Source organism: Candoia aspera, chromosome 1 (assembly GCF_035149785.1).
Source record: "Candoia aspera isolate rCanAsp1 chromosome 1, rCanAsp1.hap2, whole genome shotgun sequence".
Classification (NCBI taxonomy): domain Eukaryota; kingdom Metazoa; phylum Chordata; class Lepidosauria; order Squamata; family Boidae; genus Candoia; species Candoia aspera.
The window spans coordinates 215424962-215569140 of record NC_086153.1 but is presented as its reverse complement, the minus strand read 5'-3'; the positions used below and the strand labels follow the sequence as shown (position 1 = coordinate 215569140).

The window sequence follows — 144179 nt, the reverse complement described above, 5'->3', positions numbered from 1 at the left end:
AATGGAAGAAATGCCACAAAAGAAGGCTCTTGTCAAGGAAACATGTCCATAAGTCACCAAGAGTCAATCCTGACTTGAAGGAGACTTTCTTTTTTTATGACAGCCCTTGGAGAAGCAAATCATTCTTAAAACTCATTGCCACTGATAACTTTACCCTGCATGAATATATCTTATCCCCTTTTAACGCCATCTAAATTTATGGCTGTCCCTGTCTTATGGCAGCAAATTCCACTGTGCAAAGACTTCCTTTTGTCTGTTCTGCATCTCTTGCCAATCTGTTTCATTGAATGACTTCAAATTCTACATTATGAAAGACAGATAAAAGGTTTAACAGTTCCTTCCTTCCTTCTTTCCTTCCCTCCCTTCTTCCTTCCTTCCTGGATATTCATAGAATTGCACTGTGAAGTTGCTATTAAAAAATGGATCATGCTGATTTGCAGAAGAACTGGCAAACTGAAATTCAGCTAAAGAATGCTAGGTACATAGTTAAAGGGACAAAGGTATATTTAGAGGAAATATAATGGAGATTCTCTAAAGATGCCATATGTGGAACTTGAGAGAAAGGAGATAACACCAAAACAGCCACAGCCAGATGACATAGCTGGAGAAGAAGCAAATATCTACCAATTTTGTTAGCCAAGAGTAGATCTACCAAATCCCCTGAATGATAGATCTTGGCATAGTGCATGTTGTTCCTTCATCCTGGCTATTTCTGAGGATTTGGCTACTATCACTATATAAGACTTCAGTAAGACTGTTCTTCTTCTGTATAGAGCTGATCTTTGTTCTCACAGTGTCCTGACAATGTTCACAGATGACAGATGATGCTGTGAACGAAATGTGCAGAGAAAAGCCACCTTCCTGTTGCAGGCAAATGATTTTCTGGCTTCCATAAGCTGCCTTCTTATTATTTATTTCCCTCTCTTTTGTCCCTTTATGATCTGTATTGGGGTGAAATGTTACACAACAAGTGATTAAAGATCAGTGATGACTAAGAAGGTAAGTGATCAGATATTTCACTGGATAGACTTGTCCACATCATTCATCTCACTTTTCTCAGGGAAGAATTGATTGTAAATTCCTCAGCTATGTCTCTATGGCAGTTGCAACTTCAGACCCAATTAGTGATTTCTCATCAATTTAGAAGCTCATCAGGGCTCCTTAGAGAGCAAGATTTGCACATTGTTAGCCCAGAATACATTTGCAATTCCTCTGGGCAACTTTGAAAACATTGGGACCATGTTTGCTAAAGATTGCCTTCAAGCATGCACAGAGAGCTTTGCACTGAGAGTTTAGAATTACATTGCAATAAATATTCCATTTGTCTATGTTGGATGATTACATTTTCTCATTTGAAGAAGTAAAAGTTGAAATTGGTTGGAAAGCATTAGCGACCCCACGAACACCAAGCTTTAGGTTCTTTAATCGTACGTATCGTCTTTATTTTTGTTCACTCCATATCTAACTACAGGCAGTTCTTGGTTAACGATGGCAACTGGGACTGGAATTGTTATTGCTAAGCAATATGGACCTAAAGCGCAACGTCATGTGACTGCATTGCTTAGTGATGGCAATTTTGGTACTCCCAGTTGCTGTCGTTAAGTGAATCACCATGGGTTGTTAAGCGGGGACCTCACAAGGTCACCATTTGCAACCTCCTGCCAGCTTCCCCATTGACTTTGCTTGTCAGAAGCTGGCAAAGAAGGTTGCAAATGGCGATCACATGACCGCAGGATGCTGCAACGTCATAATTGCAAGCTGGTCTCCAAGCACCCAGGTCATGATCACATGACCACAGGGACATTGTGACGGCCAGAACTCTGAGAACCAGTCGTAAGTACCACTCATTCAGCGCTGTCACAAGTTCAGTTGCTGAACAAGTGATCGTTAACCTAGGGCCACCTATATATACTTTTGTTACTTGCTTACTTGCTATAATTAATCATATATTATATAAGAGAGACAGTCTGGTGTAGTGGTTAAGGCAGCAGGCTAGAAACCAGGAGACTGAGAGTTCTAGTCCTGCCTTAGGCATGAAAGCCAGCTGGGTCACTTTGGGCTAGTCACTCTCTCTCAGGCCAACCCACCTCACAGGGTTGTTGTTGTGGGGAAAATAGGAGGCAGAAGTATTAGGTATGTTTGCTGCCTTGATATAAATAAAAGGCAGGATAAAAAAAATCTAATAATAATCCATTTGACTTGGGCAGACAATATATATAGATATCTCAGCCTTCCCCAACCTAGTGTTCTGCAAACGTATTGGAACTGCAAGTCCCTGGCAAGCCTAGAGAAAATTAATCTAAACAATGATGAGTTAGGGTTGAGTTTGTTGGGATTAGTTTCTCCCCACCTGTGCAACCCTGTCACATATGAGAAGCTGAACCATCAAGGAAAGAGTCCTTGAGTTACCCACAAAATAAGCTCATTTCTATTGCTGGAAATCACACTTTTCTTCTGATTCAGTTTTGAAATATGAGTGAATCAAAAGCTGCCTTAAGCAAGCCAAGCTAAGGAAGGTTTCACAAGCTATTTCCAAGCATGAGCAAGCATTTCACAACATCATACAAAAAGCCCTTGGGGAAGAAGTGAGGATGCCTTCCCTTAGGCCTACCAATATTATAACATCCTGCCAATTATTGGACTCCCAAGCTGTAGTGTTTCCCAAGACAGAAGGTTTACGTTGGGATGTCCTGATTTGGCAGAAGTTTTTATGTCGATCAGATCTTGAAAACAAAAATACTTGGAGGTGGCAACGTAGGTCAGTATTATTGCCTTTCTCTCTCTTTGTTATAAGGACAGCCCTCCTGAATGTGTTTTGCCTTCTTTGTTGACTACTGACTCCTTTTTTATAGAACGTTGGATGTACTTATCACTTGCCCCACATGTGCATGGATCTCTCAGGTGAGTCACTAATCCAGGAAATGGTCAAAATAAAATATTTACAGACCCCTTGAAAGCCTATCCAAGGAAATAGGTTGCAGAAGGAGAACCTGGTGCAGTTGGAAGCTTTCATACATTTACAACATCGCTGCAAATATGCCTAGCAGCACAACAGTTAACAGCTGCAGTTGAGAAAAATATTTTTGGGCTCATGGAATCCTACAACTGGGGAGTTGGAAGGGGTGACAAGGATCATCTAGTCCAACCCTCTGCAATATGCATGAAAAACAACAGCCATCCTCAAGAGGTGTCCATTCAGACTCTTCTTAAATCCTCCAGAGTTGAGAACCCACAATCTCCATCGGTAGACTGTTCACTGTGGTTCAGATCTTGCCATCATTCAGTTTTCCTTATATTTAAACAAAAACTAGATAGCTACAACCTATAATCTCTGGTGCTAATTTCTGCGGCAATGGAAAACTGTCCCTTACCATCTTTCCAGAGCATCCTTGTATGTACCTGAACCCCAGTCTTCTTTTCTCAAGACTGAACATCCCATATTTCATTTTCATAGGACATGTCCCCAAGTTTCTATACCATCTTTCTCTCCCTCCTCTGAACCTATTCTAATCCATCAATATCCTTCTAGAACGTGGTGCCCAAAATCATAGACTGTACTCCAGGTGTGGTCTCACCAGTGCAGAGTAGAAGGGAATAAGAATATGTGTCTTTAAACCCATATTCTTATTCCCTTCTACTTATCCCGCTACAGCCCAAAATTCTATTAGCCCTTCTGGCAGCTGGTTCACATTGCTGGAACATGTTCAGCTTTTACTCAATGACCACATCTAAGTCTTTCTGCTTCTAAGCCATAAATACCACAGCTTGTATATGTGTCCTACAGTATATTTTCCCAGCATATGTAGTATCTTATTTTTTTCTGTGAAGGAAATCTTCATCTCAGCCCAGTCTCCTGTCCAGTTTAGATGGCAATCTTATTCTGTCTTCCTGGGAGTTGGCCAGATGTCCCAATTTTGTACCACCTACAAATTTGGTAAGTGGTCCATCAATCCCATTATCCATTAATAAAATGTTGCCTAATACTGAACACAAGCCAAATCCCTGAGAGACCCCACTGGTCTCAACTTGATTCAGAGCCATTCATGTTGACTCTCTGGGTTAGCCAACCAATTGTGGGCCTACTGTAGTGCCATCCAAACCACAATTTAACAGTTTGTCGGTGAGAATGTTATGTGGACTCTTATCAAAAGCTTTGTTGAAATTGAGGTAGATTATATCCACAGCATTCCCTTTGTCCATTAAATGGTTATCTTGTCAGAGAACAGATTTACCTTGCATGGCCAGTTTTTGACAAAGCCATGCGTTGTAAGATTTACTCTTACAGTCATAGCACTATCTGCGAGATACTTACAAATAGCTCATTTTATTACCTGCTCTAACATCTTTCCAGATATTGATATTAGGTTCATTAACACATTTTATCACATTTATTTTTCTCCAGTCTATGTCACTTCCCCAGTTCTCCAGGTCTCCTCAAAGATAATTGAAATAACTTCCCACAGTTCTTCATCTAGTTCCTTTAAGTATTTTGGGGTGTCTTTCATTGGGGCCAGGGGACTTGAAGGTCAATGAGCTCTCCTTCCTGCAGGATCTCTTGTTCTAGAAGTTTGCTCTTTATGCCAACTTTGTGCCAAGCCTTGCAAGGATGGCAAGCTCAGGAAATAAGAACCATTTGCATTTCTGGAAAGATCTCTATTGCTAATAGGGTAATATAAATGAAATTTGAAAGACCACAAATGTTATTCTCCCACACAACTTATATACCTAGAGAAATTAAGGTGGAGTTGCTCTGAGTCTCTTTCTCACATTTCCCCCCACCACCCCTATTCAGGACACTCCTGTCTCTTTCCTGAACTGTCTTGTTGTCTTTATTCCTTTGTGGAATAAAGGTTTGAATTTTACTTTGAATTACAATTTAAAAGAGAATTTTTATAAAATGATGTATCGTTGGTATTTCACTCCTGATAAATTGTCAAAAATGTATAGTGGTGTAACAACTGTTTTGTCATGAGTAAGGATGGCGGGCAGGGGGCTCCCATCCAGACTGTCAAGCGCATGCGTAGCACTGAGGAATTGGTCAGCCATTCAAAGAGACACAGATCGGGACCGCCTTAACCCTGGGGGGTTATATGTCTGGGTTTTCCCCACGCTTCTTCAGTTTGTTAGGATTCCTGTTAAGTACTAGCAATAAATATTAGAGACCAGTTCCTTGTCTCAGTGTGTTTCCTGGTTGTTAGGACATGTTTGTTGGAAATATTTACAGGGTGAAGGAACTTTTTTATCACCTATGGTGGACCTGTGAGAAGGCTAAAAAGTTTTGGGACCAAATATGTACTACTATTCAAAAGACTCTCAAAGTGACCATACAAAAAATAGTCGTGGGGCTTCACTCCATAGGACCCAAGGCAGCAGAGGAAAACCTATAGGCAGCAGATGTGTGATATCTTTGGAAGCCTTTTTTACTAGTGTGTTAATCAAGAAATACAAAGAATTGGATACAACACATGAGTTATGCCCCATGCATTTACAATATGAGAAATTCCATTTCCTTAGAGGTTAGCAAATAGGTGTTTTCCAGTACATTAAAAGTACTTCCTTTTATGAGAGGAGATAAAATAAAAACTACTTAACTGAGAAGCATATAATTTGATGCCCCGCATTAGGGTGGCAAGAAAAGTTAATACAAGAGCCATTAATATTGAGCACATTATTTAAATAAGTATCAAACCCCAAATGAGGGCCGCTTATGGTTTCTTTCAGCTCCCATATTCATTGTTTCCAGCTGTTAACACCTGCTGCTCTGTCAGATACAATAATGAAAGTTCAGGTGCTAAATAATAACATGAAAACATGATTAATTTTTCATACGTAAAGGTCCTTAGAAAAGAAATATTTCAGTAGGAAATATAACTGAGAATATACTTTTCCAGTGATGTATTAGAATTACATGTACTTCTCTATTCCTCTGAGCTTCTGACACTGAATCCTGCAAACCAGATTTTACAGAGATGATCTGAGCTGTTTCAGTAGTCTGAGGCAATGTTCAAATATGTGAAGCAGCTGGAAAATGGCCTGCGACTGCTTGTTTGGATAGTTTTTTAATTTTATAGCCGACATATACCCAGAAGAGTTCAAACATGGTGCTGATATCACTATGTCATGCTTGTGAGATATTAAGGCCCTTTTGCACATTAAGGCTCGTAGTCTATACAGCCCATTAAACGATACACCCAGTTGCAGTGGCTAGGATGAATCAATGCAACATTTGCAGATATTTGGAAGGTAGTAAGGAAAATCCTGCTGCTTCAGAAGAGGGTGCTTTTCATGAGCAGCATGGTTCTGGGAAAATAAAAGTTATTTGTGGTCCTGCCACATCCTTAAGATCAGACTTAAAGGTTTTGCATGAGCTGACTTTTTCAGCCATTAAGCTATATTACTCATGACCTGTTCTTCCTTTTGACAGCACAAGCCAGGGTAATCCACAGAAAGCAGTGCAATAATTCAGCACCACATTCTTTCATCAACCATAGGATGCTTCTGTTTGCCAAGATTGGCAGATGATATCTCATTCCCTCCTCTTCCCCCCCCCCCTGCTTCTCAACATTAAACAGGAATAGATGGAACTGCCTCATTTACTTCCAGTTCTCCAAAAAGCAAACGAAGCCAGAAGTTAGCCTGTCATAACTCCACATCTGGGTAAATTCTGCTTGTTTGCTTTCCAAGTTACTCTTCTTGTGCAAAATTCTTATAAAGTAGCAACATTCCATATACATGTGTGTGAACCATAATTTACGAGGAGTGATGTTTTGGAGCTAAATATAGAAACGTTTGCAAATGAATGCAATCTGTATGGTTTCTACTGTTTGGTTAATTTCCATGAGTAAGTTTTGCTCATAAAGGGAAGATATTTTCCATGACAGATGGTGCTGGGCTCCCAATACTGTGCACAAGAGGGCAATTATCTTTGATACTACAGCAATAAAACTGCTTCTTTATCATAAACAGAATTATTGAGATTCTTATTTACAAAATGAATCAAGGCTTATGAAGACTAAACTGCTCAGTGTCTTTAAAATGGCAGCTGCCAATTACCTACTGCAATTTGCATTGCTACCACTTTAAAGTTTCATTTACTTACAAATGAAAGTCTACTAATTGGAGTATATCACTTTTAATGTGGTTAATTTCTTTTTTTAAAAAAATCCTTAAACAGTGCTGATTCTTTGCAGACTCTGCATCAACAAAAGCATGGTATGTATAAAAAATGCATTCCCATTATTTAATCCTCCAGGGTTATGATACCCATGCCTGATGCAATCTTTAATCAAGCAATGTCAGCTGACCAAGGAACTGGACAGAATACCCCACCAGCTATGTGGACAGTGGCTTAGGCTCTATGGTATATCCCTGCCCTTCCACAGAGGGGAAGGACCAGGTTTCAGAGACTGGCCTAAATTCTTAATCCAACACTGTAGCATCATCTTCTGCTCACTGTACCTAATGGGTAATCCTGAGAGTACATTACTTAAATAAAGTTTAAATTATTTCCAGCATTGTAAATAGTGATATTTGAATCTGGTCCGTCTGTTCGTTTATTTATATTGGATGCATATATACACTATAACATAAAATTAATTTGGGCAAATAGAAGAATATTATGTATCAAGACTGAAATTTCCTCCTGAACTGCCTTAAAGGAGTATAGGCAGATCTATTTCCAGAAGAATATTGACTGGGACAGGAGAAGGATGTATTGTTAGAGAGAGAGGTTAAAATATATTGTCCTTATAACTGCTGGGAAGAATATCAGAAGCCACTTCCTTATAAATTTCTTTTCTATTTTTCTTTAACTTTTTTTTCCTGCACTTTCTGCTTTTTCTTTAATTTCCTTCTTTTCCCCTTTTCCTTCTTACTTTATATTAGTTTGTGTTAGTTTTTAATCTTGTTTAAAAGCTTTAATAAAAATTATTAAAAAAAAGAAAAAGTACTTTTCTATTTAATCTCTCCAGCCCATAGTCCCAAGGCTGTTCAGTCTTCTTAACTGCTTCTAACGTTCATCTTCATCCTGCACTTTGTTATTCATTCAATTAAAGTTGTGTTTAATTTAACTGTCCAATTCCTGAATGGGCCTGTTAATTAGGAAAGGATGTTAATTAGGAAAGGATGCTAAAGGCTTCCTTTTGGGTTGGTGACTTTTTCTGAGCAACAGTAACTTTCATAGTCTAATGCGTATTTTGATTCTGAGTCACTCCCTGGTTCAATTCTAGCAGCTGCCTATAACTTGGCCTTGACCACACATTTCTCACATTTAACCTAATAATACTATCAGCAATTCCTGGTGCTGCAAGTCTTCCACAAAAGGTAGACTGGAGGGAGAGCTTATCTGCATAATATGTCAATTTGCTTTTAAAAGCCTCTAATTCATATTCCCCATGCCAACTAGACTTGTACATTTTAGCTGATGGTCATCACTGGCTTGTCTGGAAGTTCCATTTTTATTATAATAGATGTTCTAAGAAAAATGCCCTTGTCTTTCTCCAAGATAATTCTTAGTAGAATCAGGAATACAGGAAGAGGCTGGATAACCTCTTTGGTAACTCCCTACTTGGAATATCTCTATTGAGGAGTTACCAAAGAGGTTATCCAGCCTCTTCCTGTATTCCTGATTCTACTGAGAATTATCTTGGAGAAAGACAATGGGACAGCCCTGCCAAAAGTGTTTGATGATGCTATACCAGAAACAGGAGAACTAAGCCAAGAGAGCCAGGCATAAGGTCTGGCAACCCCCCGCCCCCCTGCTGTGGGAAGTCATCTCTAAGCATGTTGGTCCCACCAGCCTTGCCTCCCACTGCTCATCTCATTACACCCCTTACCTCCCCAGGAGCTGGTGGTTGCCTAATTTAACTAAACCCGCTGCATTAGTAGGTCTGTGAAAAGGGTCCCAATTCAGTTCAATTTGGTGATTCCAAGGAGTTATGATTTAATCTGAAACCACTGTTCAAGATTCAGAGACAAACTGATTTGATTTGAACAGCATAAAAATTAGATTTGGAAACAGATTTATCCACAGACTATAATGGGAAAATATTAAAAAATGCCTGCAGCTCTTTCATTTTTTGGCAGATTGGGATGAAAATAGCAGGGATGGCAGATTCTTTAGAAGAGATTATTCCTTCCAAATTTCAGCTGGAAAACATTAAGTTTCATCATAATAAATTTTCAAAATATTCATCCTGAATTTCTTTTAAGTCACATATAGCAGCAGGGATGACAAAAGTTCATCACAGCAGCTTCCAGACTGTCCATCAAACAGCCAAAGCTGTGCTGAACCAATGCAAAAAGGACATTACTCTAACTTAAGAATGGTTAGAACTTTTTAAAGGTCAGCTGTTACTTTCCCTTTGCTTTTCTGGGATGTTAGGCTTGGTGTGATAGTGAAGGATGTCTTTTAGTTTTTTAGTACCTGAGGGATAGTGTAGCTTTGCTACTTCTGAACGTTGGTTTTTTTGTGGTGCCAAGAGGGTTGGCTCAGCTGATTGGTAACCTTGGTCCCTCCAAGGTACCCTCTTGCATTAGATATAGAACGCAGATGTCTCAGAGTTGTGACTTGTTAGTAATATTCTATGGTAGTTAATTAGTAGTTGAAGCAGACTGGCACAGGGAGATAAACCATCATAGAAGGAAAATTGCTGGAAAAGAATTGTGTCCTGTTTTAGGTTTCAAACTCACACACAGTTGCTAGATGAGAATAGCTATTTACTCAAGGCTGCATAGATAACAGCAGACAAGGAAAGGAATGTAAGTCCAAACAGAGTTTCTGGAAAAGAAAGTTTGCCTGGATAGTTTCACTTTCAACAGGAATGCACAGAAGAGAAGTCAAAATCCAGTCCAAAGTTCAGAGAGCCAAGTCAGGTTTGTCAGCAAGTCCAAAGGTCAGAGTTTTAGGGTTTTTACACAAGCAGAAGTCACAGGAAGGACACACCAGAGCAAGAGATCAGACAGTTGTTTCCCATGAAGAAGCATGGATCAGGGCTGCTTCTTAAATCAGGTTACAGTCGGCTATCTTCAATTAAGATAGTTACTCCCTTGCTTGGCAAGAAGCCTCACTGAGTGCCTTTGCTCTGCTCTTTGCTCTACTTGCCAAGTCTGAGGGCTTGGGGAATGTACCTCATCATCTGACTGCTCCAGGTGTTCTGATGGTGCCTGTGTTTGATCAGCCTGAGGTGATTCCTGGCTTGGTGTCTCCTGAGGCTGACATTCCATGGGATCAGCTGGAGAAGCTTCTTCAGAGTCCTGGGCCATGACAATTTGTAGCCTTAACACCCCCTATCCTTAAAAACAATCAGTATTTAGGCTTGTAGTTCTAAGTGTTAGCCTAATGGTCAAGAGACTTAAACCTGTCCCCATCTTTCAGAATTCAAATTTGAGGTTGGATTGAAGGGTGCATCTTGGATCTGTCAACCTTGAGCTCATATTCTGAGTGCTGAGAGCTGAGCTGAGCTGAGCTGAGCTCCCACTCGATGGGCAGGAACACTACTGAAGTATAATAACCTATTAGCTCCAGTGAGAGAGCATAAAGCTTTTGGCTGGCTACATTAAAGAAGTTGAGAGCTGAAAAAGTGAATAATGAACAAAGCAGTATTTACCTTGCCACCCCCAAGGGTTCTGATAGGCAGAGAGTTTAATGTGGTAATAAAACTTATTGGCTATTCGTGTCAGTATCAACCCATCACTCCCCACCCCCCACCCCTACCACTATTCCGCATACTGAGAAGTGAGGTCGCAATACTATATATCAGTGTTTCTCAACCTTGGCAACTTTAAGATGCATGGACTTCAACTCCCAGAATTCCCCAACCAGCCATGGCTGGCTGGAGAATTTTGGGAGTTGAAGTCCACGCATCACCCAATTCAGGGAGCTGACGTTCACACAGTTGAAGTCCATGCATCTTTACAAAGTTTGTAAAGTTGCCAAGGTTGAAAAATACTGCTATATATTGTGTGTAGCAACCATAGGAGTAGCAAAAAAAGCCACTGAATCTGTAAAGCATTATGAAAGACTTCCAAGCCCCTTAATTTCATTCAGCACTTCAAAGGTTCTTGCTTTGTGAAGCTACTTCAGAATGGTGATTCATTCCTAGTTTTGTCAAATCAAAGCCCTCCTTCAGAACTTTGAGTAGCCCTATAAATTGATTTAACTTGCTTTATACTGTTTGGAATTTTCCAAAGATCCATGAAAACTGCTTTTTTCCCCTATGTATGGGCTCACGGTGTATTAAAAAAAATCCTGTGAGAGGAATTCAAGCAGTACCACTCCAGGAAGGGCCAGTGTTCCCTGCTATCATCAAAGGAGTAAAACAGAAAAATCCAGAAATAATTCCAGGTTTAGGGGTGGAATCTTAAAATTATGGGAGTGGAAGTTCACTTGCATGATTGTTATTTTTTTCAATGCAATAAAAAGTAGATGTAAGGTATTTATATTAGGAGCAGAAGTTCATCAATAGGGATTGACTGGATCGTTTTTTATTCCCACCATTTGTTCCTCAAAATTCCTTCCCCCTCCCAAGCCTATTTTCTGTTAATGGAATAAAAGGCAGCGTACCTTTTATTTTCACCTCGTGTAAAATAAAAATACATCAGGATCTGATTACTCATCTGATTTAGTTTTAAGGAAACTAAAAAGTAATAGTTATGGAACTGACTCATAATTTTGTCCAGGCACCAGTATAGTTCCAGAAGTGAGGCAAATGTTGAAAGCTAGAGCTACAAGTATTCTTTTAATTTTTTGGAATCCTACCTGGTGTGTGCATATGCCTGTGTCCGCAACTCTGTATTGCCAGATAATAAGACAGCTGATTGAATGACCCCCCTGCAGTTCCAGAGTACATGGAGTCCCCCCAAACCTTGGGTCCTGAACCCTTCCAATGGTTGCCAGGCAACCACATTGTAAGAGTAAATAAAAATGAAAAAAATTGTAATGTTCCACGTGAGTTCAGAAGGAAATTATTAAACGCAGGTGGAGTTAATGTATTTAATTAAATAATAATTGTTGTTGTTATTTAAACTTGTATGCCACCCAACTCCCAATGACTCTGGGCAGCTCACAACAGTCAAACTAATGAAATATAAAATATGTTTTTTGTTCCACTCCCTTGCCCATTTTTTGAAGTGTACCCCACTTCGCTAATGCTCCTCCACCCACACCCGTTTGTGCACCATAGATTATTCCACTTCACAGTTCTTTAGGTACGTGTTTCAGGCATCTCTGTACTTGCCTTAAATTTCCAAATGTTTTCAGCAAATTTTAAGTCAGTTCAATGGAAAAAGGATTTTCATAAATTCTGTAATTCCTTATATGGTGTGAACAACAGAGGTGTTAAACATCTGAATTATTACTCTTTATTTTTAGACAGCTGTCCTTAAGATTTTTTTCCCTCAATAGCAACATAAAAAATACCACAGAAAGAGAATGTGCCTCAGAGTACAGTAATACAAAGAAATATTTCTTTGCCCGTATACAGGCCAGTTTCACAGATCCCAAGAGGTTATTCCTCTTCCTTGACCATAATTTATTACACACTATCTCAAACTCAGTAGAAGTTTCATGAGGAAAACTTTTGACCACGAACAGCTTCTACCCCTGAGAATTCATGACTTTACAGCAGTATTAGGTATCCTTGTCACCAGAATATACTGCTGCAGAGGAATACAATTTAAAAATGGCCATGTGCTATTCATGACCTATTGAATCCTTCTGGATTCTTAATGGTTCTATTCCCATAACCCCCTTATAGATATGGCACTTCAAGGGAGTCAGTGGGTGTCATGATGGTAGGAACTTTATTTCTTTTGCACAGTACTGGACAGAATCTTAGCCATTGGATCATAAAGAATGGAAAACAACTGAACCGAACAATAATGCTTCACTCATGAAAATTGTTTGCATAGGAGAGACAATGGGAAAAAAATCTATACAAGCTTGATGTTATACGATCCATAAAAAGTGCTTCCATTATATAGAAATACAAGTGCTGATTTAAGCTGCACAGATGGGAACCATCGGAATCTCTGAAATAGCACTGAACGTGAGTAGTGAAACAAGAGAGGTTTCAGTCTTGCCAACCTGTGTCCCCTCACCTAAATATTCTGATGGGCGAAGCAGCAGCTGTGTCCACTCACCTAGATGTTCTGACAGGTGAAGCAATAGCTTCCTCTTGACCGCCCCACTCTTACAAAAGGACTTGTAATCCCTTCTATTGCTAACAATTAAGTACCACTACACTGGATGGAAGTGTAAATCATAGAGAAGATGGATTATCCAGGCTCAAAAGATAACAAAGAAACAGAGTCACCCAAGTCAGTTCCATGTGGCCTGTTTGTTTTTAGAGTGATTGTTCAGCTCTTTCAAAGGAGGAGGAAAAAAATAATTATAGTTGTTGCCAAGCAAGCCTCAGAGAACATGGTCTTCTGGCACCATCAAAAAATGTTGTGGCATCTTAACAACTGTGCCATGCTTTTTAATGGTGCAACATGGGTAAAAGAATGACTCTAAGCCTCTGATTCAAATATTGCCCTAACCGTGAACTGATGTAGAATTTGGTTTATATATTATAAGCTTCAGCTCCACCTTTATCCAAAAGTACAATGTTAATGCTCTGGAAGGAAGAGCTACAGTATGTAGAAAGAAATGAATAATGACTTATTTTACTGGGTAATGACTACTGGGATGATCTGAAGTGCTCAAGCAATCAAACAATAGTGTAAATGCACAAACATAATTTATAAACAGATTTTGATTTCCTTTTTAGGATTGGGGAATAATCAACGTTCTCTGTCTGTACCTACTGACACCAAAACTTCTAATGTTCTGCCCATGAGGCTTCCTGCTACTGGGAAGGATCCATGAGGATCAGACCTGTGAAGTCAGTACCATAATTTCAGTAGCTGCAAAGCTATTTGAGATCCTATCCTTTCTCTTGACTGCCTACTTGCACAATTAGATTTAAATTCCAAATTTATGCCAATGATACCCAGCTTTGTAGCTTTTTTCCTGAAATATGTGCACTCCTCCCCATTGAGATGTCTTTTAGACACATCATCAAGGATGACTGTACATTATTTAAAATTAGATATGGCTAATACTGAGTTTTTGTGTTTCAGTTGGACCATTCCACCTGCCTTAAGTTTTCATCTCTTTCTCCTTCAGAGTTGTGAGATGGCTCCAGCACTGGTGGCCAGGAACCTGAGGCTCATGTTAGCTGTTGTGCTCTTTGGCCACTTGTAATAGCAACTGTGAGATCATTACATCCTTTACATCTGATGGCTTCTATCCACCAGCACTGCATATTAACTGTTTCCAGTCCTGATGGCTTCTTTGCTGGACCACTGCAACTGTCTGTGGATAGGTGTTCCTTTGTCCACTTGCCATCGTGCAGAACTTTAGAGTATGTATTGTACTGAATTTCCCTCATTTTTTGTATTTCCCCCTGGTGTTGGGTTTTACCCTACCTATTAGGGTCTAATTTAAGCTCTTGGTGCTAGTATTCAGGACTGTGTTTAGCTATTTCCCATCTTAGCATGATCTTGTTTATATATGATTGGCAGAACAGGGAATTCTTTTCATTCCCTCTTTGCATATTGCTCCATCCTATTGTGTATTTCAGAACCTGGGATCATGATTATAGGGATGTTGTTTTTTTCCCCATTTTCTACTGTGATCCCACATTTTTTGATACATTTAAGAGATTTGAAGAGTTATTTAATAACCTGATTGGTGGAAGCAATTGTGCATAGGTGTTGAGAATAGCAACTAGTAAAATTAGATGATATAGAGATCCTGTTGTAAATAGGATGTTATACTTGCATTAGGGTTACTTTTATACGACTGTAAATATATGACATATATTGACTTTATGCATTTCTACAATTTTCACTAATGTTTTAGTTTAACTGATGTTGTGGATGAACCGTACCCCAGGATATTGAAATAGTGTGGAGAAATAGGAAGGTTTATGCAACAAGGCTTCAGTGTCTCTATTGCAAATATAAAATTTCAGCAATTATTTCTGTTCTCTCAAAGCCAACAGAACAGCTAACTGTAATTTAAAAAAAAAAAACCCTCTACCAGAGATAATTCTCCTGCTGCCTTTAAGAAAGAAGGGGAAAAAAATCCCATTTTAATTTTTCTGTTTTATTTGACATGATACTCTCCATTCCAGTGCTCTAACCACAACTGGAAGATTTGGATCTAAAAAGCCCAAATCAATCTGCAATCATATTGACTTCATGCAATTGCTGATTTGTGTCTTCTAATGGCTGGGGGGTATATGCTAATTTTCTAGATGTTCTATAATCATTATGCTGGCTCAACAGCTAATTTAGTATCTGAAAGAAAATCACCATGATACAATTATGAATTATTGCTTCTTGGTAAATGAAAAAGAAACCAATTTTTCAAGGCTGTAATTTTATTTAATACATATTTTGCTTTTAACAGCAATCTAAAGAAGTAAACATTAACAACTTTTACAATTCACAACTAGTGAAGAGTTTATAGTGCTTATAAAGTTGTATCTAAAATATACCTTATTCATCCTCTATAGAGCATTTTGAAGACAATCTATTATTATAGTTACACATCATACAGTAGTTGCTTTTTCCCACCTCTGTAATTAAGGCATTCTCATCACAAACCTCTCCTCTCACAATTACAGTACTGGCTGGTAGTACAGAGAAACAACATGGATTTTGTTCAATAAAACTATTTAAGAGATAATAGTGGTCTATCAAAGTAACTTTGGAAAGATGGGTAATTTGCTTCTTGGGCTCAAGAGTAGAAGTGATAGTCATGAGGTTTTCAAGTACCATTTTCAAAATGCCTCCATTTCCGCTGATGGGCAACAATGATGTTTATTGAGTAAGCTAATATGCAAATGTTGATGTCTATCTTCAGGGCAATATGCAATGAGACATGACTTCATGTTTTTAAGGTTTACCAACACCCGTGACCTACTTTGGAGTTCTTAGCAAGATAATGAAGTCCTATTTTACAACTAGGTCCAATACATTGTGCAGTAAAGGCTTCATTGGCAATCATTGAAAAGCCTAAAGTTTTATGAACAGTAGTATTCATAACTTTCAATCAACACAATCATGGCCAGTCATTATACCCACAGGTTGAACCAAATGTCACTCTTACCTGCAAAGTTCCATGCAATTAGATTCAGTAAACCTTGTGGCAAACCATTAGGCCGTTTCACTTCAAGGCAGCTAAACCCACAAAACCTGCCCACGGAACTACAAAAGCAAAGTAGCAGATGATCTACTTCTAGCACATGGTACTACCCATGTGTTAGAAAGCCAGGTAACTAAAGATCTATGGTACAGCTCTATTCAAAGCCACGCATACGGTATTTTGTTACAGCAACATGCCAATTCAATAATCAGACTACACAGTGAGAGCCAAGTTATCATATTAAGCCTTCAAAGCACTATCACCATTTCAATAAGCTCTGATGATCACTGTAAGTAAGTGGATTCAGCAGAACCACAGATTAACTTGATAAGGATCAGATCTCCTTTGATTTAATCTTAAACCACCTCAGAAACAGTTTCACTATTAGAGATGTTTTAAAATTAAATAGTATGAATTATTTGTTCCACTGCAGATTTAACATGGGGAAAGGCATATAAGGAGGTGCACTAACACTTTAAGTGTTTTCTAGTATTTAGTCTGATATCATTATAATCATGTTAAAGACCATGTAGTGCAATAGTGTGAATTTGCAACAGCTAGCCGAAAGTTGGAGCTACTGCTATTTTGCATATTGTTTGCTATTTTTTAAAGACTTATTGATTGCACATTTTCCTTTCCAAAGTTTGGTTTATTGTCCCCCAGACTTCCGTTGCATATTCTTCATGTATTAATGTGCAAGTCTTTAAAAATCTTAAGTTTTCCAATTCTACATTTTTATGAATATATTAAAGAAAAATAAATTTTTTATATATATATATATATATATTTAACACACACACACACACACACACACACACACACTTACTTACTTTTCTTTGGACCAACATCAGCCTCTTTGAGTGACTGCAGAGTATTTTTTAAAACTTGCACTGAATATAATTTTTTTAAAAGCATCAGCAACTTCTCACTTTACAGATTTCTTTACACAAATTACTGAAGCAATTAAATTGAATGATTTAAAACTTTTATTATTAGAAAGTTTCTTTTTCCTTTCTCCCATTACCAGACTCAAGGATCAGCTCTACTGATCTGAGGCAGTACCATAATAATTTCTGCTGTGCCTCTCTTTTGTTAAAATTCACTTTGTCACATGACATTTCTATAAGAGCAATAACATGAATTCATTTCTCTGGGATCTCTGTAAAGGAACATTTATAGATCCTATGATCAGAATACAAGCAGCTATCCATGTTTTATTGTACAAAGTGAGAGTGGTACTTGCAACTAGTACACTGAAGTTCATCTTACCAAACTTAAAAAGAAAGTTGGATTTTCCTATTTCCAGAACTAAACTATCAACTGTAAATGTCTTATTTATGGATAGCCTCAGCATTACTATTTAGCATGAATCACATCTCAATAAATAGCTGTATTGCTGCTACTACGAGGTGAAGAGTCCTACAAGAGGGTGTACCTATTTACAGTGTGGTCCCACGCTCAACACACTATGGGCATAGACACAGAGTATAGTAGCAGTATTACCCATTTGTATTTCAAATAGTGCATTTACATCCAACTATGCCATCAACTCTTGACACAAAACAGAAAATTCGTGTTCACCTAATGTGCAGCTGTTTTGTAGATTTATTTAACTTTTTACTAAGAAAAGTCACAGCACTGATTATACTTTCAATGGTAATTTCATCAGTGTCTTTTTGGGCCATTTATCCCTCTGACTTGAGGTATAATAAAATAGCAACACTCTGAAAACCACATCTCTCAAAATTGGCCAAAGTAAGTAAAAAATAATGCAGCCAGAAGAGGGTGGTGTTTTGTTTTGTTGTAAGCTTGGTTTGGCACAGGAATCTTATGGAAAGAAAGGGACAGTATATGACAAGCCTAGCTTAGTTTAGAAAACAAAGGATCCTACTCAGAAGCCAATACTTTCTCCAGCACGTTGCGCTGAAGCACAGTTTCACACAGATCACATTCCCAAGATGCCAGGAGTTTTAAGTGACCTAGAGATGCAGCAATCACAGATTGCAGTAAATAGTGCCTTTGCAAATGGACCAGGCCAGAGACACAAAGGGACAAGAGAAGAAGGAACAAGAGGGAGATTGCTTTTTGGCAATTGTATAATCAAGTACTCTCTACTGGGTGCTCTTCTCAGTCTGTTCTTCATCCTCCTGTGAGAAAAGTATTTTTGCTCTTTTCAGTCTTGATGAGATTTTTCCGCAATAACTTTACATTCATACTATAAAACAAACACAAGTTAGGCATAAGTATCTGACCTGCGGAAATAAATTAAAATGTGCAATTGAGAAAGAGCAGAGCAAAGCAAATGGGTAGATTCAACAAAGGAGCTTTCTTTTCCCCATGGACTCATTTTATCCCACTAATCCTTGGAACTGCAGCCTGAAAATGTAGTATGCAAATCATGTGCAATTTGGATTACAGGAACCGGCAGTGGTAGGCAGGGATCAACCACTAGATCTTTGTAGGAGATCAGCAAGGATTTCAGATCCTATAATGTCTAAAAATAGTACAAAATGGTTGGTGATAGAAATAAAACTTTGGAAAGAAGAAAATCATAAATAAAAAAGAGGAGAGATGGGTGGACTGGATCAGCCCTGGAAATTTAAAAAACAAAACAAAACAGCCTCTCTAGATGTCTATAGCCTTCACTGCTTAATTGTGAGTGTACCTCCTGTCTGTTAAGCCTATCTACCTTAAAAACAGTAAAAAAGAAAAAAAAATCAATAAAACACATACATACACATGCAGAGAAAACATGCATCTCAAAATTTAACATCAGTTCTTGCTGTAAGATTTTTTAAAGAACGAACCTACCCATTTTGATACTGCTTTATAATGATGAAGCCAGTTACATTTTTAATAAACAATAAATTTATTTGTTTGTTAGTTAAATTTATATTACCACCCATCTCCCCCAATGGGGGAGAACTGGTAAATTCTGAAAGGAAAAAAGTTTATGTTTGCATGAACAAAGGAAAATCAGGTTAGGTATTTCTAGAAATGCTATTTATACTTACATAAATTAAAAATGTAAGGCTGAATTCTCCTGCAACTACTTTTTAAATTTATTAAAAGTATGTATAATATTTTTGACTCACAGGAATTGTCAATTTTTTAAAAAATAGTTAATACATTAAAATCATAAGCAAATAAGAACCAAAAACAGAATTATTTAAAACAAACGAATTCATATTGAAATCCAGTATAAGCCTTCAATATTTGGATATGTCAATGCCGTTTTTTACAGCATATCCAAAATGCAACTAGAAGGGAACCACAAAAAAGGTGCCTGGTCTCATTTTGTAGTGTGGTATGTAATGAACATGCAACTCTGGAATCCAGAACAAAGATAGATTACATTACCCCATTCTCTCTCTGTGAAGAATTGGATTCTTTCCTCCCTTTACACCAACTAGGCTTGGAAAAAAGCCAACTGGTGCAGCCAAAACTGGAATTTCTAATTTACTGCCCACCAATATTAATTATGAAGCCAAGGGATTGCAATTTTCAGGATGGGATCGTGGCATTTGAAGAGAGATCATACTCTCATCAGGTGCAATGCAGCCCAGTCTCCCCAGATACATCCCCTCCTACTTAGAAATCAGGGTTTAAAAAATGCTTCCAGTGGCATCAATGAACACCTTTTTAAAATAAGTTTATTTCATTGGATAAGATGGTCAGGTGACAGGCCACAGGAGGTAGCCTCATTAGTTGACAGTTTCATTTTTCTCTTTAAAATAAACCATGTTAAATGAATGCTTCCAAGTTTTTTTGTGAACTGCTCAAATTATAGAGTTTGGGGAATGTATCTGAGAATCAAGACTGTGCCTTGGAATAACGCTTGGGTAGTAATGGACAAGAGGTTATTCAAGCTCTATTTGTTTTATTTTCATTTGTGGAAATTTTGACTTCTAAAACTGAAGAATGAATGAAGGGTACGATATTCCAGAGAATTCTTTGGAGTGTTTAATACATGCCAAACTGAAGAACACTGGCTAGTGAATGTTGAGTTTCCTGAATATTGTCAAAACTGTCTGGATATCCTAAGGGGAAAAAAATCAAGGGCAAAAAAGAGGACTGAACTACTTACAAGTATACTGCAAACACAGAGAACCCTGAACCGCTAGCTTACCATTGCTAGCTGCCTGCCAATGTTTCCCATAGTTATTCCACCAGCGAAGAAAATACAGGGCAACCAGGAACGGACATAAAGGAAGTCAGGAGATGTGTATCTGGGGAGAGAGATTTTTTTCTAATCAGTTAGCATCAAAATAGCACCTTGCTGAAGTGTGATTTTGATTTTGCAAAAAGAGTAAAAAGCCTGAAGATTGCCAGGGCCAACTGTTACGGATGCTAGCTGTAGGGTCATCGTTACTGATTAAGTTAAAGAGTTAAAAAGAGCAGAACTCCTTCGTGCATATGGTTTCCTGACTACCACCTTGGTCAGAAATTCTAAAATAGTAATTTAAATGGGCCAATTTAGAGTATTTATGGAAAACCAGGGACAGTCCAGTATAAAAGCAGAGTGCTAAAATGGATTTATTTCTGTTTCAGCTGTGACGTATTTGAAGCTACAGTAAAATTACTTTAAAAGTGTGACTCTCTGTAGCTTATGGACAATTCTCTTCCCCATTTGCTTCACCCCAGCTCTTCAGCATCAAATCTTTTAATAGGAAGAGGCAGCTTGATTGCTTTTCAGTGCCCCCCTCCAAACAGCTGGGATCTTATTTATTTAGTGTACCACCAGATAATGCATGCAACATGAAGTAGGAATATGGATGAGGGTGGATGGATATAAGCAATTCATTTAATTGTGTGTGTGTGTGTGTGTGTGTGTGTGTTTTAGCACAGTACCAGTAGCAGCCTTGCCAAGGGGGGCCAGTGGCACACAATTATTTTTGTTCCTTGTTCTCAGCGCCATGAAACTAGAAGATTGGAAGGGCGCTGCAGATAATCTTCACATTGCTGATTAGGGAGGAGAAGCAGTGGCAGTAAGGGTGGGCCTGCCTATCGCTTCCAAGGCAAACCTGAGCTTTACTTGCAACTTTGGTTCTGGGAAGCATAATTATTAGCATTTAATTGCAGAAGTAATTTCATCTCCAAACTTCAAGGCATGCAGTTGCAAAGGCAATAAGCAAAACAATTTCTGCCACAAACGCAATGCGCCACTTAAGTCACATTCATTCCAATGAATGCTATTTCTGTAATAAGGTAAAGCATTTTTAAATTACAACCCTGTCTGATACTGCCTTTAATACCCAATTAAGTTAATGTAAATTTAATAGGTATAAAATACTTACTGATAAACTCCATTGTAGACCAGAAGCTGACTCACCAAAGTGGCTAAGAATGCAATTCCTATTCCAAGTCCAAAACCACTTCGAGATCTATCAAAAGTCCACCACAGCCCAACTGAAAGTGCAGCAAGCGTGAGAGACAACTGAAAGTTGTTGGCAAAATCCACTTTCTGTTAGGACCGTTAAGGAATATTTTGAGAAGACTCACAGCAAACCAGTCCTGTTCTTTGTTTTAACCTTAAAGAGACAGCCCGCCCTTTAAGCTAAAAGAGACCCAAATCTCTGATTCTCTCTCCAAAGCCAAGGCTGTATGTCACCACCACCACCCTGACCAACATTAACAGCATTTTCAAGACAGGTCCAGTGAAGTTCAATTTTTTTTAAGCGAGCATGCACTTATCCAAATTTTGTAAAACTGAATTCCTCCGGATATCGACCTTACTCCGCTTTTATGCCTTCTGTGGGTATAAATCCATGCTTCTTTAGAATTTTAAATCTTTTATTTTATTGTTTCTGGTTATTTTATGACCAATGTATAGTGGTACACCCCTGTATCAATAGTAGAAGGGCATTGGCTGTAATTACCCAAAAAGAAGATATCCTGATTTTAAAAACTATCTTTCCTCTTTTTTTTAAACTAGGTTTGCCAATTCTAGGTGAAACCAATCTTTGAGATTCCTTCCCCACAAATATGTGCACGCAGTACATCTGTATGTGTGTGTGCATATTTATTTAGCGTTTGTACATATGTGCATATATTAGCTATGGCTAATCTTCAAAGGCAACCATGCTTTTCAGCGACAATATCTGCAGCCATCTGTACCTCCATCCCACTCATTTGTTTCCAACAGTATCTTCCTAATTCACAGGTACTCATGTTGGGGGAAAAAATGGTCTTCCTCTGATATAGTAATAAATTTTATTGCCATAAGGGGAAATGTCCCTTGTGTTCAACCTTAGTGAAAGTAGAGGGCAGCTCAGTTTTATTTTTTCATCTGCTTGACGTTTATATGTTATTGCCAACTTCATTACTGTAGAAAAGGATACAGCACTGGCATGATTTATGCCAACAAAGACTGCTACGCATCTCATCACACTGGACCATTCCCTCTTAAATTTATGAGGTTCTCCCAGATGTCTATCCATGCAGGGGTACAATAACCCAATTACAGCTGTAAAACACAAACACAGCTAACAAGGCATCCACAGTATAATAGCGTTTCTGACAGTTGAGGTGTTTAAGTCCTTTTAAAGTGCAACCTGTGAAGTAAATTTTACTGATTTCACTGAGAATAAATGACACAGGCAAGTCATTTGGCGTGGCAACCTGGTTCAGAAATCCTTTAAAGCTCTTTAAGTGATGAAGAGTAAGGGCATGGAAGACCTACCATTCTGTTCTCCTCCAAATCACTCAGATCACGCCATTCCTAAATGGTCTGATGGTTTTCCAGAAGTTACTCCTCTGAATGAGAAGCAGTTTGTTTATAAGTGTTTTGGAATACCACAAACTGCTTCCATCTGAGCCAATTAATTTCTAGAAAACCACTGGATCACTTTTCGAATGGCAAAGTCTACAGGAGAAATAGCATCCCAGACTTCTAGTGTTATTCTGGAATAATACATTTTGAAAACACCTAATGAAGAACTACTGAAAACAGTAGCATGATGATGATAATAATAATGTACACGTAATTGAGAATCCTTGTTTTAGAATTACAAAATTTAGAGGAAAAAATAAAAATTAAGCCTAGCCAGCATAGCATATTCAAAAATCTCAGATTTACTCCAGGGGAAAAAAAAAAAAACTAAAAAAAGGGAACTATGACTTACAGATATTTCAGAGATCCCAAATCCCTAACTATAATAATTTTTTTCCAAGTTTATCCATGTGACAAATGATTCAGCCAGATTTCACAGACAATTTCTTTCAAGTTAGTCTCTGAAATCTACAGTGCATTAACTTCATGAAAAGGAAGCAAAAAGAAAAATATTTTTTTAACCAAATACCTACCTTTGAAAAATACCTTTAGCAAACAAAAATCTGTTTGACAAATAATTGGTAAATTAATCTCAGGGAAATATTCTAATTTTTTGAGAGGTTTACTGTCAACAGAATCTTCTATTACCAAGAGATTTCTGCTGATTAAAAGGATCTTACACAGCAAGTGAATTCATCAAAGTATTAAATACTGCTTTCTTTTCTTTTTGGAGAGGGAGTGAGAAAGGATATATTTTACTTTATCCAGGTTGCTTCCAGATGAGAACTAGTAGTGCTACCAGTAATTGTACAATTTTCCTCTTTAGCTATTTTGCCTCGTAAGAAAAAAAGATGGAATTGGTGGGTTCCAAATAAGCTATCTGATAATACTAGAAGTATATAGAAACCTCACATTTCCCTTAATCTGGCCCAGAACATACATACATACAATGCTGGAAAGGGGGGGGGGCAGGGGGCAGAAAATATGGATTCTGACCACTGTTCTTGATGGCCTGGATTAAGCCAACAACATTTTTCTTAATGTCCTTTTAGCACCATTATTCTGACATACCTGATGCTGTGCCACATCCAAGGGGTACCCACCAAGCTGAAGAAAAGATGCTTGTAATAACATCAGGTGGAAATAAGGTAACATTTCTTTGTATCTGAAGCAAGTTTAATATTAATGCAAGAAAGACTCCAATTAAGAACAGGACTATCCCACGAAGGACCAGGTTCAAGCCGTGGCTGGTGACAGAAGAAATGTATGGACCACACCTTTTTGGTATGGATGGTTGAACACCATCATCTGCCATGGCTTCATGTGCTTCCAACAATATTCAGAATAGAGACTTGAAGCTAGAGAAGGACAAAGAAAGCTGAAATAATCCTATTTCTTTTAATTCAGGATATATCCCAAAGCCTGTTCAAAAAAGACAAAACAATTACAGGACAGATATTCATTTATTCACATCCACACACAAATAAACATAAAATTAAACAAAGGCAGGATAAAAATAATTAAATAATTAAAGACTATCGATAAAAAACCAACAATATAGAAGTTCTTCTCAGAGGCCGTATCTATTGGTTGCAATATTTACATACCTTCAAGCACTACCTATTTTACAGAATAAACTGACTCAGGCAGGCCAGTTACTGCTAGCAACTTTGTAACCTATGCTCTATTTGTACTTTAATCAGATTTCATATGATCCTAGAATTAAAATTAAGGATGCTTGTAGTACATCCTTAAATAAAGGATAAGTATATATTTGTTGCATACAACATCCCACCCTTTAGTTATTATGCCAAAAAAATGCTCCAACCATTAATATTTTTAAATTATTATGGCAGTGGATGAAAGCATAGAACCCTAATGGCAATATGTCTATAAAACTTCAGAAACCAGGATATGATTAAAATTAAGAATCCTGACTTATTGATTTCTAAATTCATTACTATTATATCAAAATTGTTTAACAATTGACATAAGAAATGTCAAAACCTCTGCTGTCTTTTATTTATTTAATAAATGTATAGGCTGCCCTTATTAAGCAGGAAGCCAGCTGGGTGATCTTGGGCCAGTCACTCTTTCTCAGCCCTAGGAAGGAGGCAATGGCAAATCACTTCCAAAAAACTCTACCAAGAAAACTGCAGGGACTTGTCCAGGCAGTCACCAGGAGTCAACAATGACTCAAAATCATCATCATCATCATCATGGCCTCCAGCTTGATAGCATAGCCAAGTGTTTAGTGCCTTGCAAAAAGCCAGCAGGGTCGAGACAAGTCTGCTTTCTGGGGGGATGATGTTCCAAAGGGCAGTCACCACAGCAGAAAAGGCTTTCCTCCTGGGTCCTGACACTCTCTCATGAACAGGATCTGGAGCATGCCTCTGCCCCCAGATCTAACAGGACAGGTAGACACTGCTGGGAAGAGTAATCTGGCCTCAAGCCATGAAGGGCTTTAAAGGTAACCACCAGCACATTGAATTGCACCCAGAAGCATACTAGTAGCCAATGGAGCTCATGGAGCAGAGGTGTCACTTGTGCCAAATGCTTGCACCACTGCATTTTGCACCAGCTGAAGTTTCCAAATGCTCTTCAAGGACAGCCCCATGTAAAAGCGTGTTACAGTAATCCAATCTGGAGGTGACTAAGGTATGAATGATTTTAAGCAGGGCTTCCTGGTCCAGGAATGGGCACAACTGGCACACAACACAAAGCTGTCCAAAGGCCTTCCTGGCCACAGCTGCCACCTGCCACAAGTCTAGGAGGACCCCCAAATAGGAACTGTCTGGGGCAGCGCAGAGATGGAAAGTCCCCAGAACCAGGGTTTCCTAAAACCCAAAGCTACTTGGTCTTACTAGGGTTGAGCCAAAGCTGTTATTCCCTATCGAGACTCCCACAGCCTGGATGGAAATGTATAACTGGATATCATCTGCATACTGATGATACCTCACCCTTAACCTTAACTGACAGATAACCTCATCCAGCAGCTTCATGTAGATGCTAAACAGGAGAGGAGAGGAGAGAGCACCAAGCCCTGTGGCACTTCACAAAGCAGAGGATGTGGGCTGGACGTCTCCTCCCATATCAACTAGACTTGGGCCTGGAGGAAGGAGAACCAACACAAAACATTGCCACCCACTCCTAACCCTCCAAGCTGGTCCAGAAGGATATCATGATCGATGGTACAGAAAACTGCTGAGAGGTCAAGAAGAACAAGGATGGTCGCATCACCCCATCCCACCCCCACTAGAGATCATCCAAAAGTGTGATCAATGCTGTCTCAGTCCCATACCTGGGCCTGAACCCTGACTAAAAGGGGCCTGAACCCTGACTGAAAGGGGCCTGAACCCTGACTGAAAGGGATCTGGAAAAGCTGCTTCTTCCAGAGTTCTTTGAAGCTGCCACACAACCACTTCTCTACCATCTTCCCCAAAAAGGGAAGGTTGGAAACTGGACAAAAATTGTCCAGCGCCATTGGGACAAGTGATGGCCTCTTGAGGAGACATCTCCTTAAGAGACATTGGGACCACCCCTTCCTTCAAAGAAGAATTAACCACTGCCAAAACCCAACCATATGTCACCGCCCAGGAGGCCTTAGCCAACCAGGAAGAACATGGATCTAATACAGAGGTGGCTGAGCTATTGCCATCAGAACCCTGTCCACTTCCTCAGGTCCAACAGGATCAAATTCCTCCCAGATAACCAAGTAAGACCTCGCCCCAATCACTTCCCCAGAACCTGCTACAAGACCAGAGTCCAATGCAGTGTGAATCATCTATCTATCTATCTATCTATCTATCTATCTATCTATCTATCTATCTATCTATCTATCTATCTATCTATCTATCGAATTTGTCACTGCCCATCTCTTCCCATCAGAGGGACTCTGGACAGAATCTGATCTACTTATCCAACAAAATGCCTCGCAAATTCCTCAGCATGACCTTGTAGGTAAACCTTTGAGCTACCCCCTCCAAGGAGCGCTCAGGTCACCTGAAACAAAGCTACCAGGCAGTTATCTGAAGATGCAATAAGGGCGGAGAAATATTGATGTTTCGCCACCCTTATCAGCTCAAGGTAGGCCCTAACAGCGGCTTTAACTCGTGTTCGGTCAGATTCACACTGTCGCTCTCCTTTGGTGAAAGATGCAACTGATCACACAAAGATAAATTCCTAAATATTAAGAACAGAAAAAAAGAATGGATGAAATTTAAATTCAGCCCTTTTTAGACTAGATTTGAAGATAGTCACCAGTGCTTGCACAAACTGTTTTGGCAATAATTTTTTAAAGACTACATGTTGCTGAACTGATTAGAAACTGAGTTAAAATAAGTGGAGAAATAATACAATGGCTTACAACTGCATTGACAGGGACAAATAATGTTTGCAATCACTTTTAAAATGATTTAGAGACCAAATGGAGCTGCTTGGTTTCCAAATCTAACAGAAGTCAACAAGGTGTTCTTATACACCTGCTAATGGAATAAAGATATCTCTTGATCTTCTAACAAAGCCACTGATTAGATAACTTGCCAGCAAACTAATATAAATGCTATTTGGGTGCTGCCAGCACTCTGGAATGGTCTGATATTCATGAGGTGCATATTATTAGGTCTTTTAATGGACCCTGAAAACTTCTCTATTCCCCCAGGCTCTTTATTTTCCTCACCTTCATCTTTTTAATGAATGTGGTTATTTTAATTTTAATTTTATTTTGATTTGATTATATTTTATTGTAGGCCACTGTGGTATGTGATTATATGGGAAGCAGAATAAAAATATATTATTAATTATAATATTTAATATGTATAATTATTAGTATATAATATTAAATATATAATTTAATATTATATATTATTATATAGTAATTAATAATGCCGTGTAGGTCAAACATTAAAATGCAGAATCTTTCTATATTTTTATTTTCTTTTTTCCTTGATTTTTCTACCATAAAATCCAACCTTTTGTGGAGCATTTACAAATATTTTTAAGTTAAGGTTTATTCACTCAAGCTGAACAACAAGATTACTCGTCCATGCTACGTTACATGATAATATGTTTTTTAAAAGTCAGTATTTTCTACACTATAATAAAATGTAATTCAATATCCAGTATGATGATACTCCTTAAGATTATGATTAATAATGCAATCCAAATTCACAAGATCTGCTGGCAGAAAAGGATTATGAGACTTATTCACTGATTAACTGGCCCCAGAGATTTGCTGATTGAGAGATCTGTCACTACTGGTCAGCAAATGCTATCAATGAGTTGGAAAAGGAATAGAAAAGAAGTAGATAGAAAAAGACAAAGAGAGATACAGAGGGGAAAGAGAGACTGAGAAACTTCCTCCACATCAGGAACATGATAACAATTCTGGCATAAAAGTTTGTGTGACCTTGTGTGAGGTCATCATTGGAGTTCTGCTCCAAGAAAGCTCATAAGCTAAGGACTGGCAGATGGCTACTTGGGAGCAAGACTTCTCAGCGGTGGCCCACCTTAATGGAATTCCCTCCACAAATATGTTCTTTCACATATGCTACCTGGTCAACATTGGGAAGGAACCTATCTATTCTCTTAGGTCTTCTTCATTTTCCATTATGATATCATCTAACTAGTTTTTTTCAGGAATTCTGGGAGTTTAGGCTGGATCCACATATGTTGCTAAGCCAAAATGTAGTTTCTCTGAACTCAGTAACTGCTGTTAGTTTTATGGTTGCATAAATCCAGCCACCAATGGTTTACTCAGCAAAGAATGGTTAAAACATTTCTAATGTGATGTGTGAATGCAGCCTGACTACCACATTTAGCTAATCTTTTAGTGCATTTTTTCTATATTTTATATGAATTTTAGATGCATTCTTACTGTATATTATACTGAGAGCTTTTACTACAGGGCAACCAAGTTTCAGAGATAAATAAACATTAAAATACTTAATTGAATGCTGAAATGTAATGAAAATTACACAAGGGATCTTTATGAACATATAATTAGCAAAATCAACCCTAATGATGGCGAGACCACAGACAATTAAAGTAATTCCCAGATCAATAAAAACCCAGCCATATAAATTGCAAACCTGGTATGGAAAATGGATGATGAAATATAAAAATATGCAAAAACAAATGGTATCCAAACAATCAGATGATGAGACATGCTTCTATAGTAGGCCCTATACTAAACCAAACAATAAACAAAATTCCACTATCTTAAAAGTTTTTCCTATAACTTCCTGGAACTGAATGGCAAAATTCCCTCCCCAACCACTTCTTTTTTCAACCTGTCAATCAAAATTCCTGTTCTACATAGATTCAGTGTCACAGTCATGTATAACAAATATTTTGACTGGCAGCTTAGTCATCTGGAACGTTAAAATAAAAAAAAATCTATAATGTTTTATACATTCTGAATCTGCCTATCGTTTACATTTTTTGATAGTTCTTATTCATGAGCAAGTATAAGAGATGTAGCAGCAGCAGCCTGTAAATTTCCCTTATACAGTATTACCTTCCATTCAGCAAATGTTCACAATATGCTAACTATCTGCAGATACCGAACACTGCTGCTAACTTAAGGTTCTGCATCTAATCTACCAAATAAGCAAAATAAAAAACAAATGAGCTTGTTGTCCCTACCACTGACACTGATGTAAGCTTATACAAGCTGCATTTATATACTTCAAAGGTGATTTTTACCCATACCAAGAGGCAGTTCATATTGTCTTCAATGAACATACCTGAATAAATTAAGTATACTGGCTAATCTGGTGCAACTTTATATAACTGGGGTCCCTGAGAGGGAGAGGTGTTACCTTGCTAAATTTCTGTGGGATATGGGCATTACATCTCCTTAACTGAAAACAGGTACTGAAAAAAATACTCCAATTGTCAACACAGTTTCTATGGCTTTTAGGGTAGATCAGCTACATGGAAAATATTGCTGCAAGAATTTTGGAGCTTTTGGTCAGTTCATTAGGAAGGCCACAAGAGAGACAGACAGGAAAAAAGAGACTGCAGAAATACAGAAAAATATTTAAAAAGAGCAAAATGAAAATGAAAAACTATTTTTGAAGCCTTAGGAGTTCAAAATAAAAATAGATATTGTATGCTCAAGGCTGAAGATTACAAAGCAGAAATGAAACAGATACAATAAACAACTTTAGAATCTTTTTTAAAATTTCCAAGAAAGTTTTGGCTATTTAAGATCTAATCTACTGCTCTAAGAATGCTTGGGGTGGGGTGGGGTGGGGTGGGGTGGGGTGGGGTGGGGGTGGAGGAGACACATACATACACAACCTGTGCATTTCTAATTAGTTTTTCAGCCTGATTGGAGGGAATGATATTTATTTGAAGGATATATCATGAAATAAATGTGTGTGTCTGTAAGGCAGAGATAGAATTGAAGAGAAGGAACCTGAAGTCCTGAATGGCAATAGACTGCTGTAGCTTTCTTTTGAGAACATTTATTTGCAGTGGATAGACTGTTAATTCAAGCTTGTCTTATAGTGAGCTCTGAGATACTGAGATAAGAATCTGCTGCAGCTGTACGTTATTACAGCTTCTATTCTTCAGTTAGAAAGAAAAAAGGAAAGCTCCGGAAGAGACACAACTATGATTTCAGCCTGCAGCCTTTTGTAATTAGAAAGAAGTTTAAAATAGCATGAAAATCAGAATTACACTTGATCTATATAATGTATATCACAAGATACAGGGTGCAAAAATCTTAATGTTGTAATTTTTTTAATCCACAATGGGCACTGAAAATAAATGCCCTGGTTTCATCAAAAACATATTTCTAGACATTTCCCAAAATCAAACAAAGCATTTCTCTCCTTCTCATAAACTGAAGGAGTGCAATGAAGGAAAGACAATGAAACTTAGTTTTGCTTTAATTTGTCACTGTTACATTCTGTGCTGCAATAGTCAAAGTGCACTGAAAGAGTTTAAAGAGCCCAGAACAACACCTTCCTATTATTGCTAGAGCTACCTCCTTTGGTTTACATAGATAGCACAAACCCATGGCAAGAAAGACATTCGCTAATATCTTCAAAACATACTGGAATGTTAGAAATGATTATTAAAACTGCTTTGGGCTCAAAAGAGAAAAAAAAATTCTGAGACTTTTACAATGGCAAATTATTTTAAATGGATTTCCACTGTGTTCTTTGGCCCAATAGAATACATTTTGCCATTTGGTGTCCTCCAGATTTATTAGATTTCAAGTCTCCAAATTCCTAGCTGTAGTTTGGGATTTTGTGAAATGAAATTCACCACAAAGGGAACACCAGACTGGGGAAGGTGGGATTACGTGTGTGTGTGTGTGTGTATCTTTTGAGTCAGTGTCAACTCCTTTTTTGGGAAGATTTTCGGAAGTTGTTTGCCACTGCCTTATTCCTAGGGCTGAGAGAGAGTGACTGGCCCAAAGTCCCCAGCTGGCTTTGTGCCTAAGGCAGAACTAGTACTCACCGTCTCCCAGTATCAGTCCTACAGGGTAGACCAGACCAAGAAACTGGCACCACACTGATCTAAAATTACTTTTATTAGAATGGCTTTATTAACAAAATCACACAAGCCTAAATACAGACTTCCCCTCCTCCCTCTTTTATCTTCCTGGGAATTAGAGGGCTGCTTGTCTGAGATGTTTTCATAAATTTCACTCTTCATATGGGCTTAAGCCACATTTATCTGTTCGTTGCCTTGATAAGGGATCTTCCTTCTATCTATCAAGGTCATCCTCTATACTCTCTACATCCAGTTACTAGCCTGGTGCCTTAACCACTACATCAAGCTGGCTCTTGGGATTACATATTCTAATAGTAATTTAAGACTACTGTAACCAAACTTTATGTTTTGCTTGCTAACTTTGTAAAAGCAGCTTAGAAATCAACAATGGTACTTTAAACTTTTACATTTAGTAATCAACAGTTAAATACTGTTAACACAATGATTTCAAACTTTTCTTCATTATGAAAGCAGATTCTGAGGTTAATGCCTATGGGAATAAATATATAAGAAAATAAAAGTGTCTTTTGAACCAAGCTGAATTCCTTATGATTAGACATATCCATGTCATTTTTTTGGCCTGCCACTTCTTCTAAGATTTTTTTTTTAATTCCCCAATCCCTAAAGCCCAGGGATTTCCTCCTGGCTTCCCATGCAAATACTAACAAAGTCCAATCATGCTTAGTTTGTTTGCATTTTTTTTTCCTTTTTAATCAGCCAATGTTGACCAGATACTGCTACCACAGTGACAAGAATAGTAAGGAAACCAAATTCTTTCCATAATGTTAGCCGATTGAATTACTTATATCTTTTTTATTTGACTACCAGGATTAGAGTAACTGGAAGAAGAATAAACATGTATGTCAGAGCTATATGGTAGTACAGTGCCAAGAGCTGAGCATCTGTATTTACTGATCGATCAAAGCATCATTCCATGCCAAATTCTTACCAGGCATTTTTTTCTTGGTACCAAGATATGCACAGCACTAACAAGTTAAGACCACTCTAGTGACCTCATGTCACTCTGCTAGGTATAGTACTTGCATTATGCTATTCCTGATTTTTGGAACATTCATGTGTACTCATACACTTATTTCAATGAAGGGTGTATGTTCTAAAATACAATATTCTTATACTTTCTCTAAGCAACTTTAACACCAGTGTCCCAGAACAGAAACAGGCCTCTGGATATAGCCTCAGACTCCATCTCTGTTCCTTAGCTTCAAACCTTCAAACTAATTTACCAGGCTTACACAGTAGTATTTAAAATCTTTTAATTTCTTTTAAATTCAGCACCTTCTTCTCAGTTAACATTTAAATAACAATATGCTCCTTCCAGACAGTGGGATACAAAAGACAACATAGGATATGATCCCTATTGACCATCTAACAGCTGACACAGAAGTTAATACTCCTATGGATTAGTGAGGCAACTAAAAATAGATAGATTGTTAAGGAAAGGGACAATCCATTATGTAAGTTACTAAGGCTGGAATCTGAACTTCACAAACTTGAAACTTAAATGAGTTGTCATCAAGAGATCTCCCCAGTCACTTGTGCTGTTTGACCCCATTCCTACCACTTTTAGCAGTTCAAACAGAAGGCATCTTGACCTGGGAAAATTCACCTTGTTACTTTCTACTGGTTCATTTCAGTTGCATCTTTGGAAATGTTCTGGCTTGTTAAAACTGATATTTGTCACTGTTGCTTATCACATGCAGAAGTGGGTTCTCTTTATATGAAGTGATTCTTTATATGCTTTCTGTGGTGTAATTTTTATGTTAATATTGATCCACATCCATATTCAGAATTGTTGTATTTATACATCTGATTACATCTTTAGTTAAAAAACATGGCTTGTAAAATTAACTGAATTTGAAAATTTAAGTTCTTAAGATCCAATGTGGGAACTGGCAACCTTCAAATCTGGGTGTAGCATTTATTTTTTGCTTTCATTATAACAGGTATTCCTTTTGCAGTCAGCTTGTAATAGTTGTACAATATTGTATGCAAAAACAAAACAAAAGTACTGGGACTTCAAATTCCAGATATTCACCACGTGATAAATTATTTAAATTGTGACTCACTCCCATATAAAGAAATAATCCTAGCCGATTACTTTAGTAGGATACAACGGAATTATTTAGATGTGTTGGTTTTGATATATGCAAAGTAATGTGTGTAAAATGTCATGTAATATTCTTTTCTGTATAATTTCCAATATAAATTTGATCTTTATCCTATTCACAGAAAAACACTGTAATTTCAACTTCATCTATTCAGAAACAACACTGCAAAGTACCCAAGTAATTAAAATCTATATGCCACTTTGACAGAGCAGACTAAAGATACTCCTGACACTGTGCCAAAAGTTAATTAGCTAATAAATATAAGCATTAATTTGCTATTCTTCAGCAACTAATACTGCACAAAGTTTGGTTGACTGCACAAAGATAAGGAAGAATTCTGCTGTGCTGATGTAACTATTTAAAGCTCTGTTGTGAAAATATTTATGTAACTAGTGGTCTAAAGAAAGTTTAAAAGGTTTAGAATAAAGGCGTACTTTGCAATGTTGAACACTGCATGTTCAAATGTAGCGAGTTGCAATCATATCACAAATGATAAAAAAACTAATCTCCTATACAAAAAAAAAGGTGGATAAAAGGGACATTTATTTATAAATACGTATGACTGATATCCTAGGCTAAGTTCACACACTACACTAAGCCGTAATGTGGTTTTTTCACTTTTATTAGGTATACTGTATGAAGTTACTGATTCAGTTTTGCATTCTATATTATATAGCTCAGGATGCTGCATGAACCCAGCTAATTGTGACTTACATTACAACCATGATTTGTTTGAACACTTAGTTTAATGTGTGAATGAGGTTGATAAACAGAGTTCAAATGCTTTAATTTCACTTCTTAACATCTGTAGTTGCTATAGAATGGTTTATTCTGCTCTGCAGGCATTGGTGTTGGAAGTTTCAGAGAACCTGCTCAAACTCCCACTGACTGTAAAATACAGCTATTTCTTGCTTAACAACCCTAACTGGGACTGGCAACTCTGCCGCTAAATAAAGTTGATGGGAAAGCAGGTGACTGCAACTGTGCTTTCCAGCTGGAAAGAGACAAGACTACTCTGTTTCACACCTTTGGCTTTTGTTTGCCTCCTAACCAATCCCCTGCCCTTTGGAATGCTCAAATGCTTGCTTATTGTGTTGTACACATTGGCGACAACTGACAGGAAGCTCTGGCATGGGCTGATCTTCGTGGCTGATGAAGCCACGAAGAATTGGAAGTGACTGAATGAATAAACAACAACACACACATTGAAAGCAATGCGATTGCGCCAGCAGCCTGGGGCTGGGTGCATTATGCAAACAGCTTATAGTACTGCCTTGAAATCTCTTCTTCTCCAATCTCTTCACTATGCGGGGCAGGGGGGGGAAGAGCAAGCAATTTCTGTAGGCGATCTCTCCCTTGCCTGATCATTTCCTGGTGCAATAGCATTGCTTTCAATGTGTAGAAGAGTAAACAGCTCACTCTCTTGCAATCCCTTACTCTCCAATCTCTCTGCTCTGCAAGGGGGGGAGAAAAAACCACAGGTCAGGCACTGTCCTAACTACCAGGAAACACACTGAGACAATGACTTGGTCTCTAATATTTATTAGTAGTACTTAACAAGAATCCTAACAAACTGAGGAAGCGTGGGAAAAACCCAGCCATATAAACCCCAAAGGTTAAGGCGGTCCCGATCTGTGTCTCTTTGAATGGCTGAACAGTTCCTCAGTGCTACGCATGCGCTTGACAGTCTGGGTGGGAGCCCCCTGCTCACCATCCTTACTCATGACAGGCACAGTACAATGCATACTGACTGTAATGGCAATCACATGACTGGGGGACACTGTGAAGATCATAAATGGCCATAAATTGGCTGTAAACTTATTTTTTCAGCACCATAACTTTGAACAGTTGCTAAATGAGTGGCCAGTAAGCGAGGACTACCTGTAAGTTAGAAGCAGAAGGCAGCGCAGACCTATTATATAAACATCTGACCATCTATAGCTGACTCATTAAATTACCATGTTCATAATATAATGAAATGGAATACTAATGGTAACACCCAACTCATTGAGTCCTAGAAAGTACAGATAAGTTATCGTAAGACAGTTTCAACTACATATCTAGCTGTAGTTCTGTCCCAACAGCTATTTAATAGGGCATGCTTTTAAATGCATAAGAACCAAAGGATGTTTTCCAATGGAGAGTTCTAAGTCTAAGTCAAAAGGCATTACAGTTTTTCTTTTCAGCCATTTTATCTGTTAAGTAAAATGGCCAAATAATTGGTGATAAAACCTAGAAGGATTACACGTGGAAGATGATAGTATCTGGAGCACAATAAAATGCTATAAATGAGGCAGGCTATGGACTTGATCTAGCCTAAAAAAACCTGATCTAGGACTAAAGAAACCTGATCAAGACACACCTGTAATTATGAACAAAAAAAGGGTGCCATTGTAAACCAACCTAGAAATAGATCTATTACTGTTACTTTTCTTAATCTATTGGTGTAATAAAAACAAACAGGATCTCTTTTTTCCTTCCCATCCTTCTATCTATTTGTAAGAATTTCTACAGCAAGTATGTTCTAAGCTTATTAAAGCCTTAAAGGGTAATTTTGTTTTAAGCCTTTGACAAAGCATCAGACATTTCTATAAAATGAAGCATGGCCATGCTCTAAGCCCTGCAGTGAAACTGCAGTGGAGAAGAAGCTATATTGAAGGCATTGACAGTCTTCTGTTCATGTTTGCATATGTGCAGAAGACATTTCCACTGAAATGAAGTGCCTGGGCAAAAAAACATAGTCGAGATTTTTAGCACAGGCATAATGTGTATGTATGAAAAAAGAAACCTTTAAAAGTATATCTGGGGTAGGAAAGAAAACTTATTTTGGAAAGAGTATTTTTTTTACTTCAAAAAGCCACAAAAACAATTTTAGGAACAAAGAAAACTTCTGAATAATTAAAGAAAGCAATGACCACTATACCCACCAATTTCAATTCCTTTTATGATCTAGTGTCTCGCAAAAATGTCCAACTATAATGGAAAGAGCAGCCTTCACTAGATGGTCTAGCATGCAAGTCAACATGGAATAGTAGTTGTTGTGCAATTTAATATCACATAAATGAAATCCTGATAGCTGCCTCTTTGCTTTCTCTTGCAGTTCCCTACCCTGACTCTCCTAAATCCACAACAGGACACTGAAGCAATAGAATACATTTTGTACTGAAAAGCACCTTGAACTCTTCAGAGTAAAAGTGAAAAACAAACAAATGAAATCATTCTGTCTTGTTACAGAGAATACGAGGCAGCCCAGGGTTGTTTACAGAGACTGATCCTAACATTTACCAGGCCTTTCTCCACCTATCCATGAGCAGGCAGAAAATTATACAGGGCTGGAAACTGCTATTCCCATTCCTGAACATTCTCTTTTCTTTCTGCACTGTTTCAAGTCAGTGCAGTTACCTGACTTCTCTCCAAGGGAATATGTGACAAAGCCTAATAGATTTTATATACTTTGAGGCTGCCCATGGATGGCATGGAGTAAGGAGGAAAAGACTTAAGACTAGTACAGCGAGGAGCAACTTAAAACTGTCCCATTCCTGAGATAAAGGCGACATTTTGGGGACCCACGAGAAAAAAAAGCGGGGCAGGTTTGTGCCTTAGGGAGGTCCAACTGGGAAAAGGCAGTCAGACCATGGGGTTGCCCTCTTTAATAGGCTTCCTTCTGAAAAGACGCAACTTCGGTAAAACAACGACAATTCACTCTCAGGGATGACGCCGGCCTGTCTCCTCCAGCAGGCTTAGCTCTCCCCGGCCTCCTCCTCCTCCTCCTCTGGCATGCACCTCTCAGGCTTCCCTTCCGGAGAAAGAGAAGCCGCGGGAAAAGCGCCGCTTCCTTGTGGGACAGACATCCCCCCGCCCGCCTTCTCCCCATCCAAGCTGCTATCTACCCCGGTGGCACCGAGGTTGCCGGGCGCTTCCCCGACTTCTGCCGCGCTCCTTTCCCTGAGCGCCTATTGCCACCCTCCTTTCCTTTTCTCATTGCATCCCATTCCCACCAGCATCCCATCCCTGACGCCCCTTTGCGCCGGGCTCTACTCACTCTCTCTCCGCCATCTTCGCCCTCCCGGGGGCCAGTCTCCACCTCCCACTGATCCTCTAACCCGGCACCGACTCGCCTTGCCGGCGCCGATATCTGACTCAGGAGGAGAGTACTTCCGCCACGCCGCGGAGGCTGCAGGGAAGGGTCCTGGGTAGGGCGGCGAAACGCACGCGCGCCCGGAGAGCGGCAGGTGGAGGGGTGGGGGGGTGGAGGCGCGGCATTGGGAGGCAGGCGAAGCGTTCTTTATAGAGCGCGGGAAGGGCAGGCTTTCTTCTCCCTTTGCAGCTTCATTTAGCAAGAAAGCGACTTCTTTTCGGCCATACAAACAAACTCGCCTTGTTTGTCCTACTTTAAAAATGAGGCATGAGCGGGGCGGAAGGCAAGAAGGGGAAGCGAGAATAATACCGTAGATAGTGCAGCACGGCATCACCTAGCATTACAACAATTTTCCTGTAAGCCATGTTTCTTAAACGCTTTTTTCTTCAGGACCACTTACCACTTAAAAATTATGGAGCTTTTGTTTGTATAGGTTATATTTTTTGTGGGTTTTTTGTTCGTTTGTTTTGGTGCCCTCGAGTCAGTGTTGACTCCTGGCGCCTGCCCGGAGAAGTCCCTGCAGTTTTCTTGGCAAGATTTCAGAAGTGGTTTGCCCTTGCCCCCCTACTAGGGCTGAGAGAGAGTGACTGGCACAAGGTCACCCATCTGGCTTTGTCACCAAGACAGGACAAGAACTCACAGTCACCGGGTTTCTAGCCAGTGCCTTAACCACTACACCAAACTGGTTCTCTACTGACATTTATTGTATTAATTAAAATTGATTCATTTGCTGCTGCTACCACTTTTAACAATTGTTTGATGGGATTTTATTATTGTATTACTTTTCAACATAGGCTGGCAAATAATTTTCATTTCACGAAGCCCTGAGAAGGGGACTCCCAGGTGTCCTAGGACCACACTTTAAGAAACACTGCTATACAGCAATAAAATAAAAGTATTTCAGTCATTTGACTTAGCCTCCTGTTTTTTCAGTTTTTTTCAGGTTGCGGTAATAAAATGAAGGGAAATTCCTCCTGCAGACACCACTTTCAACTCCTAGAGGAAAGGTGGTATAAAAACACCATCATCCTGACTTCATGTATATTTGAAAATAACTCCCACTACCTAATGGGATTCATGGCTTTCAAAACTAACCTTTAAAAATGTTCTCATACCGTAACAAAATGCTCCTTGTGACAGTTCATGGAGCAGGGACCATCTTCATGTCCCAATCGTTTTTTTCCCCCAAAGCAGCAGGTTGTTGGGACTTATTTTGTAAGTTAGAAATAAGCATATTACACTTTTTAAAAGGCTATATAATGGCTTATGAATGTTAATTCATTTCTTGTTCTTGTACCAATGTGTAGTCAGAGAGGCAGGCAAATATATCACTGGCACACTTCAGTTTAATGACCCTGTAGCATCCAGCATTTACAACAGGATAGTTGCCAGTCTTTGGCAGCATAAAATGTTTTCTCATTATATCAGCCCATTGAGAAAAACTGTTGGATTTTGCTTGCCATCATGAATCTGTCAGGATTGTTTTAATCTGGTTTCTTGAACAAATCAAGGGATTGGACTGGATGGTTTAAATGTCCCCTTCTGATTCTAACTCATAATTGAACACCTATGAGTCCTACCTGTCAAAGAAAGTGTAAAATGTGCTGAGTTCTTTTCTAAATGCATATGACATGTATTTCATGATTTATATAACATTAAATATTGAAAGAACTTTTGTCCTTAGCATCTTCTCTTAGCATTAAATGGAAATTTTAATATTCCAACTTTTTATTGGCACTAACGTTAAAAGATTTAATTGGTATACTGTTGAAAGAAATCTGCTATTTAATAAACAATAACTGTTATATGCCTACAGTCATGGAAATTATTTATTCGTGGTTTTAGGGTTTTTTTTAGGTTTATTGCAGAATAAGGAAGTATCTTTGAAGATAATGTTACCTTTTCCACTAAGGATTAATTTTCCTGGACATTAATTCCCCCTGAAGCTAAACATGAAGTAATTGGCTTCTCGGATGTGTGTACTCGTTTTGTGAAATTAAGCTGCTGTAAAGTTGCTCAGATTTGCTTCAGTTGTGGAATTGACTAAGGCATGGTCTACTGTGGCTACCTGGGAAAAGTTTTTGCAGGGAAGCAAAAAGGGTAGAGATGGCGAGGAGACGGGGAGTTGAAGCGCCCCTGCAGTTGTAAGTGTGGGTGGGATGCCAAGCAGCCGAATTTTAATCATGGGAGCACTGCAACAGCCGTAACTTTGGGGACCTGGCATAATTTCGAATGATCGCTGAACTAATGGTTGTAACTCAAGGACTACAGGTATTAGAAAGCAGGAGCTAATTTTTTCATTCTGGTCTTTTGCTGAGTGTTTGGTTCCTAGGAGGTGAACTGCTACTGTTCCTACAGTAACTGCTGTCTCACACAAATGTTTTGAGCTATTTTTTAAAGATTTTATTGGGGTTTTAAATGTGGGAGAGCTAATCTTTACAGTAGAATCAAATAATGGAAAAGAAATGAGCCCATCAGAATCCAGGCCTTTTCCTTCCCAAGGAATATACTACATAACCTAAGCTACACAGTGCTACAAACAGGAAAGCAAGTCATCACGTAATAATGGCAACAAGACATTAGTCCAGATAATTCAAGTGAAATGGTAAACCTAAACACTACATGGCTTTATCTTTAGAACAATGAAATGCCACACACTGCACAATTGACTTCAATACCTAGGAAAACCGTAACATGCAGTAAATAAGCTACGTTTTGTTTGCATGTTTATACTTAGTGGCTGAAATAAACACATATGTTTAACCACTTTACTTCTGTGAGTCCTAACAAAGGCTTTCCCCCAAGCTAATATATTTAGATCCTATATTTGTTTGAAATATTTTAGCCCACCTACTTTCCAGAGGTGTTGATATGTCATAAAGAAGCAAGGTTAAAACATGTAAAATAAATGATAAAACAATGTAAAATGCATCCTAATAATCAGGGCAAGACTAACAAACCACTTAAGCAAGGTCAGACTGAGGACATTAAATCCCAAATGTGAGAGTAAAAAGCCAGGCTTTAACCTGGTGCTGAAAGACGGATTGAATCAGCACCCACAGACCTCCAGGGCATGGGTGTCCACAGGGGGGACAAAAGCAAAAAAATTAAAAAAACGTATAAGGCTTCAATCATACAATAATGTCTACCATCTTGATTTTTTTTTAAACTTACCTCCCCTGCAGATGTCTTTGCCCCAGGGGAGGACAATCCAAAGGCATAGTGAAGAAGACCCATTCCAGACTTGCTTATCACCGATACAGAAAAGATGTTTTATGATTCAGTGACTTGTAGCTGGGCTGCTTGGGAATCCCAGATATCCCAGTACAACTGGGTGGTGCCACATACAGGGGAAGTCCAAGCAAGCAATACTGTATTAGGCCAATTGACATGTATAGCAATTGGAAGCTCTTGACTTTCTTAAAGCTCTTCATCAGATGATTAAAAACCAGGAATGAAATAACGTTAAAGGATTATTCACACTGGGCAGTTGTCCTGTCACCACAACAGACCAGCAACCATTTTTCAACAGTAGGAATGGACAATGTTATTCTGTACCTTCCATCACAAATGTGACCTCCAGGTGGGTTTTCCTGCTGTAGTTTTAAAATACTGTATTCCCCCTTAATTCACCTGGAGCACTTCTATGTGCTTTGGCTGACCCACTTTTTTGCAGGCTAATCTTAACAGTTCATTGGCTGCTTTGCAGAGGATGAAATGCCCTTGTAGTTGAGCCAGTTGTTAACCAGAAGTTCACTCACCATAAAGGTAGACAAAATTAGAGACCAATAGGGCAGTAGGACATAAGTTTTTATTGTAAAGCTGCTTGTTATACCTATATGTATGCACATTTTGATGCTTCAGCTTCAGTTTAATTTAATGTGTGTTTGTATATGCACAAGCTCCTAAATATAACTTTTTGTGTGTATATACACACTCCCTACAGTAAAGCCTTCAATTGTGTTGTACATGAAAAATGTTTGCAAAATGTGAAACAGAAAAACACTTCTAACCAAGGAAAGCCTAGCCCTAAATTTGTGATATCTTACTTGTTTATACTTTTAGAAAATTGTACAGAGTCCTTTGAGCCTGAAAAGGACACTCCAAAACAGTTTACAAAATTACAGTGACATTGCAGTTAAAGCCAGCGAGAATTAAAAGAGATCAATTAAGTAAAGCAAGAAATAATTTAAATACAACAAAAGCTGGGAGAAACATCAGTGAAGAAGTCAGTCTCACCCTGAGAGAAGATATCAGAATGAACTTGTTAATGAACATGATCCAAACATATACAAGTCATAAAATAAATTTCCTGGTTTCTTGGGTACATTCTGATCAATGACAGATGTGGAATATGGACTTACTGTATCTTTTTGTCATGAGTGCCGTTGAGCTAAAGTCATCAGCGCAATGGCACACATGACAATGACAAGGAAATAAGTGAAGGGGCACAAGTTAAGTAGCCATCAACCCACAACGACTAACGGCTAACAAACAATAGCTAAACGGATCACGGAGCCACCCAAGCCATCAGCGGCAATACAACGGGGATCGCCCAGCTGAAAGCAATCAGCAGAAGAATGGAAACCTGAGGATGGGCGATCCTGGAAACCCTCAACCAACGGCAGGGCAACGCATGGGACAAAGGGGGGTGACGTGACCGTGAGCGAGGGGGCGCTGACCGGCGCGGGGTATTTAAACCCCGCACCGGCGCGCTCCTGTCACTCTCAGCTTTTTTCTACCAACGTTGTACCTGCCCTGAAATAAACCAGAACCTGATTTGCAAACCAGTGTCTGAACGTTATTCAGAGGTAGGCAGCGCATGACACTTTTGGACTTTCTGAGATGAACATATTAACTTAAAACAAATCTTTGTTTATTAAAAAGCAGCAGTGTGTAATCATGGTTTAGTTGTGTGAACCCAGACGTGGTGCCCTAAGGCTCACTGGACAATGTTCATGTGTTCATATTCTGCTTTTCTGTTACCTTTGTGACCTATTAAGCTTTCGGGTTGTTATCAAATTTCAAACAGACAAAAATCACAATTAGCAGCAGTTCTGTATTATTTATATGATAAAATTATTTTGACTGATTATTTCACTGCTTTGGTGCCTACAGAGGAACAAAACTGGTAGTTCATGTCCTTCTTCTGCACTTTGTAGAGTGTTGGGTGTGGATAAGGGAATAACATAATTCAAAGATTTAGTAGATTCATTGAGGCAAAATGTGATTCCAGACTATTTAAAGCCAGTGTCATCAATCTGAATAGACTTAATGACTTTGCAACAGTAACTTGCACCCTTCTCACTACTTATTTGGACTACTGTAATGTGCTCTACATGGGGCTGCCTTTGAAGAGCACTTGGAAACTGCAATTAATACAAAATGCAGTGGCCTGATTATTAGTTGGCACTAGGTGCTGTTAGAACATATTTCACCTGTGATGAAGTCCCTGCACTGGTTGCCAATAGTTTCCAGGCACCATCCAAAGTGCTGATTTTAATCTATAAATCCCTAAACCTATAACATTTTCTCCAGCAGGCTTGTCTGATATGCTCATATCTAGAGAAAGTATTGGTGGCTCCCCGCTTTTGTGAAGTGAAGGAGGCTTAGGCCAGGAGACGTTGCTTCTCCATAATGGCTCTGGTGTTATGGAGCAGCCTTTGTTTAGAAACTAAAGTTATCCCAGTGTTGATTGCTTTCCAGAAGCTGGTGAAGATGGAGCTCTTCTGGAGAACTTTGGTAGTTCATTGGGTTGACACTATTCATGCTAGGATTGCTCTTTGTATGATGGTTCTGGATACAATTTTAGTTAATTGATTTTAACTTTAACTTTAATTAATTATCGCTACTTACCATGGACATTTTAATTTGTGTACTGTGGATGTTTTAATTATGTGTCTTTGTTATGTTTGCTAACTGCCAAGGGTCCTTGCGGATTACAGCAGTAATTAAATCTGATAAATAAACATATATCTTTAAATGATTCTTTCCTCTATGGTTTAGGAAAAGAAAATTATATCAAGTCATACATTTTTCATACCCGTAATTAATTTTCGTAATTAAATATGATGATATTGCACAATATTTCATTTGGTAAATACTAGAGCAGTCTTACCCATCCTGGTGCCCTCCAGATTTGTTGAGCTCCAACTTCAAGAATTCTTAACCAGCCTGACCAGAAGAATTCTAGAATTCATGCTAGTAATAAATTCTGGAAGTCCAGTACATCTGGAGGACAGTAGAAGATGCTGCATTTCAAGGAGAAAAGGCACACAAGTAACAATAATTATGATAACAACAACGTCCTTCCTCATGGACCACTAGCTTATTGTGATGAGAGAGCTTGTATGTCTTACTGATACCAGGAGTTATGCTGGTGGTAGCTTAGCTACTGGTAATTTCAGTTATAGCAGACAGGATGAGAGGCTAGACAAAGTTCAGAATATTTAAAATGAGTGCAAAAAGTTCTAAATTCAAAGTTAAATGGTAGAGATACAATGAAAGCCATAAATATATAGGCAATATGTCACAGGTATAATAAACTGGACATGGCATGAACTGAACAATTTAGATTGGAGGATCTGGAAGTTGACGACAGTGCATCATGCATTGTATCCATGAGGTTGATTGACTATATATTTAGTATAAATTGGAAGGAATGGTTTACTGAAGGCAAAACAGACAGTTGAAGAAGAAAAATGTGGATTAAATGATTACATCAAGGCAAGGGAAGAGAAAATGCTCATCAAAGTTTTCAAAGAAAACTTCCTGAAAGTAGCAGAAGGAAAAAAAGACTAGAAAAGTCAACTATTGGAAAACTGTTTAGAGAATTGGAGAAGTAAACCACTACATGGCAATACATAAAAGAAACTTCAAGTGGACAAGACCAGGAGTTTGGAATGGTTGCCAGCTGGCACTATCAAGAAGGAACCAGAAAGATTAATTTTCTGCATTAAAAACATATATGATGAAATCAAGATTGAATATGTTATCAAACAACAGTAAATGCAGACTCTGTAAAGAAAAAAGAAGGATCACATAATTAGTGAATGCAGCAAAATTGCTCAAACTGACTATAGTTATTAGTGTAGTATGCAGAGTAACAAATAGGCAATTTTTTACAAGAACTAAATATTTTGGCTATATTAACTATGGATTAAAAAAAACACTTTGTGAGGCACCTGCTATATCTTCATTCATTCATTATTCATTACCTAAACAATTCCTGGGTTTTTATTTATTTATTTGTACAATTCGGAGGCTGCTTGACTCTCAACGACTCTGGGTGGCTTACAGCTAAGAGTAGGAAAAGTACACAAAGCAGAAAAATATCATGAGCATGCCAAGAACAAAGATCTAAACAACAAAAACCCCTTTCCAAACTGTTTCAAGAATCACCCTACCCTGCCTGGGAGAATAGTCAGGTCTTTATAGTTTCCTGAATGTCATCCAAGTGGGAGCCATCCTGATTTCCAGGGAGATATCATTTCACAGGGCAAGCACCGCAACAGAGAAGGCACGCCTCTTAAGTCCTACAAGATGACGCTGCTTGATCGATGGGACTCAAAGCACCCCCACTCTGCCTGATCTCACTGGATGGACAAAAGCAAGTGGACTGACACAGTCCTGCAAATAACCAAGCCCTATTCCAGCTGATCCTACGTTACAGGTATGAGGAAAAATATAATGTTATAATAACCTAATTTGAGATTACAAAAGTCGGTCCATGAGATTTGATTAATAAAAACTGAATGCTGGGATTAATTAACCAGACCCTATGCCATAAAGGGCTTTACAACTGTTAACCAACACCTTAAATTGCACCTAGACACAACTGGTAACCAGTGCAGCTCATGGAGCAGTGGTCTCTGCAGTGAAGGGGCAGGCAACTCCTTACCCTACATTCACTGACATGTTGAGTTTAATTAGAGTTCTTTTAGATTTCTCTTTTTTTTTTAGATTTCTTTTTTATTCCGACTTTATTATTTTTATAAATAACTCAAGGTGGCGAACGTACTTAATACTCCTTCCTCCTCCTATTTTCCCCACAACAACAACCCTGTGAGGTGAGTTGGGCTGAGAGAAAGGTAACCCAGCCAGCTTTCATGCCTAAGGTGGGACTAGAACTCTCAGTCTCCTGGTTTCTAGCCTGGTGCCTTAACCACTAATTAACATCAAAGCTAACTGGGGTATATCTTAGGATCTTGTATTCAGAGATTACCACAAACCCTTCCCTTCTGCCAATTGGAAATATTTGTATATTTTTAAAAATAAAGGAAGAAGATGAGTACTTCTAGGAAAAAGAGAAATAATATTGTCCGCCAGCCCTTGATTAAAGGTTAGAATTTAGAATCTACAAGAAACTGGGAAAAGTGCAGGGAAGGAAGTAAGCAGAAGACTTTTGTTCCAGGAATCCACTTTTCACTAAGAAATAGCTAAGCAAGTCTAGTTAGAAAACTTCATAAGAATTCTAATCCTAATTCTAAATTCTAAAACTATTATACTTGGCAAAACTAAAGGAACTGGGAGAAGAGGAAGACCACAGATAAGGGGCAAAGGTGTAATCAAGGAGATTACAGGAATATCCTTGCAATAACTACAGTTTTTTATTAGAGGCAGATTGACATGGTGGACATTTCTTTATGCAGTTACCAGGAGCTGAGCTGGACTCTGTGGCTCCTAACTAACTAACTCCTTTTGGGATGAAGCAGCAGACCTTCTGCAAATACCTTTTGAAAAAGTCCATCCAAGGATGTAACCTCACACTCCAAACAGAATCAGATTTCCACTTCCAAAGTTTAGATGTGTCATAGGCATACAATTAAATTTTTAAATCAAAAGTATTGATTAATCAAACCAAAGAAAGGAGAGGTACAGTAAGTAGCTAAAATGAAACACTGTGTTTGGCAATGTTTTTTGCACAATTCCTTTTCACTGAGTGATTGTTGCACCACAGAGCTTCCTAATAGATGGTGCCCTTTGTTTTCTAAAGCAGAGTGCTATTTTCACAGTCAGAAATAATTGACATCACTTGTCATCAAGAGGTAGCCTTCCAAGGTTAGAGGGTTATATGTGTGTGTTTGTAAGAAATATTACTAGCATCACCTAGGAAATTCTATAAGAATGAAGTGCATATATTGTATGCCTAAAGCTTATTACATTCAAGGGCATTAAAGACACTCTTATCTAAAATTCATACCAGGTTTCAACTTGGGAGCAATCACTGAAAAGGCACAAATTAATAAATGGAGATAAATGTAGGGTTATAGGCAAATGTCATGTCATAGATTTACCTACCAAAAAGACACTGGCAAGGTTGAGGTCAGGGGTTAATGAAAGACATCCATAGGTCATTTGGTGATTATAGGAGAGCATGGGTTTAATAGGGTACAGAAACGACAGCCAGTGACAGAAGATTTATACCAGAGGTGATGACATGACTACGGATACCACTGATAAAAAGAGCCCCAATATTGGACGGAGCAGAATGATGAATGGCGTGGGTGTCTCTTCACACTTCCCATTATAAGCTCTTTCACTCTTTGTGGCACTTAGCTGCATTTATTTACTGTGGCTGGAAGATGCAGGGCAATAGCCCAATATATCTAATGCCCTGAAATGGAGACTTGCCATAAAAAAAAAAAGGAAACAAGAGATAAGATTAGACCACTGAATAATTGCACAGCTTTCCTGCAGAGATTATATTCACTAGCACTAACATTATTTTTCCCCCACTCCTAATGTTTGAAGTGTGAGGAGAGCTTGAGTGAATTAATTTTCTACGGCAGAAGGTCAAAGGAAAATAAACTGATAAGCATTATGCCTGCCATAGAATATGACTTTACCGTATTCCCTCACCCTCATTTGTCAGATAGTGGCACTGAGATAATATGGTAAAAGTATATAAGCTTATTTTTTATTGCACTGTAGTATGCGGGTTTTGTTTATTCTTCAGGGACGTTGGTGAAGAGGAAAAAAGCAGCAATCAGCTTAGAGTGTCCAATAAATACTAATGAAATATTAAGATACTGGCCATGGGACTAGGGAAAAGGGAATCTAAGGCCAGATGAATAACATTAAGAAACTCCTTTTCAAGTTGTTATATATTTATCAAACTGCTGGTGTGTCATTTATGAGTAAGACCTATCAGCCCTCTAGGAATAGACTCACTACTAAGAATCGTCAGTGCTGCAAATGATCTGTGTTACACAAATATTACTTCTTTCATCTATATAGTGAATTGGATTTCTATCTTGCCCGCTCAAGGCAGGTACATAAATACACTGTTCGTGTTTAACAAAGCCAATAAATAAAAATACTACAGGTTGGATTTAGTCACAGTTAAAATGGAGAAACTTCTTTTCCTGCAAATTTATTGGGCTACATCAAATCAAATTAAATCTTTATTACAGTCATTGACCAGCATAAATTAGTCTACAACTTCCAAAATTTCAAACCATCATGATCATTGGCTCTTCTGTCTAAAAATTTCTGGAGCTGTAATCTACCTTATCTGGAGGACATGGAATTAAGGAAGACTGAAGCAGGTTAAATTAAGGCCATTGTATTAAGCTTCATGTATAATGTAATTTAAATTCTTAAAAAGTGTAGTATCTGAACCCAACAATCTGGCTTATATAACAAGCCAACGTTAGGTTGGAAGTGTTAGCAAATCCAGCATGCCTCATTAGCATGTGCATTAGCATGTAAATTGAGTTCATTCCAAGATGCAACTCTGAGGAAGTTGTTTGTTGCCACTCCCACTTCCTCTCTCTCTCTTCCTCCTTCTTCCACAGAGGGAGAAGCAAGCATGCTGCTCTGTTCTTCGTTCATCAGGGCCATGTGCTCGGACCTTGATAAAGGATTCTGCCCCTTTCTTCCACACAGCTCTTAGCAGCTATAGGGCTAAGGGTGAATTATGTTTTGGGACAAAAGAAGAACAAAGATTTCATCTTTTCCACTGAAGATGGATGTGACAGAACAACAAAGAATAAAGTCAGTAAGACTCCTTTTACTTCTTAACCTACTCTGTCTAAGCGTGTGATTCTTTATGCTTGGGAGGGCTGAGTGTGTAAGATCAATAACCTGTGTTTCTCTGACATGCTCATTGAAGCTATGTAAGATAATATTCTTTTTCTGTGTACAGCTTGTCAGCTGTGTTAAGCTCTGCTCCATTTCAGTGGTTCTAGCAGGTCACTAAATGGCTTCAGGTTAAACAAACCATGGCTTAGCAAGTGGGAACCCAGCTAGTGATATTGTGCCCACATATGTGAAAACATCAAAAGGAAAAGAGAAAAAAAGCTATAATATCACATGCATTCTTCCTTTTTTAATGCACTGAGGACAAAGCAGATTTTTTTTTTATTACCTCCAAATATGTTTTACTGCAGAGATATATAATCCAGACACAAAAGGACAGGGTGATATCCCACAAAGTAAATACAAAACAAAGTGCAAAAAATCAAGAGCTTCCCTTCTGTCTACCATATGTGGTCTGTTTGAGGAAGTGTTTAAATGCAAGTATCAAGTAAGTTTTTGATATATGTAAAAAGGGTTATCTTGTTTAAAGGAGTATATGTAATGCTTCATATCAACAATAGGATAGAAACCTAAAGATTTCATTTGTAATATTTGTGGCAGATAGAATAACATTAAGACACAAATATTTAGTTTATTTGCTGCAGTTGGGTGCTTTGCACTTTACTGTAGATTTAATTTACTGCAGAGGTGGGCAACTTTTTCTATTAAGGACTGTATTCCGTAATCTATGGCAGGTAAGCAAAATAGTTGGTGGAGCCAGAGTTCAAAGTAAGCAGGGTCATTTATTCTCTTTCTGGTCCCCCCCTCCCCCACCAGTTATTCTGGCATCTTGTTTACATTACCTTTCTCTCAGCCTTTTCTTTCTGTCCTTCTTCATGCAGTAGACTATAGTACCTCAAATGGGATAGGTCATCTACTAGAATTGATTCTCCATAGGGAACTTTGAAATTAGGCTAAGACTTGCATAGATCCTTACCACTGTTTAACTGGATGGAAGGAAGAAAAAACAAACTAGCAGTGCCATTGTGTGAAGAAGACCTAGGACTGGAAATTCAAAGATCTTAAACCTGTTGTCCAAGGTAATAAAACACTGCCAACCAGCTACTAGCCAGGGAATTACCTGTGTTATGAAATGTTCACTGGCCATTGCTTCCCTTAGCCTGAAAGGATGATGAAGTCTGTTAGGTTAAATTAGGATCTTAGGCAATAATAGCATTATTGTTTTTAACCCTCAATTGAGACTTCTAGTTTGTGATCTTTGGCTTCTTATTCCTGACGTCCACCCAGAGTTACTAGCTATGAAGTTTGGTAGCTGATTAACATTTTAGCTTTTAGGTGATTAAACAGCTAGTTAAGTGTTGGTATCAGTGTTGTCATATATCAATACGGGTGAGATTTTACCTGGAAAATTATACCACAGGCAAATCATACCATTCAAATATCAAATCACCAAGTATATAATTATCAGACTTTACTAAAATATGAAATTATTCTTTCTATCATTGGATAATATATCATATTCTCTATATATCTTTGGATAATAAACTCCATATTCTTTTCCAGGTTTAAGAACTATGCATTGGGTAGCTACACATGACAAAGATGAATGTACCAATAGAAGAGAATGAGGGTAGTAGGAGGGCAATCATACTGAGATTTTTAGAGCTTTTTTACTAGATTCAGCTTAGATAATCTTACTCTGGGACTTGCTGCATATCTATGGATTTGCTAAATAACGTATGGGGCTGACCCAAGCTATTTTGCTGTCTGAAATAAAGCACAAGATTATGCCATACGGGGTCTAAAAAATAATGTCATGAAGTCTGTTGGAGATAAATTGGGGTATTCTGCTCCAATCACACTTTACAAGAGCACAGACACCAGCATCAATTGAAATCTGTTACCATTGTCTTTTTCAGATCAAAACTCCTCCCAAAAAGATGTCTGGAAACAAAAAAGTAAGTACTGCAATTTGCATATCAATCATGGTTATTACATTTTAAGTGTTTACATCAAGGAAAGTTGCATTGAGAAAATGTGTGTCGAAGAAAATAAGATGGGTAGTTATATCTTAAGAAATGGTCATCTGGCAAATTAAATCAAGGGCAATGTTAATAAAGGAGAGAATGCTTGTAAATGTATAGCTACCCAATGCCATCTGTTTGGAGATAGTGATAACATTTTCTATAGTTTTTTTTAATCCATTAAAAAGGTACTGTTATGGTACTAATGGAGTCAGTTAAAATGGAGCAAACTTTTACTGTTCTGCATACCCCTACCTCTCACTACTTTCCAGGTATAGAAGACAAGTGACTAACAGATGAATTTTACTTCAGTGCTATGAACAGGACAATTCAGTATTTTATCTTGACTAAGTCAGTAATTTTTATTAACCATAGGAACAAGTAAGCAAGACTCTGCTCTCAAAGAGATTATCCTAAAGATGGTATTCCACATAATAGTGTAGCAGTAGAAACAGACCAGGAATATTCAGTTACCTATAGCATAATCTAGATATCTTCTCACAAAATGAGCATAGAAATAATGTCCTCTCCCACAATAGTCTGGTTTCTGTTCAGATCATATAAATCTTTTTTGACTGAGTATAGGTAAGCAAATTTTAAGACAGGCCAGGTGACCAATAGAGTTCCTTAAACACTTTCTGCTCCCCAGCATCAACTTCTCAAGCAGCTTCTTCAGTCTTACAGTTGGACTACTAGTGAGCCCTTCCAGTTGGACTACTAGTGGTTCCTCCCAACTCCACAATTCTGTGATTCCTAATAAGGCTAATCTTGCTTTAGTGGCCGTCTGTGAATGTCTGTCATATTTATATCTAATCCTTTCTTCAAGGAGGTCATAGTTTCATAAAACGAGAGGGCTTTCCATTTTATCTTTACAATAATCCTCTGAAGAATCTTTGGCTAAAGGAAAGTTGGCTATCCAAGATCACTTTATGAAAGTCATGTCTCAGTGTATATTTGAAATCTGGAATTTGTGACCCCAACCTCACATTCTAGTAAAGGTAAAGGTAAAGGTTTCCCTTGACGTAAAGTCCAGTCGTGTCCGACTCTAGGGGGCGGTGCTCATCTCCATTTCTAAGCCTTGGAGCCGGCGTTGTCATAGACACTTCCGGGTCATGTGGCCAGCATGATGACTCGGAACGCCGTTACCTTCCCGCCGAAGTGGTACCTATTGATCTACTCACATTTGCATGTTTTCGAACTGCTAGGTGAGCAGGAGCTGGGACGAGCAACGGGAGCTCACCCCGCTGCGCGGTTTCGAACCGCCGACCTTCCGATTGGCAGCTCAGCGGTTTAACCCGCAGCACCACCGCGTCCCCTAACCTCACATTCTACCTATTTTATTTTTAGAGAACTTGGAAGACTTCCTCACTCTACTGTGATCCTTTGGCTAGGCCTATTATTACTATTATATTGTTAGTCTGGATTTTTTCCCCTCCTAATGGGCCAGTGAAACTCTTTATGAATTCAGGCTTTCATTATGTTACACTGAGCATGTCTTTTCAGGCAGCAAGTGACCTAATGTGCTTCAAGAAGCATCATGGAGGAAGCATTGGATATATGAAGATAGGAATTCACATCTGGACAGTGCAACAAGACTTCAAGTGCAGCAAAATATCTCAAGATGGCATGGCATAACCAAAATCTCAGCATTGTTGGAGTCAGGTAGCATCTAAATTTAACAATTTTTATTATTATAATCCCACAAACACATTTGTTTTTTCTATGAATTTCAGTATTTTTAACTTATTATATATTGTTCCCTTTTTCTCTCTGCAGTCACAAGATAAATCTCATTCCCCTCCAGATCCACCATAATTTATGACTATTTCCAATATTTTAAGAATGAGAAAGGGGAACATCAAACAGAAGAGCTTAAGTTTAGCAACGTGGAAACTAATTTTTTAAGGACTCAATAGATTATAGTTGAATTATAACAGACATTTTAGAATGTTATTTCCTTAACTTCAGAACCTTGAAGAAGCTGAATGTCAATGATGTCCAGCAGCTTTCCCTAACTTAGCATTCTCCAAATTCATTTGGGCTGCAATTCCCAAAATTCTCATTTAGCATGATATTTGAACCAGGTTGGGGAACACACTACAGATAATTAAATATTAAATCAATTTTCCTTCCTGTAGAATGAATTGAAATTAACTTCTTCCTTTCTTTCTTTGGTAACTGAAAGAAGGTATTATTTAGCAATTTGCAAACAGTTCACAGACACCAGTAGTTCAGGGTCATAGCTGGTTAGTTCCCCCTTTTTCCTTTGAGCAGCTAGTCTAGTGAAGAAGCAGCTAGCAGCTGATCTCTTTACCCCTCCCCCCGCTTCATTTTTTTTTAAGATTTAATTTTAATTGAATGCACTGCTAGGGATGCCTTAAATTGACTCTTTTGGTTTAAATTTCCTATGGGAGTTTACCCCAAGATCTCTATCCTAGTGGTGATAACTTATTCTGGCCAGCACACCCAGTCTATGTTTGTTGTATAGTTTTCAGCAGGGTGTGTGTGTATCACCAGTATGTGCTTCTATGAATTGTGCAGTTCTTGATGCCTTGGAAATTACCCAACTGTGAAGTGTTTCAGTGTCTGCCACTTTCCTTGTTAGTCTACTGGGGGAGTGGGGGTGGGGGTGGGGGTGGAGAGACAAAAACAAGAAGAAATATACCTCTGACCCTGGCTTCAAATCCTCATTAAAATCTAGCAGTGCAGCAAGCCAGTTTTCACTTTTAATGATGTTTGCATAAAAAGGTCTGTTTACCAGAGATACCTTGAACAGAATGGGTTTCACAGTGCAAAAGCACTCTGTGTTTCTTGCATCCCGAAATGATGTTGTTTGCTTATATTTCTAGTATCTACTTATTGTGGCAAACAGATAAAGAGAATGCAGGACAATATGCAGCCTTTTTTCCCCCAGAATGAAGCAGAATCAGATATCGGCAATAACAACTTGTTATCCTACTGTTGGCTGGATAGGGGTGGGTATTTGTTCCATAGAGACTGCTAGATTTGCCAACTGACCAGAAAATAACACCATAGTTGCTTTTATGTCTTTAACATTCAGCATGAACATGATTGCCGTTATCTATAAATGTTTACTCATTCATGTATACTTCAAGATACAGCTACAGAGGCCATCAAAACCTGTTCAGCCCCAGCACAGACTGGTCGAATTACTTCAGCCATGTCAGCACCTGGGCATATAGTCAATCCTTACTTCATCTCACAGTTGTAGTGGATATTAACTTTCCCTTCTCACGAGTTGCAAGAAGACGCTCAAATTCAACTGGCCAAGTGGTAGGAGGCAACAGAAAATGTTTAATTAAGAATTTAGCCACACTTATGATACATCTATCATCCTGAAATTTGCTTACTCAAAGCCAATATAGAATATACTGTATAATGAAAAAACAAAATCAGAGAATGAAGAATCATTTCTCCATTCAGCTATTAAACTGAAACAGAGGAAGGGGTAAGCAGAACACAAGGGGCCACCAGTTTTCAAAAAATGGCTGAATTTCTGTGTGGTGATCTCGGGCTGCTTTGAGGTGATGGTAGTATGGTTTTAAGGGTAGGAATGGGAGTTCTTCACCTCCCAGAGATTTCCCATTCTCATTCTCACCCTTAAATTTCCTCCCAAAAAAAAAAAAAAATCACTAAAATGAGCCAAAAACGTTCAGCCATACTCACATCACCCCATCACCAGATGGCCTTCTGCATTTGCTAGAGCATTTGAAGTCTGAGTTGTGGCCTCTCCACCCTGCACAGATTGACTATCTTTGCCCTAAGCCATAATGTGGTTTGTTTGGTCTGGGCTTAGGCAATGAAACCCAAGCCACTGAGATTTATACAAAGCAAGTCACTATTTTTTGTTAACATAATGGCTGAGTGTGGACCCAGCTAATGTGGCTATGCTAATAACTGTCTCTGTTCTGGTCTAATTATTAGTTGGAACCTCTAGCTCTCCCAGCTCCTGTCAAATCAGACTTCAAATTGAATCTGCACTGAGCCTTAGATTTCCACCTGCTGAACATATCTGATTGGCATACCTTATTGTATATACCTTCTCTTCTATGTTAGTCCTTCCTCTTATGTCAGATGATTCTACAAGTAGCCAAGAAGGCATGCTCTTTCAGCATGTGCTTTGGGAAACTCTTTGGCAATGTATAATAGATCTGCATGGGATATCAAGGGACTTTTTTTTCAGAAGAATGGTAAGTATTTGTATAACTCTTGAGGCTTACCACGGCCTGCTATGGGATATCTATTCTGGGTGGAACTTTGCTGTGTTGCCAGAGCAAGACTCTTGAATCTAAACATTCAAGAAGGAGTGACTGGATCTGTCTTGGTTTCATTTGGAGCACTGCTCCATTTTCAGATAGGCCAGTAATCAATACTAGAAGGCTAAAAATGTCAGTACTTTCTTTTCTTTTAGACATTAGCAGGTTGTTGCATGCTCCAGTTTGAAGGCTGTCTTGGGATTCCTGATGTGCATAAGGATTCCACTGGCTTAATGTGCTTCTACTGATCATTTTTTGATCCTCCATGTCCTTCGTAAGTATGGTCCACATTCATTCCCTTACATGGTTGGCAAGTACCACACTGAGAAAGACATGTGCCCCAGGCCTAAGAGAAATTCTGTCTGTCAAGAGTGATAGTCCTGAGCTGCAGACAGACCAATACAAAGCACCTTTATGTGTTCACTGGGCTTTTCAGAAGAATAGATTGTTGCAGAATTACTAAACAGTAGATGTGGCATGTAAAGAATATTAAGTTGCCATAAGAGAGATTGCCATGCATACTGATTTTGAGTGTGGTTTATAGGTACACGCACATACTTATGTGATTTTCTTTTTTAATGTACTTCCCTTTGGGATCTTCTACCCTTCCTAATTTTTATTCATGAGAAGGAGGGAAGAGGACTAATAGACATTGCACAGCTCAAGCACTGAATCTTCCCAGGAATGTGCAGGGCAATTTTTAGTTGCCACATCTGACTGGAAGTGTTTATGATCCATTTTTGTTCTGCCACATCAACGTTCCCCCCATTAGCATTTGTGTAGAGCACTGGAGATAGAATGTGGCTGATTAGGTTCAGAGCAGCTGTGTTTCCCCTGGAGAGGAGAGGATGATAAATCTTATGGCGCTCTCTGTTATTTAAAGTTGATATTAGGTTCAAAATTAAATGGGAGAATCAAATACTTGACTTGCTCTGCATACGCTCTAGCTAATCCTTTCTACATACAATTCTTCTAATTATCTGCATTTACAAATTCAAAGGCAATTAGCCCTGAAATTGCTAGAAGTATGGAGAAAGAAATGCTTTTGTCCAGGAAATGCGAGAAGCTGCTTCTTCCTTAGCTTAACTGGAATTCAATCAACAATGGTGAATGCTAAATAAAATGTGCCTGAGTAGACCTTCATTTATCTGGGAGCTCTGGTGACAAAATGTATGTTTGTTACTTCTTTTAAAGAGCTAAGGATATACATAACAGGAGATGTTTCCCAGGGATCTAGCTAAAGAATGGTACACATGAGCCTCAGCCTTTTCAGTGGCAGTTTGTGGATCTGACCTCTGTGGGTATGAAAGTGTATTCTTGGGGGTTTTCTTTGTATCATGATCATGATTACTTGAAAAATGCTTTTTTTTTAGCAGTGATTTATATTTCAGAGGGAAGTACCACTGATTTGCCATTATGGCTTTCTGCTTACAAGTAACTATGTAGGTGCACTAGACTCTACGCTTTGTTTTAAAGGCAAAGAAGGAGGCGGGTGATGGACAATTTGGTGTCAGCTAATCAAAATTAGATCTAACTAACAGACAATATGGTAGCCAAGATTGGCAGAATGGTGTTTGATTGAACATAGCTGTGAGTAAACATCCAGGGGCATATTCTGTAGAATAAGGCTAGTTTACTGCATATTGATTTATAACATTTATTACCTGGTTTTCTTCTAGGATAGGGGAATTTAATTTGATGGATGAGGATCACAAGGAATGGGGTGGCAGTAGAATGATGTCATAAGGCCATTATTTTAGGCAGGTTTTGGGGGCGGTGAGTGGCATTTGGCTTCTTAAAAACTTTTCTAGTTCACTTTTCTACTTAACTTTTCTACCTATCCAGGGCTCAGTACATCCACTTTAGTTTTTTATTTTGTTTTGCTTTTGGATGGCTTCCATTGAAACTTGGCAGAATATTGCATTGCAGCATCAGCTAATGTTTTCAGGGCTGCATACGGCCTCAGTTCATTGGTTGCTCATTGTTGGTCTAGGTGCTCAGAAGAGTTTTCTTCTTCTCCTTCATCCTCAGAACAACCTATCTGTAGACCAGGTTAGACTGAACGTCTGCCCATTGTCATCTAGGGGGCTTTGTAGCCTAGTGATGTTTTGAACCTTCATCTTCCCAGTTGCACATTAGCATTCTAACCACTGTGTCACCTGATCTTTCTTTCATACTTTGAAGTAAGTGAAGTAATGCACCTTATCAGCTAAAGAATGCTGCTGTCTGCAAAAGTCTAATCTTAGACCAAAGTTTAATTAACCTAATCGCACCACTGATTTGGGGTTGTAACAGCCTCACCTGGCTGTTCAGCTCCGAGGTTTGTTTTGATAGTCTGAATAAAACAAATCGATAGCTTCACTCTAGCCTGACATTTACACATTGGGTTTTACAAATTTTGAGGGCAATGGGTCATCATCAACTTTCAACATTTGTCAAGGACCATGCATTCGTTCATTAGTGGTTCAAACTTCTAAGCATCCAAAACACATTTTGCCAGTTGGAATAAAAGGTGAACTGCAGACTGAAATATTGCATAAAGAAGGAAGGGAAAGAAGGAGAGTCATGTATGTGAGATGGGCGGTTATATAAACTGAATGAATGAACAAATAAATAAAATAAGGAAGGAAAGAAGGAGCATACCTGAATGATATCATTGGTGAAATATGTTGCATATTCTCCTGTTCCTAACACCGATAAAATGAATTCATCTACAGGACTGAGAAGAAATATAAAATGAATTCATCTACAGGAAGGGAAGAAAGATCAGGTGATATAGTAGGTAGAACAAACTACTGTCCCTTTCATCCAAAGATCCATCAGATGGATCTTCAACCAAAAAAGAAGAGTTGGGGCTCAATAAAGCAAAGGGCAGCTTTGATTCTGAGAAGCCAGGTTGTAACACCAGAATCCTGGCAAAAGCCAACCACACAGTTTATGACCTGTACCATAACTTCTGACCCCAATACCCAGACTATGAGAGAAACCCAACCATCACATAGAGACAGAAAGTGTCATGAGTGAGGATGGCGAGCAGGGGGCTCCCATCCAGGCTGTAAAGCGCATGCGTAGTACTGAGGAATTAGGTGGCCATTCAAAGAGACACAGATCGGGCCCGCCTTAGTCTTTGGGGTTTATATGTCTGGGTTTTCCCACGCTTCTTCAGTTTGTTAGGATTTTATGTTATGTAGCAGTAAATAAACACTAGAGACCTATTCCTTGTCTCAGCGTGGTTCCTGGCTGTTAGGACTGAAAGGGCATGAAGGTAGCGAAGTGGTAGGTTATTTGTATGTGTGCCCTGGGTCTAGTAAATAGCAGTTTACTGAGGAATTGGTTATTCCTCTCAAATACCTCAGTTCTTGCAACTAGCTAAGATCAGTACCAGTTGCACTTGAATGGGGTCCAGGAGCTTCTGATTAAATACTAGAACAACCTCCATGCAGACTGACTGTGTATCTTCTGTGTCTTGACTCCAGGCTTTGCCTATTTGGAAACTCTGGCCTTTGCCTGTATCTGAAAGGGTCTTACTGCCCACTCTCTGGATTTTGATAGCTGGTATAAAACTTTGTGTGCCTTCTGTCCTAGGCTGAGCTGTGACTGTATCCTTACCTAATGATGCCTCTTATTTTTTTATTTTTTTTTATTAAGAACATTATTCAATTTCAACATATATAGCTACTATACAATATAAAAATATAGAAAAGCAAGAAAAGATAGTCATAGAACAAAGAAGAGACTGAGATTACATTGTTTGTGCCTGATGGGAGAAGTTGGGAAGCATCTTTAGTTTTTTCATTCTAATGATGCCTCTTCTAATGCTAACCTTGGATTGTCTACTTAGTAAACCTCTGGAGACAAGCCAGTTTGTCCCATCCTGAATACTGTACAAAGACTGTATGGTTGTTCAATCCAAGGGTTGGTGCAGAACTTTTTTTTTTGGCCAGTGCCTCTAAACTGTTTGCTCTGCTGTATATATATAAAAGCCTATTACCATAAATACACATATGTGATAACAAGTGGTTTTAGTTGGCATGCTTACCATGATGTGTGAACCTAACCACTGTGGGGGTTCTTCAGAGCAAAGCACTGGAGTAGCAAATGTCTCTGGAGAATCATGTTGTTAAGTTGATCTTTCACTCTGAAGAGCTCTTAAATCAAGGCACTGAGGTAGCTAGGATCTCCAAGATCAGAACAGCCATATAGGGAAGCTGGCCCCAATCTACTGTATGTTTCAGTCCGACACCTGAAGTGACCTGTTTTTTTCTGCCTAGTATAAGGTCGAGCCCCATGGTTTCTTTCTTAGGATGAGTTTATATATGATGCTAAGTTAAAAATAAATTAACTATGATATGGGTTAGTGTTATGTACAAACCAAGTTTTTTTTATTTGCTGCATCTTCCTATTGTTTGAGGAACCAAATAAATAGACAAAATAATAGAACAAGTTGCTAGAAAGGTGTGACTAGTGGAGTTCCTTTGGAAGATCTATAACCAGATCAAATGTTACATCAACATTCCAGTATATATATAAACCTGGAAACCAAAGGGAATCCAAGATATATGCTGAAATAAAAATTTCAGAGTCCTTTCTGCATAGATACAGTATAAACACTGTTACTGATCAGAAACGTGGGCTGACAATATCAGGTTTCATAGATATACCCAAATAGCAATAAAGATTTGTAGACAACCTGTACATGCATGGGTTTTGTCAATATAATTACTTTTTGATGCCCCATCTGGACACTTTAAGATTTCCAAATGACTTCTTTTAAAAAAAATATTCTAATTTATTTTTCTTGGCAAAAATCCAATGAGATATTGGTAGTAAAAAGAAAGTCCTACATTTTCTTAGCAGAAATAATCTATGGTGCTCTCCATAATTATTAAAGCAAATAACATTAACAGCAAAGCATAAAGACATTATATAAAGCACATCCTGAGCGAAGTTTTGTTTAATGTGTATATAACCTGCTTTATAGAACCATAGCTTTAGTAGACTAAGTAGTTAATTGTTATTGATTGGCTCTGCCCACTGTTCCAATATCCATCATTATTGAAATCATCTCCATTCCCCTCATTAAGCATGCATCTGTTTCCATGGGAATGGATTTCTAAATAAGAGGTGCCATTTAAGTTTTATTGGCTTCCCTGGTTGTACAGGCACTCTGCAGTGTGGTTGCCCAATCTGTCATTGTTAATCAACTCTCATCTCTTAACACTGGCTGGAGTTATCAATGAGGTGAGGATTAATATTCTGGGCGAAACAGATGATAAATCATTTGTACATAATTAGTGTACAGCAAGGTTACAGCTGACATGAATTTTTATCTTAATTATGATAGAAATTTGTTCCATTAATTTAATTTAGTTTGCATGAATGGTTCAACACCTAACAAAGTTAATCTTACACCTGTCATTACAACAGTAAGAAAAGTCTCATTCTCAGCCTGTGAGCAGAGATAATGCCAGCATATAGATATAACATTGATCTCTTGGATTTGAATATATACTATTTTCTTTAGAAAATGTAGAACTTTCTTTTTACTACCAATATCTCATTGGATTTTTGCCAAGATAAATAAATCAGTGTTCAAATATGTTTTATAAAAGGCAATTCCTCTTCTCTCCCCCTCAGAATAAGTAGATATTTTCTTGATAAACAAAATGTGATCAGCTCAATTCTATACAGTATATTCTACACAGCGGTTATAATGTAGGCTGTACCACCTAATATAGCATTTATCAGTGTAATCCCATTCATGAAAGAATATTATTAAAGAACAGAGCTCTGTTTCAGCGACATATGCACACACAAGATCTCATCCATTCACGTGTATTGGCAAGACAACACCCCATGTACATGCTGGTTAGAGATGCTCAAAAGCATTTCCTTTCAGAGAACAGAATAGGAACCTCTTTGGATCATTCCATTCAGTTTTAGGACTGATTAGCATAAATGGCTTTACTGTACGTGACACTGATTGCAGGTGTGCAACACAAATACACCATCTTGTCTTCTGCTCCTCTCTGCTGAATTATACACATACCATTTCAAAAACGTATCTGACAGCAAATAAGCAGCTCATAGGCATGCCTTTTTAAAATATATATTTAATCTAAGGAATGTTCAACGCAGAATGATACATAAACCTCTATTTATATTAAGGGCAATGAATGAAAAAAGACATACTGCTACATTCCCAAGTCACCTTTCTGTATGGGGAGGTATAATTCATAACTTGATCATCTCCACAAATAGTAATTATTCAAAAATTCCCAAAGGGTTTGGCATAGCAAATGAACCTAAATCCTGTACTAATTATCCAAGCAATTATGAAGCTGGATAAATCATATGTGATAGATGGATAAGGTGGAACTGTTTGGCTTGTAAGATGGAGAATTATTTATTGATTTAACTAATATTAACTAAGACTGTACAAGGACTATTCACATCATTTGTTGATTGCAGTTATTTTGATCTGGAAAATATGGTTGTGTATATGTGCCTCTGTGTATGTACAGTATATATATTCACACACATATATACATAAGTATACATACAAATGAATGTAGAAGGTCCTTTAAACCTAATAATTAAAAGCAAACATTGGAATAGTAGAATGGAAAAAAAGATGCATTCTTCTGTAGCAGAAATCCAGAATTGCAGTTGTAATCCTTATCACATCTATTTCACATTTTGTAGTACAGAAATAATCCCAGAGAAAGCAGCTTTAATTGAACAGTAACTCAGATTAATGTTTTGTGATATTAGTTTGCAATTATTGCTTGATGATAGGGTCAAGAAGTATATAGTTGGTTATTCACAAAGAAATGACTGATTCAAAAACAAAGACCTCTAATGGAATTCAATAGTGCTTTTTTCAGTCATTCCATTTGGCATCTCTATTACCTGAAATGATTCACAGTCCATTATGGGAGCTTCCATGCTAATAGAATGTCTATCTTCTGTAATACAGAGACATCGGGGCACTAACAGAAAACCTGTCACAATGAATTTCATCTAGATTTCACTTCATTTCTTCATGGACTGTAAAATTTGCTCTTGTACAATGCTTAAATATACCATGGGTAGTAACTGAGAGAGATCTATAGATGCAGCAGCTCTTAGCACGGAGGCGGGAGTTCTTTTTCTATGCTTTGCCCCCAAAATATATATCTGAGAATACAGTATGTGTTGGTGTGTATATACGTATTTAACAGGAAGAAAAGATTTATAGACCCCTTCTTTTGTACTGAACTTTTGAAAGAGCTCTTGTTTCATATCTTTTTGGTGGCAGAAAAACAGGAGTTTGTGCTTTGGAAAGCTCTCGTGCTCTCTCTTATTTGCAGATACCCTGAATATGTAAGAGTCACTGAAGTCACTAAATTTGGTTTCATTTCGTAATTAAATAAGAAATAAAGTAAGCGAAGTATCTCTACCAGCCCCAACAGTTGTATATATGTAGTTGTAAATAGCAGATCTAGAGAGCCAGTTTGGTGTAGCGGTTAAGGCACCAGGCTAGGAACTGGGAGACAGTGAGTTCTAGTCCCACCTTTGGCACGAAGCCAGCTGGGTGACCTTGGGCCAGTCCCTCTCTCAGCCCTGGGAAGCAGGCAAGGGCAAACCACTTCTGAAAAACCTTGCCAAGGAAACTGCAGGGAATTGTCCAGGCAGTCTCCAAGAATTGGACAGTCACTAGGAGTCAAGTCAAGACAATTCCCTTCAGTTTATGGATCACATCACAATGGTTTTGGTTAATTTGGGTTAGAGATGGACCTCATATATTAGTTGTAGTATCCTGATAATTCTATCCTGAGTCCAGGAAGTCTGTTTTTGAGTGTGTTAATAATGCATATTGCAGATTCTTGACTCTGGCTAAAAATCTGCACCAATAACACCAAATGTACTACCAAAGAACAGTGAAAATGACATTTAATAAAGAAGCTTCTGGCCTTCTGGGTACCATCCTATCCCAACACCTATGAAGGCTAGATCATTTTTTGTTTGTTTGGTGCCTTTGAGTCAGTCTTGACTCCTGGCGAGTGCCTGGACAATTCCCTGCAGTTTCCTTGGCAAGGTTTTTCAGAAGTTTGCCCTTGCCTGCTTCCCAGGGCTGAGAGAAAGTGACTGGCCCAAGGTCACCCAGCTGGCTTTGTGCCTAAGGCAGGACTAGAACTCGCCATCTCCCAGGTTCTAGCCTGGTGCCTTAACCGCTACACCAAACTGGCTCTCTAGATCTGCTATTTACAACTACATATATACAACTGTTGGGGCTGGTAGAGATACTTCGCTTACTTTATTTCTTCCCAACAGAAGCTAAACAGAATTATTAGCTGCCCTCAGCAATCCCAGATTTCAGTATCCATTGGGCAATTAGAATAGTGCTATATTCTATAGCTTTTTTTTTCCTTAAGCCACAAACTGAATAATAGCATCATGCTCCACTAGCAGCGAAGTGATCTCAGCCTTTACATTAGGAGAAAATCAGAATGGTATGACTGCAGTTCATTACTGAAATAGGTAACTGATGAACTGAAAAGACAAAGGGCATTGTTAAATGAAATGTCATTATTAGAGCTATTCATGTTTAACAAATGTACTGTAAGTTAATTCAGTGGTGTTTTATATAAAGTTCTCTGCTGAATGTTCACTTTTTCACTTTCTTTACAGGCACAATATATTTTTAAAAAAACCTTTTGGGGGTGGGGGGGACCTACAATTGGTTCAAAAATCCAAGCCTCCAATTCTTTGCTGTAGAACTATGATGTGGAGCGCAGCCCAGGTTGTAAACTATAAACTGAAATATGTGTACTCCAGAGTCATTCCATAAGTTTGAGTGGGGAATAAGTGATCTGACAATCAAAGGGAAATTAGAGCAATATATTTTATTTATTTATTTATTTACTTACTTACTTACTTACTTACTATCCCTTTTATTTTTTTTATAAGTAACTCAAGCCCGGGAACGTACCTAATACTTGTTCCTCCTATTTTCCCCACAACAACAACCCTGTGAGGTGAGTTGGGCTGAGAGTGACTGGCCCAAGTCACCCAGCTGGCTTTCATGCCTAAGGCAGGACTAGAACTCTCAATCTCCTGGTTTCTAGCCCATTGCCTTAACCAGTAGACCAAACTGGCTATAAAGGGTACCTTAGAATGAGGGACGTCAAACACTCTATTAATGAGATTCATAGGCCTAAACTGAGGAAGTTATCAGCAGTGGAAGGGAAAGGAAGCATCAATAAACATTACAGGGAACTTCTGAGGAGAATTTGCCTCTATTTCCATGCAGAGTCTCTTCTTTCTGAGCCTCTAAGAAAGGATCCTGCCACATGTGCACTATGGGTCTGATACATGTAAATCTCCTAATTTGCAACATCCATCCAAGGTTAGTGTTACATAAATGCAGAGTAGTTATAGTGCTACCACAACAAGAGGATAGCCAGAGTGATCTGGGGATAACTGTGTGAAGAAGAGCAATAGAGAACTAGGATGAAATATTGTCTCAGCCACAAAGCTCTAATTTTAGGACAGTTCCTGTCTTAATCAACTCAACCCACCCCATGGGCTGATTGCTTATATGCATTTTCTTTGTCTGTGTTAGCATCTAAAATACAGATTGGAATCTTCTTGGGGGCTGAATGGGTACAGATGATGAAAGATTCATGTACTCCAGCTGCCCCAATGTAGGTCTCACTTTTTGGATTCTGCCCTTGATAAAACGGTATTTATCTTTTGTCAATTTTTGTTCCATACATTGGTGCACTGGAGTTCTGCGACATTACTTTGTCTACATATCTAGAAGATGTATCCCTTTTCACAAGGTGAATGCATCACTTGACTTTCACACACAGCCAAGGCCGCAACTAGGGGGGGCAACCGGGGCATGTGCCCGGGGTGCCACGCTGGTGGAGCGCCAAAATGAGCATGGGGGGGCGCCAAAATGGGTGCGGAATCCGTTTGCCCCGGATGACACAGACCCTAGTTGTGGCCCTGCACACAGCACATTCATAGAAAGGCATGTATATGGACCTCAAATGCCACTGTCTTCTAGGGCCAATGCCTACAATTATGGCAGCAAACTTGAATGACAAAAGCTTGCTGGTGGTGGCATGGAGTGACAACAAGATGTTTGAAGGAAGAGCTGTCCTTCCGTCTACCAGAGCAGTGGAGCTTCCCACTGACAAAATTGACAAAAGATTCAACTGTTGGAATAATCGATTACTGTACATGAGTGAGGAGTGAAAAACATTATCTTGGTCTTTTCTTCAGACAAAATAATTCAAGAGAGAAAAAGCCACATCTCTGGGGAAGAGCTTTGTTTGGAATAGATTCTGGGTTCAATATCCTAGCACTTCCAGGTAGGCCTGAGGCCTAAGAAAACTTCCAGTCTAATCCCTGGATATGCCCATTAGAATTACCAATATTGTTTTTTCTAGGTCAATGATATGACTTGGTACAAGATTGTTACTTATGTTCATTAGATGGTAAGTTCTGTGTTAGTGAGATAAAACCATATAAAGCAGGATTTTACTAAGCAAATTTGTACATTTGGAGATCTCAAAAAAAAATCATACACCACCACCACCACCATTCCTGTTTTGATATAATTTTTCATGGAAAGCTGGCTAAATATGGATATAAATAAATAAATAGAAGCAAAGAAGCCATATTTTACAACCTATATTTTAAAAGTTTCCTGTGAGGAGACATGGTTGCTAGCCAGACTCTTTGAACTGTGATATTCCACACACAGAATATAAAAATTGTCTTATTTTTTTGCAAATCTGAGATAGTGAAGCTTTTCACTGACATTTATGAATTGACATAAGCTACATATTCTTTTATCTGTCCTTGAGATTTATTGGCAGATTTATTGGCAAGTCACAGTAAATAATCTAAGAAGCAGTTGACGTCCATGCATTGTTTAAAGCATAGACTGATTGACAGATTAAGGCATAATGCTGTATTTTAAATTTGATAGATAGAAGCCCTGCTTACTCCAGTAGAATTTGAGATATGCTGCTAGCACAAAATAGTCACTAGTGAAATACCTTGCTTACGTAGCAGCCAAACTGAGGCAGAGGCATAAGTAGGACTTCAGGGTAGTAGAGCTTACTTAGCTATATCCTATACTTCTTTACTTCATGCTCAAACCCTCCAATCAAAAGTGCAATTGTATGTTGGTCCCAGATAGTGTCAACATACTTTGATTTCAGTGAGGAGAAATTGCGAATAATAGCTGCCTCCCTATTGATGACTATCTCAGCCATGTTGCTCTGGCATAGAAAGGTATAGAAAGATCTTGCCCTTAGAGATCTCATTTGGAGAAAAATGAGGAAGAAGGCTAGGCGCTGCTCAGCCAAGTGATGATAACACTTCTCTTAAAGGAGCAGATCTGGTAGTCCACATTTTGAGGCAATTGAAGTAATATGCATTGCTATGTAACAAGCCCTTATTCATACCACAATATTATCCATAGTCTAATATTACATAACTGCAACAATGAGCAGTTGTGGACATAGCATTGAGCATGTTGGAAGAGTAGGTTCTCGGTGTCATGAGAGTGTGAATTTGGGAGAAGTGATGAGCAAATACAACATATACAGTCCATCTTCTATAGATAAAGAAAATGATGATCATCCATATTTTTGCCTTGTAAAGAAACAGCATTTAAAACAAATCACTTATTTTAAAATGGATCTCATCTTGCTTATAGGCTCTAAGTTCAGCTTGGCATTGGGTCCATTCAATTTTGAAGGTTTAAACTGCTTTAGTTGCAATTCTATGTGCATCTACTTAGGAAAATGACCTGCCCAACACAGGATTGTATGTTTACAGCTTTTTAACACAAGCTCAGTGGACATTCAACCAACACCAAGCTTTATACATCTGTCTGGCCCCATCAAAACTGCAGTTTGCCCATTTCTAAACTCAGCCCTATGTACAATCCCAGGACATTATTATTTCATATTCAGATAAATATGTGTGAAATTCCCTTTGACATTCAGTATAACAAGACTACGGAACCGAGCAGCCAGGCTGGCCCGTATTGTAGTTCTCATACATTCAGAGGACATGTGACAAGGGCTTTAGAGCTGTCTCAGGGGTCCTGTTTCTTTCTCTTTGTATGTTGCTGTTCAGAAACAATTCTACTGAGCATCATAAGTGAATTCCTCCTCCTTGAGAACTTGGATTAGTGAGATCCTTGCTGTCTGGCTCATGGGACTAAGGGAGACAGGATGATGCAGGGAATGCATTGGGGTGTGTATGTATCATTTTGAATTCATTGGTTGCCTTTATGCATTAGTAGCATGTGTGTGTTGTGCCACAGTCTGTAAGATATCATTAGCAATATTTGGGGGCACTGTTGTTTCTATGACATTCTTTTTTTTCAATAAGAATTTTATTAAGTTTCAAGCAAAGATAAAAGCTACAGAAAAACAAAAAACTACAAAGAAAAAAAGAAAAACTAAAAAAGTGTAGAAACACAAGAAATTTTTTTTTCAAAATTACGAAAAGAGGTGACTTCCAACTTTTAACAACGATATACAACAATTTTCCATAATCAATCCCTTACCCTATATTAAACCAAAATCACATTATTTCTATAAATCATTCCATTGGCACATTATAAAAATCACTAAATACAGTTGCTCCCTCCCCTTATATTAAAAGAAAAAAAAACTTCCTAATCAACTTTCCCCCAATGATAACATTTAATTATTTCCTTCCTACTACTTTTCTATACATTTCTGTCTACTATAATAAAGATCAAACTAAAAAAACAAATAAATTGTCTGATATTGTATTTGATAACAATTTTAATAATCTTAATCATATTAAACCCAAAACCAGACATTTTTTTTATTGTACCTTAGTAATCTTAATTCAAATAGTTAACGATAAATGAAATCAGCCAAACCCTAAAAGCAATCCAGATAGATATTCTTAAATTCTTATCCCACTTCAAAATAAACCAGAGCATTTATTTTCCCACAATGCACACAGAGCTTTTTTCTTAAAACAATCAAACAGCCTAACTGCCCCCTTCAAAAACTCCAACTTCTCAAGAGACCTCCCATACATAATAACCCCTTCTTTTCCATGGTGTTCCATCAGATCAGTCTCACTTATGGCTTGCAACTCAATCTCTCCCTTTAGTTTCTTCAACTTGACTATCCGATCTTCATCCAGCATTTCAACAGAAGTTCCGATCTCACTCTTAAAAAAACCCTTTCTATCACTCTTAAATTCCTGTTTCATTATTGACATCCCCAACCAGATGACACATTTTAGACCTCATATTTTCCACAATGTCCTGAATGCCTTGCATAAAAACTTGGTAGGAATCAGAAAGAATCTTTTTAAATCGTGCTAGCAGTCAGAGAAAGTCTGTTTAAAATCCTCCATGTCTCAAGCAGTAGATTGTGGAGCTCCCTAGGAGCTTAACCAGCGAAAGTTGAAGATATGAAAGAATTCCGAAATGTGTTTACATAAGCGAAACCGAGATATGGAGATGGTTCCCCAGGGAAGCAGAAGCAGAAAACTGAAAGTCAAAACAGCAGATTCAACGTGTAGGAAAATGCTAATATCTCCAAATTTAGTACAAAAATAATAACAGGGAGACAATTATTTCCTCTCAATCCTCCTTAATATTTGGATGGAAAACAAAGTCCAAAACTTAAGATTTTTTAAAAAAATTGATCCCAAAAATAACGATAAGCACCAAGAGAACCCACTTCCCCTTGCTGTAGAAAGCCTCTCTTAGTATACGCGTACTTAAAAGAAATATAAATTGGGTGATTTAGAAATGGGGTGACCAGCCTTAGCATTCCTTTAAGGCTACAGTGCGGCTTGGAAATGGTGATGTCCCAGCCTCCTGGATAGCTTTTACCAGTCAAGCATGAATGCTGTTTGTGATCTTCTGGCTCCAAGGAGCCATCTGGAGGACAGATGGGGTGATTCCAGGTGTTTTCCTTTTTCTGGAAAAACACTCCTGGGCTTCAGGAAAAACCTGCCTGAGCCCCAGAAAACTTCTGCGTTGTCACTTCTGCCCACTGAGCCCGCGAGCACAGCTGTTCAGTCCAACATGTTTCACCAGAAGTCCCGTGTCTATGACATTCTTGTATTTTCTGGTTATATTATTTCATCAGTCCCTCTTCCACTAACCATATATTGGATTAGACTTTACTTGACTGGCAGAGCAATGGTAATTTTCTCTTCCTCTTGCTAACGTAATATGCCCAAGCTCAGCTCCATCCCAGGTGTTTAAAAATGCATGAGCTGCTTTTTTTACTTGTGTATGCAAGTTTGCCTTCCGGGAAATGGATATTTTGTTCTTCCTCATGAGAGTAAATTTATACTCTCAAACTCCAACTCCATCATGTACCCAATTTCTTGGTCAAGTTGTTTACCTTTGAGTCTTATGATGTTGCATTCTGTTAAACAGTTATTCGAAGAGACAACTGGGGTTTCAAAAGAATGCTTTTATATTTGGGATGCCAGAACCATTATCAGTCCTGCACTTCTGTTTTAGGCAAGTTCTAGTTGCCTTGTAGAAAATGGCTGTTTTGTTTGACGACAACAGCCATTTTGTGAAAAAACAAGCTTCTCTGGCAGCCATTTTATGATCATTTTGTGACAGTACCCAAGAGACTCTCAAAATTTAAATTGTGCACACAAGGCCCAAAACAGGATTTAAAAATATCCAGGTAGACAGAGTATCTGAAAAGAAAATATATAATTTGGCATATTTGTAAGACAGATAATGAAATCATGAACTAATGCTGGAGCTTTAATTCTAGTTAGAGCAATGCCCTATCCTACTGAATAGCTTCCATTCATGTCAGAAATGATTAGAACTACATAATGAGGAACGATTACTATAAAGTATGCCATTCTTCCTTCTACATTCCTGATCAAAGCATGTTGGGCTGAGTGAGAAACCCCTATCCCTATTCTTTGGGAAACACATTTCTAGAATATCTGGTAAATATCTCTGGTATAACTGGGTATCATTGATTAAATGCATTGCAGATAAAAAGGAGAAAGGATGTAATTTCTTTTTAAGGCTCATGTACCAGCCATACTGTAATTAGTAACACTGAGATTAGGTTCATACATTGCACTGAGCGATAATGTGATTTTTCTTTTTGGTTTTGGCTTAGCATATTAGATGGTAAAGCAGTATTTATGGCTTAACACAGTGTGTAAATCCAGCCAATATATGGATGACAATTAACTTCATCTGAAATGATACATACTATGTTTCTAAGACATATATTTTAGGATGCTCTATTTAACATGGACATTATACTAAAATCAAGCAAACTCCCAAATTAGTATTTAAAGTAAAAAATGGGGATGGGGGCAATCTATGGTCCCATGGCTGCTTTCTGGTCCCTGAATTTGACCAGGATTGTTGAAAACTCATGTGAAAACTGTACAATACAATACTTTTCTTTCAGTCTTTAACCAGCATATACTAAGAACACAGAGTTTATAAAATTAAGTATAACACAAAAACCATCTATGTGTTAAAAACTGTAAGAAGTAACTGTATGTTAAATGAGGGAGAGGTGTAGAGGTAAAAACTATTAAGTCTACTATAAAACCAAACTCTGTCCTGTGCTATCCATAGTCACCCACTAGGGTAGGGAGGGCAGAAATGATGAAGCATGCATTATCACATCATGATGCAAAATGTGCAACTTATGTACTGGTATTAGATATCAGGAAGCCAGTACGTGAAGGTAAAGTTTTCACTGTGATGTCACCACACACATATTTTGATGCAGTCTTTGTTTCCTGTAGATGCCTATGGCAAACAGAATAAATTGCTGCAACAAATGAAAATGAAAAGTAAATTGTACAGTAGACATGCCAGTTTTAAAAAGAGAAACCTTTCAAAACTCCCCCTCAAATCCAGCCTAGCTCACTATGATGTAACCTCACCCACTCTGCAATTCTCCCCCCGCCCTGCAGCACTTGGCAACCCAAAAATTGCTCCCTTCTCCTCCTTTACTATTTTTTTCCCCTGAATTTTAGAAGTGATGGTAACTATCTAGTCCATGACACCACTTTTTTACACTAAGAAATAAAATAGTAGAAAAGGGAGGAATATTCTTTGATTTGTAGAACTTCCTGAAATACGTGCTTTGTACGTATAAGCCGACAATACTTCTTTGATGTTTGATGCCTTGAGCCAACTGGGAAAAACATTTCACAAGTTTACTTTTGTTACATTTTTACCGCCAAATGAATCCAGCAGGTCTTGCTTCTGAACCCTTCAACAAATTATGAGAGAATCAAGCAACATTTAGCCAGTCATCCTTGCACCTACCTAATGGTTACATTGTTTTAGCTAATTACTGAGCCTAAGTGGGTTTTATTGACCTAATGTTACTGCTTATTTTATGATTGTTGTTCTAACTTATTTTGTGAATCATTCTGGGAATGATTTTATGGTGTAGAAATTTCCTAAAGAAACAAACACCTGGTTAAATATGCTTGCTGGGCCATTCCCAACAAATGATTGAAGATCTAAGATGTTCTGGTATTTAGATTGATCAAAAAGACCATCCTCTTTTTTATGGCACTGGCTTATAATAAGGTTAGTGCATTTGTCACAGCAACAGGAGAGTGTTTTCAAATGTGAACTATGAAAATGCTACTCTCTCACCTGGTTTGAAAGTATATTTTTTGGGCTGGTGGCCATTGCAGTTGCATAATCCCTTTTTTTTTCCTAGTTGCTCATGCAACATGTAATCCTACTTTTTCAGTCCAGTCACTCTTCTATTACTTATTCTGACCCTCTCTTCTTTGCTATGGATATTTTCTGTTCTGCAGAAAAGACTTTCTCTCCCTTAAGCAGAGGTTGGGAGAAAACCCTGACCCGGCTTACCTCTCTATTATCTCTTTATGAACCTTAAATATTACTGTGCACTCAACTCAGTTCTGAAGGAAGCTCCAATCAATGGTATTAGAGGAGGTAGCGTATAGCTGTATATGCAGAAAACTGCTTCACTTAATGCTGGCATACAATTCTTCAGGGCTATCATGTCTTTTATATTAATATTTTAATTTGTTAAACAGTATTTATGGATTCAATCATGGCTCTTTAAACAAATTAAAATAATGCAGTAAATACTTCAGTAAGTAAATGCAGTAAATACCCTAAATGCCTTTAAAGGAAAAATAAAACTAACCCTTTCATTGTTGAAACCCCAGCAGCACCAAAGATAGGAAAAAGTTTCAGCAAATCCTGGGTAAGCTGCAGTGGAACTAAAATGCACATTGATCGTCAAAGAAGAGAAGCACTAGCTGAAAGAATTAATAAAAGAAGAATAGGCTTTTTTGTTGTGCTCATCATACCCAAACTAGGAGAATGCAGAGGCTTACATGGGAGACATATCAAAATTTGCTATAGCCTTCCTCAACCTGGTGATCTTCTAACACCGTAAACCCATTAGTTCTGACCTCAGCCACACATGCATCCCAGCTGCTTCAATTTCTGTTACCTCTGGTTAATTGGGAGGGGATTTCTGGACAGCTAATTTGTTGTATGCTGTCCAGAGTCAGGGAAATAAACATACAGTTGATACTTACAGGAGGAAAAAAATAAATCATCTTTTTCAAGGTATTTTCCATGCTTGTATCATATTTTTTTCCCAGTTGCATACAACAGTCAAGAGTGCAGGGAATCCCCAAGTGCAGAAGTTCCATCTATGCTAGGGGTAATAGCAGAAAAGGGAATTTGGGTTCTGTGTGAAAGAGAGAATTTATGTGCCTTTGTGTTTTGGGGCATGGCAGAGAATCATTGCAACCAGATGTGGCAATTGCCTCTTGCTTTGATGGCTTTCAAATGGAATCAAATAAATTCAGGGAGGGCATCACAACTAAAAGGGGAACTCAACACTTCAAAACAGTGTGGATGATGAGAGAACAGTTTTTTCCATTATGCCCTGTTTAGGAGTGTCTCAAAGAGATTGGATTGATGTAAGAGTAAACTAGGGTGTACAGGTGGTCTGATCCAGCAAATCAGCTCCCAGCAGTTTTGTTCTGGATAGGAAAGTCCAAGCGTATGTAAGAGATGGAAAGAAAATTCTCAAGGCATTCCAGAGCTAATATTTAGGATGCTTCTTCTATGTGTGTAACCGGAAACAAGAATGCGCCTGCCTGCAAGTAGCCCATGCTGTATTTAGTATCAGCAAATAATAGGTACATCTCAAGCAGTAATGTGCTACAATGAACAATATAGTAAGAACCAAGAAAAAATATTTCTTAATTCGAGCTGTGTGATCAGTTTAGACACTGGAAAATTTGGCTTTCAAATACAAGGACAAGTGTTATTAATATGCACCAAGAGGAGATTTTCCTTTTGCATATAGCTTGGTGCCAAACAGGCTTGCTTGTTAAAGGCTCGCTCATCTGCTTAACTTCAGCGCCATCTGTTGTGATTTCAGAGAAAATAGCTGTAAATGTTGAACAAAAAACCAGGTAAAAATAGAGGATGAAAAATTAATTTTAACTTTCCACTGTGAAAATAAATGGACAGAAAAGAAAAAAAAAAAGCGTATACACAAAAAAGAAGGGAACTACTTTAAAATGATTAAAGCTGTTACCTTATTAAATTGGTTGTGCTGGTGTTTGTAGTAGTAATCTGATCCATAAGCATTTTTCAGCAAAAGAACCTCTTCCACAGCCATGGCAATAAAATAATGATTTTATTATATTGGGCATTTTCACCTGCAAAAGCAAAGATATATAAGCAAGGCAGTAAAAATAAAATGCCGACGTTAGTGACATGACATTTTCCTCTTATTGTTCTGCTCTTGCCGTATGACCCAGTAAAACTGAGGATCTGAGAGCCTATCTAACCAATTTCTTCCTTCTCTCACAGCAAAAAATATGCCTTTAATGAATGCCACTGTAGTCCATCTACCTTACAATTACAGCTTTTTTTCTAGAATTTAGCCCAGCATATTTCTGTGATGGTGATTAGGTCTCTCAAAGAAAATGGAGACTGGGTTTGTTTTAATCATAGACTGCACTTCTAACACTATGCAGTTCTATGCCATAATCCAGCTTATAGACCACAATGGCACAAACCCAGAACCAAACCAACAAAGATAGTGTGATGGGTGAACCCAGTCACTATCGCTCCAGCAGCTGCAGTGCTTTATGTTGGGCTGTCAGGTTCAAAACGTGTCATGTTTGTTTATTTTATCAAATTACGTCACCGCCCATCTCCCCCAAAAGAGGGACTTTTCATGTTCCCTTCCCTCTGACTGGAACCTTGCTGCCTTTGGCTCTGCTCACTCATTTGAGCCATACATAGCATTCCTTCTGTTTTACCTTACTAGAAGCCTATTGATAACCTGCACCACTTGCTTGCTAAGATGTAAGATCTTCCTTCTACATTGTCCAAAACCAACATTTTTTTTCTATCAGGAGCCTTGGAGGTTGTTAACCAATGCATCTAGAATCTCTAACATCTTGGCTTCCTGCACCATGTTGAATTCCTCTAGTTCTGGAAAGAGGATGTTTCATAGCATGTACCATAACAATGAATGTTTACCAGATTATGCTAAATACTTGTTCTTAAGCATAGGCCTCAGCGTGCCCTCACTTTCTAATCAGACCTCCTAAAAAGGAGAGAACCAGTTTGGTGTAGTGGTTAAGGCACCAGGCTAGAAACCCAGTGACTGTGAGTTCTTGTCCTGTCTTGGTGACAAAGCCAGCTGGGTGACCTTGCGCCAGTCCCTCTCTCTCAGCCCCACGAAGCAGGCAAGGGCAAACCACTTCTGAAATCTTGCCAAGAAAACTGCAGGGACTTGTCCAGGGAGTTGCCAGGAGTTAACACTGACCTGAAGGTACCAAAACAAAAAAACCCAGAAAATAGGTTATTTCACTTTAAAAGGATTTTGCAACTTTGCAGCTGGGACTTTTCTCCACTCCAGCTGCAAAACTGTCCCAGTGTTTTGTCACAGACATTTGTAGCTACACTAAATGTAAAATAATCCAGAATACAATGGGATTTACTTGGTAAAGATGTGAAATACTGAACGCACTGTATAATAATAAGCAAATGAACACATTAGCTCTTTCTATTTTGCCACCAATAATAAATGGTGTTTTTTGTTAAGACCGAGATGAGTATTTCCTTAATGTACATTATAATATAAATAATGATGTACTGTATATTGATTAGGTTAGTCAGCAGTAGTGAAAACATACTCCTATCTGCATCTACAAGTAGGTATTTCTGAATACAATTAAATCTAATGTTAAGAAACTAATTTTCATTAGATAGATAGTTAAAAAAACATTTTATCTTTTGTGTATAATCATTTATTTCACATAAAATGCTATGGCAGAGCAATTTTTGAATGGGAACATCTAATATTAAGCTCAACATAATTGTTGTAAATCTCAGAGATGCCGAAGTAAGCAATTGTACAAAATGCACAAAAAGCATACAATTGGAAACAAGTGGTATTGTTCTGAAAGACATATAAGAAAAGTTATTCCATCTCTGACAGAAATTATTACCTTTTGGAATATGGTGAATTCTTACATTAAAAAAGAGTACCTTGCAGCATTAGGTATGGTGCAAGCAATGGGCTTTCACTTATTATTCCTTCAACAATGCAGAGACATCAAACATCTTCAGTGCAATGTTATTAACATTTGCAAGACAACCAAAACAAACAAACAAACAAAGACCTAGTGAAAAAGATTGGTTAAAGAAAATTTGGAAAGTACTAACTTTATTAATGGAAAAGTGAACTAAGGATCCATAGCCAAATACAAAATAATTTATGAACCTTGTAAACATTCATAACCTTATTCCAAGTTATTTCTATTGAACATGACCAATTATATATGCCCATCTGATGCTGACTACATATGGGATACCATGAATGTTTTGTATATGCATTTTTCGATTAAAAAGAGAAAATAAGGAATAACATTACCAGAATAATTATTTTGCAGCTGACAACAATAATATTTATAGCAAGACAGTTTGACAATAATTTCAACTTATATTAGTTCTCTCTGAATTAGGGCCACTTGTAGTGTGATAAGTACTATAGTCCCAGAAATCAGCATTTGCACTAATGTCAACAAATACTCAATCTGAGATCAAAATAGCTGATGTTGATGTTTCTCATAATTCTAATAGCTAAGGTTCCAAACCTCAGAGGCAAAACCATGTGTGAGTTAAATCCTACATTTATTATCTGTTTTGTTTGGCTAGTCTGTTTTGCATTGAAATGTCGAGTATCAACTACTGCCAGATAAAAGATACTCCATGGGCCTGGCACAGCAGCTGCTGCAACCTGTTTGGCTTTCTAACAAATAATTATTACAGAAGGGCACATAATTCAGCAGCATTGTAGACTGAGATATTTTATCACACTTTTCCCATGCAGCAATAAGGAAATTGCCATCCTCCAGCAATTTTCAAATCAGAATTACAGGTGCTGCTGATAACAGGTGTTGAGCTTGGAAGCAGCAAGAACATGACTTGATTTTCAGATACTGGGTTGAATTCTGTTACTGATGTAGTTAGAAATAATTTCATAAAATGAGCATATGTGAATATAGAACTTAACTGTGCTGAAATGGCATTCATCTGCTGTTCAGGTAGGTTTTTAAAGGAAGTTAGTTGGCAGATTAGTACAGAATATAAAGGGGCATTCTGAATGGATTTGCTTTAGAATTGAGAAATACTATTTATTTAACATATTTCTTTGTTGCAGTCAAAAAAGACTCCTAGCAGCTTCTATAGAAAGGATACAATTTGAAACATCCATGGTAAAAATAAAACTACTATTAAAACAATTCAGAAGTAAGAACTGTTCAATATAGAATAAAAAGATGATTTAAAGAAAGTTGAGATGGCAACATTCACATCAGATGACAGCTCTCTGAAAACAGTTGTTTTCAAAAGCTTCTCAAACGCCAGCAAAGAGGGAGCCAGACTGATCTCCTTGGGGAGACTGTTCCATAACATCTACTATGTGATATACGTGCTGATACCATACTAATTATGTATCTTGTATGTATTTACTCAGAAACAAGTCGCAGCGTGATCAGTAGGGTTTATTCCCAAATAAATATGCATAAGAGTACAGCCTACTTTACTGCTGAGCTTGCCAATCCGAAGGTCGGCAATTCGAATCTGTGTGACAGGGTGAAGCTCCCGTTGCTAGTCCCAGCTCCTGCCAACCTAGCAGTTCGAAAACATGCAAATGTGAGTAGATTAATAGGTACCGCTTTGGTGGGCAGGTAACGGCGTTCCGTGTAGTCATGCCAGCCACATGACCATGGAAGTGTCTACGGACAAACGACGGCTCTTCGGCTTTGAAACGGAGATGAGCACCGCCCCCTAGAGTCGGACACGACTGGGCTTAATGTCAAGGGAAACCTTTACCTTACCTACAGCCTACTTTACCAATCCTGAGATCAACTGAAAAACTGGACTTACATGACACACTAAGCTGTAATGTGGTTTGCTTTGACTTAGTGCATCATACAAATCATAGTTTATGGCATTTTGTATGAATCCAGCTGTGTTTCATTTAGTGCTATGGGTGAACAAACCATGACTTAGCACTGTGTATGAACTTAGGTGGAGACTAGGAATTTTTCACCCCAGTTCCACAATATATTGGGAATTTGAAATCAAGATCACAATGCAGGTTAATAATATCTGAAGCCATCTTGTATATGCACAGCACATAGGCATGCATACCTGAATAAAACAAAGTAAAATCAATGAAACCATTATAGTTACAATTTGGTTCAATAGTGGACGTTACCCTCCACCTTCAGTGAAGGCTTATAGCCAGTTTGGTGTAGCGGTGAAGAAACCAGGAGATAGTGAATTCTAGATCTGTTGCTGTTAGTCTTGAGAAAGTGGGCAGGGTTCTCGGACTGTAAGTTCAGCTACCTTGGTGTTAGACCCATGTCCTTTCCAGCTAGCCAAGACTGCCCAGGAGCCAATCTGTGACTAGATCTGGGTGTGAAGTACAAAAATGCAAATGGGTGGTCAATGCATCCTTGAAACATGTCTTTGAACAACTTATTGGACATCAATTGTCCTTCCTGGATCAGGAGGAACTGCAAACAGTCATTTATGCTTTGGTCATCTCCCAGGTGGATACTGCAATATGTTCTACATGGAGCTGCCCTTGAAGAACATCTAGAAACTTCAATTGATCAAGAATGCAGCAGTGTGGCTATTATGGATATGCCTTGCTATACTCATGTTACACCTTTGCTCTGCTAGCTGCACTGGCTTCTAATTTGCTTCAAGGTGCAATTCAAGATGCTGGTTCTTATCTATAAAGCTCTACATGGCATGGGGCAGGGTATTTGAGGGACCACCTTACTCCCATTGTTTCTACCCATATCATTAAGCTGGGCAGGAGGGGCATGTTCCTGGTCCCACCAATCAGGGAGCATGCCTTGTCTGTAGCTGCAACTGCCATCTGGAACTCCACATCACCTGAGATTAGGTTGGCCCTAACTCTGCTCACTTTTGGAAAGCCTTGAAGCCCAGGCTGTTTTCACAGGCATGGGGTCAGGAGAGCAATTATGCCCACACTGTTGGTGTCTTCAGTGCCACTTTGCATTTTAGTTGACTGTGAAATACATATTTTATATCGTATTTTTAAATCTTTGTCAGCCACACAGAGTTGCATTTGTGAGATGGGCAGCCATATCAATTGATTAAAAAATAAGTTTAAATAAATAAATACACTCCTAACTAAATACAGACAAAAGATGGCTAAGCAAGCTCTTGTCATAGTATGGCTGTAAGTAAGTGGCTTGTTTTGCCATTTGGTAATTCACTTTGCTATATATAAGAGAAAAGCAGATCCCTCCATTGATCACGTTCAGTTAGATGACAGCAGCTACTTGGCTCACCTCAAAAAGCTAATTCGGGATAGACATGGTCAATAGTTGAACGGGAGCCACCCAGAAATTGCAGGGGTGTAAAATTTATAATTCTACCAAAATACTTGCATGGGTGCAATCATTAAGAGTCAGCTCACCTCGACGCGTGTTTACCTTTACAACAGACAACAGTTTACCTTTTCAGAAGTGGGGCATTTTCACTAATTTCCACATTGAACAAGAAACAACAGACTAACATGGGAATAAAGGCCAGGCATTCCTCTACAAAAATCTGATTTCGCACTTGGCGTATTCCTCCGAACATCGACACCGCCACCGCCCCGCCAGGAACCTTCTGCTCCAAAGAGCCACCTGAGCTCCTTCTGTTTTCGCGCTCCCCCTACTTTTTAATAGAGTGGTACGGTCCATACTAGGTCTGCGCGCTGCGTAGCTGAGTGCGGTCCAAACCAACGGAAGAAGAGGGAGAGCATGATTTTGCGGAAAGAGAAGAAGTGCCACCCAAGCCTTCCCCACTTAAGTGGGCGAGTCTTTAGTCCGGCGTGAGCGGATGTGACAGAAGAGAAGGAAGCGGTGCAAGCAGCAGCTGGAGAGAAGGCGCGGATATGGGTACCCTTAAGGGGCAGGAACATCAGCCTCCCCAGGAGGTAAAGGAAAGAGTCATGGGGTTGCTGGGATCTAGCTTTCCTTTCGGCCTCCCTCCCTGTTTGTGCAAGCGAACCTTGCATGTACTGGTTTCTTTCCTAATTGTCACTCCGGAGTGGAGAATGCGCGCCCCTAGGCGAGGAGGAGGAGGAGGAGGAGGAGGGAGAAGAAGAAACAACTCGAGAATGAGCCTTGTTCTATCTAGAGGAAGGAAAAACCCGTCTCCTTCCGAGTTTTTTCTTCGACTGTTTCTCCCCAGCCTGGGCATAATCGTCTGTACAGCTGATGACGTAGACCAGAGTCTGTGAAGTGTTACGTCCTAAGAATGTATTAGTCTTTAGGGTGCCCCAAGTTTTTCTTCTTCTTTTTGCTTGAAATTGGATTGGGTAGTGAGAGCATTGCTAATCGGTGAGCCGAAGCCATTCTATGTATGATCCGGGCTTTTTTTTTAAATGTATTTACTTAATTAGCATTGTTATGCTATTCCATTCCAGCCGGCCCTATTATTGCAATCGTTTGGCGCGAGGTTAGTTCAGCCCCGAAAATGTTTCCTGAATGCCAGGGTTCAGCGTTGAAGGTGCGTGGCTTGAGACTGCAACATTTTTAAAAGGCGGTTGTACATTGGCAATACAATATTTGTATGGATAAAATGGCTTGTGCTCGGAATACCCTAGGTCCAACCTAACAGAATAGAGGGGATTCCACAATTAGGGAATTGATTCAGCGTTTTTTTCACTCTTCCTCTGTTTCTCTCTGTTACTCTTTTCTCTCCCCACCCCTTTGTTCTATTATTGTATATAAATAAAGCAAAAATAAAAACCAAAGGAATTTGAGTTCCTTTCATAATCTTTGTCATGTTTCATAGAAAATTCTCATGCAAAAATACACCTATCCAAAGTTCTTTGAGACATACTATGCTCCCAAAATCCCCCCCCCCCCCCATGCTGGCTGGGAAATTCTGGGAACTGAAATTCACACATCTTCAAGTTGTCAGGGTTGAGAAACACTGCTCTAGTGGAACACCAAAAATGGAATTTCATGAGTTTACATTTCCCTGATAACCTCCTTGCAGCCTTAACTGGCACCACACAGTCTGCAGTATTTTCCCCCATGCTGTTCTCTCTTGTGTTACCTTCCTCATTTTTCTGCAAATCCCCAACATGCTTCATTAAATGCTCGGTGGTTTACAGTTCTCACTGCTGTCTCCGTTTCTATAGTTTCCATTATATTAAATGATTAGTTTATCTTTCTATAATAGCCTGATATTTCCAGTTAAAGGAAGTCTACCTTGTAGAACAATGTTTCTCAACCTCAGCAGCTTTAAGGTGTGTGGACTTCAACTCCAGAATTTCCCAGGCAGTTAAAGACCGCACATCTTAAAGTTGCTGAGGTTGAGAAACACTGCTGTAGAACATAACAGCCAGAAATAATGTGTTGTATGGAACAGCATAATTCAGTTCACACGACAGTGGCATAACAGTTTCCCATAAATTAAAAGAAAAGTAATCCCATTTTGCAGCAGAGGAAAAAAACCCTTTCCCATTAGCTGCTGCTCTCAATGTCATCATTCCCCCAGCAGCAGCAGCCCAAATTGTCACCTGCACATCAGGGCTGTGACTCTACTGCGCTCATCTTAAGGCATGGTAACTGGAACGCTGTTGGGGCAGTGGTTCTCAAAACAACACATTTTCGATCCTTCCTGCGAACAAGGGGAAAACACATTGAGTTGTACAGATAAGCCCTTTCTAGATCACTAAAACATTTAGAAAATGCAGGAACCACCCATTCCCTGGGTCCTCATTTTTAAGATCATCGAAGTTCTCATTTTATGGTGAATAAGATGATTGTTCTGGTTGCATCTGTACGTACCTTCCTATCTGTCTCCATTTTTAAAGGTGTCTTTAAATTAAATATTATATCCCCCAAAATTCCAAAATTAAATATTAATTCATCCTTTGAATTTTTTAGTGGAACCCATGACATAATCATTACAGGTCTTAGTAGGAACTTGCTGGTCAAGAATGTTCTTTAACAGAAATCTTATTATTATAGGGCTAGGGTTAGGTGAATCTCCAGCCCTCTCTTAGATATTCATCACTGCATTTCCTAATTGCACATTTCTTTTGGGGTTGCTTATGCAAAATCATAGTTTCATAGCTCATGTGGACCCAAACTTGGTAATAGTTTTGAAATTAAGTTTCCTGAATTTTACTACTTATATTGCTACTTGTATTATCACATGTGAGTTTCAGGGAAGGAGTTTTCAGCCACTGATCTATTCTCGCAAACCAGATGGCTGTTGGTTCCAGGGAGGCAGCGATGGGGCACTAGCCTGTGAATATAGAGAGGCTGCATTAGATCATGTGCTGGATCTCCACCAGTAATCCATGGTCCATATTTTGAGAATCACTGATTTGATTTAGAGGTTTATTTTTGTGGTGCATTTGCAGATGCCCATGGTTTTGAACTTGGACTTTGTTGTCTTCACATACATTCCTATGTTGTGAAAAATAATTGGGATTGGTACACATGCAAAACCGCTGGCAGTTATTTTTATTGAATTGGCAGTCTATAGTCATAATAAAACAAATGCATTTTTGTACTTCACATGTATTGTTAACCATAACTGAGGACTGGAGGCATGAATTGGTAACATTACCTTTGAAGTTGTATTATACTTTAGGTTTTAGGTTTTGAACTGATCTGGATAAATTCACAGAACTGTATACAGGGTAGTTTGGAGTTGGGCAGCATCAAATCAAATCAAATAAATAAGCTATATTTAAGTAAGTTTTCTTCACAAAATATTTCACAATAGGATAAAAATCCCTCTCTTAAGCATTATTTCTGGTGTTAAGACAAGATACTAATTTAATAAATACATAATACATTATCTTCAAGGAGCTCTGGCAGAAGTAGTATTAAAATACATAGTCACATAAAAGTAACAATTTGGGGATATGATAGCACAATTTTTAAGCTGTAATCTTATATTCACAGAGATGTCTCACATTTTACTCTCTGCTGAGGCAGGGAGAGGACCATCCTTTGAAATGAAGACTCAGCCTTGGACACTTCTTTGAGTGTGCAAAACTGGTTATGATAATATTGAGGTATATCATGAGGTAATCTGTAGAAAACATGTACTATGATATAAATGTGCATTGAAAAAAAGAAATTTTATTTTAATGTACTGATTGATTTGATTTGTGCACCACCCCACTCCAAAGTGATAATTTTTATTAACATAGAGCCCTCTAATTATCTTTTAGGTTGAAACACGAGAGGATGAAGAACAAAATATCAAGTTAAGTGAAATTTTAGAGCTCTTGGTTGCAGCTGGATACTTCAGGGCAAGAATTAAAGGTCTGTCTCCTTTTGATAAGGTAGGACTATATTCATGCATCATTACTATGATTACTGTGTGTAGGCTGCATGCTCTGATCAGCAGATTAAGTTTTCATCATTTTGCTGATTTTAACCAATGACTACATGTTTTAAATGAAGTACAGATTAAAAGAACAACTGTTTTGTTTTTTTTAATTCTCTAAAGTTTTATAGTAAAAGGAAATAAATATGGCTTCTCTAGTATGAGTTGAAAGGAGACATCTTGCATTCGATAGTAAATTCTGGGACTGCTACTAAGTTAAAGAAGTGTGAATTACATTAAAGCTGACAGGTGGCAATATGTCATTAATTGGATTTTCCTTTCCAGACAATTTAATGAATATGTTTATCTCGTTCTAGGTTGTTGGTGGCATGACTTGGTGTATCACAACATGCAACTTTGACATTGATGTTGACTTATTATTCCAGGAAAACTCAACAATTGGTCAAAAAATGTAAGCTGGTGGGGAAACTCTTGGAAAGTAATTTCTTGGCTTGCATGATGTCTTTAGCACAAATTTTGTTTATCTGGGAAAGTTGTGCAAGAGTTCCCAATTATCTTGAGTTTCATAGTACCCATGAAAGTAAGATAGACACTTAGTTTCTATACATTATTCTCAAATCCTCAAATCAATTTTTAGGTAATGCCAAAATCATCACAACTGAATGCTGTTTTCATTGACCCATGCAAGTGGGAATGGGGTATACTTATCGTTGCACTCTGTTATGAGGAGCCCCCAGTCCATCTCCGATATGTATCTGTATGTTTTCTTAGCAAGATGCACCTTAAAAGTGACATATTATGATAGATCGTCTTAAATATTTAAAAGTTTGTCTCTGAGCTTTTTTCTTCTAGAAGATCTGAGGCTGTGATTCAAATGACTTGTGACAGAAATTGGCAGACCTGTCTTAATATTGTTGAGTTCTTGCGTGCAACATTTTTATCATTTCAGTCTTTTAGACTGCAATCCTATACCCTCTTACATGAAAAATAAGGCTCTTTCTATTAGGTGACATTTCTAAAGAAATTAGTGGGTTGTGTTGTTCACCGGCAGTTCAATTTTAGCCACTAGAGGGCTCTTTCAGGATGTTGTATATGCATTTGGACACTTCTAAATCTTCTCATGTTTGCTTTTTTCCAGTGCCTTAACAGAGAAAATTGTATCAGTTTTGCCTAGAATGAAATGCCCTCACCGCTTGGAGCCACATCAAATACAGGGATTGGATTTCATTCACATCTTTCCTGTAATACAGGTACATGTTTCTTGATTTTTAAGGATTACTCTCTTGGGCAAATAGCTCTGTTGATTAAAAGAAGAGGTACGTTTTCTTAATTGCCTTTTTGATAGATGTAACATATCAAGATCCTATGTAAGCATGCAAGTTGCTACTTTAATGCCATTAATTTTTCCTTTTTTTCCCCTTCCCACATTTTTTCTTCCTTTTTCTTTGTTGCTCTTAGTGGCTTGTAAAACGTGCAATAGAAACCCGGGAAGAAATGGGAGATTACATCCGATCATATTCCATATCTCAGTTTCAAAAGATACACAGTCTACCAGAGGTAAACATTTGATTGTTATCTTCTGTAATTTCAGAACCGGCAACAAGAGTGATTCTCTTCAGCATCTTTAAATTGTACGGGATTGAAGTAAGCTTGCGCAGCCGTTTTAGTTCATAGATTTTAGGACAGAAACTGATGAATCAAACAAAAAGAAAAAGTGAAAAAGAAAGAAATAGCATAAAAAGCTAAAAGTGCAATAAAAAACGAAAATAGAAGAAAATAGAAAAAGAAAAGGCAAGATATAAAGGAAGATATAAAGACATAAAGAAGTGGCTTCCAATATACTTCACAGCAATTATAATAACAATTATATTTTAACCTTTATCGCTAAAATTACATCATGACTCTCTTCTTTCTATAATCTATCCTGAATAATCATCAAAACCATAAATCACAAGTTCATTGCTTTTAAGTCAAAATCCTTTAAGATAGCATTTTTTTTCCTCTTCTTAATTCTAAAAAGAAGGCAACTCACCAAGAATCTTTGATCTTCCCTGCCATTTGGAATATCTCTCTTAGGTTGTAAATTAATAAAATCCAAAGGTGTTTAAGAAAGTGAGGCTTTTGCCAGTCATATGTCCATAAAGGCTGCACAGTGGACAAGGGTGCATTGATAATCCCTCAGCTTCAGAGCTGCTCAACTCTCAATCAACCACAAGAAGCTCAATTCCTGCGGTCTCCTCACAAGGAGCAGCTCTTCCAGAGCACAAGTGGGCCATCCCCCGATCCCTCCTTCCCTCTGGAGAGATTTTTGCCAGCCAGAACCTGGCTCCTGGCCATCGATTTCCTCGCATATACATATAGCTATTTTTTTATTACAATATTATTTTCTGTAGAGAAATTGGGATTTGATGTCTAATGTTCCATACTTATGAGATACTACTTCACAATTCTATATGGTAGGTTTGTCCACTGATCTTAAGAACATCTCTTGTTCAGTTTTTTTATGTTAGAAAATCAGAATATGTTCCAGTTATTTGTCTCCCATCCATCTTTGGAAAGAAAATCTAATTGTAATGCTTTTTTATGATTAAAAAATAGGGGTGTGCAAAAGTTTTGAATTTGAACTGTTTTGCATTTGAAACATCCTGCTTCTGATTTGAAACTGTTGTGTGAAATATTTGAAACCTTTGTTTTCTGTTCAAAACATGCCATCTGAATAATTTTGGAAGTATTTTACCTCAAAATAGTGTTTCATAGCCTGAACACTTTCTATTTAAGCTAAAACACCTTCAAGATAATCAAAGCAGGCTGTTTTGAATCTGGAACAGCTCAGTAAAAACAATAACCTTTTTAAAACCTGAAACAAGATATTCTGAATTCAGAACAGTTTGAATTCAAAAGCTTTTGCACATTGTCATTAAAAATTGATTGGTTTTCAGTATTCACATTGTACCTTCCTACTGGAACAAGGTGCTTCAGACTTAAAACCTTTGTGTTTAGGAGCTATCATTAAGACATTGAGCTATCTTTAAAACATTTAATGCCAGAACAAGTATATCTTCTTGTGTTAGCTGGGTCTATTATTTGTAAGCTGGCAAGCATCTTTTTCTGCCTTCTATGTGATGAATAAAGTCCAAAGCCTTTGCTTTTGATTGGACAAGTATCTTTTCTAAAGTTATAGTATGGTGTATTATATAGTATAGGATGTAAGCATAAATGACACTGTTGTATCTGTGGCTATTTAGAAGTAAGTCCTGATGAGTTTAATGACCCAAAAAGTACTTGTGCAATTGTATTCTTACAGTACCAAAATGACATATCTTCCATTTTTGTGTGAGCATCACAGTTATTATACAACAGGGTTCCAATCTTTGCTAGCCCTGTAGAAACTGAAAATGTATTGCTATTGTTTAAAATTATCTCAATTGCCTTGCAGGATGATGATTTCATGCAACGAAAAGAAAAGGCTATAAAAGCTGTTAATGAGATCAGCGTAAGTGGAAAGTGTGGTGCATTTTACTTGGATGATTTTTCAAAAGTTTTCAAAATTTAATGTTTGATTTCAATGTACCATCTTTCTATTTTCTTTTCTTTTTTCAAATAGACCCTGCATATAAAATATTTTTTTTTCTTTTTACTTAGGAAACCTTTTCAGATGAATTCTAAGTATAGTACAGATATCCATATATTATATTTCTTATTAATGTTATATTTTGTTACAAATTGATTCACCCTCCTTGCAAAGAATATAATGATAAAAAAGTTCTTTCCCATGTCATTAGCAATTACAGTGGATTTGGCTGGATTTGTGCATTGTGAACCATAATGTGGTTTATTGTGGTTTAGCATGGGCCACAACACAGGATGGGATGCAGGATTCCTAGCAGATATCCTCCCAGTTTCAGCTATCCATGTATTTTCCAGCATACAGCTGTCAAATTTGCGTTACCAATTTATTGCTTTTCTTTATAGGGAGAGTTCTTGGGGACAATAAATAAAAAAGCGTTCTCTCTTATTTTTCAGATAGCATTACTAGGTAAATTTGTCGTTTGTTGAGATGGGTGGTGAGGAAATGCGATAAATAAATAAATGTTTGATTAATTTTATGTGGCATATAGAATTGTGGTATATTGAAATCCCAGAGTAAGTTTTGAATATTAACAATACATTTGGGTTTTCCTTTTGTCCCTGTAGGAAGTGGTGTGTCAGTTTCAAATACCACATAAATGCGAATTTAAAGATGCATAATTTGCATGGCTTACAGTGCATTTCAGCCAATGTACTGTGGTTTAAAACAGATTTACCCACTTGCGTATGTGCCAACATTGATCAAAACGTCAGAGAGAGAGGGTAAAAAGCTCTTAACGTATCTTCCTCTGGCAGAGTCAATGGAGGAGAGCGGCCAAGTTGTGGAAACAATGATCATATTTGTCATTGTACCTAAGAGAAAGTAAACTGCCTTTGTCACTGTGTCAGAACAAAGGGTAATGACGTCAAACAGAATTCAGACACTGCTGTTCTAAAGTACTCCCTACAAAGGCATTTCTTTTGTTTTCTTCCTTTTTAAAAAAAAAATGTCGCACAGAACAAGAATGGGCTGCATTGAAGGACATGTTTCAGAATCCACTTGAATTTGCTTATATCTCTTCCTTCCTTCTTGCCTCCCTCCCTGTGATTCCTATGATTGCCTATTATATGTTTCAGTTATTTCAAACTAATGAGGATCCCTAATCATAGTTTCATGGTAGCCTTTCATCCAGTGAAATAAACAGTAGATGGTTAAAAAAGATACTGGAATCCTGAATAAATGTGTAATAAAAATGGTCTATATGGCTCAGACACCATTATTTTAGTCAGAATTTATGGAGAAATATGAAGTATACTTATGTGTTTAGAAAGCTTCCCTTCTTAGAATAATTCCAAGAACCCAATCAGCACACAAAAATGTACAGTACATTGCTTTGCCAGGAATATCACAGACATATTCATGTAGTTGCTAGGAATTGAGCTCGGTTCAAGGAAGACTTTTATCAGTTTTGTTGACATTTCTTCTTCTATCTGATTTAGCAAAGCCATGTAGATGGAGGAGGTGAGGTGAGGTCTGCTTATTCATATATAAATTTTTCACATATAAAGCCTGTTCTTATTACACATTAGTGACAAGAAAGAATTACCAGAAGTATCGTATATATTTCCTAGGAACAGAATCAAATTAGTTGAGACTTCACTTCAATCTGAATCTAAGTGGATTATTTGCAGGGTCACACATTGGTCATTCTTTGTTCAGTTCACTTGTATTACTCTAAATTTAAGTGCATTGCCTTGTTTTATAGTTTTTAATAATTTATTATAGATGAAATGCGTGCTTTTCATTTTCTCATCTTAATTATGCCAAAATGATCCATATATAACTAGCTAAAGCAGCCATAATTATGTGTCTGGTAATTAAGCATAATTATTCAAGACTAGAAGTAGAATTAATGATCATTTATCTTCAGTGATTCAAAATTAAGTCTTATTTAAGTATGCAAGGTATTTCTTTTTTAAAGGACCAGCATTTCTCTTATTTTCAGGGATATTGTAGATTTTAAAGTTGGCATGTGTGCACCTGTGTATGTGTGTTAATTAAAAAAAACTGGACAGTCTGTGCAAAAGATGGCATAACCAAACAATTTGAATGATATGGAAATTACTGACACTAGCCAATTGTATAATGCTGAAATAGATTTACCAGCTTCTGAGTTTATAATGTTTGGGGAACGTCATCCAAATCTGTTAGGCAATCTTGGGAATTAGCTAAAATGAACCATAAAAAAGAAACAAAGGTTTCTGTGATGAAAAATTGTTGGGATTAGATGGTTTTGCATAATTCCCTTATTGATCATTTAAATTCTAAAATATGAGGTTCATTTAGCCTGATGTTCTTCAGCAGGTTATTGAAGAATGTATCAACGTGAGAAGGAGTTTATAGTACTGTTGCTGATTTGGAGAAGGTGTATGATGAAATGAATAGGCTTTAATTATGGAATGTTTTGCACAAGAATGAAGTTGAACACTGGTTGCTGAATGAGATAACAGCAATATATGATGAGTGTGACACATACATGAAAATAAATAGAAAGCTTAGGAAATGGTCTCACATTTAGCAAGGAATAATAAACATGTGTGATGTCTCCTTGGTTATTTAATGTATTTAAGGATAAATGTATAAGGAATACTTGTAGTCACAACGGAGATGTGTTGGCTGAGGACAGGAACGTACATACACTTTTGTATGCAAGTGATGCCATTTTGCTGGCTGAGAACCCAAATGATCTGCAACAAATGTTAGCTTGTATGATACGTAGATGAGTATGGAACTGAATATTCATGTATCAAAGACCAAGGCAGTTGTGTCAGGAAAAATGAATGATTGCAAGTTATACATAAATGGCAAAAAAATAAAAAGAAACGGAACAAATGAATGCATTTGTGAACTTTGGTAGAATGTTGCTGAAGATGAGAAAATGAATATAGAAACTTTTTCCACACGCAAATGCTGGTGGAAGAATATTGGGTAGTATGTAGTCTATTGCAAGGAATGATTATATGTTGAAATAAGCCAAAACAGCTGTTTAGAAGAATGTGCTCTATAGAGTTGAGTGTGTCAGGAGAATTACCAATGGGAAGTATGTATGATAAAACATGAAGAGATCGGGTCAGAAATGAATAGGTGCTGAATAAATATAGATTGAATACATAAATGCATTCAGTAGGAAAGAAACACACTGGTGCAGTTTAGTCATATAGAGGGAATGAATGGAGTTCAAATCACAAAACAAATATATGAAGAGAGAGTAAAGAGGAAGATTGAGAAAACTGTGGCTGACTGGAATTGATGAGATCCTCAAAAAGAATGACTGGGAAAAAACAAAAAGTGGCACATGAAGTGGTATAAGGATGTGGTGAAAACAAGGATAGTTTGCGAGGATGAAAAGTATGGAGAAATACAGCAAATGGTGTTGGTGTTGTAAATTACTTAAATTCAGCTCTATTTCCTTTTCTTACTCCATGCCTTAATTTCTTTGGTTTACTGTTTCTTACTTCCTTTCTGCACTTTGCATAATTCCGTTTACTCCAAAAGGGAATAGTGTGATGGATATTTATTGTATTCCAGGAGGTTTACAAGCCACAGAGGAAATATCAAAGACGAGTAGGAGCAGAAAAGTTATTAGATGAGGAGTCCAAAGTTCATGCTACACTTCTGGAATATGGCAGGTAAATTAATCTTGTTAAGAGTGATGTCACTTAAGCTACATGCCGGAGAATTTGGTAGTTCCATGGAAACTTACTAAGTATTTCTTTATGACAAAATCATTAAGATAGCTTGCTGAACCATACTGATGACTTCGTAGCAGTTGGAGGTTTTGAGGATCACTTTACATGGGATGGTAGTGAGCCTACAAGGCTTGGCTTGTACTTTGCATGAAATAATGTGTCCTATAGAATATATCCTGGAATTTTCGAAGGTGTTAGAACTGTTGCAGTGCAGTGACAATTGTATTGAACTAGATTGCTATGAAATAGTGAATATTCTTGGTACCTGTGAAGACTAACAGTAGATGCAGGTGGTGAAAAGCCTCTTAATACCATGTCTGAGGTGAAAAGTAAAACATTTATATATAAGACGTATATCAAAACTTTCCTCAGCGATTCCAGCTTGGTATATTCTCTGAAATAATGTGTACATTGTAATGAATGGCCAGAAAGTTTACTTAGCAAATGTATTTGTGAAACTTGTATACTGATGATTGAAGTCTCTTATCAATTTGAGTATCAGATTTAATTGTTTTTACAGTCTCTCATTGAGAAACATTTGATAATTTTTTCTTCATGGCTTTTCCGCTGCAGCCTTAGCTATATTTTCAAATCTTCATCACTTTTTGTTATCCTTCCTCTTAGTTTCGCTGGTTATTTCTTGTGAGTATTTTTCCTTTGTGTGTTTTGTTCTGAGTTTGCATATTTCTTATTAATATGTCTGCACTTTTATTATTTAGTAGTGCTATTGGATGAACAGTCTTAGTTATTCAAACATTCAATGTAAAACTTTTTTGCAGGGTATTACATGAAAATAAATTTCTCTTTAACCCCAGCTATATCACGTGTTAAATGGTGTATTATTACAAAGCCAAAGCAGTCTGATTTCATTATTTAGCTCTGTCATAGTAATTTCTAATTGGTTTCACTTTCACTAGTTCCTTCGTGCCAAAATATGTATTCAGAAACAAACCACAATACACAAACTCAAATATTCAGCCCTGCTCAGGATTGTTCCAGATTCGTATTTGGCCTGACAGTATCACGCCCTTTCTCTTGGCATGTGTTTGACCCAACACTAACTGTTAATAAAATACGACAGATTGGATTGCTAAGCCTAAATACCAAATGTCCCCTTCATTTTCCATAAATGAAGGTGGCCCAGACCTTTGGATTATTATTTTGCGGACCTTTTGTATTCAGCTTCCAGAGGAATACTCGTCTTTGTCTTTTGCAGCTAAAATCATACCTTGACTGGTAGTTTTAAAGGATCTTTTAAACAACAAGTACCCTTCGTTATTTTCCATCCAGAGTTTCAGGCTCAAGCTTTTTCCATGCAAAGTGGAGATATCAGGGGCTGGACTTTTGCATGCTAAGCAGGTGTTCCACCACCAAGCTGTGGCCCTTCTCTTGTCTGCTGTGTTTACAGCTTTGACAGCTCTTAGGGAAAGGTGAAATAGAGCTGCAGCAGAAGGATATGTTCAGACTAGAAGTTCACTGGAAAGGGCATGTGAAAAGAAAATGCACAACATTAGGGAGATTAAAAGAGCCTAGCTTTGCAGGACCAGTGAAATGCCCTTGGAACGAAAATGGTCTTTCGTTAGATAGTCCAGCAACAAGCAGCACTAAAGTAGCAAAAATGTGAGCAACTTTTTATTTTTCATGTTCAGTAAGCAGGACTGTGTGCTGTTATATTGGTGCAGGCAACCTTGGGTTTCATGTCCTCCAGGACTGAGCTGCTAAATTTTAGTGGCAGATTTTTTGCAGTGTGGCTTTTTTCGTTTCTATTCGAATTAAGGTTGGGAATGGGAGTTGGAGGCCTCTGAAGGCAAATCCCTCCCATCCCAACATTAAAACCACTGAAAAATGACATAAGTACAATTAAAAATTAGTAATTTCAGATTGTTTGTAGGAAGGTTGTGTTAGAGCTCCCTCAAACTGCCAAAAAACGGTTGAAAAGGACCTGCTTATTTCAGTGATGATGCCGTATCACTGGATTACCTCCTAAAAGGGTAGGAGACTGGATCCCCAGCTGCTCAAACATTTTACGTCACAGTCTTACAGGGAATGACCCCATCGTCTTGGCTTGTTGTTGCACTGTTGTAGAGCTTTCCAGTGTTGGTGAAAGTTCAATGATTATAGATAAGATGCTTGTTCACCACTTATTTTGAACTCACAACTAACCCAGAGCTGTCAGTTCTTATTTCTGTGTGGAGAGCTCCTTATGCATGGGCAAACTGACATCTTTTATTAAACTAAAATGAAGCTACAAAAATCTTTTTTGTCTTCTCTGTTTACGTATTATAGGAAGTATGGGTTCAGCAAGCAAGGAAAAATTGAGAAGGTAAGATTGTTTCTTCCTTGATAAACATGCCTTAGACACTCCTCAATGGACTTTTACAATGTATTCTACATGAGGTTATCCATGAAGAGCATTTGAAAGCTGGTCCCAAATGTGGCACTTTGATTTCACCATTTGCTCCTGTAACACCACTACAGTACAAGGGCTGCAGTAGTTGTTAGTTAAGCTCTGGTTACAATTTAAGGTGTTGTCATGTTTAAAACCTTGCATGGCTCAGTATCTGGATATCTGCAGGACTTCATTGTCCCAAAAGTATCTGCCCACCTAATAAGATCTCATAGTTTTCATCCTGTGTCCTTTCACTCAGGGATTGCCATTTTCAGGGATTGTGGAAGGAAGCTTTTTCAATTATTGCCCCCTTTCTATAGAAAAGCATCCCCCTGGATATCTGAATGGACCCCTCCCCCCTGATTTTAAGAAATTTATCAAAACTATTACTACATCAAGCCTTGGGGGATGTTGTTCCTCTGGATGCTGAATAGGTGCTAGAAAGCTCCCATCAGGGTCTATGCCACATTTAACTTTTATAAAAGAAAATCATTAAAAATAGGAAGCTGGCTTGCTGGAAAAAAAATCACATCACTCTTGAGCATCCTGCTTCTTTCCAAAAATGCTCAAAGGGGTCCCACAAAGTTTCTAGAAAATAAAATGTTTGTCAGGAAGTATGCCTGCTTATCCAGAAGAAGAACAAAAGTAAGCAGGGGCAGTAATTAATTAGTATCCTGGGGGAGTGCTACCAAGGGCGTCAGGTTGTATGTGCTCAAACTGTACTTTGTACTTGATTGTTTCAGTGGTAGCCTTTTTCTGAACGAACAGATTTCCACTAGCAGCCATTGTATGGAAGTGCTTGTAATACATGCTCAGCATTCCAGTCACTGGTTTGAGATGGGTGGCTATACAAATTGAATAGAATAAATACACAAATTCCAAATCTATCCAGCAGCCCCAAAAGATTGGCGGTACCTAGGGTGCATGGAAGTGGATTGGAAATTAGTGTGCCTGCAAGCCTGCCATCAGCACCTGGCTTCCTCCGATTGGAAAGGAGGTTGCAGAGGAATTCCATTTAATCTCAGTTATAAGTGAGCAAAAGCCTCTGCACCCATGGAAATCCTGCTTGTTCTGGATTTCTGTTAAGGCAGGTGTCAAATGATTGGAAGTAGAACCTGTTGCAGGGGTTTGGAGAAGGCAAATGTGACTCCATTCTTTTAATTGTTCTAGATACCTTACTTGGGAATAACATGTAATGGAGGAAAGAATAGGCTAGGTTCAAACATCCTACAAAGCCATAACATTGGGTGCTTGCTTTCTTTCCCTTGGTGTGCTATGTGAAGCCACCCATTGTCATTGGTTAACTATGGATTATGTCTTTGGGTGTTCTGTCAGGTCATCGGGGATAGAAACCACGCTGAGACGGTATTCCAACGCTAGTTCTTTATTGCTCCTATCCTACAGACAGAATCTTGCCAGACTGAGGCTACTGCACCAAGCAAAAGGAAATAACCCAAAAGGGCTCTGAGAAGGGGCTGCCTTGAGCTTCTTAACCTTCCCAGCCAACGGCTGTGAAGACGTTTATCAGCCTGGAATGCTCTCGCCCCCTGGGAACCAGCCCCCTCGCTGGAATCCAGCACATGTTCATACCCATCCAACAAACCGTGAATTAGCATAGTGTGTGAACCAAACTGTACTTGTTTGGATTCAGCCTTATATCTTTAATAAATTTGGACATGGCTGTATGTTGACAATTTTTTTGTCCTGCGATTCCATCGGTTTTTAATTTTAAGCTTACAAGCATCCTTTCTTTTGTAATAGCCTGAAGACAAGAAAGTTGTACTGCCAGCTGGGCTTGCATCATCAGGAAAAACTGAAGTTTATACTGAGGATGACCTTCAAGCTGCTGAAGAGGTGCCCATACTTGATATTCCTTGACCAGAAACCTTGGGATCATGTTCAAAAACCAATTTTCTGATGTTGCCCCCCCTTCTCTTTTAATCAGCTTCGTATCAAAACATTGATGACTGAGATGGCTGCAATGGGAACAGAAGAGGTAAATTAGTACTATATTTCGTGTCCAAGAAGAAAATTCATTATTTGCTTTTAATGTTTGTTATTTGGTTGCATCTGGCAGTTTAAAAGGGAGACACAAGTCAGCTGTTTGCGTGGCTTGTAAAGACACCATGGAATTCATTTTAAAGAAATAGAAGCAAAGATATACCCAGAAATCCTCTTGGTCATCCAGGAGTTTCAATATTTTTGTTAATTTTTATCTGTTCACTTGCCAAAAATGCTCCTTAAGAAGCACATGCACAGTTAGGAAAATGAGACAGTCACTGCCCGTGTGGTAAGCTTGCAATCAAACAGACATGGTTCAAAAAAGGAAAAAAAGAGATGGGAAGGGAATGGAATGGAAGGGGGGAAAAGCAAACTGGGATATCTGTGGAAATAATTAAGTTCTTGAAACAATTTGCATCGTATCTCTGATTTTCATGAAGGTCTGCATTTGTATGCCTTAAACAAACGTGAACTATGCTTTCAGGGCAGATTGACTGCAAGCACCGTAGGCCAGATAGTTGGACTTCAGTCTGACGAGATCAAGCAGATTGTATCAGAATATGCTGAAAAGGTAGGATATTTTTAAACAAACCTTGATCTGGGGCTGTTTTGTTTTCAACTTCCAATATTTCAACTTTTTTTAAAACAAACTTCTGTCTATTAGAATAATAATGATGGTGTGAGCCAATGCAAAGAGAGGTGTGTTATTGATCCTGGGTTGTGTCCAGACTGCATCATTTGCAGAGATAAATATTTTTTCCATCCACAGGAAGAAGAATGGGAAGGTAAATTTATGGATTTATTCTTCACCCTGCAGCCTAAAGCACTAACTGTCCTTTTCCATAGAATTAGGGAAGGTGACTTTCCAGTCAGGATCTGACATAATGTGTATCTATGTTATAAGTAGGTAACAGTTATACTTGACATTCTAGAAAAGGAATTTATCTTGTTGCAAATCCTATGAGCTAGACTAGATTAAGATCATTTTAAATTAGAGTTTTGCTTGAATGGCACCTTTCCACTAAAGAAATTGTACAGAGGAGAAACATAATTTATAATGTGAAAACCAACAGACACAGGTAGCCCATGTTATTCGTGGGGGTTCCATTCCAGCCTACAGCCATGGATGACAAAATTGCAGACAAGACTTGGGGAAAAAAAACATGTTTTTCAGTGTGCAAAAACTGACATTTTGTGCATGCATAAAGTAACAACAACAACAAAAAGACCATAGGTATGTGAACCAGACCCAAAGTTCTGGTCTCTTCTAGGAGAAATTGCTAAAAAAATGAAATCATAAGTAATGGAACTTCAAATAACAAAGACTACATGTGTGTGTGTGTGTGTGTGTATGTCTGTGTGTATATATGAGTGTGTGTGTGTGTGTGTGTGTGTGTAGCCTAAGTTTCATCTTGATGAGCTTTGTGCTTCAGAGGAGACACAATTTTCTTTGTCAGGCAAAGAGATGACAAAGTTTGCCTTGACAAAGCACTTCCATTGACTTGAAGTCTGCCTTCCTGCATCCTCACAGCCTCTTCTGTCACTTAGAAACCCCGAAGAGCTGTCTGCAGAAGTGCTACCTATATGTAGAAGCCATTTTGGGCTGTGGCAAGTAATGGAGAGAAGAGCAGTGTCTTGGAACGTCTTCTTAGCTCTCAAAAGCCAGAGGAAGCTACTCATGAATCTCTTCTGCCTTTTGCATGAGCTGAAGGAGTCTGAGGAGAGGCTGCCAAGCCTTTTTTTTTCCTTTTAGAAATAAGGGGGACATGCTTCTTTATGAAGCAGCCACAAGGATTTGTTTTACTGAAACTTTCTATGAAACAAAGTACCCCCAAAGAGTTATATACATGTATGTGCAACTATATACAGGTAGTCCTCAACTTATGACCATTTGTTTAGCGACTGTTCGAAGTTTCGATGGTGCTGGGAAAAATAACTTGTAACTGGTCCTTGCACTTACGACTGTCTCAGTGTCCCTGCAGCCACATCATCAAAATTTGGGTGCTTGGCAACTGACATGTATTTATGACAGTTGCAGTGTCCTGGGGTCATATGATTGCCATTTGCAACCTTCCCAGACGGCTTCCAACAAGCAAAATCAATGGAGAAAGTTGGATTCGATTAACGACCAAGTGATTCACTTAAGGGCCAAAGTGATTCGTTTAACAACCACTGCAACAAAGGTCATAAAATCAGTCACACATGATGCCTCATTAATGACCGCATCACTTAGCAATCAAAGTTCTGGGCCCAATTATGGTTGTAAGTCGAGGATTACCTGTCTATTACACAAATATATGATACAGTCATGCCTTTTAATATGTATTACAGCATGTTTAATAACCATAGAAAGACATTTCTAAAAATGCAAACTCATGTCACAAACACTCCAAAAGTTCAATAAATCTGTCTCTGCAAATGAAGAAAAGTGACAGCTGAGCTAGTTAGTAAAGCTCAAAAGTACCTTCAAGAACCTGCAGTGTCTCTACCACTCTTCCTCCCAGCACCCCTGCCAAAACCCGAGTGTTATTGTCAATTGCCATGTGAGTGCAGTCCCTGAGCAGAGCAGGCTCCAGCTGTCACTTTTAAATGAACTCGGAATGAATAATGTATTGGTAATTCTTCACATCGCCTAGAAGCCAGGTCAGTGGGGTTTTTTAATCCTGAAATGCAAGACATAAATAATTGTAATAAATAAAATAAAAGGAAGCTTGCAAAATAAAGGGAAGCAGCTGGAGAGACGCTTGAGAGAACATCCTGATAATTTTAGAGGTACACTTTTCATTGCCACCTTTGTTGATTACAAGCTTGATTGGATCAGGCCAATTCCAGGTTGATTTGAATACTCTTATTGGTTTGAATAAAAATAACTACTGGAAACTGACCAACTATGTTTGACTCATTGGAGAGTGGGAACATTTAAGAGAAAATAAACACAGTAAAAGAGCCACAGTGCTTCACGTGTTTGCATCTGTACGTGCTCTGCTTCATATTAAAAACATTATCTAACAGGTCCATAGACTATTTTTATAAGTGCAGAAATAATCAAGAGAGGGAAAGCATGCAAAGCATGGCTTTTCCTTTTTTTTCCAGCTCCTTTATCATCAGTGGCACTAGGAGCAGCTGTATTTTATTAGTTGCAATGAAATAAGGCATTGTGTCTCTGTGTGCGTACTTGTGCATGCCTTTTCACCCCAGGATTAATCAGCGTCTGTGCATATGTGTGGCCTGTGCCTGTGTGAAGATCTAATCAGGATACATACATATGAGTTGCTTCTGTGTTTGTGTGTTTTTCTGGTCTCCCCATGTTTTATGTCTGTGTGTAGTTGCATTGGGCAATGAAAACAGTGAGGCTGTTCCAGTCTGGCTGTGGGAAGGAGGGGACTTAGAATGGAGGTGACAGCAGCATTCTCAGCTGCTGCCAAGCTGTCTCTCCCATAGGGATATATTGGGGAAATTAGGTCTTCTGGGTCCCACCCACCCACCCACCCACCCCCCTTTTTCAAAGTCAGTGTTTCTTTTGCTGGCTTCTGCCCCACACCAGATTTGGTGCCATTCCATTTTGTTTTCAGAAAATTTTACCATTGATTCACAGGCAGAGTCCCAAGACCAATTACATAATTTATTGCCAACATCTTGTTGGGTTGGAAGGAATAAAGACAGAATGCAGCGGTAGTAACAAGAGTAATGTATTAAAATTCTAGCAAAATTGGACCTGGATGTGTCTTGGTCCTGATTCCGGTGCCTGCTCACTTGGCAGCCAGCTCCTTTGATTTCAGTAGGAATTAAGTCCTAAGGAAGGGTACATATGACTATAGCCCAGTCTTTCTGCAGGTTTCCTGAGAAACGAGACCTGGTCAAGATAAGGATTGTAGCTACAATTATTAAATAATGCAACATGTGTTTGGTAGAAAGGCTACCATATCAAATTATCTATATCTATATTTCTATATCTGTGTGAAAGGTGAAAGGTCCCCTGTGCGAGCACCGAGTCACGTCTGACCCTTTGGGGGGACGCTGCTTTTGCAATGTTTTCTTGGCAGACTATAGTGGGGTGGTTTGCCGTTGCCTTCCCCAGCAAGCTGGGTACTCATTTTACCAACCTTGGAAGGATGGAAGGCTGAGTCAACCTGAGCCGGCTACCCAAGAGAGAATCCAGCTTCCACTGGGATCAAACTCCAGTCGTGGGGAGAGTTTTCGGTTGCAATACTGCTGCCTACCACTCTGCACCACACGAGGCTCTTATTTGTATATCTATAGATATAGATATGCAAAACTATCCTAACAGAGATTGCTGTAGGGCTTTTCCTTTCGACAGAGACCAGTTTTGTAACTTAAAACTACGTGTTTAGTGTAGTGGGCTCCCCACACTCATCCGTGTCCATATTTCTTCTTAACTTCAAGGAGTGGAGTAGAAAGTGAGTCTATGGAACCTGTCTTGGATCAGTTCCATCCTCCTCCTGGGTGGAACGTTTCTGTCCCTTCAGTATTTGCTACATGGGCACATGCAGCTCTTCTTGCCAGTGGCTACCTGCCATTTTATAGAACAGCCCTGTGTAAACTTCTGCCAGCAAACTGTACTTGGGAAGCTAGCAAAACCTTAAATGTTAAGTTGTGTCCCTGTTTTTTACCTCACCCCCCACCCCACCCCACCCCCAGCAATCGGAACTTTCTTCAGAAGAACGCCCAGAACGACTTGGAGCTGCCCAGCAGCATAAAAGGAAGGTGGCCTCCTTAAACAAACAGATCGTGCAGAAAACCAAACAGCTGGATGAGGTATGTTTGGACAAGGCTTATATATCTGTCATGAACCATTTCTGCCCTCTAAACCTACAGCAGAATTTGACTTGCAGTGTTGGAATTCACTTCAGTGTATTGAGAGAGGAGAAATCCGTATCAAAATAAGCATGGGCAAACCCTCATCTAATGACCACTGCAGACGCTATCTTGACAGCAAGGTTGTTTCTCAGATAGTGGCAGCATTCTGCTTCTGATCGTCTGAATGTAAATTATTGTTGATTTAACAGTGCACAGAATTGGCTAGTTTTATGCAAATTCTCTCAAAAGGGTTATTGTTTTTTCCTCCAGAGCAAGGAGGATCTCCTGTGATAGCTCACTACCATTCCTTTAAAATATAAAACTCAATTGGTCACTGCTAAAAAGGTTGTCATACCAGTCATAATTTTGCAGTGTTATACTTTTACTATTCATCTGTTCTGCCCCAGTGCCCCCCACTCTTTTTTTTTTGGCTGCTACTTTCATATAGCACAGGAGAACTCATTGACTTGAGGAGAACCCACTGACTTGAGTCAAGTCCATCTCCCTTATATGATTCTGTTTCTTGATTTTTACCCCATTCTAAGCATCTGCTGCACTGCAGAGGTGGAATTTCAAACAATGGAGTAGAGGGAGAAGGCAGAATAATGCATTGTAAAAAAAAAAAATGGAAGATGCTATTGTAGAAGCAAGAAGACAGAATCTCAGATATTTTAAGATCTTGCTTCAGAGGCATTCAGGATTTTGAGAAACAAATTTGAGAAATGGGCCCTAAAGCCTTTGCATAAACTGGGAGGATTTTTTTTTTTTTTTTTTGCTATTGTGACTAACCAGTGTTTCCATACAGTATATCTTTTCTGATGTACTCTTTTCAGAATGATTATTCAAGAAATAAGAGAGGAAAATCATTTTATCTATTATAAAAACTCTTTCTTTAAAAAACATGGATCCTCTGACTTGAAACTTTATGCAAATACTGGTTGGACTTTTTAAAGGTAATATTCTCTTGACAATTTTGTTACCATGGGCTTCTTGATTTTTTAAATTTACTTTTCATGTAGATGGACTGACTACATAGATGAGGAATGATCAGTGTTTGCGTATGTCAGTAAAAGATTCTGACTCCATAATCCTAGTGGGATGCATAAGAGAAACCATCAAAACTAATTCCAACAGTTTTCATATAATCTCTTACACAGAGTGAGTAGATAAATAGGTGTGAGATTACATGAGAAGTGTGTATAGACCACTTCCCTGAACTGTTACTGTTTTGGGCTAAATACTTCACTTGACAAATTTTTGATCAGCTAATTTCCTTTTGCTATTTTTCTTCTCTGGTAATAGTTGCGGGCTAAATGTGCTGACTTACAAGCAGGATGTGATGAGGCTAAAAAGACACTAAACGAGGTAAACATTTTTTTCTCCAACCCTTCTTCCTGCTGTCTTTTCTCAGACCTGCCCCTAAGAATTGCAGAAAATGAACGGAGCCATTTAAAATTGTACGCGTACACATAAGCAAATCAAAGGAGTAAGATGCAGCTTGTAGCAGTACAGGTTTCATTGTTGCTTTTTAGTGAAATACTAAAATCTTTCCATTGGGTGGCTACACCAGTTACCAAAATGTATTGCACTGATTCCCTAAAATGCTTTTGTTGCCTATTCTTCCTCCCCATCAAAACTGTTGGTTTTATAATCTTGATGAGCACATTGTTAGTAATGATAATAATATACATTTATATGCCACATGACTCCCAGCAACTCTGTTGAAGTTCATAGAGACCTTCTGCCTTTCTTCAGTTCTAAGAACATGTCACTCCAAGCCATGTGTGTTCTGAAATCCAAGTAATTACTTTGGGTTTACTCCCAGGATTGGTAGCCTAAACTTTTACCTACGTATAGTAAGGTAAAGGTTTCCCTTGACATTAAGTCCAGTTGTGTCCGACTCTAGGGGGCGGTGCTCATCTCCGTTTCTAAGCCTTAGAGCCGGCGTTGTCCGTAGACACTTCCGTGGTCATGTGGCCAGCATGACGACTCGGAACGCCGTTACCTTCCCGCCGAAGCGGTACCTATTGATCTACTCACATTGGCATGTTTTCGAACTGCTAGGTGAGCAGGAGCTGGGATTAACAACGGGAGCTCACCCCGCCACGCGGTTTCGAACCGCCGACCTTCCGATCGGCAGCTCAGCGGTTTAATTGGGTACATATATATGCCCAACTATGAACAAAACAAATCAAGGGGTGAATTCAAGTTGTGTCTTTGGCATTGGGTGTCTTAGTGCATCTGATCATTGCTATGCCTAAGCTAGTGGAAGAATTGCATCAGAAGGTCTAAGCATTCAGTCACCACTGGAAATGTTGAATGGATTAGTGGAGTCAGCACACCTCACTCCATACTGAAATACGGAATGTTTTCTGTAGAAATACGTGTTACGTCTGCTTCACGTTTCTTGTTTCTAGATTTCAAAGTATCCAAACAGTGCAATATAGCAGTTGTGGTCAAACAAGAAAAATTATGCTGAATGTGTTGGAGATAGTATATTAAGTCATGTGATCTGCTATCACTGCCTGTTTGGAAAAAGCAATTATGCTTTTAGAAACCATGCTAGTTATATGATGAAAAGGTTGGCAGATGTTGCCAAGAGTTCGTTACAGAGACAGATAAAATCTTAGAGGGGTTTCTTGCTGATTAGATTGATTTCTTTTAACCATCTTTTGATCCACTAAATGTGTTTACAGCATCTGCTTTGAATTCTAATTTCTTAGGTTAAATCATATAGTGAAAAATTGGACAAGGAACTGGCAGCTTTGGAAGTGGTGGAATCCCAAGCAGATGCAAAGTATGTGCTACATCCATTCCCATTCTGCTTTATCCCTTTCTTATGGCATATCTTACTGTTTAGAAATCTTTTTTTTCCATAAAATATGTTATTGTAACTAGAATCTTATATCCAGCAAGGATCACATCTAGTATTATTGATTTATCTTTTTTTTTTTTTTAATATTGTGAGAACCTAGGAAGACTAAACACAATTAAAATGTTTGTTTTTTATTTGGCTCAAAGTTTTGTTTTCACTATGTACGCTATACAATTTTAAAAGCAGCTTGGAAACACAGTAAAAGAGAGAGCAAGATGTTACCTCCCAAAATTATAGACCTTTGTTCACAGCCTTTATTCTTCATTATTTACTATATTGAGCAGCATATTTGGAAGGGTGGATTAGTGGTTTTAAATATCAGCAAAGATAAGTGCAGCAAGCATTAGCTTTTAGAAAGAATCAGAATGTTTTGCAACAGCTAGATACAGAATACTGATGACTAATTTATTTTTAAAGGGTTATTGCTTTAAACCACACATTTGTTTTTCTCCATGGAATTAAATGGATTACAATCTAATTCTAATTTACCAAGAGTTATGGTCTTAGTTTTGCTAGAGTGTATGTGAGTTTAAAAATCTTTTTGAAGCAATGCTCTGTATCTGTACTTTTAAGAAGCAGAACTTGGGAATGACATTTGGTAATTTTTAAGTGTTCAGAAGATTCCTTTGGTTTAATAATCATAAAAGTCAAGAGTGGTGAACTGATTTAGAGAGTCTATGTGTACACACAAACATATGCGTGTGTGTGTGAGTACATACACAGAGAGAAAGATGTTGCCCTTAGTGGACCTCTTCTTATCCTTGGCATGGTGAGCCCAGGAAAAATGTGGCTCCTTTAAGGTATTACCATCAGTGCACTGGGTCCACCCATGCATGTTCCTAGTCACCTTTTTCCTCTTTAAATTTGGAACACAGCGCTCTCTTACTTACAATAACCTTTTAAGGTAGATCTTAGTCACTAGTGATTTTATTATTGATGGGAAGACTTACAGTACAATTTTAGGGTGCATTCCAAAGGCTACAGGATATTTTTGAAGCTTTCTCCCTGTGTTCAGAGAGAAGGGTCTTCTTTTAAAAATGGGGATCTGACTTTGCCAGTCTGTGGCTTCAGAAGGATCACAGCCATATTTTCTTGATCCCTAAGGAGATAAAAAGGAACCTTGCTACAAGTGTGCCAAGGGAAGCTATGTATTCACAGTGCACAGGTACAAAGTGAAAAGAAGAAAAGCAGCAGCTTTTCCCACCTGTCAGTTTGCTGGTGTAAGACAGGGAAAGGTAGTTCCTCTATCTTTCTCTCCCTCTCTGCTGTAGAGATGTCTATCATATCTAGGTGATATGGTGTTCAAGCACCTGGATACATGTGGGCAGAATTGTAGCTTAGATGTCTTGATCTTTGGCCAGCAGTGATTTGAACTCAGAGTTTGCCCAAAATGCTCAAATCGTGTCAAAACAAATTATGGACCAAAATGTTTTACAAATGTTCCCACTGAAACTTTTGATCCCTATTTTTACTTATTTTTTAAAAGAATACCATCAACCTGATCCAAGTACTGTTAAGTTTCATTTACTTGAATGGAAATGTTAAGCGTGTTCCTTTGAAACAGGTGTGTTCTAGGAACGTCTGTCTGAACCTTACCTATTAGATCCTCTTTTATAAATACTGTATTGAAGTTCCTGTTCTAAGCCTTTTTTTTCAAAATTTACATTTTAGGAATGTTTTATATAGGATGAAATGTAACTAGTACTGTAACTTAGATGGCTGCTTTTCACAGAGTTGCATTTTATTAAGCCCATTTGTCATCTCTCATTCTGTGGCAGCATCTAGAGTGTTTCAGATAATTGGAAAAAAGGTTTTCCCTTCCCCTAATACTTATATATTTTTTAGAATAAATGTTCTAAATCCTCAGGAATAATTCATACATATTATTATCATAGTGTATTGCAGAAGCTTCGGGCACTGGTGGCAATGAATGAGAATCTTAAAAGTCAAGAACAAGAATTTAGAGCACACTGCAGGGTAAGTTTGAGAAAGTTATTCCAAGCTGCGTCTGTACAGAGCATCCTTCAAGGATCTAGATATGCTTCTGTCACTGTTTGTGTAACACTATGTAGTAGCTCATTTAAGATCCTGTTACATATGTTCACTTTGCAGTACTGTATAGCAAAATAATTGCTTACATGTGATCAAACCATGCTGTATATGTAGGATGTGCAGGGATGACCAGACTGTAAATTTGCCTAGATTGACTAAGGGTTTTGAATCCCAATTGTTTCACAATAATAGCAGCAAAATTATTTTTCTTACCTAAATTAAGCTACTAGAATTAAGACAGTTGAAATAATCAGGAGTGGACTTTTGTTTGAGAAGACAGCTCAGGGACTGGAAATTATTTGGGTACCATATTCTTTAGATCAGACTTATTCCCATCTATCTGGATTGTGGATCTTCAGATTCCAGTAAACAGCAAAGTTGAGCTGAATAACCTTGTCTCAGCACTTGCTAATTTTGGGTTAGCCAGGATGGTTAAATATCAGTATGAATGTCACGTAGTTAATGTTCTAGTGGTCCCCTGTCCAATTCCAGGCATCTTCAGGTACATCTAGTAAATACAGACTTAGTTGGATTGATTTGTGCTAAGTCATAAATAGATATATGTTTTCTAACTCCCAGAGTTCTCAACTGGCATGGTCATTGTTAAGAATTCTGGGACCTGAAGTCCATACTTGAGAAGGTTGATTTACAATTTCTGGTTGCATTACTAGGCTAAATGGACCATTAATTTAACCTGGTATAAGGTTGCTTCCTATGTTACCATATTTGTAGTCCCAGGCAGCCTAGGAACTTATTAATTAGACAGTGATTAACGTTTGCATGAGGTTTTAATGTCACATGGAGGCTGAAACAGCACCTTGCTAAGGGAAATTTTGAGTACTATTTTTTGCTGTGCAGATGGCATGCATTTTATTCTGAAAAGGTATTAGGATAAATGTAGGAAGCAAGAGAAGAGAAATGAAATGTCCTATGAATTTTCAACTCCAGTATCTTAATACCTTTCTGGATAACACTTGTTTTTAGTAGACTCATCAGGTGTCCTAAATGTTGTGTCTTCAAAATCTCTGTTGATTTTTTTTAATGGAAGTTGTTATGCAGATACATTTTTCAACCACTTTTTCCCTGTAATCTTGATGGTGGTTGGATTTTTGATCCATGTAGGTACACTGACATTTTCAAGCCAGGGTACTTTTTTTATTTTCCTTTCCTGGTGCAAGAAATACTTCAGAGAAAAAAAAATCTGTGCTTCTCTCCCACACCCACCTCCCAAAAAAGCATGCAAATGTTGACACTAGAGCATGCTATTTATCAGAAAAAGAAATTTCATCTTAAATCACAATGGTCTAATTTTATTTTGTTGCCAGTCCATGTGTGTCTTCACTTCTTCGAACACCTAATCTGTAGCAGATGCAGTTCTTGGCTTCCTTTTTTTTAAAATAAAGAGTGCAGTGTTTGCTAATGGGAAGGAACTATTTCTACTTTTCTTGTTCTTTAAGGAAGAGATGGCACGCCTCCAACAAAACATTGAAAGTTTGAGAGTGGAAGCAGCTGAAAATGGAGAAGAAAAGGTAAACAGCAAGTACTAGGGCTTTCTGTCCTTTGCTTCCTTGATAAATGTGTTTGAATGAGAAAACACTTGCAATCATCTGCTAGTTCTGGTTAGAAACTGACAGTATTTTTCTTGCTAATCTCTAGCTGGCAGGCCCTAGATATGCATGATGCCATTTACCTACAGTTACTTTCAAATTAATACACATCTTCTTTTAATATCTGTCCTGTCTTGTCCATATTGAAAGGAGTTTCTTATGCAAAACTTGGTAGATGAATACATAGTAGATAATGCTTAGATGGCACATAGTTGTTTTCTTTTTAATACTGTGTATCTTTTAAGCAAATACTGCTTTATTGAAGGGATCAAAAAACTTTTCAGATGGTGATTGTATGATTTCATGCGATTGTGTGATTTCATGCAATGTGCCTGAACCAAAAACATATTTCTGTGAAATTTAAGATGTTAAACTTTTGTAAAATGTAGGTAAAATTAAATCAAAATTCAATTAATTGTGCATAAAATTGTGTGTGTATTTGGTGGTGAGTGAATGCTACATAGTCGAGTTATGGACATGACATTTCATAAATATTGTCTGCTCCCCCCTCCATTATTTATTGGAGCTACAAAATCGTATTAATATTAAAATACACTTAATAACAGATTATCAGCAAATTAAAAATAATAGACGAATGAATGAATGAATGTTGTGACTCTGAAAGAGAGTCTCTTTTACAGCCAGCTGAGTCTGAAATGCTTCAGTCCATTCATGGATATCCCAGGGTGTAATGAATGGGGGAAAAGCATTTCAAGAAGTTGAAGTACTAAGAGTTAATCAAGTCTGTACTAGCTGGTCTAAATAGTGGGCAGAGAGCAACAAAGCCTGGAAAACTCAAACACTGAGCAATGAATCAGGAGCAGGGAAGTTTCCCTCTCTTTCAGGCGAGCTTCTAAAAGGGGGAAGAGCAACCAGTTTCATTATGCCTTTGTTCTTATGCCTTCCGTCACGGGAAATGTCTGGCTTTCTAGTCTGGCTCCTGTCAAGTAAGAAACATGCCCCAACCTGAAGAAGGATTGCAGAATCAGAAGGTATTAGCCTTCTAGGCAAAGGCCGAGCTAGGTATGAATTAGGACTTTTTAATATACGTGTGTGTGTGTGTGTATAAGTATATGTATATACACACACATACATACCTGCATCGTGTGTGGATGTGTTTGAGTTGTTCAAAAATGCATGAGATTTTCTTTTTTCTTTCTCTCATTGTCTTCAACTCTCAGCTCTTAAACCAAAATCTACATCATTAACCATTTGTCTTCTGAAATCAATAACCTCATTCTGACAAGGAGCAAGAATGAGGAATTTCATTTAGTGTAGGACTAAATGGTGATTATTAGTGTACACAATTCTGCTCATCCGATTGGTTTCAGTGGAGTTTTGTTCAGTTCACATGAATGTGGATATTTTTATGTCTTGAATATTAGGAACCTGCTAAAATTATAGACCAACAATACAAAACTGAGAAAGAGAAACTGCAGAAGATCAGACTGCTTCTGGTGAGTAGGCTGGGGAAAAATGGACTTGCTAAATGTCTTCCCATCATGTTCAACATAATTTCTGGCTAACGTATGAATGTTAACTTTTTAAAACGAATGTTTCCAAATGTAAACATCATTTCAAGCAATTATTTTTAAAAATAGCTTTTGCAACAAAGAGCAGCCCCAGGGAAGCAGCTGCATTGGAGCAATTGATTCTATTATCGAGTTCTTTTTTAATGTTGCTCCATTTTTAAAAAGTACATAGTTTTTATATTTTGTTCAGGCCCGTCGAAACAGGGAAATAGCCATTTTACAACGTAAGATTGATGAGGTGCCCAGCAGAGCTGAGTTAACACAGTACCAGAAGAGATTTATTGAACTGTATGGTCAAGGTATGTATATTCTTCACTGCTAAACAGCCTGAACTTATAGAGCACGACTATGCACCTTACTAATACAAATTGCATTTTGATAGTCGCCTTATGTATCTTTACTCTCAGATATTTTAAAAATGTCTGTAAAAATTACCTGAACGTTGAAGATTTGATATTTCTGAGATCCTTTGTGGTAAATTTTAATGAGCATGTATTTTGTTAGTGCTTCAGCAGGTGGCAGCATCTAATCAACCTGGGCTGATCTCAGAAGCCATGCAGGTCTGGCCTTTGTTAGTACCTGGATAGGGAACTTCCTGGGAATTCCAGAGCTGTAGACTAGATGGCAGTGGTGATGATGATTACTTTTGAGTCAATTACCTTCAGAGACAAATCCCTGCAGTTTTCTTGCAACATTTTTGGAAGTGGTTTGTCATTGCCTGCTTCCTCGGGCTGAGAGAGAGTGACTGGCCCAACGTCACCCAGCTGGCTCTGTGCCTAAGGCAGAGCTAAAACTCAAAGTCTCCTGGTTTCTAGCCTGGTGCCTTAAACCGCTACTGTACACCAAACTGGTTCTCCGTACACTAGATTAGGTAGTTGAAAAAACAGGAAACAATAACAAACCTTATCTATAACACGGTCAAGAAAACGGTAGAAATGCAGGATTGCCTCCCTGGATAGAGTCATGGAATGTGAAGCATTCATACCTTTCATGTGATGCACACCATGCTCCTCAACATGAGGGCACAGGAACTGAAACTGCAGAGAACTAGGCCAGATTCATACAAATAGGTGGATGGACGCCAGTGGAAGTCAGTCATGTCAAGATCACCTAGCACTGTTCACTTAGCATTACCACACAGAATGCTGTTATCCATATGCTACTTAACTGAGTGGGGAAACCCTTAGGTCCTAGAAGCTCTCAAGATACTGTTTTGAATGAAGTTCTTCCTGGCTCTAATAACCCTTCTGTTCTTAGCCTCAATTGCCTGTAGCACTTAGTCCAGAAGTTCAATTTATTGGGATTCACCTACTGTATCTTTATTAACTCCAAAAGTGACATTTATAACACTATATATGAAGATTGGGAAATAAATGCTAGAGGGGCTGGGTTTTCTAGAGTTCTGAAGTTTTTAGAGTCTATATACAGTGCATTTGAAAAGTCTTTTAGATAAGTACAGGATTTTAGGAGCACAACAAAAATGGTATCTGCTTCCCAGCATATACATTTGCATGAGAAAGTTCTTGACAGAACTATTTCTTGCTGCAGGTAGTAGATGAATTGTAACACTGGAAGATCTAAGTGGGGAGCACAACTGTCTATCCTTTTCTGAGCTCTTTTCCTCCAGAAATGTAGGTATTCAGAGATCTTTGCTTATAACCATAAGGTCTAGGAACTCTGTTAGACATTAGCTAATGTTTCCCATGTAGGCCAGTGCATTCCAAAATTGAATATTGCCTGTGCCTTTCAGTTTTTTAAACAGAATCTGCATATTTGGTTTGGAGAAGCTGTTGGTGTGTTTGTGTGTGTGTGCTTTGTGAAAGCAATATCTACTCTGTACAGTATATACAGTATAATGTGACAAATAACGATTATCCTGGTAGAAAATACCATTATCTCTGTGCTGAATGGGTTCTTTCCATCACAGCTGCTTTCCAGCCTGATTTTTTGCTAGTCTGCAGCTGTAGTTGGACATTTTTCATTGCTTATCTTTAAAAACTATTTTAAATAAAAAATAAATCGGCCTTCCTCAAAAGCTGTTGAGGCAATGAGTTAAAATTAGTGTGTGTGTGTGTGTGTGTACATACTACAGAATGTTACAGAACTAAAGTACAGTACAGAACTAAAGAATGTGATAAAATACGATCATATAACAAGCATTAAGAGGCAGTAAAAATATAACAGAGCAGATTGATCTGTTTGGTACATTTGTGTGTGCATAGGCCCACATGCATATGACTGATCAGCAGGCAAAATAAAATAATTTATGAGTTTTACCACAATGCCTTTTCAGACTCTTCAGTACCATTAATAGTGTGAAGAGTGTTTTGTGTCAGAAGCTGCCTTATCTCTCTTCAGAACAGATGTGTTCTTTTCTTGGCTGTGCTTAATGTAGTGAGTGGATGATTTAGGAGAATTCTACCTTTTGCCTGCCTGATAGATGCTAAACGAGCATTGCAAATCATTTAGAATAACCCTTTTTGCTTTACAGGCTGAAGTTCTGTCACTTCCAATAAATTTATATGAGCTACAATTCACAGAATGTTGATTTTATGTTAAGATATATTGCTTGGCTTTTTTAGACTGGCTGACTACTTGCAAGCTTAGTCTTTTCTTACCTTTTGATAACCTCTTGAAAAGTGAAGAGAGACTTGACCCAAAAAATCAATTCTGTATGTTGGGTGGTAATCCAAAATGGCTTATCCTTATTTCTGAGATGCCTCCCCAAACTGAATAGCATCATCTCCTGAGCTGCCTTAACCAGCCAGGAGGGACAGGGATCTAATTGACAAGTGGTGGCGTTTACAGACCCGAGAACCCTGTCCACTTCCTCAGGCCCAACAGGATCAAACCGTTCCCAGATAACTGGGCAAGAACACTCCCCAGGCATCTCCCCAGACCCTGCTACATGCTTGACATCCAACTTGGAAGAAATCCAAGTGATTTTATCCTCCAGTTGCCCAGAAAACTCCTTGGCCCAGCCCTCTAGATGAATTTCTGAACCCCCTTCCCCAGAAGGGATTGGGTGATCTTAAACAGGGCCGTCAGGTGGCATTTTGCAGATGCAATAAGAGCAGAGAAATATTGATGTTTGATTATACAAGGTGGTCCTTAACCGCAGCTCTAGCTTGTGTTTCGTCGGGTTCGGTCCTCGTCTTTCTCCAGTGGCGCTCTAGACGTCTCCTGATCCTCTTCAGAACCCTCAGCTCCTCCGTAAACCACAGGGAGCGTTGGGTTCAATGAGGCAAGAGAGGTCGCACAGGCGCAATCCTGTCCAAGGCCGCGGCTACCTCCCTATTCCTGGCAGTAGCCAGGACCTCTGCTGGACCGTGCAGCAGATCCTCAGGTATAACCTTCAGCTCCCTCTGAAACCGTGCCAGGTCCATCAGTCGCCGGGGGTGGACCAATCGAATGGGTCCTGCCTCCCTGCGGAGTGGGGCAGCACCAGAGAATCTCAAGGCCACCAGGGTGTGATCTGACCATGACAGAGGGGACAGCTGTAACTCTACCTTCAGATCACATTGCCACAGCTCTGACAAGAAAACCAAGTCTGGTGTGAGCCCACTGTCTTGAGTCAGGTCCTGAATAATCTGAGACAGGCCCATGGTTGCCATGGTAGCCATGAACTCCCGAGCTGCTTCCAAGGCCCGCCCCAGGGATGGTAGGTTGAAGTCCCCCAGAACCATAAGTCTGGGAAACTCCACCGCCAACCCTGAGATGGCCTCCAGCAGCTCAGGCAGGGAGGTTGCTACGTGGCAGGGAGGCTGATACAGTAGCAACACTCCCAACTGTTCCTGAGAACCCAACTGGAAAAACAGGGTCGCACAACCAGTCTCACAAAAACAGGGTATCACAATATATATAATAATGTTCTTTATTATAAAGGACAATCCTTTAGTTCAGAAAGCTGTCCTTTAGTTTTACGTATTTTTCAAAAACTCACTTTTATCCTTTATTTTATCCTTTTAAAATAAATTTATATATGCTGTTCGATTTTAGATATTTTTATTAGAATATGTGTTTTTGTAAAGTTTTTTTGCGAGGTTTGCTTTTGAATTTTCCTTTGTAAAGCAAAGTTATAAACATGAACAATTTTTTAAATCACTATGAACCTCTTAGATTTGCCCCTTCTTCAGGTCCTGAAAGGTGGCTGTAAGCTAAATAAATATATAAGCAATATTTATTTATATTTTTATCTTGTTTTTCTGAATTCTTTATGTTTTGCAGTATCAGCAACCCACAAAGAAACAAAGCAGTTCTTTACCCTCTACAACACACTTGATGATAAAAAGGTGTATTTGGAAAAAGAGGTAAGACAAATATGCAGTAATTTGGGAAAACACAAAGCATATTTTTGAGCTTGATAATATCATGAAATACTCATCTAAGGCTGCAAATCCTATATCTGTTTATTTAGAACTAAACTGCACTGAGTTGTGCTTGCTTATTAACAAATTATATTCGGCTGCACTTGGAATTTATCAAAAAAAACCCCTCTTGCTTAAAAATATTGTTAATATTGTAGATAGGTTCAGCACTTATATCGCAGGAGATAACTCTGAGCAAATTTCTTAGCTATGGATGTCCAGGTAGGCCAGGCATGGGGGCAAAAAGGCAAGGTGGTGGGCATGAACACATACTTAAAGCCCTTGTGCATGTTCAAAGGAGCGGAGCTTTGATCACATGACCGTGCCTGCCATCTTGACCTTTTACCCTTCCCTGCCCCTTGTGGATACCTAACAGGCCTGAGGTTGAGGGAGATTATGTCAATTCTATTCTGAGTTCAGACTTCTGGCAAAGCCTGAACCCAGTATAAACCGACGTGGTTTTTAACACGAGATAGTACCAACATCTCAAACCTACAATTCAAAACCATCCCCATCAAAATTTCTGTTCATGACTCATCACTCCACAGCATTACACACACTCCTCTGCAGCAGTAGCACCAAGAGGGGAAGCAATTATAAGAGATTTTCTGTAGTTTGAATGTTTCTGCTTTGCAGACAGATCCTGTAGTTTCCAGCAACTGTTGCACTGACCTGAGATTGCGTGCCCAATCCTGTGTTCTGCACACCAGGACACAACATAAAGGTCTGCCCTTGTGTTGATGTTTAAAACAGCTAAATGGCACTTAGCAAAGAAACAGAATCAACTGTGAACACGTTCCGTTTCAGAAATGCGCTTATGCTCGTTATATAAGGCTAGCTGAGAGAAATCGTAACTGCGGAGTGGACACTTTTCATTTTGATGTGACAGAATTAATTGTTCTATGAAAGGTTTAGTGGTACTTGAAGAAGGAAGATCTTTCTCATAGCAGGCATTCTGAATCAGTGTGTGACTGATGTCCACACACTGGTACAGGGAGGGAATAAGAGGATAAGTCTAGATCATGCGGTATATCTGTATAATTTCTGGTGCTAGTTGGGAGTTCTTCCTGAGTACCTTTCCTCATAGATGCAATTTAATTTTGTTACTTCAGTCTTGGGAAGAAACAGATGGAATATTGCCCAACCATTTGTTTTACTAAAAATTATTCAAGTCAGTCTGCTTTAGCCTGCTCCACTAACATATTAGGAGCTTAATCCTCTTCCGGTGCAATTATGTTCTGAGGATGTGACTGAGAAGCAAGGCTCAGTGAGTCTACTGTTTTCTGATTCTAAGATTGCTAATGATAAGATTGCAGCCTTATTATCTGAATTCATTCTATTTCTTTTTAGCTTGTACCTCTCTGGCTGGCTGCCGTGTGTGTGTGAATGAAATAAATATTTAGATATTTTGGATTGTGGTAATCTAAATTTCCTGCCAGCACACATTTTGTGTATAGTGATGGGAATGTATTAGCATACAGTATTTGCATTTAATATAGCAAGGTAACACAAGGCTGGTTCTTACCATAATGATTGCAAGTATGCATGAATAAGCTATCAACCATCACATCTCTTTATTTGCAATCCAGGATGGCCTCAGACATACGATCAGTTCACATGTTCACATACCAGTACTCTATTGTATAATATATAATCATATAATATATGAATCGCTTTTTAATAAATCTGTGGCTTGAATTACTTTATAAAACTTTTTACATGGGAAACTTTATATTTTGGTTTTTCCAGGTTAATTTGCTTAATTCTGTTCATGATAACTTCCAGCAGTAAGTAGACTAACCACATTTTTTTCCTCTGGGCTAAGCATAGTTTCATCACTTGTGGGATCAGTTTCAATTTAAGAAACAGTGTTAAAGCCTATACATGTACAAGTCAGCATCTCATATTATGAATTATGAGACTCTACCCAATACTTATAGTTGTTCATGCAAAATTTATTCCAATTACATTTCTCTGAATTTTTAAAGTCATATGCTATTTGTTGTTTTCCAGGGAAAACAGAAAATGGTCCTCTTAAGTATTTGTGTTTAGTTTTTTTTTTCTTGATCCCTGGCAATTGCCTGGACAAGTCCCCACACTTTTCTTGGCAAGATTTTCAGAAGGGGTTTGCCCTTGCCTGCTTCCCAGGACTAAGAGAGTGACTGGCGCAAGGTCACCCAGCTGTCTTTGTGCCTGAGGCGGGACTAGAACTCACCATCTCCCACTTTCTAGCCTGGTCCCTTAACCACTACTCATATATGGGGTGAGCCCATCTGGCTCTCATGTATCTGCTGTGCTTTAGCAATATCCTTCTGAATCTAAGTTATTTTCTTAGGGCACATAAGTAAAATTGCCTGTCCTCAGGCAGCATGGCTGGAAGTAATAATAATGTCAGGTTTGTACATCATCCGGGAAACCATGAAAGGTTGGTTTGCAGCCACACCACTTAAAGAAAGGAGTCCCCAGGCATGCTTGCAGCTAAACCATAATGGCAGTGGTTGTGTTTGCAAACGCACACAGACTCTTAATGCAAACGGGAGGATTTCATGGGGTTCCAGAATGTTTGCCTGCCAGGTTGTCTTGATTTAGTAAGAGCTCTTTATGCTCATTGAACATGATTTGGAGCATTCGTTAAACCGGAGGTCTCAAGCCTAAATCGTCATGAGTGCCACATGAGAACTAGTTCCATTAGCTGGAGGGCTGCCACACCTGAACTGATGAATCAAAAATGAAGAAAATGAAAAGTATCACAGCATGCTGTTAACCATACATTTATTAAATTTTAAAAAAACTTTTCTGTGAAACAGAAAGTTGCCATCTGGGTGACCTTGGGCCAGTCACTCTCTCTCAGCCCTAGGAAGGAGGCAATGGCAACCCACCTCCAAACAACCTTGCCAAGGAAACTGCAGGAACTTGTCTAGGCAGTCACCAGGAATCAAAACTGACTCAAAGGCACAGAGATAGATAGATAGACAATATAAAAAGAGTAGAATATATAAAATAATAGAATGTATATGTTTATGTATATGTATACGTATGTGGGGCGCGGTGGCGCTGCGGGTTAAACCGCTGAGCTGTCGATCGGAAGGTCAGCGGTTCGAAACCGCGCGGCGGGATGAGCTCCCGTTGCTCGTCCCAGCTTCTGCACACCAAGCAGTTCGAAAACATGCAAATGTGAGTAGATTAATTGGTACCGCTTCGGCGGGAAGGTAACGGCGTTCCGTGAGTCATGCTGGCCACATGACCCGGAAGTGTCCTATGGACAACGCCGGCTCCAAGGCTTTGAAACGGAGATGAGCACCGCCCCCTAGAGTCGGACACGACTGGACTTTACGTCAAGGGAAACCTTTACCTTTACCTATACGTATATGTATATGTAAAAGGGATGCGGTGGCGCTGCGGGTTAAACCGCTGAGCTTGCCGATCGGAAGGTTGGCTGTTCGAATCCACATGACGGGGTGAGCTCCCGTTGCTAGTCCCAGCTCCTGCCAACCTAGCAGTTCGAAAACTTGCAAATGTGAGTAGACTAATAGGTACTGCTTCGGTGGGCAGGTAAGAGCTTTCTGTTTAGTCATGCCAGCCACATGACCACGGAAGTGTCTACGGACAAACGCCGGCTCTTCGGCTTTGAAACGGAGATGAGCACCCCCCTCTAGAGTCGGACACGACTGGACTTAATGTCAAGGGAAACCTTTACCTCTACCTTTATACGTATATGTATAGTATATGTATATGTATAGTCTTTATATATAAGACTATATAAAAAGAGTAGAATGTATGTATGTTATCCTTCTTTAACTGTACATTGTTGTAGAAAAATAAGATGGGCAAATATCTCTGTTTTCACTTTCCATCTCAACCTTCTGTGTTTTGGGTTCTGTCCACCATCTAAAAACAATTTTTCCTTTCAGAGCCATGGCTTCTTCTAGTGCTCGTGACCAGTTTCTGCGACAAATGGAACAGATCGTAGAAGGAATTAAACAGAATCGAATGAAGGTTAGATAACCTTTTGCAGATACTTGATATGAGCGTGTGTTTCCTTTTTCAAATGTCAGTAGGATTGTTTGCTGGTACCCTTTTATTTCCTGTAAACATTAGCATACTCCAATGTGCTGCAGAGAATCGAACCAGAGCCAACATTTTCAGAGAAGCCAATTTCAGCTAAAGGGTTAAGAGCTGTTCAGCACAGAAAATATTGCCTCGATTGGAGTAGCTAAGGCTGGATAGGGCCTGTCAAAATCCCTATACTGAGTAAGGGCAACTTACCTTGACAAAGGAATTGAGCTAGTTTTTTTTCCTGGGTCCCTTCCATGATTCTAGGTTTCTTGCAGTTAAACAGAAGCTGATTCTTAGGGTAAATACACAATTCCTTATGAGGTCTGTTTTGCATGCTCCTGAAAACAAGTACTTTTCTAACGCTTTATCTCTTCCATTTTACCCTGATGATCTCACTCACTGTTTTTCTACAAATAAAAGGCTGCACAATGCTAGAAAGCTTGATGTTTTATTTAGTCAACTATATCTAGCTAACAGGACAACTTGTCCCAAAGAAATGCAAGCATCACTCTTTTTTTGAATACTCTTAGCTCCTTCATCTTTATCCAAACACAATCTTTTCTGGCTCAAAGTTTAAAAAAATGGTTTTGAGCAAATGGCTGAAATGAAACATAAAGTGCATTATCATTATCATCGTCATCATCATCACCATCAGCAGAGATAATTGATATTAAGACATATTCCTCTTTTTCTAGACCCCCTGGCATTGACAGTACTCTCTTGCATAGATCCTGGACAAAAATTTTGGTAGTATAGAATATGTTAACATGATACATGAACATGATTAATGAAGCAACGATGAGTTTTCAGGCTGAATGACCATGGTCTAGTTTTCTTTGTTCCGATGTTCTGCCAGAAGCTGTGCCTGACATCTTCAGAGGCCAAGTGAGCTGCTTTGTGGTGTACCTCTTGGCAGCTCACAAGCATCTGAAATGAACTGACTGGGCTCTTGTGTTTGAACCTGGCAAGCTGATCTCTGGTCCTTGTTGTGGGAGTTCAGGAAAGCCGGATCCTGATTGGTTCCTCATCCAATTGGTCCATTTTGAAGAAATTCCAAGAGTACCAGTCCCTGTCTTTGAGCCAGGCTGCTGATTGGTTCTTTGTGTAGGTGGACTTTTGATTGGTTCATTTTGAAGAATTCCAAGAGAGATTGTTCCTGATTGGACTGTTTTTCAGCCAGGATACTGCTAGGTGTTCTTTCTGGTGAGGCTGCTGAGGATTAGATAAGGGCTGTTCAATATACTGCCTACACCGTATATTACTTGAACATGACCCCTTGCTGTAAATTAACAAACTGGACTATGTTGCATAACATTTATTTTTACTTAATAAGTTGTGACTGTCATAGTTCAAAGCAACCATTGCATGAACCAAGCACAATCTGCTTTGCTCTGCTCTGCTCCAGCTAAACTACACTTGATCCAATGTGGGCTCAGGTAGGACAGAAACTGCCTATGAGAGAAGAGTGAAAGCTCCTTTGATCTAGATTTTCATGTGAACACTGACTGTGAAAGTGGAGCCTCAGAGTCTTTCTGATTTCTGTTTTTCAAGCAGAAGGAATAAGGGAAGTTACAACAGAGGTAACAGAGTTGTGGCATTGAAGAGTTTATGGAACTTGGTTACATAATCTTTCAGGGTCTGCCTGTTTTCCCCATTTCCCTATTTAAAGGTTTACAGATGAAAGGTGCTGTGGAACAAGGTTTTTTTGTTTGTTTGGTTGGTTGGTAGCGAAAAATCCCTCAAAGTTTTAGTTTTGTGTTTTCACTTATTGCTTGGTTTGATGTAGTTGCTGTGTATTGAATAGTGTTGCATAGTGCCATCTCTCTTTCTTCTTTTCCTTGCCAACAGTTGGAGAGAAAAAAACAAGAAAACAAAATGAGAAGGGACCAGTTAAATGATGAATACTTGGAATTACTAGAGAAGCAGAGGCTTTACTTCAAAACAGTAAAAGAATTTAAAGAGGTAAAAGAGGGGCGGTGGTTATGGAACTGGCAGAATTTATATTTTCTCTACTGGGGTTCTGAGCAGCTTACAGATACTGTAACAGGGTTTAGAAAGGAAAAAACAGCTAACAAAATGTGCAGCTACATTACAGGCAATGTGCTACCAAAATCTTTGTTCAGAGGGAACAAAGATTCAGATCATCCCCTTAAACCAGGTTTTAATGGCTTCCAAAAAGGGTTAGGGTAATACAGTGTGGGTATGCTATATGTAGTGCAGAAACTATTTTTGATGTTGGTTTATATATGATATATGCTGGCCTGATAACATTTTAAAATTGGATTGCTTTTCAGCAGCATTTTTGATATCACATTTTTTTTATCACCTAATATCAAATAAAACAGTCTATGAAATTAATGGAATTTAATATTGGTGGTTAAAAGCTGAAAGCAGTGTGTGGGATTGTTGGGTTCATACATTATAATAAGCCAGAATTTGTATTACTGGGTGGTTTTGTTGCTTATTTATTTATTTGTTTCATATGGTCTGAACCCAAACCATTCTAGCTTATAGATCGTAGTTCATGTGTTGTTCACCTCTTTCATTTTGGTTTCTTGAGAAGAACATGGATAGAAGTGGGTAAATCTACAGGTCTCAGGGAGCATATTTGGGACACACACACATACACACTCCCTGGGGTAGAGGTCATAATGATGTCACAGGAAAGGACCAGAATTTTTTGGCCCATTTTTTCATGTTTTTCATTTTTAGGAGACCTTTGGGAAGCAAATGGCTTCATCCCCCCACCCCAAGGGGGGAAAGTGAAAAAATGCAAACAAATAGGATGAGGGGGGCTGCATGCAGCTAATGGGTTGCCTAATACCTAGTTAAAACCAACCCAAACAACACTGTTGTTTAGGGCTACTATGATTTTTCAGATAGTCTTTTTCAACATGATTTACACAGGCCAATTTGCTCCCCTTTCCATTACTTCTGCCTTTGACCTGTCAGTTTCACTTGTTTTAGATTCTCACGTTTATGGAATTTGATCAAAGCAGGCAGCCATCTTAGGCTGCAGTACTAACCCACAATCACTTCTGGGGAGGAGCTTCCATTGAATGCGGTGTGATTTACATCTTACTAGCAGTGCCTAGGATCACAGGATTAGCACTGCTGTTTATCCTAGATGTCTCTTTAAGTTTTGAAGCATCCACTTGTTTCTTTTGTATCAACAGGAGTGCCGCAAAAATGAAATGCTTTTGTCAAAGCTGAAGGCCAGGTGTTCCTGAAGAACCTCAAGCAGAAGTTTGTTGCTATGATCAAGTTCACTATTCCTTGCACACTTTTCAGTATAATTCAAAAATATAATCCTATTTGATTTATCTTTACACTACTTAAGATTCCAGTAACAATATATGCATCATGTTTTAAGCAGAGAATAAATAAGTAATATGTAAAACAAAAGCTCCAAACTTGTTTGGCCAACTTACTATATTGAAAAATGTTTTATAGTATTGTTTTGTCCTCCTGTGCATAGAGAGTCTAAATGTGCATCATGTTTTACTTTGGAAATAATCCATGGGTAAAGTAATGATCAAAAAGGAATTTGAAGCTTAGCCCCTCCAGACAACCGGTAAGCTAGTAGACAGCACATCTGGTGTCATACTGGGGAAATGGTGATGTCCTACGGCGAGGGAATGACTCACACATCTTCACACTCACCTATACATAACACATACTCAGTCTGCAATAAGGATTTAATATACCTGTACAGGTAGTCTTCAACTTCCAACAATTCATTCAGCGACTGTTCACAGTTACGATGGGGCTGAACCAATGGTAGTTGCTCCGAGTTCTGGCCATCCCAGCACCCCCATGGTTACGTGATCAAAATGTGGGCGCTTGACAACTGACTTGCGCTTCCAACTGGTTGCAGCACCCTGCAATCATGTGACCATCATTTGCGAACTTCCCTGCTGGCTTCCCCAGAAAGTCAATGGGGAAGCCGGCAGGGAAGGTCACAAATTGCTGGGGTAAGTCTCCCCCACTCGCGCACCCTCTCCCAACCCCTCAGCTTTCATGCCGCGCTGGCCACTCACCCCTGTGCACCCTCCCTGAGCCTCGCCATACCTCCCTTGCACTCTCCCCGAGCTTCCCTTGCACACCCTCTCACGCTCTCCCCCACCCAGCAGCAGCCACTTACCTGTCTGTCAGCCTGCTTGCAAGCTGCCTGGGACTTCCAACTTCCTACCGGCTTCCCCACTGCAGGGGTTGCTGTTGTTAAATGATGCGGTCATGTTTTATGACTGCATCACTTAGTGACAGCAGATCTGGTCCCAGTTGCCTTCGTAAGTTGAGGACCACCTGTATCCTTCATTGCCATTTGCCTTTCAACATTGGAGACTGTCTTAAACAGTCTCCATCGATAACAGTGGAAACTATTTTTTGACAATAACAGGTTATTTGAAGGTGGGAAATAGTTTTGATCAGCTTGTTTCTTTTTAACAGGGGAAAGAAGTTGAAAGATCGGAAAGAGGGAAGGAGGGCTTTCAGGTCATATTCAACCCCCTGGTCTGGTTTCCTCTTGTCTGTCTTCCATTTTTCACCTGTTTGTCACCCTATCTGCCTTAAATTCTGTGCATGTTTCTTATGGCATTTTGGAAAGTTACATAACTGTGAAGTTGCTTTTGGAAGCCAGTGATGATCTGCAGATTTTTTTTAATGTATTTATTTAGTAAGCAACGTAAATAACTGCCCATATACCAGAAGGAACTCTGGGCGGCGAACAAAGTAAGTTCAATCTGCATTTACAGTACCACAGGCAAAACATTCTACCACAGCCTGTATTATTATCTGTATTATTATTCTTTAATTATCAGTGAGAAAACTAATAAAAATGAAGTCTCATTCAAATTGAGTTTGACTCTGAGTGACTCATTGAGACATGTCCATGAAGTTTTTGTGGCTTGAGATTTTCCACTGTCGTCTTCTGATAAGATTTTTCGGCTTTTCAGCCTACACTCAGCCCTGGGATTCCATGAAATACTAACTAGATGAAGTCCTGCTTAGATTTTTAGATCAGGCAAGGTCCACCAGGTGCTGCCACTGTTGATGTAGCTGAGAAATTAAAACAGCGAACAGTAAACAATCTATTGGCTCATTTCAATAAGCCTCACTTTTGCACTGAAATAAAATGATTTGATAAGTTGACAGTGTAACAGTTAATCAAAAATGAACTGAAAAGTCTGCAATCCAAGCTTTCAGCTAAGCTCTGAAAAACAGGAAAATACCAAATCAGGCTAGAAACTAGGAGACTATGAGTTCTAGTCTGGCCTTAGGCATGAAAATTGGCCAAGTGACTTTGGGCCAGTCACTCTCAGCCCACAACATCAGGCTCAGGTGACAAGCCAGTCGGTCAATTCCTGTCTCAACCAACAGATCAACATTCAGTTGATCCAGAAAAGCAGACCCTACACCTGCAGGAAAAATACTACAAAGAAAAATAACTGTGATTTAAGAATTGATGTAATGTTAAGTGTTTTATATTCTTCAAAAAGAACTCTGTAAATGTAAATTACAATTTCCTTACTAATTGTTGATTCCTTTACATATTTATTGGTTACTTAAGTTACCTGCAAAAATCCAGACAGCTACTAGATGGTAATGAAGAGAATGTTCTGAGTCTCTTGGCTTCCATCTATTGGTCATCGGGATTTTTCAGTCTGGGTCTGGTAGTGCCAATTGTTCTGCAGCCCAGGACAGTAAAATCTCATTTTAACAGACTGGGGGAGGTGGTATCCAGAATTCAGAAATGTTGGCTGAATCAGAGAGTAGGGCATCAGATAGATTTACATTGTTTGCATAATGATGTTGCACAAAATACGAATGGTGTAAATCACACTGAAATGTGATTAGGCAAAGTCTGTTGCACTGAGGTTCAATAAAATGAGTTTTCACTGTATTATTAAGAGTGGCGGAGAAGTGATAAGTGAGAGGATCCTTACACTTTCCATTACTGTGTTCCCTGTCGCTTCCTTTTGCTGTTGCGCTTTAGGATGATAGTATGTGAAGTGGGGTGACAATTAGTTGAATGACACAAGCAGATGCAGAAGATCCAAGTTTCAGCCCATGTAAAAAAAAGAATGGGAAAGAATATAATCTGAAAACTTCGGAAAATCATTGACAGTGTAGTCACGATCAGCTAGCTGACTGATGATTTTATGACTCTAGTAAGAAACATTCTTTTTTGAAATCATCTTAATGCCAGATCATCTTATGTGCGCATGTGTGTATGCCACTAATTCTCTCCATCTCTTCTCTTAGCTCTTTGTGAGCAGAACTGTCCACAGTTCAGCTGAAATGAGACTTTAATAAATGCTATCTCAAGAATGACTGTCAGGAACTACAAAAGAGATGCACATCTTGATTGATGTGCATCTCTTCTGCAAATTTCATAATGCCTCATGAACCTCTTTAGTATGATAAGGGGAGAAGAGTCATGAGCAGGCTAAGTGACTGTAAAAGGCAACTATTAGCTAGCAGGATGGATAATGCTGCATTCCTCTACAAATGAGAACTATGAATGAAATTGCTCCTAGAGGCATTTCTTATGCCCATAACACTAACTTTCAGACAAGGAAAAAAATGGGGCATTTGTTTGCCTTTGCATGGATACAATTGAAACTATCCCATAACTCCAGCAGAAGGCAAAAAGGCTAAACCTACTGATTTTGCAATAGCTGAAACAGCAATACAACATTACATGTTTATTACTGAAATGTCACTCAAATGCAAAAAGCCTAGGCAGTTGCTTTGCTGTATATTTCCCATCACAGATGAAATGTAAAGCAGCCTCCAGCAATCATTTTAGGAGTAATGTTAAATGGTGGTGAACCCAACCATTCATCATTTATTTCTGCAATCTCATCAGGCTTTTTATGGATTTGCTTCTTCTCAAAATGAACGTAAATGAAAATGAAATGCATTGTACTGTACTGAAGACTCAAGTGAAGTATCAGATACTTCACTTTGCAGAACCAATAACTTTTTCAAACTAATAAAGCATTGACACACTATTGCTTTTAAATATTTAATCCCTCTAACATGCAATAGTCTTAATCATTTTTTGCCTAGGATACATACAATAGTCACTCTTGCTTATTAGCTCACTTTTTAATTCCCCAGTAAATCTGAAGATGCCTGTACTTGGAGGTGAGGTGGTATGAATATTGTCTAAAAATCTCATTACTTTTTTTCCAGCCTCTACTGTAATAAACATGGATAAATGAAATGGCACAAGCCTGCTGGCCATGTATTAACACTGTACTACCAAATGCTCAACTAACTATAAAATATGATCTGTTCAAGATCATTAGAATGAGTAATAAAATTATTTCACTGTGAAGGTAGTCTAACAATTTTTTATTTTTAAATCACTGTAAAGATTTTGCAGAAAATCCAGGGAAAAAATGGAACAAATCTCTATTTGCTTCTAACTAAATGTTTTTAATTAAGTAAATAAACAATGCAAACTTTATTTCTTCCAGGAACAAATGTCTAATGTCTTGAACCAAGGGAAGGGAATGTCAGGATAATAGAAAAATGTTTATAGCACATGCCATATTGGTTATGCTAACACATCTCTGAAGTGGGTAAGAGCTTGCATGCAGAGATTAAGTGCATCTTTCTTGAAAGTAAAAAGGGAAAAATACTTGATTCTTCAAGCACCAGAAACTGGATGGACAACCTTTTTTGGCTGAAAATGTAGAAGGTTATCTGATTTGAAGGGAGGAGAGAGGGATGAAACAAAGTTTATATGAATTTCCATTTCTTGCATGGATACTTCCATCTCAGCACAGCAACTTGTTGACCTTGGACTATGCCTGAAAAGTAAACAGAGTGGGGTTCAGTTAGGATTAGGGATTCTCCAGGGCTTCCCAAGGCTGAAGACTAGGTTAGGAGGTTGAAAAACAATCTAGAAGGTTGATGAACCACATCCATATTATTGCTGAGAAAATGTCATGGTTGTGTCCAAGAGCTGAGCTCAACTCAAATGAGATTTTTGTTTTTGATGGGGACTTTAATTTTCATTTAAAAGTTCTGAATATTCTTTAAAATCACTCATTAACATAAGGAAATCATATTAGTGTTGTCTATAAAACATTTTTTGTACCAGTACCTATCAGAATCCTATTATGACTCATGCTGGACAGCATATACAACTTACATGGAGTAAAACAGTATTTCAAATTACTAGGCAAATACTAGTTTGGTGGGCAGCTAGGTGCCTTGCATTTTTCCATCTTCATGAACATGCATTCTTCCTTGTAAAAGATTTATTGAGATGCTCTTTGAATTTTTTTTTAAACATAGTATTACATTTTGTGAAAATTTTTCATCTAAAAATACTTGCCACGTTTTGAGGAGTGTTCCTGCATTTACATACAGGAAATAGTTTTGAAGCATCGCTAAAGTATTTTCAGTCATAAAGGTTTATGTTCTTCCAAAACATTGTTTCTGTGTTTGGTCCCACTAATCAGAATCATGAACATTTGTGCTACAGCAGCAGTTCTTCTCATAATTCCAGGATGAGTCAACACCAGACCAAGCAGCTGACTCATAGAGCAAACTTGCAGATTTCTTGTGTCAAACGAGTAGCCTGAATGTAATGCTTTCAGCCTATTCTGGAACAGACTGAGTGCTGAGAAGACCCTTAAGAAATATACTTTAAGAGGAGATACACAAAACAGAGGAGACGGTTCTTCAATATGTGAAGAAACAAACTAATCTGAAACAAACACACATACATACCCCCCACACAGAAAACATTCTAGAATGGTTTAAAACGGTTAAAACAGTTACACTTAGTCACAGCAAGGAAAACTAAGTATACTGAAAACAAACCAGGTCATGTTTGAGGCTAAATAACAAGCAGTGCAGATTAAGAGAACATTGTTGACAACTGGATTCGTGACACTTGATTGTTGGCCAGTATGAAAAATGTTTGTCGAAAATTAATCAAGGACAGACATACCAACAGCAAAAACAGCTACGTGAAATATCCCTGTAGAGCAGCCTTTCTCAACCTTTTGACCCTGGACAGAACCTCATGTTCTGTCCTGAACCACCTGATCACCCAGTGTTGGAACTCCAAGTTTGATTCAGCTTTATGGTCCAGCTTTAGGAGAGATCTTGAGTAAGAATCTGTTTTATTTCTTTAGGAGCCATATGGCTGAGAATTCATTCCTCTATTCTTTCCTCATTACTATGAGAGGATATCGGTGGAGCAAGGTCTAGCAATTCAGAATAGTGGCTTTATAAAAAAAAAGCTGACAATAAAACAAGTCAGCCATAGATAAATCATTTGTAAATAAATAAAAGAGATGTATTGGTGTCCCAAGATGTACTGAATAATTCATTTCTTAACCAAGAAAGGCTCCAGAAGCTGTTATGATAGAAGAAGACTGGGGGAACTAGGTTCAGAATTAGAATATTGTATTCAATGATGCCTTTGCTCAAATGGAAATGCTCACTGTATGCAAGAAGATATTTGTTGACACTTTTACACATATTCCATGGCTCTTCTCAGCTTTACAACAGCAGAGGAAGCTGCATTGAGTAGGCAGAAATTGTAAAAAAAAAGTGTTTTGTCTTACACAAGGAAAAAATACTTTGTGACACTGTAGAGATAGCTCTGGAGATAGTCCAGAACAAATCATCATTAACACAGTTACTAAATTTAGCAACCTAACCCTCCCTGCACCAAAATAATAGTGAAAACTGGCTTTATATGGCCACAAGGATGGCTGGATGATGATAAAAGACACTGTCAATCACTGTTGAGGGAATAAGTTAAGACCAAATCCAATTTTATGCATGTGTATTCCTCCAATACTGTCAACAAACTTCACAATGTACGATTAATAAAAAACTTGAATATATGCATATCCTGTGTAACTGCACAGCCAGCAATAGTTCCTCTTGTAGTATTAAATGTTCCTTCTACATCATATTTATTCATCAGAAGGCTAGCTGCACTTAAGAAATGTTCCACTGACCTTAATTGAATTTTTCAGGCTGTGAGCAAATAAACCTTCACCCTCTGTCATGGCCACCTTAAACCTTCCTTTCTCACAATATCCTTTCACTGCAGTTTTACCTCTTCCACTTTTTTTTGCGGTCTGTAGTTCTTCCCTTTGCACTTCATAATAAATATGAATTCTAAGTAATTCACAACACCTGCATGTACATATTACATTTCTGTCCACTCTCTTTGACACAATACATTTTCTCAAAGTGTACCCAATTCTTCTACCATTTCAAAATCTCAAACACAAAATATTTCTATGTTTGCACAGTTGTACAGTTCTGTATCTCAGATCTGGTCTTACTTTTCTACCGTTCTTGATCCATGAGCATGGTTGACTGAAACTAGTATTACTGAAGTAAACATGCACTTCGATATACATTGTTTGACCAATCCCAAAAAGCTAGGCAGGGTTACATTTTGATGGGAGATATGTTGGAAATTCCAAGAGTGAAACCTAGCCTGGGAAAGATTAGACACAGATAGACGGACAGATGATAGATCCAGCAGAAAGAAACAGCACACCACCTCTGCACTGCAGCCTATGAAGTCATCAACTCAACTTGAATGAGTCATAGATAGAGTACTGCATATACTGCATTCAGGTGTATATATGCTGCTGACTATATGTGGAGGACAAGAGGGGGAGATTCAGGCTCTCTATCCTCCAGGCAGGTTCCCAAATGAGATACTAATGCTATTAAATGGTACTAATTCTGAAACTGTGGTTGTGAATATAGTTTTTCATAATTAGCATAGATCAGGTTTTCTCGCCTGCAGTTGGTGACACAGGTCATCTTCAATTAGACCCATCTTGTATACTGGTAATTTCATTATTGTAAATTGGAACAAAATGCCCCTGTTACAATAATTCAGGCCCACAACACAGTAGTCCTTATTTCCTTCTATGGGCTACAACCACTAACATTTTTACTGCAAAAGAACATTACTGCTGTTCTGGAAATTTGATCATGGCTGTTGCTCAGCCTTCCCCAACTACAACCATCCAGCTATGATGAATTTTCATCCCGCCAAGGCTGGGAAATTACTGGAGTTCACGCTCAAAGAATGTGAAAGGGGCCAGCTGGTTTCTCTGCTTCCTTGGATTGGATAATAATGTTAATAATAATATCACCCTTAATTGAAGACATTACAAGAAAAAAATTGTACTGATGCCCTCAATCACTTACCTCAGTGCAGGTTTAGAATTTTGAAGAGATGGGGAAATTTATGAGGAATAAATTTAGATACTATAGTGAAAACTCATGGAGGATGTTTCAGCCACCTTCATAAATATGAGTGATTCGTAAGAATATTCAATACTAAGCATCTGATATCTCAGATCCACTCTGTTACCTCCAACTTTTTATATTTATTTGCTTAAATATTTTTTTTACTACTGTCCTAGAGTAAAAGCACCCTGCCAAGCTGCCTGACGGGGCTTTTTCTTTCTACATGTGTTGATCTGTGTAGGAAAAAAAAAACCAAGATTGATTGGAAGGTCCCTTGGTGTGACGCAGGCTGGGTGCATTGTCCTTCCTGTACAATATGCTGAAAATAGTCAAGAGGAGTTGGGTAAATCCCAGCCCCAACTCCAGCCACAGCATCACCACATTCACCACTGCCAAGCCATACATTGTGCATATAGGAATGCTTATGTTGTCAGAAGATGGAAAACACCACTTGTACATGGAATCAGAAAACTCCGGTTTGGTGGTCTTGGCTATGGGCTGAGTATGAGAAGAACGCTACATTATGAGAATCGTTAATAAAGCAACTTTGAACTGATATTAAAGGGACGTGTGGAGGTGCCCCAAGACCATACGGACAACTGTAAAAGGCAGTCCTCTCTACTAAGGAAAGAGATGGGTCTCTCTGAAAAACTGGCTTTAATACCAGGCCTTCCCACAGACTGACTCCAACCAGCAGGCACCACATGGCATTGGTGGTCAGTGTGGAAGCCATGTAAAGCCCCATACATGGGGACATGACATAATGTATCACCTATATCTCTCTGCTGTCACAGCTTAAAGGGAGATGGACTAATTATACCATTCTAATAGATTCTGTTTGGGATTGCTGAAACAAACAAAGACTGACGATCAGGATAAGTAATCACTGCTCTATTAGCTAATTATATGTTAAGAAAGAATCCTCACATTGGTATACAAAGATGAGGACCCTACAAAATACAAATGTGATTAGTCATTAGGACCAGACTAGTGTCAGAGTGCGGGAAAAGACCCAACAAAATACACTCACCCGGTTCGTTGGCTCGAAGGAAGGAAGTTTATTTTCAACTTTGCAAAGCTGGCCCCCCCGAATCTGGGTCTACTCGCAGGTAGCCCAAAGTTCAGGAAGCACCAGATTAAGCGTTACAAGCTCTTTTATTCCCTCTCTGCCGCCCCTCCCTCAGGAGGCTTGGCTTACAATCTAAACTAAACTATTTTCCTTTTTCTGCAAGCAAGCTCTTCTGCCCCCCCCCCCCACTTGTTGGGTGAGCGGCCTGTCCTTGTAACCACATCCTCACGAGAGCGAGAAGCATCTACCCATATTGCAAAGCTTACCCAGCTGCAAACCCATTTGTCAGAGCATATGCGGTTTCCTACGAGCAAGCATAACAGGGCATCAAAAGGACAGTTATCCACATCCGTGCCTTCATGAATTTGAGACACGCTTTCTGCTTTTCACACCTGCCTGCGGTCAGCTGGTGATTTTCCACCACCTCTCACACTAGGATACCCCAAAACATCCTGAAATGGTCAAATTCTTCAGGAAGAAGCTTTTACAATTCTGTTACTATTTGAATGGGTAAAAATGGAATGGGCAAACCTAACTTTATTGGTGAATAGGTTTGATGGCAGCAAATATTATTGAAAATATAGCTGCAGATTTCTCTAGCAATAGCTTATCATCTTTTTCATAACATACACAAAGCACTCAAAAGTATTGGACACACTTTGGAATGCTCTTCTCAATAAACGTTTTACCAACTTCCAATAACTTGATACCTATGGAGTTGGTGGTGGTCTCTGAGCTTGGTTGTTTGCTTGCAGACGTTTCATTACCGGACTAGGTAACATCATCAGTGCTAGTATTCTACTGGAATTTGATACCTGCCAGATATATTCAACTATAAGTCCAAAATTCCTTTTGTAAATTCAGAGTCACCGAGTTCTCCTCAAGCTGACACTCAACGCTTCATGGCTGTCATTGGGTTGTTTCTCGAAGAGCCTCTCCACCCTTTGGAAAATACATCTGCAAACTTTCCAGGTTCAACACAGCATACTGATTCTTCCCCTTTTGACTCCAGCTTATTTAGAACGAATTGCTGAGTTTGCTATTAGAAAAACAATAATGGTTTGATAGGATTGTCTTTAATAGGGGTGGTGAGAAAATTACAATAGTGGAGCAGGTCAGCTGGCATTACCAAGAAAATGTTTGCATAGTTAGTTTCAGAGGATGCACATGAATGGACAGAAATAATTGCCTCTATGAGGATGCCACCTCCCTCCTCCATTGATGGTTTTCAGTATGGGGTTCCTCCTCACCCTAAGGTACCATTCTTTTCTTCTCAACTACTATTGCAAAGTTTTTTTGGTGGGTGGTGCGGACTGCTTTCATTTTAGAGATAAATCCTGCAAGTTGCTACAATAACCTCTTACCATCCCTCAAAGCCAAGCTATAATTTGGAGAAAAAGAAGACAGATCTAGATTAAGCTAAATTCTCTCTGTATTTTCATAATATATGGAAAAAGGCAAAGCAATTGCCCCATTAAATGGGAATAGAATAAACATTCAGAGACAAGGGCTTTCTTCTTAGCTAGTAAGGTTTTGTAAAAGACATGGGGAAGCCAATAGCAATTCACATTTAAGTTTGCAATTATTGTTATGCATAGTAGATTTTTTTTTAAAATTCGTAGCAGGCTCAGGTCGACGCAGCCTTCCAGCCTTAAAATGAGTACCCAGCTTGCTGGGGGAAAGGCAACTACGACTGGGGAAGGCGACGGCAAACCACGCCGCTCTATCGTCTGCCAAGAAAACGTTTGCGAAAGCGGCGTCCCCCAAGGAGTTGGAAAATGACTCGGGGACCTTTCTTCTTTCTCTTCATGATGACTGCAGTTATAATCTGTGGAAGGGCGCCACTTCAATTTCCTGTCTGTCCCAAGAAACTGAGTGCCTGGCAATGGATACGATCAACTCTTTAATTACCTTTTATCGTTTCTTTTGTTTCCGAGTTAGAAGCGGAAGAATGATCTGTGAATGCGGACGAGCGCAAGCATAGCTTCTGCAGGAACCGTGTTTGCTAAGATAAGGGGAGAGAGCATAAAGGAGATAGCATCGGTGCACAAAAATGTTAAAAACGGGAATTTTCTTACAAAATGCGTTTGTAAGTTTATCACTAAAAAGTGTGTGTGAGAGAGTGAGCGAGCATAAAGCCTATGTCAAAGAAGGCTACAATAGTAGAAAATAAGATACGTTGCTTGGAAACATGAAGTCCAAAATAATTAGCCCGGGGGGGGGGGGGGGGAGCAGGGTTTGCACTCATCTCGCCTCCAAAAGCAGTAAATATCCCAGTCAGTTATCCAGCTGTTTAATGAAATGGTGAGAAGTTTTTAAACAAGTTTAAAACCATCTTGCTATGGAAACTTAAGTGTTGAGCTATTGCTTGCCACCACCTTACATGCAAAGGTAAAAGGTTTTTCATTTTGCATGGTAGTTTGGAATTCAATGTATCAGTTAACATTGCCAGCTGAAGTGTGGGAGGAAAGATGCAGCAGAGCTTGTGTGTTTTAGCTCTGCTTGATTTTCAACTGAAGGGGAACCCGGCAGCAAATCCGTGACTATGACCTCTGTGCTGTTCAATGCACTCTAAATTGAAATGTTATAGAAATAGTATCTTACAACTTTCTCATTTTTATATGTATGTGTGTGTGTGTGTGTGTGTATTGCAATACCTAAAAAGGTGTGTGTCCAACCTTTTGGCTTCCCTGGACCACACTGAGTGAAGAGGAATTGTCTTGGGCCATACATAAAATATATACTATAGTTAATGTATATAAGTAATAAAACTTCATTTATTTTTTTTAGATTTTTTATTATAAAATTTAAAAAAAGGGCAACATAAAACTAATGGGATATTTGACCTTGTTTTTGTGAAACTAATGCATCAATGTCTGGTTCGGTGAAAGTGATTGCAATTCTGTTTCTACCTATGCAGTCCACGTTCGAGCACTGCACAATCAAGTCACGAAAAAAATCACAAAATAATGTTAAAAGTTTACAACTTTTGGGGGCCATGTTACTAGCTGTTCAGAGCCGCGGGTTGGACGTGCCTGCCTTAAAAGGAAAGCAATAGTTAGCTTATTCAGAAAGTCTTTAAAACATCCTGTTGAGGAAAGTCCTCTGTTTCCACAACCTGACTTCATCTCTGGTGGTGGAACATGCAGCATGGCTGTACAGGTAGTCCTCGCTTAATGACCTTTGGTTTAGTGATGGTTCAGACTTACAACGGTACTGAAAAAAACTATTTATGACCAGTCTCCGTGGTCATGATTTGGGTGCTTAGCAACCGGTTCATATTTATGACCATTGCAACATCCTGTGGTCATGTGATCACCATTTTTGATCTTCCTGGCCAGCTTCTGGCCAGCAAAATCAATGGGGAACTGTGTGATTTGCTTCATGACCATGTGGTTCACTTAACATCTGTGGTGAATCACTTAACCACCACCAGAAAAAAGGTTGTAAAATTGGGTCAGATTTGGTTAATAATTGCTTTGCTTAGCAACCAAAATGCTGGTTCCAGTTGTGGTAGTTAAGCAAAGACTACCTGTAGATCAAGTGGAAGCAAGCTCATATACAAGCAGGAAGTCCTTGACAGATTGGACCCCAATTATGGATCAGATTGGAATGCTAAATCCCTTATGGATTGCTTAAGGCAGTGTTTCTCAATCTCAGCAGTTTTAAGATGTATGGATTTCAACTCCCAGAATCCCCCAGCCAGTATGTTGGGGAATTCTGGGAGTTGAAGTCCACACATCTTCAAGTTGTTGAGATTGAGGAACACTGATTTAAGGGCTGAAAAATAAAGGAAGCAGAACGTTAAAAGAGCTCAGCTGGATCAGACCCATGGTCTAAATGCCTGGCTTTCCTTTCAGAAAAAATGCTGTAGAACTGGATTAGATTCAAAACCAGAATCAAAATTATTAAGGAAACATTGTTTGAAGTACTGTAGGTCTTTCAAAAATAGCCAAGAAAGTACCCAGGGGCACAACCGAGATCTATATAACAAAGCATGAAATGGAAAAAGAAGCTCAGCAAGGAAAAATGACTTCTCATTTTTTTGGTTGAAGCTTCGAAATAAACTGATAAAAGTAATTGATGAATATGTAACTAAATTACAGGGGCTGCTATATATATCTGCTCAGAAACAAGTTTTATGGAAGTCAGTGAAGATTATTCCCAGGAAGATGAGAGTAGGATTGCAACTTTAATGTCATATGGTAACAGGCCACTGGCTAAGATGCCTTAAAAAGAAATACAGATGATGAACTTATTTATTTATTTTGATTTACATGGTCGCCTATCTCACCAAGGAGATTCTGGATAGCTAACAGGAGTTAAAATATGACATAAACACAATGTATATTAAATTTAAAAAAAAACAGTGTTCCCAGCTGACCAACACAAAGTAACTCCCAACATACCACTCACCAATAGTGTGGGTTCAGTTATTCTCCTAGTCTCCATGCCTGAGAAAACAGCCAGGTCTCATGACTTTCTGAAAGGTGAATAGAGTTGAAGCGAACAAAACCTTAGGTGGTATGGGCAGGTGCAGCTACAAAAAAGGCACAGTTCTTGGGCCCCACCAGATGACAATCCCTAGTAGATGGGACCTGGAACGTGTCTCTCCTGCCTGACTTAATGGGATGGGTAGAGACAATGGGAATAAGGTGGTCCTTCAAATATCCTGGCCCCATGCTACGTAGGGCTTTATAGATAACAACCAATATCTTGAATTGCACCCAGAATCAAACAGGAAGCCAGGGCAAAGTGACACACATAATTGCCCCTGCCACCAAATTCTGGACCTATTGAAGCTTCTGGATGTTCTTCAAGGGCAGCCCCACGTATAGCACATTGCAGTAATCCACTCAGGAAGTGACTAAAGCATGAGTGACCATGTGTAGTGCCTCCTGACCCAGGAAAAGGTGCAATTGGTGCACAACACAAAGCTGTGCAAAGGCTCCCTGACCAGAACTACCACTTGCTTCTTGCCTGAGCTCTCAATTAGTAGTAGCTATGACAGCTAACCACAATTCTGCAGAAACATTTTTTTTCAGAATATGAGTTGAAGGGGCCAAATAAAGAAGGCACATCTCTGACCACTGATGAAAATACGATGCTGACATAGATACACCCTCCGATCCAGCTGTTGCCTACTCATAGTTTTAAATGTGTCCCTGATTTTCTTTGACCTCAGATCTCTGAGTTGATCAAATACTACAATATTTAAATGCAGTCATAACTCAGTTGTTATCTAGTTGTTCTTTGCAATGGGAGTAGGGGGCTTTGGTTGAATAGTCCATACCAAAGGCTTCTCTGCACAGAGAACAGTGATATTAAAGAAAAGTAATCTTGGTCCTTTAATACCAACTGAAGGCACTGAGAAGGACCCAGAGATGTGGGAATAAAGGCAACACTCACAACATAAAAAAAGCCATGCCTAGCATTGTTTTCAATCATAGCCAACAATGATTCCAATAGGGTGCTAGCGTAATAGATTTTTTTCTGCTACTGTTCCATAATATTATGCTTTGCATATAAATGTATCTCCTTACACTGATCCTCATCACCATTTATCAACAGCAGTATTCTCTAGTGGAAGACTATAAACACAAAACTGATTACCTGTAGCTACCAACTATGGGAAATTTACCCAGATCAACACCTGGCTTGAAATTAAGGGAAGCAAGACCCCCCCCCCTTTTTTTTTATATGACCAATCACAAGGGTAGAATTTCAGCATTCTATGAATGGGTACACACACCACCCTAAACTTCCAATTGCCTTTTTAAATTTTGGGCATTGCACAAATAGCCATTTCTATTCCATAATCTTGTTCATTGTAATAGTGATAATTTTTCTAATGTAAAATTTTTAATTATAATGCAAGCACTGGAATACTCATTCCATAAAATTAGCTTTGCCTCCCAAGATGTTATCTTGGTGTCCATTCATTTATGGGCTGATTGGAGTTATTCAAGGATGTAACTACACTACCATTAAAAAAACACATTTATTTTGTTACTGAAGCTACGTATAATTTATCTGTGTAGATATGGTGCATCCTTCATTCAATGGGCTATTTTAGTTAACCCGAGTACACTGCAGGGATTTAACTGGATCTAAGCAACAAGTTGGTAACTTAACTCTAATAACTACCATACTGAGGAGGGCCACATGTACCTACTGCAGTGTGATGGAATCTCAAAACAGCAAGCTCCATGGCAGTATGTTTAGTGGGACAGAGGATGAAAATAGCCTATTATTTCAATGCCGGGTTGTCTGGGACTGAAGAGGGCTCTAGTACAATTTCCAGGGCTGTTTATGACCATCAAAGATTCTGTCAGCATTTTGCACCACAGCTTCTTTGCTAAATATTAAAAGAGGCAGATTGTGACAGGAGCAACGAAATGACGGTTTTCTTATTGTTACAGCCCCTGACAAAAACATTCATAACATCTATGAGGTACAGTTGATGCCCCACTGAATAGGGCTAATCCCATCTACAAGCTGAAAAATTAAACCCTTAAGCCAGCACCCTTTCACATTATAACTACTCTTATGTCTGATTTACTCACATACACTAGAGAGAAAGGTATTTCCCTGACAGCAATGGCAAGACTCAGAGTGCCAAAATTGTCCCCCATCTAATTTAAGAAACTGTCACTATGCAGTCAGTATATGGTCCATTTCATCTTGATTGCAGTTGCTTTTTAATGCCCGCATATAACATTTCTAGTGAATGGGCTTGGATTGTACCAGATTATTTATCATTATTAGGAGCCACAGCAAGGCAACTGTGTTCCCATTTTTAAAATTTTCACGTGATCATATTTTGATCACCTGTTTTTAACTGGCTTACAAAGTCCAATTTCTTCGTCAAGGTTCTCTGAATGGGAGGTAATTCCTCAAGAAACACAGTTAGTGTTCAAAGCATCTTTCATCTTTATGAGACAAGCCTTTTGTGTGATAGTAAGGTCTATTAAGTAACCCTAAGATTGATAACTGGAAAAGTGCACAGGAAACTTTAGATTTCCAGTTAATGTTTATTGTTGTTTAGAGGTTCCTATAAAGCTGAAAGTAATGCACAAAAGACAAGCAAGTCTCCTATTTGTACACTACTGTATACATTAGATACAATGCGGAGACCTGCGTAGGTTCAAATTAATCCAGTGGATCTTTTTCTTTTCTTGGAACAAAGAAAACATTTTACCACATGCCCATACCTTGTGCCATAGTAGAAAATTAGCTCTCCATTTTAAAGACATCTCACTATGCATCAAGGGGACAGGTAATGCTCAGTAAGTACAAGAGAAATCCAAATTCACCCACCCACACATACTGCATCTACACAATCAGATGTGGGGAAAAAAAAATCCAGATCAATGCACCTAGGGGAAGTCACCTTATTAAAATGGAAAATAGTGAAGGTTTTACATGCAGTTCTTAAATAATAGTAGTAGTAGTAGTAATAAATTGTTATGCTGCCCAACTCCCAGCAACTCATACTGGCATGCAAGCAGCTCTTCCTGTAAGCACAACGGTCGGCTTTCCAATACTGTGCTATTGCTGCAAAGTCTTCCAAATAAGCCAGCTATGTAAACCAAGTATAAATGCATTTGCAACGGAGATGGAAGCTTGTATTTAAAAAAAAGATATAAGAATGCATCTGCTGGTCAGAACCAATCCCCCCGAACTCCAAATGTATGGCCCACACACTAATACAGCATTTGCCTATCTTTCTGAATGTAACCATTTAACTCATACGGAGTACAAGCTTTCCCTATTTCTTTATAGCTTTCGAAGTATCATTTTATATCATCACAAAAGAATAGTCCTCTATTCTTCAAACATCCCCTAATAGTTAAAAGAAGTCATTCTGAAGGTAGCACTATGATATCTGGGAAGACAAAACAGATTCAAACGTAAGTATAATCCTAGTAGCCAGTCAAACTTTGCGTCACAAGTAAGACCATCTCAATAAAAGTATTTACAGCAGAAAAAGCATATTATCTTTTTAAAAACCAATACATAGCTTGTAATCAAATTCCAGAACATGCCCAATCATTTCAAACAGCTTGTGGAAGAAAAGCAAACGGCATCATGTAATATACTGGACACTGTGATTATGGCACCTGCTCTTGGAAGATTTCTGGGCAATTGGCAAGCCTTGGCTGCGCTGTTACCTGCACTGCAAAGGAGCTATGAATTAGGCTATACCTCTAGAGTACAGGATTGGATCCCATTGTGTGCATCTATTCATGGAACACCTGGGGAGGCAACACAGAGGATTCTTCCATGGTAAGACAATGATCAGAATGGACTGGATCATGATGAAGCACTGAGCTTTAATTCAAAATCTGTACATAAAATTCTGTCCCTAAATGAACCTGATTGTACATTGGTTGGAAAGTAATACAGCCATTTCAGTCAACACAGAATAAGCAATTCAGCGGGAAAACTGTCTACTGTCAGATTTTTTCTTGTTAATATGCTTGAAGATTTTGCATTTCTGGACGTTCTTTGACTTCTGATAGCCAAAGCCACCTCCGCCACCTCTTTTTTGTAGTCTTTTTCCATGGCTGCTGTTTACATCTAAAGATTATGTTAAGGAATGCAGGCTCAAAAAAAGTGCATCAGATAATAGCTAAGAGTTCAAAAAGCAGGGCACTAAAAGTGGCATTCGCTCTCATTTCCATACTGAACTTGCAATTTATTCCTAACTATAGGTAAACTTGCCTGTTTATTATTGTACTTAGTTTTTCCACTGGTTTTCCTACAGAAAGATAGTTCAGTTAATCCTCTTTTTTGGTACCATCATTAAATGTGGAAACAAGCTGTTGTACTTCTAGAGGCTGACACAAATATTTCACTTAAGCACAAAATCAGTTTGCTGGCAACACGTTTCTAGCTCAAGAGAGAACAAAAGAAGTGTAGCTGATCCTAAACCAGCTTTCCGCAATTATGGTACTCTCTAGATACACTGGACTTCCATTCCCATCATTCACTGCCAGCATAATCAAAGGTTGTTGTAAGTCTAAGCAGCTCCTTCCCCACAATAGGTACAAAAATAATTGTTAGCATGTAGTAGCTCTAAGGTCACCACAATGGTGGCATTCAAACATCACAACAAATGATATCATGTTACAACACAAATGAGCAAGCGTGTATCTAACATTTGTTTCTTCACACATTTGACCATGACAGGAAGAAATCTTATAGCTTACTAGTATCTGACAAACTTTCAGAATGATTTATTAACAACAATGGCCACCAACCTACTCAAGCAAGCACATTATTGGGGGACGGGAAAGGCTGGAAGGCAGAGGGAAAGAGGGAGGAGAAGTGAATAACTTGCAGTGAAAGGATACTGAGATCTACAAATGGTGGGACCTTGAAGCCAAAGGACAAAGCAACCTTGAGCAAATCCAAGTTATTGACATTGTAGATCTGCTTCAAAGAGTGGGAATCATAAGCTCTTATATAGGCTTTGTATGCTTCTTGGGCTGACTTGTGAAGGAAGTAGTTCTTCTCAATCAATTTTTCCAGCTGAAAAATTTAAAAATAAAGTAAGAGGCACAAAGAACTCTACTTTGTCACTTCATAAACATGTACATTTTATAGGTAGCTGACATTTACCTAAACCAAGAAGTATTTCTATATTTGTATTGTACTCCATCCTAAAATTCATGGTACTGAAACATACCTTGTGGCTTTATGGATATAGAATATTAGTATTATGTATTTGCTTCTTGTTATTAGTTCAAGATCATAGTTAAAAAAGGACCACTGCTCAACAGTAAAGTACTTGATTTGCATGCGAGTGACTTCCAGATAGGTAAGGCTGGAGAAACTTCTGCCTAAAATTCCAGAGAACCACTCTGAGTCACTACAGATAATTCTAAACAATGTTCTTTGTATAAAGCAACTTACTATAGTTGTTGCTTGCATTAAAACATCCTCATCTCAATCTTCCCCACTTACTAAAGCAACCACAGTTTTTACCACAACTTGATACTTCTCCATGGTTACATGCAACATCCTGGAAGTGGACTTCTTTTTATATAATTGGAGTTGGCCTTGCTCTCATTTTCTTTGCCACCTACCCTCCTACCCCACCTGTGACCCAGAGATCTGCTCCAAAGAACTTTCTAAAAATCACAAATCCAAACGCTCATACATACATTCATCCATACATGCTCTGACGAAGGCCAAGTTCCTATAACACCAGGGTACAGTACATAACTTGGCTACCTTGTGCAGAAGCTACACAGATGGCACCATGTTAGAAAAGCAGTCAGTAATAAGAGATTTTGTACTGCATCAGATTTAATCAGTTGTTTGGATCTATACTAACACAAGAATATCAAAATAAGACCACTATGAATCTTTTGCTGTTCTTTGCGTCATCAAGCTATTTTTGATTTATTTTATTAACTGTACTAAAAATACAACAACAACAATAACAACAATAATAAGCAAGCTTTTAAAATATTCGTAGTATAGTCTGTTTTTACCTGAGATTGGATGTCAGAAATTTTAGACCAAGAAAATTCAAATTCATTTAACGGCACCTAAAAATAATAAAGGTAAGTTCTTAACAGAAAATTCTACATAATGGAAAGAGAGAGAAGATATTAAGAATATAATAAATCTCACCACACCTAAGCTTAGGTCTTGTAACTCTGGAAATGTAAACATCGACTGGGTTTATACATATTGCTAAACTAGAATTTTTTAACTCCTATTCTGTTGAAAAGCCAATGGCTTGCTTCAGACAGATGCTGAATAATAATAAGTTAAAAATAAATTATACAATGTTTGGGGTTACATAGTACACTTAGCCACAATATGATTTGCTGCCTGTGCTATTATATGTGTGAACCCAATCACTGTGATTTATAGGTTCATATGTGAACTATACTACGACATTTGCAAAAATCATGCTTCAGTGCAATGTGTGAACCCAAACTGGATTGATATTGTGCTGATATGAACCAGATCAATCTCCATGCAACCCTAAGTCTTGTTCTCCCATTCTAGCCCATTCAGGGTATATAAAGACATTATATAACAGATATTTTATAATGTGGACTGATTTCTACAAGCAAATGTTTCAGAAACCCCCCCCCCCCGTTTTAAACATCCACTAAGGGCAGCCATTTTAGCAACCATGGCCATTCTGTATTTTATATCCATCTTTGGACAATTATGCCAATGTTCTCCTGTACCAGTGTGTCATTTGCATATTTTAACGTCCCTGCAAACTGTCTTGGAATGGGAAAACAAGTCTGCAGGCCATTCTCAACACACGGAGCGCTAGCGTAATCCCTCTCCCCAGTACTATTGTCCCATTTCGGGTCCTGAAAACACAGGGAGGAGGGTTTTTTTTTAAAGACAGCAGACGGCCATTCCTGGCATTATGAATAGCTAGTCCTCGTTGTCCTGGGTACTAGCAACCATATGAAACCTGAGCGCACAACCACAGCATCCAATTAGTACAACTACTGCTTCTAAGGTCATTTGGATCAAAACTGCTCTGTTCCTTTAAACTCCGCATTTGAGGGGCTGAAAATATATTCCAGTTACAAATCTTTGTTATGCGAGCTGCTTTGCATTTCTAGTAAATTTATTCCATTAAATATTAAACATTAAGACAGTCATGGTACTGAAGTAAGAACTGATTAATCACTCCTGCTCCCAGCAGTGGTGTTACAATGCTACCGTACTCCATACTAACTTACCCTGGCTTGCTTGAGGTAACGCAGGAATCCCAGTTCTTCTGGCCGTAAAATGAGCAGAGCGTGTCCCCTCCCATTTATTCCACGGGCTGTTCTCCCAACACGATGAATATATTCCTTTCGTTAATGGGAAGTAATAAAAGATAAATGAACCCACTGATGGAAGTTTGGAAGTTGGTAAACATGAAAGCATAGCATGGAAAGTCATGCAAATTTATCCAAAGTCCCCTATTCTTACTCGAATTACTTTACATGTTGCACACTAATAAGGCAAACAGCATAGAGGTTTTAGGAAAAGAGTAGCCGTAGTAGTAAAAAGAGCAACTCTTTTTCAATATATTTATTTTTGATCAGTAGCAAATGATTCAACAATAGCTAAATTCAGCAGTCAGCTACTAAGGCACTCTAGCTTCCCAGAAGAGCCTACCGCTAACTTGAGTTTATTCTCGTGGTTTTCCGCAAAGCCAGTGCTACTTGCCCACGCAGGCAGCGCTCAAGACCTGTCTTCTCTAACAGGCACCCAACTGCAATGGCTCAACCTTTGGGCCAACATTGAAGCCATTTACAATGCTAGAACAGGGTGTCCAAGATATGACAGCAACTACACGTTATGTAGTTTCAACCAGCAGGGCAAACAGAACACCGCAGCTGCTCTTCCTAACATCCTGCTATTGTTATGCCAATTTTTAAAGTATTTATTATTTTTTAATAAATAACTCAAGGTGGTGAACATACCTAGTACTCCTTCCTCCTATTCTTCCCACAACAATTGTGTGAGGTGAGCTGGGCTGAGAGAGAGTGAATTGTTACATCATTATGCCACTGCACAGGAGTTAGCGGAGAGTGGAGGGAAGGAGGAGAAATCAAGTAATGGATGGAGATATTGAGAAAAAAGGAATTCTGTGAAAAGCAAAATAAGAATCTTTGCAAACTACGTAGAGGTGTTCCATTTTTTAAAAACGTGTGCAATTACATGATTAAATTCTCCTAACTCTTCAGACTGCAGCATTAACTATTCTTATTGAATTCTACATAAGCCATCAGATTAATTCTCTAACATAACTTCTTAATATTTGGACCTCTTGTTTAAAGAGTAAGTTCTGAAGTGGCCTAGTCTCAGTGATGCAGTGATTCTTCTGCTAACACTAGAAGAATATGAATACGGTCACTGCAAATGTGTACGCCCTGAGTTCCATACAGGAAAAATGGGATACAATAGTAAACAAGAAAATGTAAACAAGAAACTGTGAAATTCAGCTTTGCTGGAGTTAATTAAAAATCAACTATCCCAGTCTGGTCTAATTTCAGATTTTCACAGAGCATCACATTAACCCCTATTTAAACTACATAATTTTCAAAAATGTAGAATACCTTTGGATCATCGGGTGGGTCATACTGAACTATCCAATCAACCTCTGGAATGTCCAACCCTCGAGCAGCTACATCTGTGCATAAGAGTATTCCAGAATCAGCATTGCAGAACTGGAAAAATGTGGTTGTGCGTTTAGTTTGTTTCTGCTTGCCCTAGGAAAAAAAAGACATGCAACGTAAGGCACATTAACAATGACTGTATTCTGTGAAAAGTGTAAAGCAGCCTAGCAGTAAATTACTGTATCAGTCAGCAAAGCTAATAAGCTTGATATTAAATCCTTCGCAAATTGTAATGAACTTCTAAACCATTATATACTTCTGCTGTAAAGCTGTAAGAATGGCAAGTCTGGGCCTTTATGTGAAACAGAAAGTGTTTTTCGAGCTCACAGTGAAACAGCCCCACTCAAAATGTTGGCTGTTCTGATGGGACAAAATTTGAAATGTCCTTCAAGAACAAAACTTGAAATGTTTTGAGAGTTCACAACAGGAAACACAGTAACTTTGAATAAGCCCCTTACACCTTTGTTTTTCACTCCAAGAGAAAATAGTAGATTGCTCATTACCCAAGGGCTTCAGCTTACATACAATTCCAAGTTAAAGTTGAGCAGTCAAACCTCTGCTCTCCCTGGGGTCCCACTTATCTTGGAGATAACCAAGAGCTTGTCTAAGAAAAGAACCCTGGGCAGAACCTAGCTTGGTATAGCCTTCTATATGCTCAAGAGGTCCATCACAAGGAAGAATAGCTTTTGATTTCTTTGCCATGTAATGGACAGCTATCTGAAGCTCAAGTAGCCACTGAAACAGCAGATAGACTTCCACCAACTCAGGATATCCTGAAATATTAAGATGTTGAGGTTGAATGGGTTTAATTCGATGCTTGACAATCATCTACCTTCTCTCTAAATTCCAGTGGAAATAATCACCAACTGTCTATAAGAGCACTAGTGACAGCCAAGTGCAGTTCAGGGGATTCCTACAAACAGTACTCAACAGGTTGGTTTTTTTCATGCTGGCCAAACTGTTCACGACCACATAGCTGCACTTAAGGCTGCTCAATCAAGTATCTACCATATGTGTTATGACCATGTCAGCTTACAAGATGAGATCTGATAGCTGCTTCAATGCACAGTGAGGAAGACATTTGGACTCCACTGCAACTCAGCCAATTCTCCGAGGTAATGTATTCTTGTGGGAGGAACTGCTAACTTGTAGCCAACCTAACGTTTCTTTCCTGGAAGGTATCACCTATTTGTTGAAGTTGGTGCCTGAGAGTAATCTATATTTGGGGAAAAAAAGCAACTGGAAGTGGTACTCAAAGTCAGCATCTTCCATCATGCTGAAGGGCTGGTTATCCAATGCCATAATCTGCTGATACCTAATATCATATATGATGCACAGAACACCCTACCATTTGCCCACCAACTTATACTATGCACACTGCAATGATGAAGATGGTTGGATAAGCAGGTGCCAAAAAAGAATTCCTGATACCAAAAGGCGCTTAGTGTCCTTATGATTACTGACCCGTGCTTGTGGTGTGGGCAGTGTAGCATGGGTTTCCAAGGATGCTACAGATTTAAGGGAACTGAAGGGCAGAATGGAAAGCAGGACATGGCTCTGGGTCTGAAGAGACATTCTGGACTCTGGTCAGTTCCTGGAGAAAAAGGACTAGGATTGCCATGACCAACCAATGGCAACATGAATAGATTGCTACTTGAGATTTACTGGTTGCCTAAGACAACATCCCCATCTCCCATAATTTTGTTGTAGTAGTTTTGTGCTTGATTTGTTTTACAGCTGGAAAAAAATCTTGAACAAGGTAACCCAGTCACAAAACAGCAGTCAGCCCAAAACCTCTAAGTTCTTGTCTGAGAGAAGGACAAAACCACATTTTGCATACATCTAGTATATATTGGCAGAATCTCTTTCACCATATTTGTAAGTCTCTGCGTAGAAGCAATACCCAGATTTCCATAAAAATGGCTTAGAGTATAATCGATTTATGAAACTCAAGATGTGCAAACAAAACTCTAATTTTTGTCTTCATGTTAATACATATAGAATCAATGGATGTTTCAGTTCTTCTACACACTGTACAGTAGAAACAAATGTCAGTATACCAACTGAAGCCACTTAAAATAGTTTGCTGACAGCAGACACTGTTCTAACAAACAACTTCAACCTTGCTGACAGAACCCTGTTTTTCAGATAAGCATTTTAAAGACAGCTTTAAGAGAAAGATGCTCCAGATGGCATTTAAAGGTTAATTTATGACTCCGCTGCTGAAATCTTGCTGAGATTCTGACACTTTTGTTATGCACCCCAGCCTTCATAAAGGCCACTTGCTATTTGCAATAACCTCAAAGCAGCCTGCATTATTCAGGCTTGAAAGACAGTCTGAGACACCTAACTAAGGCACAAAAGTGGATCTCACTGCAACACAGAGCAGAAGAAAAGCCTCTGGATTTATAATGCCCTAGAACTCTCATAAATCTAAGAACAGAAATCAGTTAAAACTGGCACTTAGCTGGTCAGAAATATAATTGATAAATTAACTGACTGAAGAGGGTTAAAGTGCTTATAACGGTTACAACAATGCAGGGGACTGGAGTTGACAAAGGGTTCCCAGAGAGGAAACAGTCCCTTCCATCAGAAGATGGGGCTTTGGATTCAATGGA

The 144179-nt window shown here is 38.6% G+C and overlaps 3 protein-coding genes across 4 annotated transcripts in view; 1 reads left to right on the top strand and 2 right to left on the bottom strand.

Annotated features, from left to right (window-relative positions):
- Positions 1-15410: 15410 nt before the first annotated feature.
- On the bottom strand, positions 15411-37757 carry INSIG2 (insulin induced gene 2). Of its 2 annotated transcripts, none has more exons than XM_063288724.1 (6): positions 37650-37757; positions 24039-24389; positions 22537-22661; positions 21493-21659; positions 20283-20424; positions 15411-18410 (listed from the first exon to the last, which is right to left on the bottom strand). In XM_063288724.1, the coding sequence occupies exons 2-5, from the start codon at positions 24280-24282 to the stop codon at positions 20316-20318; spliced, it is 645 nt and encodes a 214-aa protein (XP_063144794.1). In that variant the 5' UTR covers positions 24283-24389; positions 37650-37757; the 3' UTR covers positions 15411-18410; positions 20283-20315. The 2 variants fall into 2 exon arrangements, with proteins under 2 accessions (XP_063144794.1, XP_063144793.1); XM_063288723.1 differs by having other exon boundaries at positions 20325-20424.
- A 41788-nt stretch (positions 37758-79545) lies between these two features.
- CCDC93 (coiled-coil domain containing 93) lies at positions 79546-120919 on the top strand. Its single transcript, XM_063288725.1, has 23 exons — positions 79546-79670; positions 82941-83054; positions 83416-83510; positions 84198-84309; positions 84518-84616; positions 86496-86552; positions 90216-90316; positions 92663-92699; positions 94527-94619; positions 94711-94761; positions 95251-95337; positions 99426-99542; positions 100887-100949; positions 102308-102381; positions 104355-104436; positions 105969-106040; positions 107504-107575; positions 107841-107949; positions 111878-111960; positions 113767-113804; positions 115929-116013; positions 117922-118035; positions 119250-120919. The coding sequence occupies exons 1-23, from the start codon at positions 79629-79631 to the stop codon at positions 119301-119303; spliced, it is 1851 nt and encodes a 616-aa protein (XP_063144795.1). The 5' UTR covers positions 79546-79628; the 3' UTR covers positions 119304-120919.
- A 15798-nt stretch (positions 120920-136717) lies between these two features.
- The window catches only part of DDX18 (DEAD-box helicase 18), a 19091-nt gene continuing 11629 nt past the window's right edge, over positions 136718-144179 (bottom strand). The window contains exons 10-14 of the mRNA XM_063288722.1: positions 141502-141654; positions 140134-140247; positions 138907-138963; positions 137761-137938; positions 136718-136984 (exon numbers count right to left, since the gene is read on the bottom strand). Of these exons, the coding sequence (XP_063144792.1) occupies positions 136839-136984; positions 137761-137938; positions 138907-138963; positions 140134-140247; positions 141502-141654 (648 nt within the window). The 3' untranslated portion in view covers positions 136718-136838. The remainder of the gene's footprint in view (positions 136985-137760; positions 137939-138906; positions 138964-140133; positions 140248-141501; positions 141655-144179) is intronic.

Coding starts and splice junctions, on each gene's coding strand:
- INSIG2 (XM_063288723.1), bottom strand. CDS start 24,282: ATGGCAGATGATGGTGTTCAACCATCCATACCAAAAAGGTGTGGTCCA. Junction 20,425..21,492: donor GTCTACAATGGAGTTTATCA/GTAAGTATTTTA, acceptor CTCTCTCCCCAG/ATACACATCTCCTGACTTCC. Junction 18,411..20,324: donor TTGGCAGGCAGCTAGCAATG/GTAAGCTAGCGG, acceptor TTTGTTTTATAG/TATGAATGTAAAGTTATTGC.
- CCDC93 (XM_063288725.1), top strand. CDS start 79,629: ATGGGTACCCTTAAGGGGCAGGAACATCAGCCTCCCCAGGAG. Junction 95,338..99,425: donor TATCAGAATATGCTGAAAAG/GTAGGATATTTT, acceptor CCCCACCCCCAG/CAATCGGAACTTTCTTCAGA. Junction 100,950..102,307: donor CTAAAAAGACACTAAACGAG/GTAAACATTTTT, acceptor CTAATTTCTTAG/GTTAAATCATATAGTGAAAA.